At 44.2% G+C, this 144,179-nt stretch overlaps 2 protein-coding genes across 2 annotated transcripts; one reads left to right on the top strand and one right to left on the bottom strand.

The window, feature by feature from the left end:
- Nucleotides 1-25,551: 25,551 nt before the first annotated feature.
- Nucleotides 25,552-33,904, top strand: LOC110508000 (ATP-sensitive inward rectifier potassium channel 1). The gene is made up of 2 exons (XM_021588437.3): nucleotides 25,552-25,716; nucleotides 30,903-33,904. The coding sequence occupies exon 2, from the start codon at nucleotides 30,913-30,915 to the stop codon at nucleotides 32,032-32,034; it is 1,122 nt and encodes a 373-aa protein (XP_021444112.1). The 5' UTR covers nucleotides 25,552-25,716; nucleotides 30,903-30,912; the 3' UTR covers nucleotides 32,035-33,904.
- A 35,667-nt stretch (nucleotides 33,905-69,571) lies between these two features.
- Nucleotides 69,572-132,823, bottom strand: LOC149971298 (uncharacterized). Its single transcript, XM_090223885.1, has 4 exons — nucleotides 132,730-132,823; nucleotides 114,074-114,147; nucleotides 113,341-113,512; nucleotides 69,572-70,501 (listed from the first exon to the last, which is right to left on the bottom strand). Exons 3-4 carry the CDS (start codon nucleotides 113,481-113,483, stop codon nucleotides 70,084-70,086), a joined length of 561 nt encoding a protein of 186 aa, XP_090080011.1. The 5' UTR covers nucleotides 113,484-113,512; nucleotides 114,074-114,147; nucleotides 132,730-132,823; the 3' UTR covers nucleotides 69,572-70,083.
- Nucleotides 132,824-144,179: the final 11,356 nt, after the last annotated feature.

Here is a 144,179-nt window from a genome sequence, read left to right as displayed (position 1 = left end):
GGGCTGTATAATCTGACGAGCACTAGTCACAGGGCTGTATACTCTGACGAGCACTAGTCACAGGGCTGTATAATCTGACGAGCACTAGTCACAGGGCTGTATACTCTGACGAGCACTAGTCACAGGGCTGTTTAATCTGACCACCACTAGTCACAGGGCTGTATACTCTGACGAGCACTAGTCACAGGGCTGTATAATCTGACGAGCACTAGACACAGGGCTGTATACTCTGACGAGCACTAGTCACAGGTCTGTATAATCTGACGAGCACTAGTCACAGGGCTGTATACTCTGATGAGCACTAGTCACATGGCTGTGTAATCTGAAGAGCACTAGTCACAGGGCTGTATAATCTGACGAGCACTAGTCACAGGGCTGTATACTCTGACGAGCACTAGTCCCAGGGCTGTATAATCTGACGAGCACTAGTCACAGGGCTGTATACTCTGACGAGCACTAGTCACAGGGCTGTATAATCTGACAAGCTCTAGTCACAGGGCTGTATACTCTGACGAGCACTAGTCACAGGGCTGTATAATCTGACGAGCACTCGTCACAGTGCTGTATACTCTGACGAGCACTAGTCACAGGGCTGTATAATCTGACGAGCACTAGTCACAGGGCTGTATAATCTGACGAGCACTAGACACAGTGCTGTATAATCTGACGAGCTCTAGTCACAGGGCTGTATACTCTGACGAGCACTAGTCACAGGTCTGTATAATCTGACGAGCACTAGTCACAGGGCTGTATACTCTGACGAGCACTAGTCACATGGCTGTATACTCTGACGAGCACTAGTCACAGGGCTGTATACTCTGACGAGCACTAGTCACAGGGTTGTATAATCTGACCAGCACTAGTCACCTTTGATGTATACTCTGACGAGCACTAGTCACAGGGCTGTATAATCTGACGAGCACTAGTCACAGGGCTGTATACTCTGACGAGCACTAGTCACAGGGCTGTATAATCTGACGAGAACTAGTCACAGGGCTGTATACTCTGACGAGCACTAGTCACAGTGCTGTATACTCTGACGAGCACTAGTCACAGGGCTGTATACTCTGACGAGCACTAGTCACAGGGCTGTATAATCTGACGAGCACTTGTCACAAGGCTGTATACTTTGACGAGCACTAGTCACAGGGCTGTATACTCTGACGAGCACTAGTCACAGGGTTGTATAATCTGACCAGCACTAGTCACCTTTGATGTATACTCTGACGAGCACTAGTCACAGGGCTGTATAATCTGACGAGCACTAGTCACAGGGCTGTATACTCTGACGAGCACTAGTCACAGGGCTGTATAATCTGACGAGCACTAGTCACAGGGCTGTATACTCTGACGAGCACTAGTCACAGTGCTGTATACTCTGACGAGCACTAGTCACAGGGCTGTTTAATCTGACCAGCACTAGTCACAGGGCTGTATACTCTGACGAGCACTAGTCACAGGGCTGTATAATCTGACGAGCACTAGACACAGGGCTGTATACTCTGACGAGCACTAGTCACAGGTCTGTATAATCTGACGAGCACTAGTCACAGGGCTGTATACTCTGATGAGCACTAGTCACATGGCTGTGTAATCTGAAGAGCACTAGTCACAGGGCTGTATAATCTGACGAGCACTAGTCACAGGGCTGTATACTCTGACGAGCACTAGTCCCAGGGCTGTATAATCTGACGAGCACTAGTCACAGGGCTGTATACTCTGACGAGCACTAGTCACAGGGCTGTATAATCTGACAAGCTCTAGTCACAGGGCTGTATACTCTGACGAGCACTAGTCACAGGGCTGTATAATCTGACGAGCACTCGTCACAGTGCTGTATACTCTGACGAGCACTAGTCACAGGGCTGTATAATCTGACGAGCACTAGTCACAGGGCTGTATACTCTGACGAGCACTAGTCACATGGCTGTATAATCTGACGAGCACTAGTCACAGGGCTGTATACTGTGACGAGCACTAGTCACAGGGCTGTATACTCTGACGAGCACTAGTCACAGGGCTGTATAATCTGACGAGCACTAGTCACAGGGCTGTATAATCTGACGAGCATTAGTCACAGCGCTGTATACTGTGACGAGCTCTTGTCACAGGGCTGTATAATCTGACGAGCACTAGTCACAGGGCTGTATACTCTGACGAGCACTAGTCACAGGGCTGTATACTCTGACAAGCACTAGTCACAGGGCTGTATACTCTGACGAGCACTAGTCACAGGGCTGTATAATCTGACGAGCTCTAGTCACAGGGCTGTATACTCTGACGAGCACTAGTCACAGGGCTGTATACTCTGACGAGCACTAGTCACAGGGTTGTATAATCTGACGAGCACTAGTCACATGGCTGTATACTCTGACGAGCACTAGTCACAGGGCTGTATACTCTGACGAGCACTAGTCACAGGGCTGTATACTCTGACGAGAACTTGTCCCAGGGCTGTATAATCTGACGACCACTAGTCACAGGCCTGTATACTCTGACGAGCACTAGTCACAGTGCTGTATAATCTGACGAGCTCTAGTCACAGGGCTGTATACTCTGACGAGCACTAGTCACAGGTCTGTATAATCTGACGAGCACTAGTCACAGGGCTGTATACTCTGACAAGCACTAGTCACATGGCTGTATACTCTGACGAGCACTAGTCACAGGGCTGTATACTCTGACGAGCACTAGTCACAGGGTTGTATAATCTGACCAGCACTAGTCACCTTTGATGTATACTCTGACGAGCACTAGTCACAGGGCTGTATAATCTGACGAGCACTAGTCACAGGGCTGTATACTCTGACGAGCACTAGTCACAGGGCTGTATAATCTGACGAGCACTAGTCACAGGGCTGTATACTCTGACGAGCACTAGTCACAGTGCTGTATACTCTGACGAGCACTAGTCACAGGGCTGTATACTCTGACGAGCACTAGTCACAGGGCTGTATAATCTGACGAGCACTTGTCACAAGGCTGTATACTTTGACGAGCACTAGTCACAGGGCTGTATACTCTGACGAGCACTAGTCACAGGGTTGTATAATCTGACCAGCACTAGTCACCTTTGATGTATACTCTGACGAGCACTAGTCACAGGGCTGTATAATCTGACGAGCACTAGTCACAGGGCTGTATACTCTGACGAGCACTAGTCACAGGGCTGTATAATCTGACGAGCACTAGTCACAGGGCTGTATACTCTGACGAGCACTAGTCACAGGGCTGTTTAATCTGACCAGCACTAGTCACAGGGCTGTATACTCTGACGAGCACTAGTCACAGGGCTGTATAATCTGACGAGCACTAGACACAGGGCTGTATACTCTGACGAGCACTAGTCACAGGTCTGTATAATCTGACGAGCACTAGTCACAGGGCTGTATACTCTGATGAGCACTAGTCACAGGGCTGTATAATCTGAAGAGCACTAGTCACAGGGCTGTATAATCTGACGAGCACTAGTCACAGGGCTGTATACTCTGACGAGCACTAGTCACAGGGCTGTATACTCTGACGAGCACTAGTCCCTGGCTGTATACTCTGACGAGCACTAGTCACAGGTCTGTATAATCTGACGAGCACTAGTCACAGGGCTGTATACTCTGACAAGCACTAGTCACATGGCTGTATACTCTGACGAGCACTAGTCACACGGCTGTATACTCTGACGAGCACTAGTCACAGGGTTGTATAATCTGACCAGCACTAGTCACCTTTGATGTATACTCTGACGAGCACTAGTCACAGGGCTGTATAATCTGACGAGCACTAGTCACAGGGCTGTATACTCTGACGAGCACTAGTCACAGGGCTGTATAATCTGACGAGCACTAGTCACAGGGCTGTATACTCTGACGAGCACTAGTCACAGTGCTGTATACTCTGACGAGCACTAGTCACAGGGCTGTATACTCTGACGAGCACTAGTCACAGGGCTGTATAATCTGACGAGCACTTGTCACAAGGCTGTATACTTTGACGAGCACTAGTCACAGGGCTGTATACTCTGACGAGCACTAGTCACAGGGTTGTATAATCTGACCAGCACTAGTCACCTTTGATGTATACTCTGACGAGCACTAGTCACAGGGCTGTATAATCTGACGAGCACTAGTCACAGGGCTGTATACTCTGACGAGCACTAGTCACAGGGCTGTATAATCTGACGAGCACTAGTCACAGGGCTGTATACTCTGACGAGCACTAGTCACAGGGCTGTTTAATCTGACCAGCACTAGTCACAGGGCTGTATACTCTGACGAGCACTAGTCACAGGGCTGTATAATCTGACGAGCACTAGACACAGGGCTGTATACTCTGACGAGCACTAGTCACAGGTCTGTATAATCTGACGAGCACTAGTCACAGGGCTGTATACTCTGATGAGCACTAGTCACAGGGCTGTATAATCTGAAGAGCACTAGTCACAGGGCTGTATAATCTGACGAGCACTAGTCACAGGGCTGTATACTCTGACGAGCACTAGTCACAGGGCTGTATACTCTGACGAGCACTAGTCCCTGGCTGTATACTCTGACGAGCACTAGTCACAGGGCTGTATAATCTGACGAACACTTGTCACAGGGCTGTATACTTTGACGAGCACTAGTCACAGGGCTGTATACTCTGACGAGCACTAGTCACAGGGCTGTATAATCTGATGAGCACTAGTCACAGGGCTGTATAATCTGAAGAGCACTAGTCACAGGGCTGTATACTCTGACGAGCACTAGTCACAGGGCTGTATACTCTGACGAGCACTAGTCCCTGGCTGTATACTCTGATGAGCACTAGTCACAGGGCTGTATAATCTGAAGAGCACTAGTCACAGGGCTGTATAATCTGACGAGCACTAGTCACAGGGCTGTATACTCTGACGAGCACTAGTCACAGGGCTGTATACTCTGACGAGCACTAGTCCCTGGCTGTATACTCTGATGAGCACTAGTCACAGGGCTGTATAATCTGAAGAGCACTAGTCACAGGGCTGTATAATCTGACGAGCACTTGTCACAGGGCTGTATACTCTGACGAGCACTAGTCACAGGGCTGTATAATCTGAAGAGCACTTGTCACAAGGCTGTATACTTTGACGAGCACTAGTCACAGGGCTGTATACTCTGACGAGCACTAGTCACAGGGCTGTATAATCTGACGAGCACTAGTCACAGGGCTGTATAATCTGACGAGCACTAGTCACAGGGCTGTATCCTGTGACGAGCTCTAGTCACGGGGCTGTATAATCTGACGAGCACTAGTCACAGGGCTGTATACTCTGACGAGCACTAGTCACAGAGCTGTATGCTCTGACGAGCACTAGTCACAGGGCTGTATAATCTGACGAGCTCTAGTCACAGGGCTGTATACGCTGACGCGCACTAGTCACAGGGCTGTATAATCTGACGAGCACTAGTCCCAGGGCTGTATAATCTGACGAGCACTAGTCACAGGGCTGCATACTCTGAAGAGCACTAGTCACAGTGCTGTATACTCTGACGAGCACTAGTCACAGGGCTGTATACTCTGACAAGCACTAGTCACAGGGCTGTATATTCTGACGAGCACTAGTCACAGGGCTGTATAATCTGACGAGCTCTAGTCACAGGGCTGTATACTCTGACGAGCACTAGTCACAGGGCTGTATACTCTGACGAGCACTAGTCACAGGGTTGTATAATCTGACGAGCACTAGTCACATGGCTGTATACTCTGACGAGCACTAGTCACAGGGCTGTATACTCTGACGAGCACTAGTCACAGGGCTGTATACTCTGACGAGAACTTGTCCCAGGGCTGTATAATCTGACGACCACTAGTCACAGGCCTGTATACTCTGACGAGCACTAGTCACAGTGCTGTATAATCTGACGAGCTCTAGTCACAGGGCTGTATACTCTGACGAGCACTAGTCACAGGTCTGTATAATCTGACGAGCACTAGTCACAGGGCTGTATACTCTGACGAGCACTAGTCACATGGCTGTATACTCTGACGAGCACTAGTCACAGGGCTGTATACTCTGACGAGCACTAGTCACAGGGTTGTATAATCTGACCAGCACTAGTCACCTTTGATGTATACTCTGACGAGCACTAGTCACAGGGCTGTATAATCTGACGAGCACTAGTCACAGGGCTGTATACTCTGACGAGCACTAGTCACAGGGCTGTATAATCTGACGAGCACTAGTCACAGGGCTGTATACTCTGACGAGCACTAGTCACAGTGCTGTATACTCTGACGAGCACTCGTCACAGGGCTGTATACTCTGACGAGCACTAGTCACAGGGCTGTATAATCTGACGAGCACTTGTCACAAGGCTGTATACTTTGACGAGCACTAGTCACAGGGCTGTATACTCTGACGAGCACTAGTCACAGGGTTGTATAATCTGACCAGCACTAGTCACCTTTGATGTATACTCTGACGAGCACTAGTCACAGGGCTGTATAATCTGACGAGCACTAGTCACAGGGCTGTATACTCTGACGAGCACTAGTCACAGGGCTGTATAATCTGACGAGCACTAGTCACAGGGCTGTATACTCTGACGAGCACTAGTCACAGTGCTGTATACTCTGACGAGCACTAGTCACAGGGCTGTTTAATCTGACCAGCACTAGTCACAGGGCTGTATACTCTGACGAGCACTAGTCACAGGGCTGTATAATCTGACGAGCACTAGACACAGGGCTGTATACTCTGACGAGCACTAGTCACAGGTCTGTATAATCTGACGAGCACTAGTCACAGGGCTGTATACTCTGACGAGCACTAGTCACAGGGCTGTATAATTTGACGAGCACTAGTCACAGTGCTGTATACTCTGACGAGCTCTAGTCACAGGGCTGTATAATCTGACGAGCACTAGTCACAGGGCTGTATAATCTGACGAGCACTAGTCACAGGGCTGTATACTGTGACGAGCTCTAGTCACAGGGCTGTATAATCTGACGAGCACTAGTCACAGGGCTGTATACTCTGACAAGCACTAGTCACAGGGCTGTATACTCTGACGAGCACTAGTCACCGGGCTGTATAATCTGACGAGCACTAGTCACAGGTCTGTATAATCTGACGAGCACTAGTCACAGGGCTGTATACTCTGACGAGCACTAGTCACAGTGCTGTATACTCTGACGAGCACTAGTCACAGGGCTGTTTAATCTGACGAGCACTAGTCACAGGGCTGTATAATCTGACGAGCACTAGTCACAGGGCTGTATAATCTGACGAGCTCTAGACACAGGGCTGTATACTCTGACGAGCACTAGTCACAGGTCTGTATAATCTGACGAGCACTAGTCACAGGGCTGTATACTCTGACGAGCACTAGTCACAGGGCTGTATACTCTGACGAGCACTAGTCCCTGGCTGTATACTCTGATGAGCACTAGTCACAGGGCTGTATAATCTGAAGAGCACTAGTCACAGGGCTGTATAATCTGACGAGCACTAGTCACAGGGCTGTATACTCTGACGAGCACTAGTCACAGGGCTGTATACTCTGACGAGCACTAGTCCCTGGCTGTATACTCTGATGAGCACTAGTCACAGGGCTGTATAATCTGAAGAGCACTAGTCACAGGGCTGTATAATCTGACGAGCACTAGACACAGGGCTGTATACTCTGACGAGCACTAGTCACAGGGCTGTATAATCTGACGAGCACTTGTCACAAGGCTGTATACTTTGACGAGCACTAGTCACAGGGCTGTATACTCTGACGAGCACTAGTCACAGGGCTGTATAATCTGACGAGCACTCGTCACAGGGCTGTATAATCTGACGAGCACTAGTCACAGGGCTGTATCCTGTGACGAGCTCTAGTCACGGGGCTGTATAATCTGACGAGCACTAGTCACAGGGCTGTATACTGTGACGAGCACTAGTCACAGGGCTGTATACTGTGACGAGCACTAGTCACAGGGCTGTATAATCTGACGAGCTCTAGTCACAGGGCTGTATACGGTGACGCGCACTAGTCACAGGGCTGTATAATCTGACGAGCACTAGTCCCAGGGCTGTATAATCTGACGAGCACTAGTCACAGGGCTGTATACTCTGACGAGCACTAGCCACAGGGCTGTATAATCTGACAAGCTCTAGTCACAGGGCTGTATACTCTGACGAGCACTAGTCACAGGGCTGTATAATCTGACGAGCACTCGTCACAGTGCTGTATACTCTGACGAGCACTAGTCACAGGGCTGTATACTGTGACGAGCACTAGTCACAGGGCTGTATACTCTGACGAGCACTAGTCACAGGGCTGTATAATCTGACGAGCACTAGTCACAGGCCTGTATACTCTGACGAGCAGTAGTCACAGGGCTGTATAGTCTGACGAGCACTAGTCACAGGGCTGTATAATCTGACGAGCTCTTGTCACAGGGCTGTACACTCTGACGAGCACTAGTCACATGGCTGTATACTCTGACGAGCACTAGTCACAGGGCTGTATACTCTGACGAGCACTAGTCACAGTGCTGTATACTCTGACGAGCACTTGTCCCAGGGCTGTATAATCTGACGACCACTAGTCACAGGCCTGTATACTCTGACGAGCACTAGTCACAGTGCTGTATAATCTGACGAGCTCTAGTCACAGGGCTGTATACTCTGACGAGCACTAGTCACAGGTCTGTATAATCTGACGAGCACTAGTCACAGGGCTGTATACTCTGACGAGCACTATTCACATGGCTGTATACTCTGACGAGCACTAGTCACAGGGCTGTATACTCTGACGAGCACTAGTCACAGGGTTGTATAATCTGACCAGCACTAGTCACCTTTGATGTATACTCTGACGAGCACTAGTCACAGGGCTGTATAATCTGACGAGCACTAGTCACAGGGCTGTATACTCTGACGAGCACTAGTCACAGGGCTGTATAATCTGACGAGCACTAGTCACAGGGCTGTATACTCTGACGAGCACTAGTCACAGTGCTGTATACTCTGACGAGCACTAGTCACAGGGCTGTTTAATCTGACGAGCACTAGTCACAGGGCTGTATACTCTGACGAGCACTAGTCACAGGGCTGTATACTCTGACGAGCACTAGACACAGGGCTGTATACTCTGACGAGCACTAGTCACAGGTCTGTATAATCTGACGAGCACTAGTCACAGGGCTGTATACTCTGACGAGCACTAGTCACAGGGCTGTATAATTTGACGAGCACTAGTCACAGTGCTGTATACTCTGACGAGCTCTAGTCACAGGGCTGTATAATCTGACGAGCACTAGTCACAGGGCTGTATAATCTGACGAGCACTAGTCACAGGGCTGTATACTGTGACGAGCTCTAGTCACAGGGCTGTATAATCTGACGAGCACTAGTCACAGGGCTGTATACTCTGACAAGCACTAGTCACAGGGCTGTATACTCTGACGAGCACTAGTCACAGGGCTGTATAATCTGACGAGCACTAGTCACAGGTCTGTATAATCTGACGAGCACTAGTCACAGGGCTGTATACTCTGACGAGCACTAGTCACAGGGCTGTATACTCTGACGAGCACTAGTAACAGGGCTGTTTAATCTGACGAGCACTAGTCACAGGGCTGTATACTCTGACGAGCACTAGTCACAGGGCTGTATAATCTGACGAGCTCTAGACACAGGGCTGTATACTCTGACGAGCACTAGTCACAGGTCTGTATAATCTGACGAGCACTAGTCACAGGGCTGTATACTCTGACGAGCACTAGTCACAGGGCTGTATAATCTGATGAGCACTAGTCACAGTGCTGTATACTCTGACGAGCACTAGTCACAGGGCTGTATACTCTGACGAGCACTAGTCACAGTGCTGTATACTCTGACGAGCACTAGTCACAGGGCTGTATAATCTGACGAGCACTAGTCACAGGGCTGTATACTCTGACGAGCACTAGTCACAGGGCTGTATAATCTGACGAGCACTAGTCACAGGGCTGTATACTCTGATGAGAGCTAGTCACAGGGATGTATAATCTGACGAGCACTAGTCACAGGGCTGTATACTCTGACGAGCACTAGTCACAGGGCTGTATACTCTGACGAGCACTAGTCACAGGGCTGTATAATCTGACGAGCACTAGTCACAGGGCTGTATACTCTGACGAGCACTCGTCACAGCGCTTTTTACTCTGGCGAGCACTAGACACAGGGATGTATACTCTGACGAGCACTAGTCACAGTGCTGTATACTCTGACGAGCACTAGTCACAGGGCTGTATAATCTGACGAGCACTAGTCACAGGGCTGTATACTCTGACGAGCACTAGTCACAGGGCTGTATAATCTGACGAGCACTAGTCACAGGGCTGTATACTCTGGTGAGAGCTAGTCACAGGGCTGTATAATCTGACGAGCACTAGTCACAGGGCTGTATACTCTGACGAGCACTAGTCACAGGGCTGTATACTCTGACGAGCACTAGTCACAGGGCTGTATAATCTGACGAGCACTAGTCACAGGGCTGTATACTCTGACGAGCACTCGTCACAGCGCTTTTTACTCTGGCGAGCACTAGACACAGGGATGTATACTCTGACGAGCACTAGTCACAGTGCTGTATACTCTGACGAGCACTAGTCACAGGGCTGTATAATCTGACGAGCACTAGTCACAGGGCTGTATACTCTGACGAGCACTAGTCACAGGGCTGTATAATCTGACGAGCACTAGTCACAGGGCTGTATACTCTGATGAGAGCTAGTCACAGGGCTGTATAATCTGACGAGCACTAGTCACAGGGCTGTATACTCTGACGAGCACTAGTCACAGGGCTGTATACTCTGACGAGCACTAGTCACAGGGCTGTATAATCTGACGAGCACTAGTCACAGGGCTGTATACTCTGACGAGCACTCGTCACAGCGCTTTTTACTCTGGCGAGCACTAGACACAGGGATGTATACTCTGATAGAGATGTCTCTCCCCTGACATACATACACAATTATCTGCTGCCCTCAGTAATGAGACAGCCCTCAGCTCGCCCCTCAAGCACTTGTCATGTCAATCATGATTTCCACCAGAATCCAGTTAATTTGAAATGGCAGTAATAATAGCCAAGACAGCTCTGAAGAACATTAAATACAGTAATAGAGCTATGAGCCAACTATAGACACTCTGCGGTTGACAGAGTGTCGCTTTAACCCAGAGAGACATACACAGAGACTCATCCATTTTGTAAATTTTGGTGTGGAGAACGAAAGGCATGTTAACATGTTATTTGAAATGCTCAAGCAACGGGGAAAAATTGTGTGTTATTGACTTTTTCTAAGAGAAAGACACTCTGGGGGCAGTGATCAGGGCAGTGATCAGGGCAGTGATCAGAGCAGTGATCAGGGCAGTGATCGGGGCAGTGATCAGGGCATTGATCAGGGCAGTGATCGGGGCAGTGATCAGGGCATTGATCAGGGCAGTGATCAGGGCAGTGATCAGGGCAGTGATTAGGGCAGTGATCAGGGCAGTGATCGGGGCCGTGATTAGGGCAGTGACAGGGCTGTATACTCTGATGAGCACTAGTCACAGGGCAGTGATTAGGGCAGTGATCAGGGCAGAAATTAGGGCAGTGATCAGGGCAGTGATCAGGGCAGTGATTAGGGCAGTAATTAGGGCAGTGATTAGGGCAGTGATCAGGGCAGAAATTAGGGCAGTGATCAGGGCAGTGATCAGGGCAGTGATTAGGGCAGTAATTAGGGCAGTGATCAATCAATAAATTGCTGGTTCTAATAAAAAAGAATGCCCTTATAAACTTGGCTCTGGTTGGTTGGTGTACATCTGGGATGTCAAACTCCTTCCATGAAGGGCCTAGTGTCTAACAGTCTGCAATTAAGACCTGGACAACCAGGTGAGGGGAGTTCCTTACAGATTAGTGATCTTAATTCATAAATCAAGTGCAAGAGAGGAGCGACAACATGCAGACACTCAGCCCTCCATGGAATGAGCTTGACACATGTGGTGTACATAATTAGCCTACCCCTGTGTGTAAAACAGAAGCCTTTATTTCACTTACTGTAGGTGTACAGTACATTGTTTAACACATAATATGTCTCTGTCAGTCCCAGAGATTGATAGGTGCTGAAATACCAATATCTCTCTGTTAGACTCTCAGGTCTGGATGGATTAAAACAGCTGATGTTATCTTTCTGATGTCTAGACAGGTGACAAGGGAAGATCAGGTTGAACAGCCACCTCTACATCTATTGCCTGAAGCAGAGTGGATGACAATGACTGGGGAACAGACAGACGTTGAAGAATGCACTTTGGCCTGCAATAGCATTTCAAGTCCGTGTTCCCTGAGGGCATAGACACAGATGGACACACACACTCAGTCACACACTTGTGGACACGCACATGCATGCACGTGCACACGCACACACTCCGTTAAAATCACTGGCCTTGTCTTTTGTGGAGCAGGGCTGTCCATCTGAGCCAGCTGTGACTTTTTGTCAATCATTTACTGTTCTTCATGTAACACTGATCGCATGTACGTATCGTTCATCGTCTCCCCTCGCCCAACGTCCCCCTTCTCCCACTGTCCCCTGGATGTGAAAATATGCCTGAAGATATGAACACTGCTGAAGGGTTTCCTACGACACTTTGTCATTTTATGTTGAATATAAGTAGCAGTCAAACAGCTTGCACAATGGCTTCAGAGAATTATGTTGCCTGAAGAGATTGTCCGAATTTGGAAAATTCGGAAATGGGCTGATACTGATACAATGCATACACACACAAACTCAACATTTTGACAAATCCCTCTTTTGCATAAGCAATCCCAATAAACTCTGAGTGGACACCTGCCTTTATGAATACCCTCTGAAAATTCAGGAAAATTAAATTACCCTTCAAAAAAAGATGTTTACATGGGAAATGTATTCAGGTGATCAGTCAACCAGACCCTGGTGCAGGTGGAGGGCCAGCAGGGAGAGCACATCATGTCTGAGTCCCACTGAGGGACTGGCCACCAGCAGAGAGAGGCTGAGAGAGGCTGTCACCAGGGCTGACATGAGGAGACCAGTGGGCTGAGAGTGGCTGGCTAGCCTGGCTGCACATGGACCTCCTTGCACACTATAGCTCTTGATATGTGTACTGTATGTGGAGGGAAGGGAAGGAGCCTGAATAAACACTTGGGTAGACAGACTAGTTTTACTGTCTAATGCAAAGCCAGAGCCAGATTCAGGACCATGGACAGCAACACTTTTCTATGCTGGAAGATGGACAAGATACACAAGACATTTCAAGACTTGCTTTGTTTTAGCATGCCTGTTGTTTTAGCATGCCTGTTGTTTTAGCATGCCTGTTGTTTTAGCATGCCTGTTGTTTTAGCACGCCTGTTGTTTTAGCACGCCTGTTGTTTTAGCATGCCTGTTGTTTTAGCATCCCTGTTGTTTTAGCATGCCTGTTGTTTTAGCATGCCTGTTGTTTTAGCATGCCTGTTGTTTTAGCACGCCTGTTGTTTTAGCACGCCTGTTGTTTTGGCATGCCTGTTGTTTTAGCATCCCTGTTGTTTTAGCATGCCTGTTGATTTAGCATGCCTGTTATACTAACTGTACTGGTACAGTAAACTATGTATCTTTTATATTTGTGTGCTTCATGCGTTCCTTGAGATTAGAAAACCATCAGGGCTGTCTTGATGAGCTGCATCGTTAACATGGAAATAACGATATCTGGGAAATTCCACAATAACAGAATGATTGGTATTTTCTTGACATACCCTTTAAAGTGAAAAATCTGATTTTTCTTTTTCCGTGGAATTGCCCATCTGCTATTTGTCATGCCATTAATTTACTGTATGGTAACCTTTTTAAAGACTCCTCTTTACGCCTCCACTCTGCCACAATGGATCAACGAAGCACAGAAAAATCTATCATAACATGTTATTGTAAAAGGAATAGGAGCACCGCTTTATTCACAGTCAGTGTGGAATAGTCATGATATGTTATTCTTAAAGGAATAGGAGCACCGCTTTATTCACAGTCAGTGTGGAACAGTCATGATATGTTATTCTTGCGGTACTATTGCCTCAACTGAGTTGAGTGTCAGTTAATCTTGTTTTTCAACCAAATTTTAAATCCTCAAATTGATAATCTGTTTAGTTAATCTTGTTTTTCAACCACAATGTATACCTTCAAATTGATAATCTGTTTAGCGAATCTTGTTCTTCAACCAAATGTTATACCCTCAAATTGATCATCTTATCAGGATAAGGTAAGACCCAGATGCAGACCGTGTTGAAGTAGCAATGTTTATTACAGCAACAGGGGCTAAGGTACAGGACGGCAGGCTCAGGGTCAGGTCATGCAGAGGTTGGTAATCCAGAGACTGGGCTAAGGTACAGGCAGGCAGGCTCAGGGTCAGGTCATGCAGAGTGGTCAGGCGGGCGGGCTCAGGGTCAGGACAGGCAAGGGTCAAAACCAGGAGGACGAGAAAAGAGAGACTGGGGGAAAGCAGGAGCTGATACAAAAACACTGGTTGACTTAACAAACAAGACAAACCGGCACAGACTGACAGAAAACACAGGTATTAAGTACCCAGCGGATAATGGGGAAGATGGGCAACATATGGGGGGAAGACAAGCACAAAGACAGGTGAAACAGATCAGGACGTGACACATCTGTTTAGTTCATTTTGTTCTTCAACCAAATGTTATACCCTTAAGTTGATAATCCGTTTATGTTAGAAGTGGTAGTCGACAGGTGGTGGTCAACTATAATTCAGGGGATAAATAAATGATTAATGCTGCATTGTACATATTTCATAAAACAAGTTGTAATCAATTATGAACGAGTCGAGGTACCGACAGCGGTCCATGTCTGAGTTATACAAAGTCAATTACCCCCTTTAAAACAAGATATCAATTCCTGCATTTCCACTTCAAAGGGCTGAGAGAGCAAAGCAGCTTGCTGAGCCTCCAATGACTGTGGCACTGAAGTCAGCACTTGAAAGAGATTCCACAAAATCCCGCTTCTAATTTGGGAACCTTTCCAAATAAAATCAAACCTTGCTGTTGGGTTATAGAGCAGCATTTTTCTATTTGAACAATGTAAGATCTGTATATGTCCAAGCCAGTCAGACAAGACCATCTGGACAATAAATTAAGTCTAGCGTGTAAATATAATGTCACCTTTCCCATTAACAGAGTATCACCTCACAGATTAAATACTCATCACATTTTGGAGGGGAGGACAGGAAGACAGATTAGGCCTCATAAACTAGAGGTTGTTAGAAGCTGAAGGGTTTATGAGCTAATTGAAATCAGTTTGCTTGATATGACTTCATGAATTGGTGATGTGGTAATGAGAGGTTTCAATTGAGAGGTTTTTCTTTACAAGGTAATGAGAGGATGTTTCTCTTTACACGGTACTGAGAGGATGTTTCTCTTTACAAGGTAATGAGAGGATGTTTCTCTTTACAAGGTAATGAGAGGATGTTTCTCTTTACAAGGTAATGAGAGGATGTTTCTCTTTACAAGGTAATGAGAGGATGTTTCTCTTTACAAGGTAATGAGAGGATGTTTCTCTTTACAAGGTAATGAGAGGATGTTTCTCTTTACACGGTACTGAGAGGATGTTTCTCTTTACAAGGTAATGAGAGGATGTTTCTCTTTACACGGTAATGAGAGGATGTTTCTCTTTACAAGGTAATGAGAGGATGTTTCTCTTTACAAGGTAATGAGAGGATGTTTCTCTTTACAAGGTAATGAGAGGATGTTTCTCTTTACAAGGTAATGAGAGGATGTTTCTCTTTACAAGGTAATGAGAGGATGTTTCTCTTTACAAGGTAATGAGAGGATGTTTCTCTTTACAAGGTAATGAGAGGATGTTTCTCTTTACAAGGTAATGAGAGGATGTTTCTCTTTACACGGTAATGAGAGGATGTTTCTCTTTACAAGGTAATGAGAGGATGTTTCTCTTTACACGGTAATGAGAGGATGTTTCTCTTTACAAGGTAATGAGAGGATGTTTCTCTTTACAAGGTTAATTTAGCTCCTCTACAACTATGTGGCATCATTAAGTTGGAGATCAGGGCGCTGATCATTAATGGAATGAGACTCATTAAAGTGAAGAGAGGACATTTCTCAGTCCCTCCTCATCCCTCATCGAACACACACACACACACACACACACACACACACACACACACACACACACACACACACACACACACACACACACACACACACACACACACACACACACACACACACACACCTTCCACTGCATGACCAATGCAGCATGGAGGAATGACATCCCTTTATCAAAGCAACAAGGGCAACATAATGCATCCTTGACTCCCAACCTCCCCAATTACCTTTACTGGTCTTATTCTCTCTATGCTATCTCCCCTGTGCATCCATATGCCCCTTCATCCAGAACACTCCATCCTTCACCCCTCCCTCCAGAACACCCCATCCTTCCCCCCTCCACCCAGAACACCCCATCCTTCACCCCTCCACCCAGAACCCTCCATCCTTCACCCATCCCACCAGATCACTCCATCCTTCACCCCTCCTCCAGAACACTCCACCCTTCACCACTCCCCCAGAACACCCCATCCTTCACTCCTCTCTCCAGAACACCCCATCCTTCACTCCTCCACCCAGAACACCCCATACTTCACCGCTCCCCTCAGAACACCCCATTCTTCACACAGAACACCTAGAACACCCCATTATTCACCCCTCCATCCAGAACACCCCATCCTTCACCCCTCCCTCCAGAACACCCCATCCTTCACCCCTCCATCCAGAACACCCCATCCTTCACCCCTCCCTCCAGAACACCCCATCATTCACCCCTCCATCCAGAACACCTCATCTTTCACCCCTCCACCCAGAACACCCCATCCCTTCACACCTCCATCCAGAACACCCCATCCTTCACCCCTCCACCCAGAACACCCCATCCTTCACCCCTCCACCCAGAACACCCCATCCCTTCACACCTCCATCCAGAACACCCCATCCTTCACCCCTCCACCCAGAACACCCCATCCTTCACCCTTCCACCCAGAACACCCCATCCCTTCACACCTCCATCCAGAACACCCCATCCTTCACTCCTCCCTCCAGAACACCCCATCCTTCACTCATACCTCCAGAACACCCCATCCTTCACCCCTCCACCCTTCACCCCTCCACCCTACACCCCTCCATCCTTCACCCCTACACCCCTCCACCCTACACCCCTCCCTCCAAAAATGACCCGTTCTTCTCCTCTCCGCTTCCCTTGCAAGCATCTCCAGACCTCGAGTGTCAATGATTTAAACGGATTGCTCATCCAGCCAGTTAACCTTCCCATCCCATAAAAAGTATAATTGGTTTGCTATAGAAAGCAGCCTTTTACATGCTGGGGATCATCCCAGGGCTTGATTAATGCTTCTCTAATCAATGAGTGTCTGGTAGACCCGCCTCTTCAGTCATCCTGTAAAGGGGAACAGCTGGCCTTTCCAAAGTTCACAGCGAGGGGGAGGGGGGGTGGATCAAGCAGGGGGTCAGTCAAATCACTTTTACACATGAACAAAACCCCTGTGCTATTTTCAAGGAGTGACTAAAAATGTGTGAAAGGATCAAAGGCCTAACAATGTAAAGAACGGGTGTTTGTATGTGTTTCCATGGAAGTGTGTGTTTCCATGGATGCATGTGTTTCCATGGATGTGTGTGTGAGGTGTGACTATATGTGACAGACAAAGAGACAGGCAGAAAAATAGGCATCTGAATTGAAACTAACTCATACACATACACAAAATGTAATCGCATTATTAGAGTATAGGAGAGGTGTTTCATGTGGTGACATCACAGAGAAAGACTTCTAGACGTATTGCTATTGTAATTTCCTCTTCAAGTAGAAGGGGTTATCATTCTCACAGCTAAAGGTGCTGAGGGTGTTGTGTTGTGTTCAGGACAGATTTGAATAAGACTGGGAACCGGCCCACAGCCTGCTGGGATGTATGAATATCAATGTCACCACCAACTGAGCTGGGTGACAGATTGGGAAATATGAATTCATCATGACTTCAGAATGTGACCTGGACACTATACACAACGGCTCTCCTACACTTTGCTTTGTTGACTGACGCAATATATTTTGCATAAATGTAATCTCTGCTCTAAGATAGGTCTGATGAGGACAGAGAACGGCATCTGCTCAAAAAACTATAATCAATGTACGATACCTCCAACAATCACCAACAGAGGACCGGGTAAAAGAGATTTCACTTTTGGCCTGTCAAAATAATAAATAATGAATACCCTTCTTGCTGTATACATTAGCATTCAAAGTGGAAATCTAATAAGATGAATCTATAGTGTCACTTGTCACAAAGAGTGAAGAGCTTCATGTGGTCCACCTGTAAGAGTTCTGTGGACATCATTAACATCTCTCTGTGGAGCTGCATTCTAACTTATCTGAGTCTAGACGGTGTTACTGAATGTAAAGCTGAGATGCTACATCAATCTGAGAGATGTGTTGTTCCACCCACTAATGACCTCCGACTAGAGATATGATATATGCAGACAGTGATGAATGATCTTACTACACATTAATTACAGACGCTTTGCAACTACCAGTCTTCCACCCTTCCTCTCCTCTCTCTCCCTCCATCTTTCTCAACTTTGTTCAGGGTGTCATGCCTGGTAGGCCAGTGAACTTGTAAACAACAGGCTCCATCTGTCTCCGTCACATTTAATAACAGCTCAATGTTTACTCTGCTTTATTTAGAAGAATATGAGAGTTGGCAGCAGGTCTGTGTTGGAGTAGGCAGGGGGAACACAGCCACAGCACTCCATGAGTTAGGATGCACACACATGCATCTCTTACACACGCTCACTACAACAACACTGCAGTCAAAGAGGGGGGAAGTGGGTGAGGGGTGGAAAGGGTGACAAGCAGGGGGAGAGAGAGAGGGCAGCATTGAAATATTCAGACTAAGCCTTTCTTTGAGGTCAGTGGTTTGGACCTCTACACAGACACGCACACACACAGTCTTGTATAGCTAACCTTGTGGGGACACAATTCAGTCCCATTCAAAATCCAATTTCCTCTAACCCCTAATCCTAAACCTGACCCTGACCCTAACCGTAACCCTAACCCTCATCCGATAACCTAACCTTAACCCTAACCCTAGCTCCTAACCCTACACTTAATTCTAACCCTAACACTAAATCTAACCTTAACACTAATTCTAACCCTAAAACTAATTCTAACCCTAACACTAAATCTAACCCTAGCACTAAATCTAACCCTAACACTAAATCGAACCCTAACACTAAATTGAACCGTAACACTAATTCTAACCCTAACACTAAATCGAACCCTAACACTAAATCTAACCTTTTTGGGATAGGGGCAGAATTTTCACTTTTGGATGAATAGCGTGCCCAGAGTGAACTGCCTCCTGCTCTGTCCCAGATGCTAATATGTGCATATTATTATTAGTATTGGATAGAAAACACTGTGAAGTTTCTAAAACTGTTTGAATGATATCTGTGAGTATAACAGAACTCATATGGCAGGCAAAAACCTGAGAAAAAATCAACCAGGAAGTGGGACATCTGAGGTTTGTAGTTTTTCAAAGCTTGGCCTACTGAGTACACATTGAGATATGGATGAGGTTGCACTTCCTAGGGCTTCCACTAGATGTCAACCGTCTTTTGAAACTTGAATGAGGATTCTACTATAAAGGAGGGGCTCATGAGACCTGTTTGAGTCAGTGGTCTGGCAGAGTGCCTCGGTCTCAAGACGCGCTCCCGACAGAGTTACCTCGCGTTCCAGTGCTTTTTCTGAAGACAAAGGAATTCTCCGGTTGGAACATTATTGATGTTTTATATTAAAAACATCCTAACGATTGATTCCATACATTGTTTGACATGTTTCTAAAGGACTGTAATGGAACTTTTTGTCTGGATGAAATGCTCGTGCCTCATGAAGATCGATTACTGGGCTACACGCTAACAACAAGTGGCTCTTTGGACATAAATTATGGAACTTTATGGAACAAATTAGTAATTTATTGATTCCTTTTCCTATCGCTTCCTCAAGGTGTCAACAGTCTTCAGACATAGTTTCAGGCTTTTATTTTGAAAAATTAGCCAGAACGATAATATCGGGTTAAGTGGTCACATGAGTTTTACTCGCGCAACAGAGTTTGGGCAGCCATTGCTTATCCCTCTCCAACTGTGAAAGACATTTGCGGTTGATATATTATCGATTATATACAGTGGGGAGAACAAGTATTTGATACACTGCCGATTTTGCAGGTTTTCCTACTTACAAAGCATGTAGAGGTCTTTAATTTATATCATAGGTACACTTCAACTGTGAGAGACGGAATCTAAAACAAAAATCCCAAAAATTACATTGTATGATTTTTAAGTAATTCATTTGCATTTTATTGCATGACATAAGTATTTGATACATCAGAAAAGCAGAACTTAATATTTGGTACAGAAACCTTTGTTTGCAATTACAGAGATCATACGTTTCCTGTAGTTCTTGACCAGGTTTGTACACACTGCAGCAGAGATTTTGGCCCACTCCTCCATACAGACCTTCTCCAGATCCTTCAGGTTTCGGGGCTGTCGCTGGGCAATATGAACTTTCAGCTCCCTCCAAAGATTTTCTATTGAGTTCAGGTCTGGAGACTGACTAGGCCACTCCAGGACCTTGAGATGCTTTTTACTGAGCCACTCCTTAGTTGCCCTGGCTGTGTGTTTCGGGTCGTTGTCATGCTGGAAGACCCAGCCACAACCCATCTTCAATGCTCTTACTGAGGGAAGGAGGTTGTTGGCCAAGATCTCGCTAAATACATGGCCCCAACCATCCTCCCCTCAATAAGGTGCAGTCGTCCTGTCCCCTTTGCAGAAAAGCGTCCCCAATGAATTATGTTTCCACCTCCATGCTTCACGGTTGGGATGGTGTTCTTGGGGTTGTACTCATCCTTCTTCTTCCTCCAAACACGGCGGGTGGAGTTTAGACCAAAAAGCTCTATTTTTGTCTCATCAGACCACATGACCTTCTCCCATTCCTCCTCTGGATCATCCAAATGGTCATTGACAAACTTCAGATGGGCCTGGACATGCGCTGGCTTGAGCAGGGGGACCTTGCGTGCGCTGCAGGATTTTAATCCATGACAGCGTAGTGTGTTACTAATGGTTTTCTTTGAGACTGTGGTCTCAGCTCTCTTCAGGTCATTGACCAGCTACTGCCGTGTAATTCTGGGCTGGTCCCTCACTTTCCTCATGATCATTGATGCCCCACGAGGTGAGATCTTGCATGGAGCCCCAGACCGAGGATGATTGACCGTCATCTTGAACTTCTTCCATTTTCTAATAATTGCGCCAGCAGTTGTTGCCTTCTCACCAAGCTGCTTGCCTATTGTCCTGTAGCCCATCCCAGCCTTGTGCAGGTCTATAATTGTATCCCTGATGTCCTTACACAGCTCCCTGGTCTTGGCCATTGCGGAGAGGTTGGAGTCTGTGTGGACAGGTGTCTTTTATACAGGTAACGAGTTCAAACAGGTGCAATTAATACAGGTAATGAAAAACTAACAGGTAAAGAAAAACTAACAGGTCTGTGAGAGCCGGAATTCTTCCTGGTTGGTAGGTGATCAAATACTTATGTCATGCAAAAAAATGCAAATTAATTACTTAAAAAATATTTTGACATGTTTCTGTGGACATTATGGAAACTATTTGGAATTTTCGTCTGCGTTGTCGTGACCTCTCTTTCCTGTGGATTTCTGAACATAACGTGTCAAACAAACCGAGGTATTTTGGATATAACAATAATCTTTATGGAACAAAAGGAACATTTGTTGTGTAACTGGGAGTCTTGTGAGTGAAAACATCCGAAGATCATCAAAGGTAAACAATTAATTTGATTGCTTTTCTGCTTTTCTGATTTTCGTGACCAAGCTTCCTGATGTTTAAGTGTTCTTAATGTTTTGTCATACTATCGATAAACTTACCCAAACACTTTGGATTGTTATGCTGTAAAACGTAATTTCAAAATCTGAGACGACAGGTGGATTAACAAAATGCTAAACTGTGTTTTGCAATATTGCACTTGTGATTTCATGAATATGAATATTTTTTAGTCATATTATTTGACTGTGGCGCTATGCTATTCAGCGGTTGCTGATCACAATTATCCCGCTTAAGGGATGGGTAGCGTCAAGAAGTTAAAGAAAGCAAACACATTTGGTGTTCGCCAAAAGGCATGTGGGAGACTCCCCAAACATTGGAAGAAGGCACTGACCAGATGAGACTAAAATTGAGACGCTATGTCTGGCGCAAACCTAACACCTCTCATCACCCCGAGATTACCATCCCCACAGTGAAGTATGGTGGTGGCAGCATCATGCTCTGGGGATGTTTTTCATCTGCAGGGACTGGGAAACTGAAGGAATGATGGATGGTGCTAAATACAGGGAAATTCTTGAGGGAAACCTGTTTCAGTCATCCAGAGATTTGAGACTGGGATGGAGGTTCTCCTTCCAGCAGGGCAAGGACTCTAAGCATACTGCTAAAGCTACACTCGAGTGGTTTCACGGGAAACATTTAAATGTCTTGGAATGGCCTAGTCAAACCCAGACCTCAATCCAATTCGGAATCTGTGGTATGACTTAAAGATTGCTGTACACCAGTGGAACCCATCCAACATGGAGCTGGAGCAGTTTTGGGCAAAAATCCCAGTGGCCAGATCTGCCAAGCTTATGGAGACATACCTCAAGAGACTCGCAGCTGTAATTGCTGCAAAGGTGGCTCTACAAAGTATTGACTTTTGGGGGGAGAATAGTTATGCACGCTTAAGTTTTCAGTTTTTTGTGTCTTATTTCTTGTTTTTTTCACATTTTGCATCCTGGAAATGGTGGAGATATTTCTGCATAGTGCATTTTTAATATCATTGTAAAAGGAATGGATTCACATACAAGGCATACTGCTAAAGTCACCAGAAAATAATAGCATTACAGGCATTATTCTAGGCATGATCAGAGAGAGAGAGAGATGCCCCCAAGAGTCCCTGGGGGGGGGAGGGGGGGGAGACGCAGAGAGAGAGAGGGTGAGCGAGAAAGACAGAGACAGAGAAATGCGGAGACAGAGAGAGGGAGAGAGGAACGCAGAGAGAGAGAGAGAGAGAAGTAGAGAGAGACCTGCACCAGGCTGGGAAGACTGAATCAGCAATAGGTAAGCAGCTTGGTTTAAAGAAATCAACTGTGGGAGCAATTATTAGGAAATGGAAGACATACAAGACCACTGATAATCTCCCTCGATCTGGGGCTCCACGCAAGATCTACCCCCGTTGGGTCAAAATGATCACAAGAACGGTGAGCAAAAATCCCAGAACCACACCGGGGGACCTAGTGAATGACCTGCAGAGAGCTGGGACCAAAGTAACAAAGCCTACCATCAGTAACACACTACGCCGCCAGGGACTCAAATCCTGCTGTGCCAGACGTGTCCCCCTGCTTAAGCCAGTACATGTCCAGGCCCGTCTGAATATTGCTAGAGAGCATTTGGATGATCCAGAAGAAGATTGGGAGAATGTCATATGGTCAGATGAAATCATAATATAACATTTTGGTAAAAACTGAACTCGTCGTGTTTGGAGGACAAAGAATGCTGAGTTGCATCCAAAGAACACCATACCTACTATGAAGCATGGGGGTGGAAACATCATGCTTTGGGGCTGTTTTTCTGCAAAGGGACCAGGACGACTGATCCATGTAAAGGAAAGAATGAATGGGGCCATGTGTCGTGAGATTTTGAGTGAAAAGCTCCTTCCATCAGCAATGGCATTGAAGAGGAAACGTGGCTGCGTCTTTCAGCATGACAATGATCCCAACACACCGCCCGGGCAACGAAGGAGTGGCTTCGTAAGAAGCATTTCAAGGTCCTGGAGTGGCCTAGCCAGTCTCCAGATCTCAACCCCATAGAAAATCTTTGGAGGGAGTTAAAAGTCCATGTTGCCCAGCAACAGCACCAAAACATCACTGCTCTAGAGTAGATCTGCATGGAAGAATGGGCCAAAATACCAGCAACAGTGTGTGAAAACCTTGTGAAGACTTATAGAAAACGTTTGACCTCTGTCATTGCCAACAAAGGGTATATAACAAAGTATTGAGATAAACTTTTGTTATTGACCAAATACTTATTTTCCACCATAATTTGCAAATAAATTCATTAAAAATCCTACAATGTGATTTTCTGGAATTTTTTTTCTCATTTTGTCTGTCATAGTTGAAGTGTACCTATGATGAAAATTACAGGCCTCTCATCTTTTTAAGTGGGAGAACTTGCACAATTGGTGGCTGACTAAATCTTTTTTTGCCCCACTGTATGTATATTTTCTTATAACATCTGAGTTGTTGACCAATAGTATAACTGTTGAGTAATACTACCAATCAGATATCAGGCCTACTGGACGGAAAGACAACAACACCTCTGCTTCAAAGAGGTGTGACAGAATGGGAGCTGTCAAGAGCAACACAGAGAAGGCTGAATTCCTGAGAAGACGATAAAACCTTTTCCATACAGTTGATAAGAGTAACTTAGGGGGCTGGGCTGCCCTACACACACATTAGTGATAGCAGAGGGCTGGCGAGTGAGGCCCTCACTGTGATGTTTTATTTTGAATGCTGCTGAGCCAATGTGTTGTGGAATATCATCCTGTAACCTGTCCTTCCCTCTTCTTATGTTAATCCTCATTGACATTTCCCTCAACAGCACACCGGTCCTGAACATCAAGAGAGACCAGAAAGCCATCCAACATGAACGACTAAAAAAGCCTCACATGATGCAATAGCCAAACTACAATCACTGCCAGCAGATACTACTCATGTGGCATGCGTATTATCACAAAATCTGGCTACAAATCAGGATCTCTATTTCCCTCATCAACAGCCAATTCAAGCGTGCGTGTGTGCGTGTGTGTGTGTGTGTGTGTGTGTGTGTGTGTGTGTGTGTGTGTGTGTGTGTGTGTGTGTGTGTGTGTGTGTGTGTGTGTGTGTGTGTGTGTGTGTGTGTGTGTGTGTGTGTGTGAATTGTAAACAGCGGCACACAGCTTCCTTTAGACCTACACATGGTATACACCGTCCAATGAACAATACAGGAAGGCACGATTTATAGTCCAATATTTACACTTGTTTTGGGGAAGGGGGGATTGGGTGGCAAGTCTTTAAATTGTGCAGTATTTAGCTAGCAAAGCAGTTGTGATGTGTGTGTAGCATGAATGTATAATATCTTTATTTACCCCATCAACGGCAAATTCAAGCGTGTGTGTGTGTGTGTGTGTGTGTGTGTGTGTGTGTGTGTGTGTGTGTGTGTGTGTGTGTGTGTGTGTGTGTGTGTGTGTGTGTGTGTGTGTGTGTGTGTATGTGTGCCAAGACAGTGGTGGTGTAGCAGAGGGTATTCAGGCTGGCCCTGGCTACCAGTGTGGGGTAAACACATACCCACTCAACAGCCCTGCTGGAGGGTGGTACCGGTACTTTGTGTTTGTGTGCGTGTAAACATCACCTGAAGTGATTCCAGTCCCACCAGTACAAGGCTGTATAAAAGCACACAGGTGTAGCATTGCGAGAGGTGTCAGAACACTAACTAGTTCAGAGGACACACCATCAGAGACTGGCTGAGAGAGAGACAGAGACCGAGGGCAACCACGGTGCAATACATCTTTGGATTTGCATAGTTTACACACTGACAGGTAAGCTCTGTTTGAGTGAGGACCTCATCTTAGTTGAACCATTATCATCCAGTGAGTGAAAACTTAACTTTGTATTCTCCCGTTATAACAGTGTAGCGATGATATACATTATGTTGATATGTACCCACTTTGAGGCTATGGTGCGCTTGTTGTACTACGGACACTCTCTCTTAACATAAGTGGTACATATCTTTTAAAATGCCATTTTACTAATGTTCTTGTTTCCAAGAAGCACTGTTCACAAAAACACTATTAGTGAATGGTGGCATGTCTGACAGTAAACATATTGTATGTTTTTTGACTAATCTGAGTCCAAACTTTGTATGCAGGTGGTGTGTAGCAGGTCTAGTAGTGTAGTATTTTATACTGTTGAGGATATTAACATTGAAAGGAAATGGTCTTTAGAGGGATAGTTTTTCATTATTGTTATTGTTTTCTTTGTATATTTACAGTAGCCATGGTCCCTCTCGCAAAAGGGGAAAATAATTTGTGAACTTTCTGACCTCTCACCGTAGACGTAAATTATAACACGTAAATATTAAGTGAATAATTTGCATCCAAATGTGAATAAGTGTAGTCATAACATTGCAATTATTCACAAACCAATGATTACAAGAGTGGAAATGGCCCCTATTACCTTGGCATTGGTTGCAGTACACTGTGTAACACCCCTTCGATAAATTATTATAACGTTTTCCTGGGGAAATCATTAATTGTTGAAGAGTTACAATATTATTGACAATGACAACTGAACCGCACAGTACTATTAAAATGATTACTCAATTTCAAAATTAGATTACTGAAAAGCATCAGCCAAGCATCGTATCAAAGTAAACCTCACGATGATCTAAGCATTTGTTATATCACCTTACAGTAACAATGTGGAAGAGATAATGAATAGGTGTGAAAGGCTTTGCGAGATACAATGAGAAAAGCTTCACAACAAAGAATAGTGCGTGACTATCGGATTTCTGTTTGTGAAATATAGGACATTTCAAAGCTTTGAGCATAGAAACAAACGCACCGGTTTACGGCACTGACTTAACACTTCCTAACAAGCGCACCACCATCCAACTATTTGGCATAGTTTGGCAGCAACACGGGACAGATTTATTCAGAAAGCTCCTATGCCACTAATCTTGCTAGAGACCATCCATCAAACACTTCCATCCATCAAACACTTCTTCTATAACCTACCAGGGATTAATATGAGAGTGCCAGTTTATATGAAGTGATTCTGTAACGGTCATCGTAGGTGGAAGAAGAGGAGGACCAATCCGCAGCGTGGTAAGTGTCCAAATTATTTTATAAAATAATTGAACACTGGAACAAAACAATAAAACGACAAACGAGGAGTCCTGTAGGTGCTGAAAAAACACTGAACAGAAAATATAATCACCCACAACTCAAGGGTGAAAACAGGCTGCCTAAGTATGGTTCTCAATCAGGGACAACGATTGACAGCTACCTCTGATTGAGAACCATACCAGGCCAAACACAGAAATACCAAATTATAGAAAAAATAACATAGACTGCCCACCCAACTCACGCCCTGACCATACTAAAACAAAGACATCACAAAGGAACTAAGGTCAGAACATGACAGTTATATGGTTGTAGTAGGCTGGTTTTAGGGAGGGTATGGTTATCTGACTGATTTGGGCCAGTGGAGCGAAATATTTCAACAAATAATTTTCTTCTGTAATGACTTGGGGTCTTATCTATGGCTTGTGTCCAGGATTACAGAATTTAACCCATTTGTTCCCAAATATTCCCCAGACAAATCTTATGCCATTAGTAACCCTAACATGTAATCCATATAGTTTTTTATACTGAAAAGTATGTAAAAAAGTGTGTTTTACTCTTGGTCACAATTGTGACCGATGGGAATATCCAGTGCACTGCCTATAATGAAATGAACAGACATTTACCTATATTCTTCAGCCCTAATACCTACATGTCCCTTTAACTTATTTCACATTTTGTTGTGTTACAACCTAATTTCAAAATGGATGACATATTCTCACCTACCTACAAAATACCCCGTAATAACAAAGTGAAAACGTTAATTGAAAACCAAATGTATTGAAAATTAATTTATGGAAAATGAAATACAGAAATATCTCATTTACTTAAGTATTCACAACCCTGAGTCAATACATGTTAGAATCACCTTTGGCAGCGATTACAGCTGTGAGTCCTTCTGGGTAAGTTTCAAAGAGCTTTGCACAACTGGATCGTCCAACATTTGCTCACGATTCTTAAAAAAAAAATTAAAGCTCCATCAAAATTGGTTGTTGATCATTGATAGACAGCTATTTTCAAGTCTTGCCATAGATTTTCAAGACGATTTAAGTCAAAACTGTAACTAGGCCACTCAAGAACATTCAATGTCGTCTCGGTAAGCAACTCCAGTGTATATTTGGCATTGTATTTTCGTTTTTGTCCTGCTGAAAGGTGAATTAATCTCCCAGTGTCTGGTGGAAAGCAGACTGAACCTGGTTTTCCTCTAGGATTTTGCCTGTGCTTAGCTTGATTCCGTTTATTTTTTATCCAGAAAAACTCCCGTTCTTAACCATCATAAGCATACCATAACATGATGCAGCCACCACTATGCTTGAAAATATGGAGAGTGGTACTCAGTAATGTGTTGTGTTGGATTTGCCCCAAAAATAACACTTTTTATTCAGGACAAAAATATAATTTCTTTGCCACATTTTTTGCAGTATTACTTTAGTGCCTTGTTGCAAACAGATGCATGCTTTGGAATATTTGTATAGTGTATAGTGGTGTAACTACAATGTTATTGATCCATTATCAGTTTTCTCCTATCACAGCCAGTAAACTCTAACTGTTGTAAAGTCACCATTGGCCTCATGGTGAAATCCCTGAGCAGTTTCCTTCCTCTCTGGCAACTGAGTTAGGAAGAATGCCTGTATGTTTGTAGTGACTGGGTGTATTGATACACCATTCAATGTGTAGTTAATAAATTCACCATGCTCAAAGGGATAGTCAATGTCTGTTTTTTGTTTTACCCATCTACCAATAGGTGCCCTTCTTTGCGAAACCTCCCTGAACTTTGTCTTTGAATCTGTGTTCAAAATTCAATGCTCGACTGAGGGACCTTACAAACAATTATATGTGTGGGGTACAGAGATGGTAGTCATTCAAAAATCTTGTTAAACACTATATTCTTGCACACAGAGTGAATCCATGCAACTTATTATGTGACTTGTGAAAGATGGCGCCGACAGACATGGCAGCTCTGCTTCTAGCTCCTAAGCAACTTTGCAGTATTTTTTGTGTGTTATTTCTTATATTATTAGCCCAGAACGTTTTTTGTGTTATTACATACAGCCCGGAAACAACTTTTGGATATCAGAGCTACGGTAACTCACCAGCATTATGATCAGGAATACGACATTCCCGAATTGGATCCTTGGTTCGCACCCCCTAGAGCAATTGAAAATTACAAGCGTTTCGCTACACCCCCAATAACATTTGCCAAATATGTGTATGTGACCAATACAATTGGATTTGATTTGACTTGTTAAGCAAATTATTACTCCTGAACTTATTTAGGCTTGCCATAACAAAGGGGTGGAATACTTAGTGGCTCAAGACATTTCTGATTTTCATTTTTAATTCATTTGTAAACAACAAAAAAAAACATAAACATTGAAAAACATGATTCCACTACGGGGTATTGTGTGTAAGCCAGTGACGCAAAATCTCAATTTAATTTGTTTTCAATTCATTCTCTAACACAACAAAATGTGAAAAAAGTCAAGGGGTGTGAATACTTTCTGAATTCCTCAGCCTGCTTACCCACACACCAAACCCAATTACCCATGCACTCCAGCCCTGTTACACAATGCCCTAACACCCACATACCAATACCCTAATATTGATACAGTCAAGTTCTGATACACACATATCCTAGACCAAACTTCCCTACTTTCTTATAGACCCCAGTTCCTGTGCTTAAAAAAAAAGTTTATTGAAGTTTTTCACATTTTACAATCTTAATAGGTTAGTTCATATACATGCAAATCAGCTTTCACAATACTTATTATTGTCCACCATAGATCGACCTTTAATATTGTCATCCATGTGAGTATCGAAATCAATACTTTTCATTCTGTAGCAGTTCAATAAAAAGGGGTTCCAAACTCTGTTCATCATGACAATTGGCATAGGACATCATTTAATTTGAACAAAACAGCTCCACTTTACTACAGCACGCACAGGTAAACATTGTGCAGAAATCAACCATGCAGTATTTCTGACATTGTCTTTGCCTGTACATCTCATCCCTGTTACTTGCCTACCTCAACCCTGTTACCCACTTTCCGTAGGCCTGAATTCCCCAAGACACCAAGACACCATATCCAGCTATTGGCTGCACATTCCAACCCTGTTATTTGCAAATCTTAGTCATGTGACCTCTGTATTTCTGCATTTCATCCCCAATATTCATATAAACTAGATCTACACCTATACTTCAGCTCCAATTTACATAGCTACAAAGTCTGCACCTGAACCCAATTAGTTAACTAAGCCATCTCTACATGTGCCGAAGCCTGAATACTCATTAACTGTACCACCAGGACTACCCCTGTACCTCAGCTCCAGTAAGCCTACAAACCAGGTCTACACTTTTGACTGAGTCCCAATACTAATATAAACCAGGTCTACACCTGCATATCTCAGCCCAAATACCAATACCAACCACATTTACAACTGTGGCTATGTCACAATAATCTCCTAAACCAGGCCTACCCTTGTGCAAGAGACACTAAACAAACTCATTGACACTAATTTAGTTTATGGTCAATACAAAATATGACATTTTACAGTCAAACTCACTGATTTAAACATAATAAAGGCTAATGGATGATGGTAAAATCATCTGAGTCTTAGCTATGGCATGTACCCAGGATTTAAGTGCAGATGAAAATGTGCAAGTGATGCATAGCAACTGCTAGTAACTAAAGCAACACTTTACAGTTAAGTAACAAGAATAATGGCTGGGTCAGGTACTGTATGTGTTTGTGCTACTAAGTTGTTTCATATAATGATATTTTGATGATAATTAAGGTCAGCAGGACTTTTACCTTGTGTTTAAGAATTAAAGGGCGTAAAACATAAACTATTTCACAAACAAATTGTTCTTCTCTCTACAGGTCCCAGAAAATGGTGTTTGGCATCCGGAAGCGTATCCATGACCACCTGGTGGAGCGAAGAATCCGCAGAACCCGGCTGGTGACCAAATATGGGCGCTGCAACATTGAATTCGGCAATGTGAAGTACGGCAACCATTTTGCCTTCCTCTTGGACTTCTGGACGACCTTCGTAGAGTTCCGCTGGCGCTTTGTCCTCTTCTTCTTCATCGCCTCCTTCACCCTGAGCTGGTTCATATTTGGACTGCTGTGGTTCTGGATTGCCCGGAACAACGGGGACCTGACGTGGCAGAACCCCTCGAAAGGCCACATCCCCTGTGTGGACAACGTCTACAATCTCATTACAGCATTCCTCTTCTCCCTGGAGACACAGACCAGCATCGGGTACGGTGGACGTGCCATCACCCCTTTCTGTTCTGGTGCTGTAACCCTCATCATTATCCAGTACCTCATAGGTAACATCATCAACTGCTTCATGTGTGGAGTCATCCTGGCCAAGATCTCCATCCCTAAGAAAAGGGCCAAGACCATCACATTCAGTGAGATGGCTGTCATCTGTCCTAAGAAGGACTTCCTTTGCCTCATGATAAGAGTGGCCAACTTGCGCAAGACCCTGATGATCGGGAGCCAGATCTACGGCAAGCTGTTGAGGACAACCATCAAACCCGACGGGGAGACAATCATCATGGACCAGGTGAACATTGAGTTCGTGGTGGACGCTGGGAAGGACAACCTCTTTTTTGTGTGCCCTCTCACACTCTACCATGTGATTGACAATACTAGCCCTTTCTTTGAGATGGCAGTGGACACACTCCATAAGCAAGAGTTTGAGCTGGTGGTCTTTCTGGACGGCACAACCGAGTCCACCAACTCAGCCTGCCAGGTCAGGACTTCCTTCATCCCTCAGGAAATCATGTGGGGTTACAACTTCCTGCCCATCATCTCCCGCAACAAAGAGGGCAAGTACAGAGTGAACTTCTCCAACTTCTCCAAGGTGGTACCCGTGGCTACTGCACACTGTGCCTACTGCTTCCACAACATGAAGGGACACCACCTCCACACCATTGACGGAATTGACAATGGGGAATTTGAAGTGATTGATAACTTAGAACAACCTAATATGACCAAGATGTGAGCTTTTGGAGAGAATATGTGGAATAGAAGCCAGTTATAGGTTGTACTCTTAGAAGAAAAGGGTTCCAACAGGGTTCTTCAGCTGTGCCCATAGGATAGCCCTTTTGTTTCAACACTGTAAAAAAAAAAAAAAAAAAAAAAAAATCTGAACAAGCCTGATTTTCCTGCATTCATACTTTAAAATCATATTATATAATTTTAAGAATGTTTTACAGTACAGTCAAAAGTTTGGACACACCTACTCATCCAAGGGTTTTAGTCTTTATTTGTACAATTTTATACATTGTAGAATAAGACATCAAAACTATGAAATATGAAATAACACATATGGAATCAAGTAGTATACAAAAAAAGTGTTATAATATATATATATAAAAAATATAAAAAATAGATATAGTTGAGATTCTTCAAAATAGCCACCCATTGTCTTGATGACAGCTTTGCACACTCTTGGAATTCTCTCAACCATGAAGGGACCTGGAATGTCACGTGGAATGCATTTCAATTAACAGTTGTTCCTTGTTAAAAGTTAATTTGTGGAATGTCTTTCCTTCTTATTAATGTGTTTGAACCAATCAGTTTTGTGACAAGGTAGGGGTGGTATACAGAAGATAACCCTATTTGGTAAAATACCAAGTCCATATTATGGCAAGAACAGCTCAAATAAGCAAAGATAAATGACAGTCCATCATTACTTTAAGACATGAAGTTCAGTCAATCCATAAAATTTCAAGAACTTTTAAAGTTTCTTCAAGTGCAGTGGCAAAAACCATCAAGTGCTATGATGAAACTGGCTCTCATGTGGACCGCCACAGGAAAGGAATACCCAGCATTATCTCTGCTGCAGAGGATAAGTTCATTAGAGTTAACTGCACTTCAGATTGCAGCCCAAATAAATGCTTCACAGAGTTCAAGTAACAGACACATCTCAACATCAACTGTTCAGAGGAGACTTTGTGAATCAGGTTTTCATGGTCGAATTGCTGCAAAGAAACCACTACTAAAGGACACCAATAAGAAGAAGAGACTTGCTTGGACCAAGAAACACGAGCAATGGACATTAGACTGGTGGAAATCTGTCCTTTGGTCTGATGAGTCCCAAATTCTGATTTTTGGTTCCAACCGCTGTGTGTTTGTGAGACGCAGAATAGGTGAAAGGATGATCTCCGCATCTGTAGCACACTTAACCAGCATGGCTACCACAGCATTCTGTAGCGATACGCCATCCCATCTGGTTTGCTTTTCATTTGTTTTTCAATGGACAATGACCCAACACACCTCCAGGCTGTGTAAAGGTTATTTGACCAAGAAGATGGCCTCCACAATCACCTGACCTCAACCCAATTGAGAATGAGTTGGATCGCATTGTGAAGGAAAAGCAACCAACAAGTGCTCAATTCCTTTAAGACTGTTGGAAAAGCAGTCCTGTTGAAGCTGGTTGAGAGAATGCCAAGAGTGTGCAAAGCTGTCATCAAGGCAAATATAACATTTATTTTGATTTGTATAACACTTTCTTGGTTACTACACGATCATTCTATAATGTAGAAAATAGTCAAAATAAAGAAAAACCTTGAATGAGTATGTGTGTCCAAACTTTTGACTGGTACTGTACTTATCAAGTGCTGACTAGTTTAGACTGTTTAGCTTGTTATAAGAAGCTTGGTTTTATTTGTCTTGAGTTATCTTACATAGTTATTACATCTTAGTATAAGGAATTCTACAAGTTAAATGAGATTCCTGAGAGAACAGCTTTTTGAAGCTGGAATCTACCAATGACTGGTATTTGAAGATACTGTATTTAGACTTGTTTTAAAAATCAGACTTGAAGAGACTATCAAACTAATATTTATATTAAAAACATTTACAATCTAGATATGACTCAAATTACTTTTATTCAATATACCAAGGCAGGGGAAACAAACCCCTAAACCTGGCATTGTGAGTGCCTTGCTTTACCAACTGAGCTGCTGCAGGACCACATTGGATCACCTATTCAACTCTGTGGGGATGTCTTTCAAGTGCAAGGACATCCCCAAGATAAAACGTCACTGGAACATGCATGCTGCTTTTGAAAGTGAGTGAGTAATAGGACGTGAAAACTATAACAAATTTTAAAAAGGAAAATGTAAAACAATTTTAAAAAATGAGGCTATATGCAATGAGTACCAGTACACCGAGTCAATGTTCTGGGGTTCAAGGTAGTTGAGGTGATTGAGGTAATATGAACAGGGTGTTGCATGTGAATTGGTGTGGGTCCAGGGTGTCTGGGATGATAGTGTGGATGTGAGCCATGACCAGCCTTCAAATAATTTCATGGCTACAGATGTGAGTGCTGTGCGTCCTTTAGACAGGTTATCTTGGCATTCTTTGGCACAGGGACTATGGTGGTCTGCTTGAAACATGTAGGTATTACAGACTTGGTCAGGGAGAGGTTGAAAATGTCTGGTCTGTGCATGCTCTGAGTACATGTCTGGTAAACCGTCTGTCTAATTTACATCGGCTATGGAGAGCGTGATCACACAATTGCCCGGAACAGCTGCTGCACTCATGCATGGTTCAGTTTTGCTTGCTTAGAAGCGAGCATAGAAGGCATTTAGCTCGTCTGATAGGCACTGGGAAACACGCGGCTGGGCTTTTCTTTTGTAAACCGTGATAAGTTTGCAAGCAATGCCACATCTGACGATTTGATCTTAGTCCTGTATTGAAGCTTTGCCTGTTTGATGGTTCTTCGGTGGGCATAGCGGGATTTCTTATAAGCATCCGGAGTAGTGTTCCACTCCTTGAAAGAGGCAGCTCTAGGCTTTAGCTCAGTGCTGATGTTGCCTGTAGTCCGTGGCTTCTGGTTGGGATATCTATGATCACTGTGGGGGTGATGCACTTATTCATGTCTGATATGGTAAACTCCTCAATACCATCGGATGAATCCCAGAACATATTCCAGCCTATTTTAGTGAAGCAGTCCTATAGCTTAGCATCTGCATCAGACCACTTCCGTATTGAGTTTTTGCTTGTAAGCACTAGAAGTTGATATAGAGTTGTACAGGTGACATGCTGGTAGAAATTAGGTCAAAATGATTTAAGTTTTCCTGCATTAAAGTCACCTGCCACTAAGAGCGCTGCCTCTGAGTGAGCATTTTTTTTTTGCTTGCTTATGGCCCTATTAAACTCGTTGAGTGCGGTCTTAGCGAAAGCATCAGTTTGTGGTGGTAAATAGATAACTACGGAAATTATAGATTTAAACTCGTGGTAAATATTGTGGTCTACAATTTCTCATGAGGCATTCTGACTCACACGAGCAAAACATTGAGCCTTCCTTAATAGTAGAGATTGCGCACCAGCTGTTGTTCACAAGAGACACCTGAGCTTGTATAAAAAAACAGCTACATTTATATTTTCCTTGTTCAGCCACGACTCAGTGAAACATAGGGTATTACAGTTCTTCAGATCAAGTTGATAGGATAGTCTCAAACAGAGCTCATGCAGTTCATGCTCCAGTGATTGCATGTTCACCAATAGAACGGAGGGTAGAGGCGGTTTATCCACTCCCCGACTCTCTTCAGGTATCCCGCACGCTCTTCCGAGTGTAAGGGATTTGGGACTGGTACGGAATAAGCTGTATGTCCTTCGCCTCTGATTCATTGAAGTAGAAATCCTCATCCAAATTGAGGTTAGTAATTGCTGTTCTGATGTCCAGAAGCTGTTCTCGGGAATAGGAAACGATGACAGAAACATTATGTATGAAAAAAGTTAAGATCCGTGCAAAACAATATACACTACCGTTTAGGGTCACTTAGAAATGTCCTTGTTTTTTAAAGAAAATCGCATTTTCTGTTCATTAAAATAACATCAAATTGATCATAAATACAGTGTAAACATTGTTAATGTTGTAAATGACTATTGTAGCTGGAAATGGCTGATTTTTATGGAATATCTACATAGGCGTACAGAGGCCCATTATCAGCAACCATCACTGATGTGTCCAATGGCACGTTGTGTTAGCTAATCCAAATGTATCATTTTAAAAGGCTAATTGATCATTAGAAAACCCTTCTGCAATTATGTTAGCACAGCTGAAAACTGTAGTCCTGATTGAAGAAGCAATTAAACTGGCCTTTAGACTAGTTGAGTATCTGGAGCATCAGCAATTGTCGGTTCGATTACAGGCTCAAAATGGCCAGAAACAAAGACCTTTCTTCTAAAACTCGTAAATCTATTCTTGTTCTGAGAAATGAAGTCTATTACATGCAAGAAATTGAAACTGAAGATCTCGTATAACGCTGTGTACTACTCCCTTCACAGAACAGCGCTCCTCACAGTCCTCCAAACAGAAGTGCTGAAAGACAGAATCCTTGATGGAGACACCACCATGTCCTATAAAAGTTTGGACAATAGACTAACACTCCTCCACCCTAACGCTTCCTATATCCTGTCCCCATCCACTCCCCCTAAGCCCTAACCCTTCCTACTGCCTGTCCCCATTCACTCCCTACCACTTCACCTTAGCCATAATCCACCATACAGCCTGTACCCATCCACTCCCCCTAAGCCCTAACCCTTCCTACTGCCTGTCCCCATCCACTTTACCTAGGCCATAACCCACCATACAGCCTGTGCCCATCCACTCCCTTCCAGTTTCCTTTAAAAACATGTGAAAAATAAATAAAATAATTCCTGAACTTTCTCATAAACTCAGCAAAAAAAGAAACATCACTTTTTTATCTTCACTGATCTTCATTGTAAAGGGTTTAAACACTGTTTCCCATGCTTTTTCAATGACCCATAAACAATTAATGAACATGCTGTCACGACTCCCACCGGAGATGGCTCCCCTGCCTGTTCGGGCGGCGCTCGGCGGTCGTCGTCGGCAGTCTACTAGCTGCCACCAATCCCCTTTTCCTTTTCTGTTTGTTACATCTTATTGGTTGCACCCATCTCTTATTTTGTTTCTATTCAGGACTATTTAAGCCTGTTAGGCCCGCCTGTTTTTGTGCGGGCTTGTTTTCTGTTAGTCGAGGTTGTGGCGTGTAGTGTTCCTGTCTGTTTGTGCCTTGTGTTGGGTTGGATATTTTTTGATTAGTCGCCTGTTGTTTTGGGAGTTAATATTGGAGGCCATAATAAAGTCCGGTTTCCCCATTATCCTCTGCTCTCTGCACTTGACTCCGCACCCACCACTCCAGGCTCTGTGACACATGCACCTGAGAAATGGTCGTTAAGACACTAACAGCTTACAGACGGTAGGCAATTAAGGTCACAGTTATGAAAACTTAGGACACTAAAGAGGCCTTTCTACTGACTCTGAACAACACCAAAAGAAAGATGCCCAGGGTCCCTGATCGTCAGCGTGAACGTGCCTTATGCATGCTGCAAAGAGGCACGAGGACCGCAAATGTCCGTACTGTGAGATGCCACTGCATCTGCATTTGTTGAGTAGAGTGTTAGAGGCTATTTTGTAAATGACATCGTCAAAGTCAAGGATCGGTAGGATGATCAGTCTTACGAGGATATGTTCGGCAGCATGAGAGAAAGATGCTTTGTTGCGAAATAGGACACCAATTCTAGTTTTAATTTTGGATTGGAGATGCTTAATGTGAGTCTGGAAAAAGAGTTTACATTCTAACCAGACACCTAGGTATTTGTAGTTATCCACATATTCTAAGTCAGAGCCATCCAGAGTAGTGATGCTGGACAGGCGGGCAGTGATCGGTTGAAGAGCATGCATTTAGTTTTACTTGTATTGAAGAGCAGTTGGAGGCCACGGAAGGGGAGTTGTTTGGCATTGAAGCTCGTCTGGAGGTTAGTTATCACAGTGTCCAACGAAGGGCCAGAAGTATACAGAATGGTGTCTTCTGAGTAGAGGTGGATCAGGGAATCACCAGCAGCAAGAGCGACATCATTGATGTATACAGAGAAGAGAGTCGGCACGAGAATTGAACCCTGTAGCACCCCCATAGAGACTGCCAGAGGTCCGGACTACAGGTCCTCCGATTTGACACACTGAGTTTGGGTCTAGAGTGTCTCCCCCTTTGAAAGGGGGATGACCGCACCAGCTTTCCAATCTTTGGGAAGAGAGGTTGAACAGGCTAGTAATAGGGGTTGCAACAATTTCGGCAGATCATTTTAGAAGGAGAGGGTCCAGATTGTCTAGCCCTGCTGATTTGTAGGGGTCCAGATTTTGCAGCACTTTCAGAACATCTGCTATCTGGATTTGAGTGATGAAGAAATCGGGGAGGCTTGGGCGAGTTACTGTGGGGAGTGCAGGGCTTTTGACTGGGGTAAGGGTAGCCAGGTGGAAAGCATGGCCAGCTATAGAAAAATGCTTATTGAAATTCTCAATTATAGTGGATTGATCGGTGGTGATTGTGTTTCCCAGCCTCAGTGCAGTGGGCAGCTGGGAGGAGGTGCTCTTATTCTCCATGGACTTTACAGTGTCCCAGAACTTTTTTGAGTTTGTGCTACAGGATGCAAATTTCTGCTTGAAAAAACTAGCCTTAGCTTTCCTAACTGTCTGTGTATATTGGTTCCTAACTTCCCTGAAAAGTTTCATATCTCGGGGGCTATTCGATGCTAATGCAGAACGCCACAGGATGTTTTTGTGCTGGTCAAGGGCAGTTAAGAGAGAACCAAGGGCCAGTGCCTTGGTGGAAGACTGGGGTAGCATCTCACAGCAAGAACTGGGAAATCTGGTGCAGTCCATGAGGAGGAAATGCACTGCAGTACTTAATGCAGCTGGTGGCCACACCAGATACTGACTGTTACTTTTGATTTTGACCCCCCCTTTGTTCAGGGACACATTATTCAATTTATGTTAATCACATGTCTGTGGAACTTGTTCAGTTTATGTCTCAGTTGTTGAATCTTGTTATGTTCATACAAATACTTACACATGTTAAGTTTGCTGAAAATAAACACAGTTGACAGTGAGAGGACGTTTATCTTTCAGATATACAGTACCAGTCAAAGGTTGAGACACACCTACTCATTCAAGTTATTTTTTGTATTTTAAATATTTTCTACATTGTAGAATAGTGGAGACATCAAAACTATGAAATTACACATATGGAATCAAGTAATAACCAAAGAAGTGTTAAACAAATCAAAATATATTTTATATTTGAGATTCTTCAAAGTAGCCACCCTTTGCCTTGATGACAGCTTTGCACACTCTTGGCATTCTCTCAACCAGCTTCATGAGGTAGTATCACGGCTCAGGCTAAGACCCAGATGCAGACAGAGGAGGCAGATGTACGAGTCTCAGAGATTATTACAGTACAAGGGGCAGGCAATCGGTAGGTCAAGGCAGGCAAAGAGTCGTAATCCAAATCAGAATCAGACAGGTACAGGAAGGCAGGCAGGATCAGGGTCAGGACAGGCAGAAAGGTCAGAACTGGGAAGATTAGAAAAAGCAAAAACTAGAGCACAGGAACACGATGGTAGGACTTGACGGGACAAGACGAACGAACTGGCGACAGACAAACAGAAAATGCAGGGATAAATACACATGAGGTAATGGGAGACACTAGATGGGGGTTGGAGACAATCACAAGACAGATGAAACAGATCAGGGTGTGACAGTAGTCACCTGAAATGCATTTTAATCAACAGGTGTGCCATGTTAAAAGTGAATTTGTGGAATGTCTTTCCTTCTTAATGCTTTTGAGCCAATAAGTTGTGATGTGACAAGGTAGGGGTGGTATACAGAAGATATACAAAATACCAAGTCCATATTATGGTAAGAAATGCTCAAATAAGCAAAGATAAATGACAGTCCCTGATTACTTTAAGACATGAAGGTCAGTCAATCCGGAAAATCTCAAGAACTGTTAAAGTTTATTAACGTGCAGTGGCAAAAACCATCAAGTGCTATGATGAAACTGGCTCTCATGAGGACCGCCACAGGAAAGGAATACCCAGCATTATCTCTGCTGCAGAGGATAAGTTCATTAGAGTTAACTGCATCTCAGATTGCAGCCCAAATAAATGCTTCACGGAGTTCAAGTAACAGACACATCTCAACATCAACTGTTCAGAGAAGACTGCGTAAATCAGGCCTTAATGGCCGAATTGCTGTGTAAGGGCTGTGTAAGGGCTATTTGACTAAGAAGGAGAATGATGGAGTGCTGCATCAGATGACCTGGCCTCCACAATAACCTGACCTCACCCGATTGTTATGGATTGGGATGATTTGCACTGCAGAGTGAAGGAAAAGCAGCCAACAAGTGCTCAGCATATGTGGATCTCCTTCAAGACTGTTGGAAAAGATTTCCTCATGAAGCTGGTTGAGAGAATGCCAGGAGTGAGCAAACATTTTGGTTACAACATGATTCCATATGTGTTATTTCATAGTTGTGATGTCTTCACTATTATTCTACAATATAGTAAATTAAGAAAATCCCTTGAATGAGAAGGTGTGTCCAAACTTTTGACTGGTTCTGTAGCTACATGTAAAAAAAAACGCATGTCATAGCGAATACACAACGCTAGTTTGCGCCAACGGACCATTGTCAATAATGCAATCTGTATGCCGGTAAAGTTACAATTAATTTGCCAAGTTAGTAAAGTTAACATTACATTAACACATCTTTTTAGGCAACTCCTACGCTTATTGTTCAAATAGCTAAAGTTAATTAGTCTGTCACCCAACATGCAACACACTAATGTTAACAATGTCATTCACTAGCTTATTAGCTAGCTAATGTTGGCAAGCCTGGGTAGATAACTAGTAAGCTAGCTAACAAAAAATGGCAGCTAACATTGGTTAGCTACACTATATACAGATCAGTATGTGGACACCCCTTCAAATGAGTGGATTTAGCTATTTCAGCCACACTCGTTGCTGACAGGTGTGTAAAATTGAGCCCACAGCCATGCAATCTTCATAGGCAACATTGGCAGTAGAATGGCCTTACTGAAGAGCTCAGTGACTTTCAATATGGTAGCATTATAGGATGCCACCTTTCAAACAAGTCAGTTCATCAGATTTCTTCCCTGCTAGAGCTGCCCCGGTCAACTGTAAGTGCTGTTATTGTGAAGCTGAAACTTATAGGAGGTACAACGGCTCAACCACGAAGTGGTAGGTCACACAAGCCGAGTGCTGAAGTGTGTAGCGCATAAAAATGGTCTGTTGTCCGTTGCAACACTCACTGAGTTCCAAACTGCCTCTGGAAGCAACGTCAGCATTAGCTTTGCGCTTCAGCATTCCTCCCACCTAGCGAATAAAGGATATTTTAGTATTGACATTTTTCTCAGTTTCATCAAGCCGGCAATGTCACCCTGTAATGACAAATGAATACAATTAAAAAGGTCAGCTCAACAGAACCCAAACACAACTCCGGTGCCACCCCCATCCCCAGTCCTTCATCAACAAACAAAGAAGAGTTGTGACAGCAAACAAACATCCGAAAACATCAGAGCTGAATATTTTACAAGGTGTCTATCTCTCTCACACACACAGGCTCGTGCAAGCACGCACACACACTCACTCAGGCACACACACAAACACAGGCACTGACTCAATTGTGCGTAAGATACAAATGTAGGATCTTAATTTTAGCCAGTTTGCTATAGCAGGAAAATAATCAAGCAGTAACAAGATATGTGAATTATTATGTGGATTAGAATTAACGGCCATTTTTGTAGGGGTTAATACATTTTTCATAAGGGAAAATCAAGTTTGAAATTTCAAAGTGGAAGTTACATACTTCAAAAGTATTTTTAAACCTTAAATACACACCAAGTTTTAAATGTCCTGTTAAGTTTTCCTGCAACAGGGTGGACAAATTAAGATCCTACATCTGTAATGCAGGTAATACTGAATACTTTACTGTAAACAGCAGAAACCATAAACACAGACCTGACATAATATACGATAACAAGAGGACAAAAGCCCCTCCTCCCATACATGTACCATATTGGGAAGAAATCACAAATACCCTTCTAAGGCTCTTACATAACACTTCTAACACCACAACAACCCCCAGTAGCCATCTGACATTGTTAGCAACGGTACTATAGGAACCTGGGTCGATGGGTTGTGTTATTATGATGAACATCAGAGAAACCTACAAAGGATATTCTCCTTTTGTCACATCCTGACCGTAGTTCCTTTTTTATGTCTCTATTTTAGTTTTGTCAGGGCGTGAGTTGGGGTGGGCATTCTATGTTTTGTGTTATATGTTTTATATCTCTATGTGTTTGGCCTGGTATGGTTCCCAATCAGAGGCAGCTGGCAATCGTTGTCTCTGATTGAGAACCATACTTAGGTAGCCTGTTTTCCTATTTTGAGTTGTGGGTGATTGTTTTCTGTTTTGTGTGTCTTCACCTTACAGAACTGTTTCGTTTTTTTCACTCTCTCTCTCTCTTTGTTGTTTTTTGGTTATTGCAGTGTTCAGTTTATTTATTAAAATTAACATGGACAATTACCACGCTGCACCTTGGTCCTCTCCTTCTTCCACCAATGACGACCGTTACAGAACTACCCACCAAAAAAGGACCAAGCAGCGTGGTAACCAGGAGCAGCGTGGAATGGACTCATGGACATTTCACGCACATGGACAATACTTATTTTCCACCATAATTTACAAATAAATTCATAAAAAAATCCTACAATGTGATTTTCTGGATTTGTTTTTCTAATTTTGTCTGCCATAGTTGAAGTGTACCTGTGATGAAGTGTACCTACCTCTCTCATCTTTTTAAGTGGGAGAACTTGCACAATTGGTGGCTGACTAAATACTTTTTTGCCCCACTGTATATATATATATAGAGAGAGAGAGTACCAGTCAAAAGTTTGGACACACCTACTCATTCAAGGGTTTTTCTTTATTTTTTACTATTTTATACATTGTAGAATAATAGTGAATATATCCAAACTATGAAATAACACATATGGAATCATGTAGCAACCAAAAAAGTGTTAAACAAATTAAAATATATTTTATATTTGAGATTCTTCAAAGTAGCCACCCTTTGCCTTGATGACAGCTTTGCACACGCTTGGCATTCTCTCAACCAGCTTCACCTGGAAAGATTTTCCAACAGTCCAACTCATTGCAAGCCATCTCAATTGGGTTGAGGTCAGGTGATTGTGGAGGCCAGGTCATCTGATGCAGCACTCCATCACTCTCCATCTTGGTCAAATAGCCCTTACACAGCCTGGAGATGTGTTGGGTTATTGTCCTGTTCAAAAACACATTATAGTCCCATTAAGCACAAAACAGGTGGGATGGCATTTCGTTGCAGAATGCTGTGGTAGCCATGCTGGTAAAGTGTACAATGAATTCAAAAAAATCACAGACCGTGTCACCGGCAAAACACCCCATCACATCACACCTCCTCCTCCATGCTTCACGGTGGGAACCACAGATGCAGAGATCATCCGTTCACCTATTCTGCGTCTCACGAAGACATGGCGGTTGGAACCAAAAATCTAAAATTTGGACTCATCAGACCAAAGGACAGATTTCCACCGATCGAATTACTCGTGTTTCTTGGCCCAAGCAAGTCCCTTCTTCTTGTTGGCGTCCGTTAGGATTTCTTTGCAGCAATTCGACCATGAAGGCCTGATTCACACAGTCTCCTCTGAACAGTTGATGTTTTGAGATAGGTCTGTTAAGTGAACTCTGTAATGCATTTATTTGGGCAGCAATTTCTGAGGCTGGTAACTCTAATGAAGTTATCCTCTGCAGCAGAGGTAACTCTGAGTATTCCTTTCCTGTGGCGGTCCTCATGAGAGCCAGTTTCATCATAGCGTTTGATGGTTTTTGCCACTGCACTTTTCCAGATTGACTGACCTTCATATCTCAAAGTAATGATGGACTGTTTCTCTTTGCTTATTTGAGCTGTTCTTGTCATAATAAGACTTGGTCTTTTACCAAATAGGGCTATCTTTTTTATACCACCCCTACCTTGTCACAACACAACTGATTGGCTCAAACGCATCAAGAAGAAAAGACATTTCACAATTTCACTTTTAACAAGGCCCACCTGTTAATTGAAAAGCATTCCAGGTCACTACCTCATGAATCTGGTTGAGAGAATGCCAAGAGTGTGCAAAGCTGTCATCAAGGCAAAGGGTGGCTACTTTGAAGAATCTCAAATATAAAATATATTTTGATTTGTTTAACAATTTTTTGGTTACTTCATGATTCCATATACAGTATGTTAATAATAGTTTTGATGTCTTCACTATTATTCTACAAAAAATAATGAAAAACACTTTAATGGGTAGGTGTGTCCAAACTTTTGACTGGTACTGTAAGTTGTAATATGACATTTTTTCCTGGCTTGGCTTCCCCGGTGACTTTGCCCACGCACAGCTACTGAATGTTTCTAATAGGTGCACCATGCTGCCTTGATCACAGTAAGACCGGGTGATGCAGATTATGCGACGTTCACTTGCTTGTCTGAATTAGGAAACTCTGACATTCTGTTTTTTCTTAAAGACAAAAAAAAATGTTTTTCTGATTTTGTTATGATGTGAATTGTTTTTGACCAGACAGAATGCTTTGTGTGTGGAACACTCCAGTATTTATGTCTCCCTCCACCCATCCATCACCCATGTCTATCTTTCTCCAGTCCTCCATTCATCTCTCCATCCATCCATCCCTCCATCCATCCATCAGTCAACACAACCATTATTCCGGGTTTTGATCCATCTTCCATGACCTTCACACTCCTGTGTTTTTACTTATACTTAGACAGTTCTGTCTAATACAATAAAAATGTCTGATGACTGAAATACAAACAAACCTATAAGGTGTATATGGTCCACTGGTTACAACAAAATCCTGGCCTTCTTTTCCATTTCCCTTAGATAACAGATGGTTGTACACAATTCTGTAATGTATGAACGTGGAAGAAAACAATCCCTGTTGAAAATAAATAGAACCTCAGTGTTGGTACCTGATGATAATAATTGTGTAATCATGTTACGGTATGGTAGAAAAGACCTGATGATAATGCTGTAATAATAGGCCATCGTTATGAATACAAATATGTTCTTAACTGACTTGCCTAGATAAATATAGGTTCATTTGAAAGACCTGGGAATAATGCTGTAATAATGTTTCAGTATGGAAGTAAATACACAATGATAATGCTGTAATAATGTTACAGTATTTTATAAAATACATAATGATAATTATGTAATGCTGTTACAGTATGTTATAAAATACATAATGATAATTCTGTAATACTGTTACAGTATGATAGAAAAGACCTGATGATAATTATGTAATACTGTTACAGTATGTTATAAAAGACCTGATGATAATTCTGTAATACTGTTACAGTATGATAGAAAAGACCTGATCATAATTCTGTAATAATGTTACAGTATCATAGAAAATACCTGATGATAATTCTGTAATACTGTTACAGTATTTTATAAAAGACCTGATGATAATTCTGTAATAATGTTACAGTATTTTATAAAAGACCTGATGATAATTCTGTAATACTGTTACAGTATTTTATAAAAGACCTGATGATAATTCTGTAATAATGTTACAGTATTTTATAAAAGACCTGATGATAATTCTGTAATACTGTTACAGTATTTTATAAAAGACCTGATGATAATTCTGTAATACTGTTACAGTATCATAGAAAAGACCTGATGATAATGCTGTGTTAAAGTTACAGTATGCTACAAAAGACCTGATGATAATTCTGTAATAATGTTACAGTATGCTACAAAAGACCTGATGATAATTCTGTAATAATGTTACAGTATCATAGAAAAGACCTGATGATAATTCTGTAATAATGTTACAGTATGCTAGAAAAGACCTGATGATAATTCTGTAATAATGTTACAGTATGCTAGAAAAGACCTGATGATAATTCTGTAATAATGTTACAGTATGCTAGAAAAGACCTGATGATAATTCTGTAATAATGTTACAGTATGCTACAAAAGACCTGATGATAATTCTGTAATAATGTTACAGTATCATAGAAAAGACCTGATGATAATTCTGTAATAATGTTACAGTATCATAGAAAAGACCTGATGATAATGCTTTGTTAAAGTTACAGTATGCTACAAAAGACCTGATGATAATGCTGGACTACAGGTAAAGGCGGGCCGAACAGGCCCCCATTAACATCGACGAGGCTGTAGTGGAGCAGGTTGAGAGTTTCAAGTTCCTTACCAACGAACTTTCATGGTCCAAACACACCAATACAGTCGTGAAGAGGGAACGACAACACCCTTTCCCCCTCAGGAGACTGAAAAGATTTGGCATGGGTCCCCAGATGCTCAAAAAGTTATACAACTGCACCATCGAGAGCATTTTGACCGGTTGCATCACCGCCTGGTATGGCAACTGCTCAGCCTCCGACCGCAAGGCACTACAGAGGGTAGTGCACCAGGCAGTGTCAGAGGAAGACCCTAAAAATTGTAAATGACTCCAGTTACCCTACTCATAGACTGTTCTCTCTGCTACCGAACGGCAGTACTGAAGCTCCAAGTCTACGTCTAAGAAGCTACTAAACAGCTTTCACCCCCAAGCCATAAGACTCCTGAACATCTAATCAAATGGCTACCCAGACTATCTGCATTGCATCTCAGTCTGTAATGGTATATCTCAGTCTGTAATGGTATATCTCAGGCTGTAATGGTATATCTCAGGCTGTAATGGTATTTCTCAGGCTGTAATGGTATATCTCAGGCTGTAATGGTATATCTCAGTCTGTAATGGTAAATCTCAGTCTGTAATGGTATATCTCAGGCTGTAATGGTATATCTCAGGCTGTATTGTCATATCTCAGTCTGTAATATTATATCTCAGTCTTTAATGGTATATCTCAGTCTGTAACGGCATATCTAAGTCTGTAATGGTATATCTCAGTCTGTAATGGTATAGCTCAATCTGTAATGGTATTTCTCAGTCTGTAATGGTATTTCTCAGTCTGTAATGGTATAGCTCAATCTGTAATGGTATAACTCGGTCTGTGAAACTGTGGTGATGTCAGTACTACTGACTCAGTAGTGTAGTCTGGGAGTGGCTTAGTCCTATATCCTGAGGAGGAGATGTAGTGAGCCTATCTGTCAGTAGCTGTCTGGTATCCTGCCTCCTGTCTGTCAGTAGCTGACTTGTATCCTGCCTCCTGTCTGTCTATAACTGACTGGTATCCTGTCTGTTAGTAGCTGTCTGGTATCCTGCCTCCTGTCTGTCAGTAGCTACCTGGTATCCTGCCTCCTGTCTGTCAGTAGCTGCCTGGTATCCTGCCTCCTGTCTGTCAGTAGCTGCCTGGTATCCTTTCTCGTGTCTGTCAGTAGCTGCCTGGTATCCTTCCTCCTGTCTGTCAGTAGCTGCCTGGTATCCTGCCTCCTGTCTGTCAGTAGCTGCCTGGTATCCTTCCTCCTGTCTGTCAGTAGCTGCCTGGTATCCTTCCTCCTGTCTGTCAGTAGCTGCCTGGTATCCTGCCTCCTGTCTGTCAGTAGCTGCCTGGTATCCTGCCTCCTGTCTGTCAGTAGCTGCCTGGTATCCTTCCTCCTGTCTGTCAGTAGCTGCCTGGTATCCTGCCTCCTGTCTGCTGCCTGCTGTTCCACCAGGAGGGTTGTATCCTCTTCAGGGGAGAGCAGTAGGAATCAGCCTTATAGGTAGGAGGGAACTGGTATTTTATGGTTCATGGAACCCACTACACCTCTGCACCCCTCTCTCAGTGTGTTTTCCGTCCCTCTCTCTCTTTCTGTGTTAGTCTAAGGAAACCTTTAATGGATTTGAATGGGTCCACATCCATCTGCAGTATGTAGGCTAGAGCAACCATGTTTCAGCTTAAACAATTTGTTTCAGCTTAAACAGTTTGTAGGGCTGGGAACTGCCAGGGACCTCACGATATGATATTATCACAATACTTAGGTGACGATACAATAGGTATTGCAATTCTCACGATTCTATATGTATTGCGATTCGATACTGTGATTTTATTGTGATTCGATACTGTGATTTTATTGCGATTCGATACTGTGATTTTATTGCGATTCGATACTGTGATTTTATTGTGATTCGATACTGTGATTTTATTGCGATTCGATACTGTGATTTTATTGTGATTCGATACTGTGATTTTATTGCGATTCGATACTGTGATTTTATTGTGATTCGATACTGTGATTTTATTGTGATTCGATACTGTGATTTTATTGCGATTCGATACTGTGATTTTATTGCGATTCGATACTGTGATTTTATTGCGATTCGATACTGTGATTTTATTGTGATTCGATACTGTGATTTTATTGTGATTCGATACTGTGATTTTATTGTGATTCGATACTGTGATTTTATTGTGATTCGATACTGTGATTTTATTGTGATTCGATACTGTGATTTTATTGTGATTCGATACTGTGATTTTATTGCGATTCGATACTGTGATTTTATTGTGATTCGATACTGTGATTTTATTGTGATTCGATACTGTGATTTTATTGTGATTCGATACTATGATTTTATTGCGATTCGATACTGTGATTTTATTGTGATTCGATACTGTGATTTTATTGCGATTCGATACTGTGATTTTATTGCGATTCGATACTGTGATTTTATTGCGATTCGATACTGTGATTTTATTGTGATTCGATACTGTGATTTTATTGCGATTCGATACTGTGATTTTATTGTGATTCGATACTGTGATTTTATTGCGATTCGATACTATGATTTTATTGCGATTCGATACTATGATTTTATTGCGATTCGATACTGTGATTTTATTGTGATTCGATACTGTGATTTTATTGCGATTCGATACTGTGTCTATATGATATACCGTTACAAATGACATCCCGAAATGTAACTATCGATCCCCCCCCCCCCCCCCCCATCACTAACACTTGGTTTAGATAATCAATCTAAGATCCTAGATGGGGTCACATTTCACTAATCAATTATTAGCATGAAACACAATGGAATGTGTAGATGCCTAAAACTATTGTTTACTTCCTGACCCACCTTGTAAAAACACTTTAACTCATGATCAACATACAGGGATCAATAGGTGGATTGAGCGGGAATAACAACCAAGCTAATTGGATTCCCTGGCTCCAATACAAGCCAATTAACCTTACAATGAAACAATTAAAAGTGAATGGAGTGGTTCGATATCACAACACTGAGGCCTCAGAATAAGCGCCTCATGGAATAGTTTATCTCCATAGGAATGATTAGAGAAGGGATTCATAGCTCTCTAACAACCTAACATATAGGCCTATTTAGTAACATGATTGTGCTATTACATGTTTTAATGAGGATTCATTCCTGTCACTCCGCCCCTGTAGTTGGACAGGGTTAACATTACATCACTGTGCATGTTAATGACGGCTCTCTTTTAGAGTGGAGTTCTGCAGTGAGGGTTGAGGGGTGAGGGGTGAGGGGGAAGAGGACAGAGAGCAGAACAGGTTTAAAACCTCCGCCCCCTGGGACCAACCACAGAGCTAGCTAGTGATAAACACACGATTAGGAAGACAAATGATATTGGGGCCCATCATTTCCCGCCCACCATGATCATTAAAAGAGCACAGAGCAACAATAGATCTGTACTAATTGGTAGAGGAATATCACCATGACAACACATTACAGCCATCAATCACAGTCTGACTTTGAGGTGTACTTGAGTTGACCTCGTGATTTACTGCTGTGTAGCTGTTTTGTTTTTGCACGAGAGCATTTTCTCTCTTTTAAAAGTGGTCAGGGGCATAAGTGAACTTTTTTGTTTTACTGAAATCAGAGTTATTTAGCTGTGAACAACACAGTGCATGATGTCTTTCCTAGATGTATTTTTCTTCTCATTTCCTATTCTAAACAGGCATTGGATTTCTTCAATGCAATAAAAAATAATAACCTGCATGACCGCGTTCAGCTTTATACAATTAACTGACCAATGTTTTGGATAATGACAGGGCTTTGACATTTTCCTATTGTCCATCAGTTAGTGAGGTGAGGAAACCTCAGGAAACCTCGGCATTGTTCCAGTCCACACTCTGCCCACCCAGGGAACCTTAAATCACCTCAGCATTGTTCCAGTCCACACTCTGCCCACCCAGGGAACCTTAAATCACCTCAGCATTGTTCCAGTCCACACTCTGCCCACCCAGGGAACCTTAAATCACCTCAGCATTGTTCCAGTCCACACTCTGCCCACCCAGGGAACCTTAAATCACCTCAGCATTGTTCCAGTCCACACTCTGCCCACCCAAGGAACCTTAAATCACCTCAGCATTGTTCCAGTCCACACTGCCCACCCAAGTAACCTTAAATCACCTCAGCATTGTTCCAGTCCACACTCTGCCCACAAAGGGAACCTTAAATCACCTCAGCATTGTTCCAGTCCACACTCTGCCCACCCAGGGAACCTTAAATCACTTCAGCATTGTTCCAGTCCACACTCTGCCCACCCAAGGAACCTTAAATCACCTCAGCATTGTTCCAGTCCACACTCTGCCCACCCAGGGAACCTTAAATCACCTCAGCATTGTTCCAGTCCACACTCTGCCCACAAAGGGAACCTTAAAGCACCTCAGCATTGTTCCAGTCCACACTGCCCACCCAGGGAACCTTAAATCACCTCAGCATTGTTCCAGTCCACACTCTGTCCACCCGGGGAACCTTAAAGCACCTCAGCATTGTTCCAGTCTACGCTCTACCCACTCAGGAAACCTCATAGCATCTCGCCATTGTTCCAATCTACCCACTCAATAATCAGTGGGGGGAGAGGAAGCTTAACCTCCCTATGACCCATGGAGCAGACCAGCCTACACTCGTAGAAAAAAAGGTTCCAAAAGGGTTCTTTGGTTGTCCCCATAGGATAACCCTCCGTGGAAAGGGTTCTACATGGAACCCAAAAGCGTCCTACCTCGAAACAAAATTGTTCTACCTGGAACCAAAAAGGGTTCTTCAAAGGGTTATCCAATGGGGACAGCCAAAGAACCCTTATTGGTTCTAGATAGCACATTTTTTCTAAGAGTGTAGAGTGAGAGAGGTGAATGGCCTTTTTCCCCTCCCTCCTCTACTCTACTCTTCTCCTCAACACACATAATGATCAGCTCACAGGTACTGCATATCTCATCCACCTGTCAAACTGCATTGGTCCACAGTGAAGTATGGAAAGTCAATAGCAAGTAGCAACACAATGTGATGACTCTGTCATGTACTGTCATGTTGTGTCTTGTCTCTGTCCTTTCCCTTCACCCTGTCTCCCTCTGCTGGTCGTTGTTAGGTTACCTTTTCTCCCCCGCTTTCCCCCAGCTGTTCCTTGTCTCCTCTAACTACCCATTCACCCCGTTTCCCACCTGTTCCCTTTTTCCCTCTGATTAGGTCCCTATATCTCTCTCTGTTTCTGTTCCTGTCCTTGTCGGATTCTTGTTTGTTGTGTTTCATGCCTGAGCCAGACTATCGTCATGTTTGCTGTAACCTTGTCCTGTCCTGTCGGAATCTGCCGGTCTATCTGAGCCTACCTATGTTTGGTTATTAAAGAAGCTCTGTTTAAGTTAGTTCGCTTTTGGGTCCTCATTCACTCACCATAACAGAAGAATCCGACCAAGAATGGACCCAGCGACTTCGGATCCTCTCCACTCAGCCGTCGGGATCCAGGGAGCGATGCTAGGCAGACACGAGCAGGAAGTGTCTGCTGCTCGACATGCCGTTGAGACCCTGGCCACCCAAGTCTCCAACCTCACAGAACAGGTTCACCATCTCCGCCTCGATCCACCGGCCACTTCCAGGGCTTTCGAATCTCCGGAGCCCAGAATCAATAACCCGCCGTGTTACTCTGGGGAGCCCACTGAATGCCGCTCGTTCCTCACCCAGTGTGATATTGTGTTTTCTCTCCAGCCCAACACTTACTCCAGGAGCACTGCTCGTGTCGCCTACGTCATATCTCTCCTTATTGGACGGGCTCGTGAGTGGGGCACGGCAATCTGGGAGGCAAGGGCTGAGTGTACTAACCAGTATCAAGACTTTAAGGAGGAGATGATACGGGTTTTTGATCGATCTGTTTTTGGGGAGGAGGCTTCCAGGGCCCTGTCTTCCCTATGTCAAGGCAATCGATCCATAACAGACTACTCTATTGAGTTTCGCACTCTTGCTGTCTCCAGTGGCTGGAACGAGCCGGCCTTGCTCGCTCGTCTTCTGGAGGGTTTCCGCGCAGAGGTAAAGGATGAGATTCTCTCCCGGGAGGTTCCTTCCAGCGTGGATTCCTTGATTGAACTCGCTATTCGCATTGAGCGACGGGTTGATCTTCGTCACCGAGCTCGTGGAAAGGAGCTCGCGCTCTCCGTCGCCTCCCTCTCCGCATCACTACCATCTTCCTCTGCCGGCTCGGGTGCTGAGCCCATGCAGCTGGGAGGTATCCGCATCTCGACTAAGGAGAGGGAACGGAGAATCACCAACCGCCTCTGTCTCTATTGCGGTTCCGCTGGTCATTTTGTCACTTCATGTCCAGTAAAAGGCCAGAGCTCGTCAGTAAGCGGAGGGCTACTGGTGAGCGCTACTACTCCTGTCTCTCCTTCAAGATCCTGCACTACCTTGTCGGTCCATCTACGCTGGACCGGTTCATCAGCTTCCTGCAGTGCCTTAATAGACTCTGGGGCGGAGGGCTGTTTTATGGACGAGACCTGGGCTCGGGAACATGACATTCCTCTCAGACAGTTAAAGGAGCCCACGGCCTTGTTTGCCCTGGATGGTAGTCCTCTCCCCAGGATTCAGCGTGAGACGCTACCTTTAACCCTCACTGTTTCTGGTAATCATAGTGAAACCATTTCTTTTTTAATTTTTCGTTCACCTTTTACACCTGTTGTTTTGGGCCATCCCTGGCTAGTTTGTCATAATCCTTCCATTAATTGGTCTAGTAATTCTATCCTCTCCTGGAACGTCTCTTGTCATGTGAAATGTTTAATGTCTGCTATCCCTCCTGTTTCCTCTGTCTCTTCTTCACAGGAGGAGCCTGGTGATTTGACAGGGGTGCCGGAGGAATATCACGATCTGCGCACGGTGTTCAGTCGGTCCAGGGCCACCTCTCTTCCTCCACACCGGTCGTATGATTGTAGTATTGATCTCCTTCCGGGAACCACCCCCCCCCCGGGGTAGACTATACTCTCTGTCGGCTCCCGAACGTAAGGCTCTCGAAGATTATTTGTCTGTAGCTCTTGACGCCGGTACCATAGTCCCCTCCTCCTCTCCCGCCGGAGCGGGGTTTTTTTTTGTCAAGAAGAAGGACGGGTCTCTGCGCCCCTGCATAGATTATCGAGGGCTGAATGACATAACAGTGAAGAATCGTTATCCGCTTCCTCTTATGTCTTCAGCCTTCGAGATCCTGCAGGGAGCCAGGTTTTTCACTAAGTTGGACCTTCGTAACGCTTACCATCTCGTGCGCATCAGGGAGGGGGACGAGTGGAAGACGGCGTTTAACACTCCGTTAGGGCACTTTGAATACCGGGTTCTTCCTTTCGGCCTCGCTAACGCTCCAGCTGTCTTTCAGGCATTAGTCAATGATGTCCTGAGAGACATGCTGAACATCTTTGTTTTCGTTTACCTTGACGATATCCTGATTTTTTCACCGTCACTCCAGATTCATGTTCAGCACGTTCGACGTGTCCTCCAGCGCCTTTTAGAGAATTGTCTTTTTGTGAAGGCTGAGAAGTGCACTTTTCATGCCTCCTCCGTCACATTTCTCGGTTCTGTTATTTCCGCTGAAGGCATTAAGATGGATCCCGCTAAGGTCCAAGCTGTCATTGATTGGCCCGTCCCTAAGTCACGCGTCGAGCTGCAGCGCTTTCTCGGCTTCGCGAACTTCTATCGTCGTTTCATCCGTAATTTCGGTCAGGTGGCAGCTCCTCTCACAGCCCTTACTTCTGTCAAGACGTGCTTTAAGTGGTCCGTTTCCGCCCAGGGAGCTTTTGATCTCCTCAAGAATCGTTTTACATCCGCTCCTATCCTTGTTACACCTGACGTCTCTAGACAGTTCGTTGTCGAGGTTGACGCGTCAGAGGTGGGCGTGGGAGCCATCCTTTCTCAGCGCTCCCTCTCTGACGACAAGGTCCACCCATGCGCGTATTTTTCTCATCGCCTGTCGCCGTCGGAACGTAACTATGATGTGGGTAACCGCGAACTGCTCGCCATCCGGTTAGCCCTAGGCGACTGGCGACAGTGGTTGGAGGGGGCGACCGTTCCTTTTGTCGTTTGGACTGACCATAGGAACCTTGAGTACATCCGTTCTGCCAAACGACTTAATGCGCGTCAGGCGCGTTGGGCGCTGTTTTTCGCTCGTTTCGAGTTCGTGATTTCTTATCGTCCGGGCTCTAAGAACACCAAGCCTGATGCTTTGTCTCGTCTCTTCAGTTCTTCAGTAGCCTCCACTGACCCCGAGGGGATTCTCCCTGAGGGGCGTGTTGTCGGGTTGACTGTCTGGGGAATTGAGAGGCAGGTAAAACAAGCGCTCACTCACACTCCGTCGCCGCGCGCTTGTCCTAGGAACCTTCTTTTCGTTCCCGTTCCTACTCGTCTGGCCGTTCTTCAGTGGGCTCACTCTGCCAAGTTAGCCGGCCACCCTGGCGTTCGGGGTACGCTTGCTTCCATTCGCCAGCGTTTTTGGTGGCCCACCCGGGAGCATGACACGCGTCGTTTCGTGGCTGCTTGTTCGGTCTGCGCGCAGACTAAGTCCGGTAACTCTCCTCCTGCCGGCCGTCTCAGGCCGCTTCCTATTCCCTCTCGACCGTGGTCTCACATCGCCTTAGATTTTGTCACCGGACTGCCTTCGTCAGCGGGGAAGACTGTTATTCTTACGGTTGTCGATAGGTTCTCTAAGGCGGCTCATTTCATTCCCCTTGCTAAGCTTCCTTCTGCTAAAGAGACGGCACAAATCATCATCGAGAATGTTTTCAGAATTCATGGCCTTCCTTCAGACGTCGTTTCGGACAGAGGTCCGCAATTCACGTCTCAATTTTGGAGGGAGTTTTGTCGTTTGATTGGGGCTTCCGTCAGTCTCTCTTCCGGCTTTCACCCCCAGTCTAACGGTCAAGCAGAACGGGCCAATCAGACTATTGGTCGCATCTTACGCAGTCTTTCTTTTCGTAACCCTGCGTCTTGGTCAGAACAGCTCCCCTGGGCAGAATACGCCCACAACTCGCTTCCTTCGTCTGCGACCGGGCTATCTCCTTTTCAGAGTAGCCTCAGGTACCAGCCTCCGCTGTTCTCATCTCAGTTCGCCGAGTCCAGCATCCCCTCCGCTCAGGCTTTTGTCCAACGTTGCGAGCGCACCTGGAAGAGGGTCAGGTCTGCACTTTGCCGTTATAGGACGCAGACTGTGAGGGCTGCTAATAAGCGTAGAACTAAGAGTCCTAGATATTGTCGCGGTCAGAGAGTTTGGCTCTCCACTCAGAACCTTCCCCTTAAGACGGCTTCTCGCAAGTTGACCCCGCGGTTCATTGGTCCGTTCCGTATTTCTCGGGTCATTAATCCTGTCGCAGTTCGACTTCTTCTTCCGCGATACCTTCGTCGCGTCCACCCGGTCTTCCATGTCTCCTGCATCAAGCCCGTCCTTCGCGCCCCCGCTCGTCTTCCCCCCCCCCCCCCCCATCCTTGTCGAGTGCGCACCCATCTACAGGGTCCGTAGAATTTTGGACATGCGTCCTCGGGGCCGTGGTCACCAGTACCTCGTAGATTGGGAGGGGTACGGTCCTGAGGAGAGGAGTTGGGTTCCCTCTCGGGACGTGCTGGACCGTGCGCTGATCGAGGATTTCCTCCGTTGCCGCCAGGTTTCCTCCTCGAGTGCGCCAGGAGGCGCTCGGTGAGTGGGGGGGTACTGTCATGTACTGTCATGTTGTGTCTTGCCTCTGTCCTTTCCCTTCACCCTGTCTCCCTCTGCTGGTCGTTGTTAGGTTACCTTTTCTCCCCCGCTTTCCCCCAGCTGTTCCTTGTCTCCTCTAACTACCCATTCACCCCGTTTCCCACCTGTTCCCTTTTTCCCTCTGATTAGGTCCCTATATCTCTCTCTGTTTCTGTTCCTGTCCTTGTCGGATTCTTGTTTGTTGTGTTTCATGCCTGAGCCAGACTATCGTCATGTTTGCTGTAACCTTGTCCTGTCCTGTCGGAATCTGCCGGTCTATCTGAGCCTACCTATGTTTGGTTATTAAAGAAGCTCTGTTTAAGTTAGTTCGCTTTTGGGTCCTCATTCACTCACCATAACAGACTCACACAGGTTCAGAGGTCAGAGGAGAAGACAGAGTTGCAGGCGAGCGTGATTAGAACTAGACGGTGAAACCAAAATGGTGATCAGATTATTGACATACTGTAAATGACCACTGTGATTTGTGAGGGGGGATTTCAGGCAATGTTCTCTATTCAGCCGAGGAGGAGAAATAAATGTACTTTTAATAATCTCAAACTTGTTACTTAATAATTCGGTGTAAAGTAAAATGTATGTTATGGAACTAATGAACTAGTAGAAGGTATTATTAATAATATATATATACTGTATATATAATATTAATTAACCATAATATTTGTCACTAGTTTACACAGTTTAGAATAGATGCTCTATTCCCTAAAAAGTAACTGGATGAGAAAAAGGACCAACGACCCCTAGATTGAAGTGCCTGTGTGTGTTTGTGTGTCTCTGTGTGTGGTCTTGCTCAGAGAGTAAACAGATTGACTGATTGGACAGGTGAAGGAGAAGAGAGCAATGAGAGTAGAAGCTTCCATTAAAACAGGTGACAGAATGCCCTCTAGATTCTCAGCATGACCTCAGTCTGTTAACCACCTGACAGAGGTTGACAGAGCTCCACACTGACACTGCCTACTCTCCCTGCACTCTTAGAAAAAAAAGATGCTATCTAGAACCTAAAAGGATTATTTGGCTGTCCCCATAGTAGAAACCTTTGAAGAACCCTTTTTGGTTTCAGGAAGAACCCTTTTGATTCCAGGTAGAACCCTTTTGAGTTCCATGTAGAACCCTTTCCACAGAGGGTTCTACATGGGTTTCTAAGAGTGTGGCTTACACATGAGTTAGTCAACAGGAAATATCAACCTGACTGACCAAGGTGTTAGACTGTGTGGGCTATGTAGACCAACAAAACAATGTCTAGACCTAGGGACTCCAATCGGCTCTTTATGGCATTATGACAAGCTGAGAGATGGGGCTCTACAACAAATTCACACATGCAGGGTCAAACTGGTCTTAAACAAATGGGTGTTTATCACATGGTTTATAGGCTTGTCAAAGGTTCTGAACCTGTGCTCTACCAGCTTAAGGGCATTCTAAAAACACTTTAACTAAAGTTTGCCTGATATATAGTGATACACTATATACTGTATTGGGAAAAACAATCAAAAAATGTGGCCTCGATAAATGTACATCTTGCAGATGTGTAGCTCGTTCAATTTGCATTAAACTTTTGTCCTTCAATATTGTTGCCAACCAGCCAAAGGCAAAGACACTCAGTGCCAAGTCCAATGGTATAAAATGTTTTAGTACTCTTTATAAAACACTAGAGTACATTATTCTCAGTGAGTGCCCCTCTTTGTGTAACATTTAGTTTTTTCTGAGATCAAACGGAACTCTTTGGAGCTCCTAATTGGCAGTCATTGTAGCCACTGTCCTTTGGGCCATAGTTCCTATTGGGAGACTGAAGCTTTCTACGGTGGCTTTAAAGAAACGTCTCTTTGATGCTGCGGCAGCTAAAAGACCCATGTCCAGCCAGCCAGGCAGGATGATCATTGAACAGGAGAGGTAGAAATGGAGGCAGCCCCCCCCCCCCCCCCCCCCCCCCACACGCATAGAAAAAGGCACCATGGATCCACAGGAGTGTATGCTAATAGAGGATAACTACCTCACAAGTATTCTCACATGCTAGGCACATCCCACCCCCCTATCCCACACGGGCCTTCACGTCTTTGTCAGTCTGTTTGAGCACCTGATGTGCAGGGAGAGAAATAAAGCACTATTCAGCACCTAGGATACTTGTATGTGCCTCCCTCCCTCCATCTCCCTATCTCCTTCAAACAAACTCATACTATCCTAATTACCTTCCTTTTAACTTTCCACCAACCCCTCTCCACCAAATCAGATGTTTTCCTTGACCTAGGATGCCCCCTGGTTTCCCTTTCAGCACAGATCCCACAGATCTCACAGCCATCCACATTCTGAGGGACCAAAAAGGCACAATGAGAAGAGAGGAAAGTGGGAAATATTATGCAAGCGCTGCATGTCACTGACAAATAGCAGTAATCCTGTTTTCTCATTTCTGTCCTTTTTTTCAGGTAAAAACATGATATATACCATTATATATATGATAATTGATAATACAGGTTTAAATTGCATTTAGGATATACAGGTACATTTTGACTTCCTCAGTGGAGGATCTTTATTTGATCTGGTGAATGGTAGATGAAAGGCTTCCTATGGGAGCATCTACAATGAGGAGGAATTAGGTGCATGGTTGAAGACCAGAACACACAACATTGTACAAAATGCTACTCTTCATCTGGTACATTTCCAGGAGCAATCTGCATCTGTTCAGCTGACTATACTTCAATATATCCATTGGCCTGCCAAGCCATGAGTAATCAAAAGGGATGCTCTCACAGTCCGTTCTACATTCAGCTTGATCACACTGTAGAAACAACTACAAGAACCTACAGGTCGAAATAAGGTAGACATAATACACACATCCATTGTCTTTGGGTCAACAATAACGCATAGTTGTTGAAGGGTGTGAAGTGGATTTACACAATGTATGAGAATAGAATAGTGCAAACAAAGCACGTACTGCTATCTAAATAAATAGTCCCCATTGTAATGCTAACAACACAGCCCTGCTATTCCTCTGCTGTGTGTGTTGTGACCCTCATGCTTCGTCTCCAGCCGGAGTAGGGCTTAGACTGGGGGAATCAAAGCTGAGGCAGGGCTGGTGGTTCAGCTGACAGGATTAGGCTGTAAGTCTTCAAAGACGCAGCTCCATTTCACTGTCACTCGTAATGCCGTTTTTTATTTCTACTCTTCTCCTCTCTCTCTCCCTGTCAGGGTGTGAGGGTGAGTTAAAGCATCATCTGTAATGAATAGGCAGCAATGAAGCAACCGACTGACTGATGCATATTTACAGATAGAGAAAGGAATAGGGATGGAGGTACTGAGAGATACTGGCCCCGGAGCTGTGGCTCTTTAATGCAGCATCTTAGACTCAGGCTGGGTCTAGGGACCCTCATACTGAAGTTATTGAACTGTTCTTTTCACCCTACAATCTAGAGGTTTCTTCATTTTTTTCTTTAGGTGGGACGTTGGTTGAATCCTTAAAGCTAACCAATTTACACACCATGCATTCACACACAAGCGTGCAAGCACACGCACACCTCCTGAGACAAATTAACATTTAATCAAAACACTCGTTGGTGTCCTTGTGTGCTCTGTCTATTGTTATGTGCTAGGAAATTGGTCACATTTTATTTAGATAGTCCTATAGATGCTCTACAGATGGTCAAACTATCTAAAAATGATCTGTTGATAAGTAACTGCTTCCTTAGATTACGGTTAGGGTTAGGTTTAGAATAGCGGTTAGGCTAAGGGTTAAGGTTAGGGCTAGGGTTACGGTAAGGGTTAAGTTTACGGTTAGGATAAGGGTTAAGGTTAGGGCGAGGGTTACGGTAAGGGTTAAGTTTACGGTTAGGATAAGGGTTAAGGTTAGGGCTAGGGTTACGGTAAGGGTTAAGTTTACGGTTAGGATAAGGGTTAAGGTTAGGGCGAGGGTTACGGTAAGGGTTAAGTTTACGGTTAGGATAAGGGTTAAGGTTAGGGTTAGTGGATAGTTAGTTGAAGTGTGGTTGACAGTTATTGAACATCTGTGGAACATCGACTAATCATCTACTTGGGACTATTCAAATAAAGTCCAATCTGGAATTTTTGTCATTCAATCGTTCAAATATGCCCTCTGCACTTTCTGAATTTCATCGCACAGCCTATTGTTGCATTTCCAATAGACGTATTTAGCTATCCATCAATCCATCCAAATAACTATCACGCATTCATCAGTAAAAAAAAAACACTTAAAAAAATACAGTATTGAAATCTAAGTAATCCTCAAAGTAAGTCCACAGGTTTGTGAAGCATAAAGAATTGACTGGTAGTGTTCCGACAAGCATTAATATCAATTACAGCTGGCAACTGCTTGAATGTGACTTCACCACTGAGATAACTACAACCCCTATTTCAGTGTGTGTTGCACAGAAAACCACATGGTCATCCGGTAAATGGAATCCATATATAATCAAGTACAAGGCAATGCATTTCACACTCCACTAAAAGCAGTTAAAAGCAGGATTTAAGAGTCCTATAGCCAAGAGAGTCCCGAACACAAAAAGCCATCACCTGGCCCTTCTTGCCTTTGCTCCAGTCATAACTGCAGTGGTGGACATTTCTCATCCAAGGCCACAGTGAATGGTGAACATATTGGCACTATGCACAGCGTCTTATAATGGCAACAAAAGGAGGCAGTGGAGTGAACACAGCTGGGTTATGTAATCAATATGGCTGGTCACTCAGAACAGAGAAGGGTGAGTCAATGCCGACATACTGCTGACTGAACTACTGTTTACAGTACATAGATTTCTCTTCCCCACACTGCAGCATTCAAAGAAAGACCAACCTGATTGAAAGCACCTTCTTAAGTGCCAAGGGCCGTGACCCGCTTCAAAACAGAGCAAGGTCACAGCAAAGTTGCTTATCTCTGTAAATGATCTTGGAAAATGGACGGATGATTTCAATTAAACTATACTCTGTCTGAACAGGGCTCCAGGAGTTATTCAAGAATGCTGTAGCTTCATCACCTACAAATGATTCCCTGCTGAGATTGAAAGGCATCGAAAAAACAAGTAGAGATTGGTCCTCAAGAATCGTTTCACCACTGCCCCATCCTAATCCATCCGGACCTGTCCTGTCAGTTCGTGGTGGAGGTTGACGCCTTAGACGTTGGTGTGGATCTTTCAAAGTATCACCCGGTTGTCCTCGGTCGAGTTTACGAGACTAAAGTACTTTAACAGCTGCAGACTAAAAGTTCCTGTGTAGTCTTCTTCGAGAGAGAGTTTCAGAGTTTCTAACCATTTCAACATTCAGCCACACTCCACATTTGTCGGGTCTCATAGAGTCTGACCATTCGTGATGTCTGGTTCAATACCTTCTGCCTGGATGGTCTGATGTAAATTTCGTTAGGAGGGGTTTTATGCACTCTGGCAAAAGGAGCGTTCCATGACGGTAACATAATGTCTGTGCTCATATGGGTGTGGTCACTGACTGGGTAGAACTTTTATATGAAAACCGATTCTCATTTAGAAGGCTAACATCCCATTTCATCTTCTCACAAATAGTTTCATATTTAATCTTATAACTTCCACAACATTTGGATGTAAACCTGACAACTGGGAAATATACACATTCAGAGATACAGTTATGTTGTTATGCCATCCATAATGAGATCCCAAAACAACAACTGATCTGACATAATTGTTCTTTAAGTACCCACGGACAAATCCAACTGTTTGGATTACAGAAATATTGTTTCTTGTGAAACTAGAACCCTCAAAGATCCCCCCACATTTCCCCAATAGCCGTCCCTCAACCATTCAAGACACCTCCCATAGTCCCCCCCCCCCAAGAAAAAAAAACAAAAAAACAATTAATTCCATTCCCCACCCCCAAGAACCCCCCCAATGCACCAACAACCAAGAGAATGAACTAATAAGAAAAAAGGAAAAGACAGAAGAAAACAGCAAACAACAATGCAACATTTTGTTAAACAAAATAATACATTTAAAACACAGGACATCAAGGACAACTGAAATCATAACAGCAATGCCTACTTTATATGTTTGTGTGCATGTCTGGCACTATTACATGTATGTGTGTGTTCTTGTATGTGTTTATTTGAATGAGAGTGTGTGTATATGCATGTGTACAAACACCTGCACGGCATCAGTCTCAGGCAAACCGGCATTAGTTGTAAAAACACTGCCACTTAGTGTCATTCAAATGTACATTTATTATGTTTTATTTTGACTTTTTTTCCTTTATCTTTTGACCATCATTCTCTCTCTCACACACAGCAACTCCACTGCCACTTGTCTCCAATTCCACATCCCAACCCTCAGCTTCCCTCAGCCCATCCCATCTATCTCTGTTGGCCACCCACTTCGTGTTTCTACGCAACACATATCTTTCAACTATGCTATGATGTTTAACATACAATTTCAATCTATCTAATCGAATAGAATCTACAGATTGCGTATTGAAGATAAATACTTTTACTAAGAGTATTAGTATATTAGTAATTGACTGACCTGGTCTCTCCAGATATCCTAAAAGTACTATTTCTAGGGTCAATTTCAGATCAATGCTATGCATTTTCAGCCATTCCTGAACCTGAGACCAGAAACAGGCTACCTGAGGGCAATACCAAAATAAATGATCTATTGATTCTGTATCCTCACAACAAAATCTGCAGAGCTTTGATGATTTTATGCCCCAAATATTCACCATTTTGTTGGTGGCAAGAATTCAATATAATAATTTTAGCTGAAAAGCATGAAGTCTTGAATCTTGCGTTGTTTTATATATCAACTCATACTCCCTGTACCATTTTGCAATCTGTATGGTACAGTTGTCAGCATCCTGGTCCTCAAATGAAACTGGTATACTTTCCTAATTATGCTATTTTTATTCCTCCGCCAGTTTTTATCCTTTATATTGGGCAGACAGACCAGTTCCCTGCCTCCTCCCGCTGGCACCCGCCTCCTCCATTTTTGGGGCAATGCTGTAATCAATTGGTTGTACTCTTGAATTGAACAGACATTCCCGTACAATTCTGATAACTCCATGAAGGACATAACTGCCCTCGACCAGCACAAAAACATCCTGTGGCGGACTGCGCTAACATCGAATAGTCCCCGCGATATGCAACTGTTCAGGGAAGTCAGGAACCAATACACACAGTCAGTCAGGAAAGCTAAAGCCAACTTCTTCAGGCAGAAGTTTGCATCCTGTAGCTCCATCTCCAAAAAGTTCTGGGACACTGTGAAGTCCATGGAGAACAAGAGCACCTCCTCCCAGCTGCCCACTGCACTGAGACTAGGTAACATGGTCACCACCGATAAATCCATGATTATCGAAAACTTCAACAAGCATTTCTCAACGGCTGGCCATGCCTTCCGCCTGGCTACTCCAACCTCGGACAACAGCCCCCCCCCCCCCGCAGCTACTCGCCCAAGCCTCTCCAGGTTCTCCTTTACCCAAATCCAGATAGCAGATGTCCTGAAAGAGCTGCAAAACCTGGACCCGTACAAATCAGCTGGGCTGGACAATCTGGACCCTCTATTCCTGAAACTATCCGCCGCCATTGTCGCAACCCCTATTACCAGCCTGTTCAACCTCTCTTTCATATCGTCTGAGATCCCCAAGGATTGGAAAGCTGCCGCAGTCATCCCCCTCTTCAAAGGGGGCGACACCCTGGACCCAAACTGTTACAGACCTATATCCATCCTGCCCTGCCTATCTAAGGTCTTCGAAAGCCAAGTCAACAAACAGGTCACTGACCATCTTGAATCCCACCGTACCTTCTCCGCTGTGCAATCTGGTTTCCGAGCCGGTCACGGGTGTACCTCAGCCACGCTCAAGGTACTAAACGATATCATAACCGCCATCGATAAAAGACAGTACTGTGCAGCCGTCTTCATAGACCTTGCCAAGGCTTTCGACTCTGTCAATCACCGTATTCTTATCGGCAGACTCACTAGCCTCGGTTTTTCGGATGACTGCCTTGCCTGGTTCACCAATTACTTTGCAGACAGAGTTCAGTGTGTCAAATCGGAGGGCATGCTGTCCGGTCCTCTGGCAGTCTCTATGGGGGTGCCACAGGGTTCAATTCTCGGGCCGACTCTTTTCTCTGTATATATCAATGATGTTTCTCATGCTGCGGGCGATTCCCTGATCCACCTCTACGCAGACGACACCATTCTATATACTTCCGGCCCGTCCTTGGACACTGTGCTATCTAACCTCCAAACGAACTTCAATGCCATACAGCACTCCTTCCGTGGCCTCCAACTGCTCTTAAACGCTAGTAAAACCAAATGCATGCTTTTCAACCGTTCGCTGCCTGCACCCGCACGCCTGACCAGCATCAACCCCCTGGATGGTTCCGACCTTGAATATGTGGACATCTATAAGTACCTAGGTGTCTGGCTAGACTCTAAACTCTCCTTCCAGACCCATATCAAACATCTCCAATCGAAAATCAAATCAAGAGTCGGCTTTCTATTCCGCAACAAAGCCTCCTTCACTCACGCCGCCAAACTTACCCTAGTAAAACTGACTATCCTACCGATCCTCGACTTCGGCGACGTCATCTACAAAATTGCTTCCAACACTCTACTCAGCAAACTGGATGCAGTTTATCACAGTGCCATCCGTTTTGTCACTAAAGCACCTTATACCACCCACCACTGCGACTTGTATGCTCTAGTCGGCTGGCCCTCGCTACATATTCGTCGCCAGACCCACTGGCTCCAGGTCATCTACAAGTCCATGCTAGGTAAAGCTCCGCCTTATCTCAGTTCACTGGTTACGATGGCAACACCCATCCGTAGCACGCGCTCCAGCAGGTGTATCTCACTGATCATCCCTAAAGCCAACACCTCATTTGGCCGCCTTTCGTTCCAGTTCTCTGCTGCCTGTGACTGGAACGAATTGCAAAAATCGCTGAAGTTGGAGACTTTTATCTCCCTCACCAACTTCAAACATCTGCTATCTGAGCAGCTAACCGATCGCTGCAGCTGTACATAGTCTATTGGTAAATAGCCCACCCATTTTCACCTACCTCATCCCCATACTGTTTTTATTTATTTATTTTTATTTTTCTGCTCTTTTGCACACCAATATCTCTACCTGTACATAACCATCTGATCATTTATCACTCCAGTGTTAATCTGCATAATCGTAATTATTTGCCTACCTTCTCATGCCTTTTGCACACAATGTATATATAGACTCCCCTTTTTTCTACTGTGTTATTGACTTGTTAATTGTTTACTCCATGTGTAACTCTGTGTTGTCTGTTCACACTGCTATGCCTTATCTTGGCCAGGTCGCAGTTGCAAATGAGAACTTGTTCTCAACTAGCCTACCTGGTTAAATAAAGGTGAAATAAAAATAAAAAATAAAAAATAAATAACTCTACCATTACAATTTACAATATCATTTAAGAACAAAATACCCTTTTCAAACATCTTTCCCATAAATGCAGGTATTTTATCAACCAGCACATTTGAGTTCAGCCATAATATTTGTTGTAATATTTGCTCTATCTTTTCAGGGGGATGAAATTGAAATTGTAGCCAGCTCTGCAATGCTTGTTTGAAAAAGACAGATACTTTGAAAAAAGTATAATTTTCAAGTAATCGAAAATGAGACATGGCATTTAGAATGCATCTTGTTGTACTATAGTGCTGGCCATTTGCAGTTATCTTTTCTCTGTCCTGGGTTCAGTTACTTGGGCCTTAGAGAGTGGAGAGGTCAAGCTTGTCTTCATATGTAAACATATCTTTTAAACCATGTGAATGGATGATTGAGGGGGAACCAATTATCTCTTGGCTCCACAATGTCTGTGTGCCAGTCAATGTGTCTCTGTGATCTTGTCCAGGAGGGGTGTATTTGATATATGCTAGTGGATGAGGTTTTGTTTTTGGTCCTGTGTGGTACTAAGAGCGAGATAAGAACATAGTTTAGGAGACAAAGCTGAACGATAATTTATAGCCAATGCTGTCTGGCTATGGGATACTCCTCTCCCAAGTAAAGTCTTCCTTTGTAATGTTCCTAAGATCTGTTATTCATCATGTGAGTTGAGATGGGTGTGTCTTGGCTATAAATGATACTAAGAACTGTTTTGTAAGGACTCTCAGAGAATTCATTTATAGACACTGAATTAATCTGAGAGTCACAGGGTTGTGATGGAGCTCATATTAAAGATGGACTTTATGATAACTCTGACTTGTGTGTGGTTTGCTCTCATGATTTGGTAAATACAGGAAATTTCCACTACAGGTTCAAATAAAACTTTTGAATTAGTGAAACTTTTACAGAGAGCTTTAGTGCTTTTATATTTAATAATCTCAACCCACCCAATTCATATTCATTATATAGATAGGCTCGTTTTATTTTGTCTGGTTTAGCGTCCCAGTTAAAGCTTAATATTTTTTGCTCATATGATTTGAAAAATGAATCTTCAGGAGTAGGCAGCGCCATAAGTAAGTGAGTAAACTGAGATATGACTAAGGAGTTAATCAAGGCAATTTTTTCCATAAATAGACAGGTATTTACCTCTCCATGGTTGCAGGATCTAGTCTATTTTTACAAGTTTTCTATTGAAATTCATTGTGGAACCATACCCGGCCAACAAAGAAATAGAAAACATAGATTGCCCACCCTAGTCACACCCTGACCTAACCAAATAGAGAATAAAAAGGCTCTCTAAGGTCAGGGCATGACAACAACATTGAAGTGTAAGGGGCCTCCAGTTATTTAGATAGACCGGGTCTTTATATTTGCCATCTGTGTCTTGTTTTAATAATAGAGAAATCAGACCTTCCTGCTGAGTACCTGACAGACTACCATTTCTATAGGAGTAGTTAAAACAATCTAACAATGCAGCTTTTAGTATATCAAAAAATACCTCTACCGGTATGCCATCAAGCCCTGGGGGTTTTCCAGACTGAAAGGATTTAATAGCATCAAGAAGTTCTTCCTCTGTAATTTAGCCTTCTCACTGATCTTTCTTTACATTTGTTCATTTTCTATTTTTTATATTATTTGGAAAGAATTCCTTACCGTCACCCTCATTCAGTGGGAGAGGATGAGACGGAAAAGAGAACATCTGCCTAAAATAATTAGCTTCCTCTTTTAAAATATCATTCGGAGAATCATAGATGACTCCTTCTTCAGTAACGAGTTTCTGCAAGTTATTTTTGTTAGCGTTCCTGTATTGGAGATTCAGGAAGAATTTTGCATTTTTCTCCATATTCCATCCAGTTTGCTTTATTTTTGTAATAGATTGCATTAGATCGATCTTGAATAAGTTCCTCAAGTTCTTTTTGTTTTTCCTCTAACTTATTTTGTATCTTTGTAGTATCATTTTTATTGTTCCCTACCTTTACTATTAGTTCATGGATTTCCCTTGTTAGTCATGTTTCTTTAGCCATAAACTTATTTTTTTATTATTGATGAATATTGAATTGAATGACCCTGAAGGTACATTTAAAGGTATCCCAAACAATAAGGGGATTTGCTGAACCTATATTATACTGGAAAAAATCAGTTATAAATTATTTTGTCTTAGTTAAAAATAAGTTGTCCTCCAGTAAACTTTGATAAAATTTCCAATATCCCTGTCCAAGTGAAAAATCTATAAGAGTTATGTGAATGCCAATTAGATGATGATCCGATCGCATTCTGTCTCCTATTAAACATTTTTAACCTTTGATGCAAGAGAGAAAGAGACAACAAAGTAGTCAAGATGACTAGCTTGATTAAGTCTCCTCCATGTATATCTCACTAGGTCGGGGTTTTTTAGTCTCGAAATATCCACTATTTCTAATGTGTCCATAATATTTGTGATTTCCTTAAGGGCACGGTGAGGATAGTTTGTAAAGTGATTACCTTTACGGCCCATTGAGGTACTTAACACTGTCTTATAGTCTCCTACCATAATGATTAGATCACAAAGGGACAAAGGGATTTTTAACTTCCATTTCTGCTGAGTGGGAGAGAGAGAGAGTTCCTGCAGGTATTTACGACCATCATAATATGACAAACTTCACCCCTCTCCCCCTCTGCGGGAGAGAGAGGGCACTGTAGAGCGGACCCACTGTAACCTGATCCTTCAGATCTTCACAGGAGAGTCATGACAGTGGTAATTTCAATGATTGAACCATTGATTCTATTCTCAGATTATACAATGTATAAATGTACACCAAGGTAATTATTTGTCATGTCTCATCTCATCAGGATCAGATAGTGACCTGGGTCTCATCAGGATTAGGCAGCCAGGAAAGGCTAGCCTGTGATGGCACAGAGGTGATTTTTTTCAGATACAACACTTTATTCTCTCTGTGCAGCAAACACTGGACAAGCCAGAAGCTTCAAAGATTGAACCTATTTTAAGGCAGTCTGACAAACCTCTAAAGTTGATTTCCAAACTGTTTCAAATGTTGATAGAGACATGTAAAACAAAAATGTGAGGAAGACCTAGGAGACACTATTGATGATAATGAATGGATACAGATGTTAGAATGCCCAGTTATGATCATATAATCTCAGACATACACTACCATTAAAAAGTTTGGGGTCACTTAGAAATGTCCTTGTTTTTGATAGAAAAGCAAATGTTTTGTCCATTAAAATAACATCAAATTGATCAGAAATACAGTGTAGACTTCTTTTTTATGTTGTAAATGACTATTGTAGCTGGACACAAATTATTTTTTATGGAATATCTACTTAGGCGAAAAGAGGCCCATTATCAGCAACCATCACTCCTGTGTTCCAATGGCAAGTTGTGTTAGCTAATCCAAGTTTATCATTTTAAAAGGCTAATTGATCATTAGAAATCCCTTTCGCAATTTAGTCGCAATGTTAGCACAGCTGAAGACTGTTGTGCTGATTAAAGAAACAATAAAACTGGCCTCAGAGGAGTAATGATTGCTGATAATGGACCTCTGTACGCCTATGTAGATATTCCATAAAAAAAGAATTAGTGTACAACTACAATAGTCATTTACAACATTAACAATGTCCACACCGTATTTCTGTTATTTTAATGGACAACATTTTTTACTTTTCTTTCAAAAACAAGGACGTTTCTAAGTGTATATTTTTTGCACTGATCTTAACTTTTTCATACATAATGTTTCTGTCATCGTTTCCTATTCCCGAGAATAGCTTCTGGACATCAGAACAGCAATTACTAACCTCAATTTGGATGAGGATTTCTACTTCAATGAATCAGAGGCAAAGGACATACAGCTTATTCCGTACCAGTCCCAAATCCCTGACACTCGGAAGAGGCGGCGTTATAGAGGCCAGCGTGCGGGATACCTGAAGAGACTATGTCGGGGAGTGGATAAACAGCCTTTTGAACAGTCTATTCATTTCTGCAGTTCAAGACCTTCCAAAGAACATACTATATGCCAGTGAAACGGTATGTCATGCGCTCAGAAATGAATTTATTCAGCTGGAGGTGTAAAACAGAAAGAGGACATATTTGCATGTGCTATGGTGTTGTGGCTGGCTGAATTCTGGCAAAGAGTATGTTCTTTTATCTCAGCATGTCTGCGGAGTGTACCTTCTCCCTGTTTTTGTTTGATTGGAAATGTTGATACTGGAGATTGTTATCAGAAGAAAATGTATAACCAAGCATTTATAGCAGCTAAGAAATGCATCTCCATTAATTGGAAGGTTGGTTATCTTCCAACAATGGATGGAAGAAATGTCAAGTTATGTATCACTAAATTTGATTTATTACAAGATTAAGGGTATACTGTGCAACTTTCATAAGGTCTGGATGCCTTATATGGAATACCGGTACGACAAAAGGAGTCTTTATTGAAAACATGCCCACCTTAGGCAATCCTTAGCTGCTGTGCTGCTCAGTCCTGGCTCTGGGGGTCTGCCATTCTGTTTGTTGTCACTCTGGACTTGGCCTTACACACCTGAAAACAATACTGAATGTTTCACTAAGATCCTAAAGCTGAGTGGGGTGTGTTGGGTCCGAGCGCTGCAGGGCCGTGGACCACTTGGAATAGGGCGGGGTGACCCAGCTGTATTGTGTGCAAGTAAAACTAGCTCTACAGTACTATCAGGCCTGTGATATGAATTATATGGAGAATGTACTGTTTATGTGTGTTTATGTGTAGGTGTATGTCTGTTTTTATTTAAAAAAATGTTTTCCAAACCTTTCCCTTGAGATGTTTAAAAACAACATGGGAAGGAAGTTGTGTTGGGGAATTATTGACTAGACTGGTGGGTGTCGGACTTGCAGGCAGCTTGGGCTGGCTGGTTGGGCTGGCTGGTTGGTTGGGCTGGCTGGTTGGGCTGGCTGGTTGGGCTGGCTGGCTGGTTGGTCTGGCTGGTTGGGCTGGCTGGTTGGTCTGGATTGTTGGTCTGGCAGGTTGGTCTGGCTGGTTGGGCTGGCTGGTTGGTCTGGCTGGTTGGTTGGTCTGCCTGGTTGGTCTGGCTGGTTGGTCTGGCTGGTTGGTCTGGTTGGTCTGGCTGGTTGGTCTGGTTGGTCTGGTTGGTCTGGCTGGTTGGTCTGGTTGGTCTGGCTGGTTGGTCTGGTTGGTTGGGGTGGCTGGTTGTTCTGGCTGGTTGGTCTGGCTGGTTGGGCTGGCTGGCTGGTTGGTCTGGCTGGTTGGTCTGGCTGGTTGGTCTGGCTGAAATTTGATAGAGGATGTCTTAATAAGACAATCAAAAGTTAGGTCTGTACTTCATTTGTAAGAGTTGTTCATTTGTTAGGCTATTGGCGTAAAGGTGCAACACAATATTGATTATTTAATTATCATTGATCTAGTTCAGTCTTATCAATCACTTAAAATATTGAATAATGATCTTTAACCTGGCTTGATGACTGTGCACATTTTTGCCTAAACTTTTTGTTGTTCTAAATAGAGATGGCTAGAATGGTCATGGGGCATATTAGATTGCGTAGAAATTCAAGAAATTAGCTTTAGATGCCCCCCAAAATGGGTGGATCCCTAGACCCTGGCGGTGGCACAAAAGGGCTGGGTTTTGATGAATAAACAAGTTGTGTGTGTGTTGAGGCTTGGCCCCTCACTGGCCAATCAGAACATGCTCCATGTTGGTTGCTTCAAGTTGTGTATTTACAGTCTTTTATGTACTGCCTTAGAATCAACTCCAAGTCTGTTATAGTTTCTGAAATAGCTTACAGAAACACAATTACACAATTTTGACCTATCACATCTTTGCTAAATACTGTATGTTATATTGAATCTGTTCGCAGAAACTAAGTAATTGCATGGCTTCAAAGTGGAAATATATACATAGCATTTCCATTGAAATAGAATGGACATGCCAAATGTTGTCGATAAGCTAGATTAAATTCATTATTGATAAGGCCTAATCAAGTTCTAAACAAAACAAAACAACAACTTGTTTTAAATAGGCTATGTCTAAATTTACAGGCACCATCATTTCTCCTCATGTGGATAGAATATTAAAACAAAGCAGGCTATGGAGGGTTTCCTGCACATCCACACATTTCACAGTAGCTGGACAAAGATATATAAAGAGAAAGGGAGAATGTCCACTTACCGTTATATTGCTGTCAAATATGTTTTATAAACATATTGGAACCATCTAACAGATCGCATTCACACTTCTCCAGAAGTTGCATTGCATGCGTGCCACAAATGTTCTCACAATTATTTATTTATGGCATAAAACCAGGACGGTGAATCATTCTAATAAGTTTGTTTTTAATAAAAATGTAACGAAAAACAACAATAAATGAATACATGTCAAATGTAATGATATCATAAAATCGGCAGGATAAAAGAAAGACACGAAACATTGCTGTTGAACCAGCCTTCATTACAGTAGGCCTATAGGGTAAGGTAAGGGTTGCCTACCCGGGGATTTTTTGTTTGTTTTATTTGGCAGTTGTAACAGGAAAATACCTTCTAAATAACTTGGCGGGAGGTCTGCAGCACAGGGATGATCTTTTGGGGCTGTATTTCTGACACACCCCAGAACCTATAGCAGTACCGCCAGTGCTTAGATTTATCATTGCGTTGTATTTGTTAAAATAGAGCCCTGAGACTACCACAGAGACTGAAACTACCATAGAGACTGATACTGAGACTGATACTACCATAGAGACGGATACTGAGACTGATACTACCATAGAGACTGATACTGAGACTGATACTACCATAGAGACTGATACTGAGACTGATACTACCATAGAGACTGATACTGAGACTGATACTACCATAGAGACTGATGCTGAGACTGATACTACCGTAGAGACTGATACTGAGACTGATACTACCATAGAGACTGATACTGAGACTGATACTACCATAGAGACGGATAATGAGACTGATACTACCATAGAGACTGATGCTGAGACTGATACTACCGTAGAGACTGATACTGAGACTGATACTACCACATAGACTGATACTACCATAGAGACTGATACTGAGACTGATACTATCATAGAGACTGATACTGAGACTGATACTACCATAGAGACTGATACTACCACAGAGAATGATACTGAGACTGATACTACCACAGAGACTGATACTGTGACTGATACTACCATAGAGACAAATCTTGAGACTGATATTACCATAGAGACTGATACTGAGACTGATACTACCTTAGAGACTGATGCTGAGACTTACTATCATAGAGACTGATTCTACCATGGAGACTGATACTATCCAGGAGACTGAGACTGAGACTGATACTACCACAGAGACTGACTGATATTACCATAGAGACTGATCAAGACTGATACTACTGTAGATACTGATACTACCACAGAGACTGATACTACCATAGAGACTGATGCTGAGACTGATACTACCATAGAGACGGATTCTACCATGGAGACTGATACTATCCAGGAGACTGATACTGAGACTGATACTACCACAGAGACTGATACTACCATAGAGACTGAGACTATCCAGGAGACTGATACTACCACAGAGACTGATACTACCATAGAGACTGATGCTGAGACTGATACTACCATAGAGACGGATTCTACCATGGAGACTGATACTATCCAGGAGACTGATACTGAGACTGATACTACCACAGAGACTGATACTACCATAGAGACTGAGACTATCCAGGAGACTGATACTACCACAGAGACTGATACTACCATAGAGACTGATACTATCCAGGAGACTGATACTGAGACTCGTACTACCATAGAGACTGATACTGAGACTGATACTACCATAGTTACTGATTCTGAGACTGATACTACCATAGAGACTGATTCTACGATGGAGACTGATGCTATACAGAGAATGATACTGAGACTGATACTACCACAGAGACTGATACTGAGACTGATACTACCATAGAGACAAATACTGAGACTGACACTACCATAGAGACTGAGACTGATACTACCATAGAGACTGATGCTGAGACTTACTATCATAGAGACTGATTCTACCATGGAGACTGATACTATCCAGGAGACTGAGACTGATACTACCACAGAGACTGATACTACCATAGAGACTGATCAAGACTGATACTGATACTACCACAGAGACTGATATTACCATAGAGACTGATACTGAGACTGATACTGCCATAGAGACTGATGCTGAGACTGATACTACCATAGAGACGGATTCTACCATGGAGACTGATACTATCCAGGAGACTGATACTGAGACTGATACTACCATAGAGACTGATACTGAGACTGATACTACCATAGAGACTGATGCTGAGACTGATACTACCATAGAGACTGATACTACCATAGAGACTGATATTGAGACTGATACTACCGTAGAGACTGATGCTGAGACTGATACTACCATAGAGACTGATACTGAGACTGATACTACCACAGAGACTGATACTACCATAGAGACTGATGCTGAGACTGATACTACCATAGAGGCTGATGCTGAGACTGATACTACCATAGAGACTGATACTACCATAGAGACTGATACTGAGACTGATACTACCATAGAGACTGATACTGAGACTGGTACTACCATAGAGACTGATACTACCACAGAGACTGATACTACCATAGAGACTGATTCTACCATGGAGACTGATGCTATCCAGGAGACTGATACTGCCCATAGAGACTTAATCTACCGGAGAGACTGATTCTACCATAGAGACGGATTCAACCATAGAGACTGACACTACCATAGAGACTGATACTACAATAAAGACCGATTCTACAATAGAGACTGACACTACCATAGAGACTGATACTGGAGGGTAGTACAGTTAGGATGATTGCATGTTCATTAATCTATCTCAATCACTCTTTAGAATGATGGAATACAGCAAAGTGCACAGTCGTAGACATGTGATGTTCCTTTTCAGTGTTATTTTGAAAATATGCCTATCAAGAAATTGTTTTGATTGTGACTTTGTCGTATAGGATATTTAGCATAAATTAACTAAAATGTAGAATGACTCAAGCAAGCAACTGTAGAAACAAATATATGTTTCCCGTTTGTTGAATCTAAGCAAGCAGTGGTCCATTGCATGCAAAATACAATCTCTGGCTTTTCCCTGTAAGATTAATAGGATGTAGTGGTGGTCTTTGTCATCACAAGTGAAAGAAATGCATGGCCTAGGAAGCAGAGGCACTTAAGGTAATTACATTCCAGTGAACGACAGAGACGAGAGAGGAAGTTGGAAAAGAAGGGATGAGAAAGAGAGAAAATAGTGGTTACAGCTTCAGGCCGGTAACCGAAAGGTCACTGGTTCGATTACCCTAGTCGGCAAGGTGAAAAAACTGTCGGCTTACCTTTGAGCAAGGCACTTAGCCCTACTAATCTCCAGGGGTGCTGTACTACTATGGTTGACCCTGTGAACAACACATTTCACTGCACCTATCTGATGTATGTGACAATAAAACATAATTTGAATTTAATTGATGGTGTGCTTAAAGAGTGCACATTTTTTGCAATTATGAAGGAACCAACCTAATTGGTCCAGATGAACAATGGTCTGAAGGATGCTATTTTTGTGACACAATTCAATATCATTTGACTTTGTTCCTCAGTCTTCCCGCTCTTTCACTCAAACCCAGCCCCTTTTCTTTGTGTAACCAGCTGACATATATGTTCCGCCCGCTAGGGACAGTTTCCTTCATGATATAATTTGTAATCAAGGTATGATTTATTCTGTGTATATGTAATTCGGTGTGATTAGTTACGTATTTAGTAAATAAATAATTAAACCCAATGTTGTGTTGCTGATTCAACTTGTTAGCCAGGGTTTGTGAAGATTTACAACTTTCAGATAAGACTGAAATAAGGTGACGATTAATAGTGACTGCTATTGATGTAAAATATTACTAGGTCTTTAAAATCAAATTAAGCAAATTTTAAGGGATATGCTTTTAATTTTGAGCTTTTGTGTAAACACAGTGGTGCATTTCAGATTAAAAACCTTGAAGGTGTAGCAACCATGAAATCACTTGAAATAGGCTCTTAAACTCTTACTCTTTAACTCTTTAACTCTTAAAGACCTAGTAATATTTTACATCAATAGCAGTCACTATTAATCGTCACCTTATTTCAGTCTTATCTGAAAGTTGTAAATCTTCACAAACCCTGGCTAACAAGTTGAATCAGCAATACAACATTGGGTTTAATTATTTATTTACTAAATATGTAACTAATCACACCAAATTACATATACACAGAATAAATCATACCTTGATTACAAATTATATCATGAAGGAAACTGTCCCTAGCGGGCGGAACAGATAAAGCCTTGCCTTCGGAAGATAACAGCTCTATAAATATTATTTTGTGATGCCCGACTCTCTAGTTAATTACATTTACACGATTAGCTCAATCAGGTAATATTAATTACAGAGAAAGGATTTTATAGAATAGCATGTCATATCACTTAATGTGGCATAGCCAAAGACACGACAACAGTAATAACACCAGTAACTTCCCCTCTGTCCGTCTCATTTTCCTGAGAATTATGTATTTTTCTGCCAAGAGAAATAATGGGAGTTATTCCCCATGCCATGCTTGTCCAGTGCTTCTTTTGTTTGTAGCCAGTGGCCTCCCCATTGGTGTGACGGCTGGTAAGTGATCACTATCATGGTCCAGTGTATTTGGAGACACCACTGGATTTTTAGCTGGCCTATTTCAAGTGATTTCATGGTTGCTACACCTTCAAGGTTTTTAATCTGAAATGCACCACTGTGTTTACACAAAAGCTCAAAATTAAAAGCATATCCCTTAAAATTTGCTTAATTTGATTTTCTTTCCCAACTTCGAAAGCCTTGCCTTAGGTCAACTGATCTACCACCCTCTATTGGAGAGCAACATCAGCATGTATTCTTATAATCACATTTGGTTAAAACCTAATTAGCATAGGCAATCAAGGAATAAATTGAGGGCTTTCAAATTGGGATTGGGAAAAAACATACATTTCAAAGTAAAGCAAGCGTGGCCATGTAAATACCATAGCTATCTATGTTACGTTTTCCTTGGAAAAGCGTAAGCGAATGAGTTGGAAACGATTCTGACTGAAAATGTGTGTTGGGAATAAGAGTGATGCATCAACAAACTCTCCTAGATATCCTCCACAATCAGATAAAATATCAATTAGGGGGGCTCAGCCTTTACATTGCATATCATTCCACAGTGGTTATGTCAAGAAGCAAGCACCAATCAGCCATTGCACCAGACTCCCTTTCCCCATCACAATTAGAGGGTACCGCATCAGTTAACCCACATACATATTCAAGCACATTATGTGGCAGATCCTCTTCTTGGTGCAACGCCTTGTGGGGGGTGTCTCAGAGCATGTGAAGTAGAGGAAGAGGGTGGAGAGAGGAAAACGGGCATCACACCCTAAAGCGACATTGCAGCCAAAGTACCCAGAGTCCTCAGTGTTATCCCAGAGAGAGGGGGGGTAGAAATAGAGAGAGTTGGTGGGGAGATACGTAGAGAGAGAGAGAGAGAGAGAAAGAGAGAGAAAGCGAGAGAGAGGGGGCAGGAGAAATACATAGAGAAAGAAAGAGAGAGAGAGTTGGTGTTCGCAGGCCAGACCTATTAGAGATGACACAGGCCTCTGATGGGTGTCACCTCACTCTCCCTCCAACATGGCCCCGGCCCCTGCTAATGAAACCAGAGCAACCACTCGGCACAGCAAGGCCTTTGATATCATCTGCCGAGGCATTTTAAGATGGAATTATGTTAATTGTGCCTAATAAATCCACCTGTTCCCCTCCTTCTTCCCTTCCACCACCATACTCTCAGTCAGTGGGCTGAGCTGTGCCTGAAACCCCTTGGACGGAAGCCAGCCAGGGAGCAGGGAGAGACGCAGCGTAATGAAAGAAGGCTGTGCAAAAAGGAGCCACAAATATATGCACACACACACATACTCACACACACACCACGTTAATTATTTGTTTTATAAATATGCAATAACGCCAGCTCCTGGAGCATTACAGATACATCTAACTGCTACAGATTTCCAGATTCAGTCAGCGTGAGTAATCAAGTAATTCATTGTAACTTCTTTCAGTAATACTTATTCTTCAGGAACGTCTTAGTAATGTCCTCATTGGCTGCATTACTATAATATCTACTGCAAGTAATAAGAGCCAGTTGATCTCTAGGAATAAAGCCTTTTCTGTATTGTTCTGTGTGGAAGTCTAATCCTGATGGTCCATGTCTGAGCATGGCCATGACAGACACTGGAGACCAGTCATGAGCCCTGTCCTCTATTCTCACCCAATCTATCTGCTCCACAATAAAATCCAGTCCTTTATGTCTGCAGCCCTCCACTTCCCCTCTCATCATTCAGCCTGAGCCCAGATAAAGGGTTTTACATGGGAGATTATGGAAGCTGGAGAACAAGAAGATAACAGAGACCCACTGTGATTAGAACATGTTTCTGATTCTAAATCAGAATAGAACATGGGAAATTTAAGAGATTACAAAGTAGAAATATTCAACGTACTTCTTTTTATTTCTTATTAAAGTACGTAGTGGTTCATTTAAGTGCAGAGAACATACGCACTGGCCACAGACATCTAGTTTTCATTTACATTTTGGTTGAGTTGTCAACTAACACAAATTCAATGTGAAATCAATAACAAATGTCACCCTGTCATTAGATTTATGTAAAACGTTTGGTGATAAAATAACTATATTCCTTAATTAAGGTGATTGCTTTTTTCAAATCTAATGCGTTTTTCACATTGATTCAATGTAATCACATTGCATTTTTTTGGTTGAAATGATGTGGAAACAATGTTGATTCAACCAGCTTTTGCCCAGTGGTTACTGTATGAATGCCAACAGTCAGTTTATTGTGTTATAGTGGATGAGCTGTAGGCATAGAAAAGCAGGGTTGTTGGTAACATTGATCATTGAATCAATTTAAAAAAAACACTATAGGAGGTTTGTTTGAAGTATTTACCTGGCTGTGTTAGCTGGCTGTGTTAGCTGGCTGTGTTAGCTGGCTGTGTTAGCTGGCTGTGTTAACTGGCTGTGTTAGCTGGCTGTGGTAGCTGGCTGTGTTAGCTGGCTGTGTTAGCTGGCTGTGTTAGCTGGCTGTGTTAGCTGGCTGTGGTAGCTGGCTGTGGTAGCTGGCTGTGTTAGCTGGCTGTGTTAGCTGGCTGTGGTAGCTGGCTGTGGTAGCTGGCTGTGTTAGCTGGCTGTGGTAGCTGGCTGTGTTAGCTGGCTGTGTTAGCTGGCTGTGTTAGTTGGCTGTGGTAGCTGGCTGTGGTAGCTGGCTGTGTTAGCTGGCTGTGGTAGCTGGCTGTGGTAGCTGGCTGTGTTAGATGGCTGTGTTAGTTGGCTGTGGTAGCTGGCTGTGTTAGCTGGCTGTGTTAGCTGGCTGTGTTAGTTGGCTGTGGTAGCTGGCTGTGTTAGCTTGCTGTGTTAGCTGGCTGTGGTAGCTGGCTGTGTTAGCTGGCTGTGTTAGCTGGCTGTGGTAGCTGGCTGTGTTAGCTTGCTGTGTTAGCTGGCTGTGGTAGCTGGCTGTGTTAGCTGGCTGTGTTTGTATTTGTATTTTTATTTATCAAGGATTCCCATTAGTTCCTGCCAAGGCAGCAGTTACTCTTCCTGGATTCCAAACACAGTAAGACACATCACACAAAGCAAAAGATAAAACAGTACATCATATAACATTATTACACCACAACATATCTACAATACAAAATGTTTAATACCACCATACAACAATATTACAACGTACGTTGGTGTAGAGAGCGTGTGCTAGCGTGTGTCTACGTGTGTCTGTTCCTGTGTGTGTGTCTGTTCCTGAGTGTGTGTCTCTTCACTGTCCCCGCTGTTCCATAAGGTGTTTTTTAAATCGGATTCTTCTACTTGAATCAGTTACCTGATGTGGAATAGAGTTCCATGTAGTCATGGCTCTATGTAGTAATGTGCACCTCCCATAGTCTGTTCTGGACTTGGGTACTGTGAAGAGACCTCTGGTGGTATGACTTATGGGGTATGCATTGGTGTCCGAGCTGATTACTAGAAATTAAAATAGACACATTGGTGCATTCAGCATGTCACCACTTCTTACAAAACAAGTTGTGATGAAGTCAATCTCTCCTCTACTTTGAGCCATGAGAGATTTACATGCATATTATTAATGTTAGCTCTCTGTGTACATTTAAATGCCAGCCGTGCTGCCCTGTTCTGAGTCAATTGTAATTTTCCTAGCTCCCTCTTTATGGCACCTGATCACACGACTGAACAGTAGTCCAGGTGTGACAAAACTAGAGCCTGTAGGACCTGCCTTGTTGATGGTATTGTTTTAAGAAGGTAGAGCAGCACTTTATTATGGACAGACTTCTCCCCATCTTAGCTACTGTTGCATCAACATGTTTTGACGAAGAAAGTTTACAATCCAGGGTTACTCCAAGCAGTTTAGTCAGGTCAACTTGCTAAATTTACACATTATTTTATAGCAAGATTTAGTTGAGGTTTAGTGTACGACTTGTCCCAAATACAATGCTTTTAATTTTTTTTTTATATTTAGTGCTAACCTATTCCTTGCCACCCATTCGGAAATGAAAGCCAGTGAAATGAAAGCTTTACTCAAAGCCAGTGGTATATCATTAGTAAAGATTGAAAAAAGGCTTAGACAGCTGCCCTGGGGAATTCCTGATTCTACCTGGATTATGTTGGAGAGGCTTCCATTAAAGAACACCCTCTGTCTTCTGTTAGAGAGGTAACGCTTTATCCACAATATACTGTAGCAGGAGGTGTAAAGCCATAACACATAACTTTTTCCAGCAGCAGACTATAATCCATAATGTTAATAAAAGCCACACTGAATTCTAACAAAACAGCTCCCACAATCTTTTTATCATCAATTTCTCTCCGCCAATCATCAGTCATTTGTGTAACTGCCATGCTTGTTTTATGTCCTTCCCTATTAGCGTGCTGAAAGTCTGTTGTAAATTTGTTTCCAGTAAAATGGTTTAGAGATTTTGGTTAAACACTATTTTTCCCAAAAGTTTACTAGAGGTTGGTAACTGGTTGATTGGTTGGTTATTTGAGCCAGTAAAGGAGACAAAAATAATAGCTAAAGTTAATGAGCTAGCTAACTAACGTTAGCCAACTTGTGGATAGCTCTAGCTAATGGTACAATTGTACATCATTAAATTTACTTAACAAAGGCTATAAAACATGTCCACACACACAACAGCTGTTAGATACATCTACCCGACAGTTAGCTAGCTAGAGCTGAACTAGCCAACTATCTGATAGAAGAGGGGATGAAACCTTAGCTAATGTTACATGTCAGTTACACTACTGGCACTGCACTGGGAATGTTTTTTTTCTTCTGTCAAACAGCAATTACCTTGACAACTACATCAGTCAACTAAAGAGTAGCCAGTTTCTGTTCTTCTTGCTTTTACAACTTGGAGAAAAGGCGTAACACACACATAGACAGCAGATGCCTCTGCTCTTGTGCTTGTCCTACATGCCAGCCTTTCAGCAGCATTGCCTTCACACAGCCTGTCCACACGCTCTGTGGTGTCGCTGCGGTCATAAATCCAGCTGAATGAAACCACAAAACAGTCTACCCAACCGCTCTGTGGCGTCAGCATGGTCCTAAAGCAGTGAAAGTTGCGTCCCTGCTCTCACCCACTATTGCCTGACACCACATGAGTCAGTCAGAACCTCAGGCCCACTGGCTTTCATCGTGTCTGAAAGTGGGAGAGAGAGGTAGAGAGAAGGGGAAAGAGAGAGGGAGAGAGATTGGGAAAGCTATATAGAGACAGAATAAGAAAAAGAGAAGAAGGTGAAGAATATAGAGAGAGATCCCAATAGTCTCTCAGATCCTGCTGCGACACAGAAGTCCATGGAGCTCCATGTAAGAAATGAGGCAGAGGGCAAACATCCACTCAGAGTCACCCCAGGCAGTGGCTGAGACATCAGGGTGAGAATACAAAACCACAGGGCGTCCGTCTGGACCCGGAGGAACATAGGGGGGAATACATTGAGAGGGTTGGAAAACAGTGTTGTGGTGTGTGAGCCTAAACAAAATTCTGTAGAGGGTGAAGGTTGCAATAGATGCTCTTGGTAGACGAAAGATTGCGATTGGTTTCAAACACACACACACACACACATGTTTGTTGCACTATCCTTGTGGAGACCAAACATTTTATTCCCATTCAAAATCCTATTTTCCCTAACTAACCCCAACCTTAACCCAAAACCCTAAACCTAACCCTAACCCTAATTCCAACCCTAACCCAACCCTAAAATACCCTTTTTTCTTTTGTGGACTGGCGGACTGAAAAGAAAGAAAGGGGGATACCTACAACTGAAATTCAACGACTGAATCGTACTATCCGCCTCCTGTGTTTGCATCTGGTTCTTAGCCTGACCCGTGAAACGGGGGGAGTAGTTTTTTGACTGCCTAGCTCAAGGGCAGAATGGCAGTCTTTTCTACCTTGCTGGATTAGGGATTTGAACTAGGGTCCTTTTGGTTACTGGCCCAATGCTCTTAACCACTAGGCTACCTGCTGCCCCCCTTGTCCAAATGTTCCTTGTTTTACTGTCTTTGTGAGGACTTCTTGTCCCCACAAGGATAGTAAAACCAAAAACCCACACACACACTCAAACGCATGGAGAGACATGTCCATGTGGGTTAGGTGGAGGGTATGGGATGGTATGGTGGTGTCACTACAGTCTGTCACTACAGCCCAGCAGGAGTCTGACTCTGGGCTCTGTAAGCAGGCGTAATTAGACAGTGTGTGTTACTGAGGCTGAGTGTGTTACTGAGGCTGAGTGTGTTACTGAGGCTGAGTGTGTTACTGAGGCTGAGTGTGTTACTGAGGCTGAGTGTGTTATTGGGGCTGAGTGTGTTACTGGGGCTGAGTGTGTTACTGAATCAGTGTGTGTTACTGAGGCAGTGTTTTACTGAGGGAGTGTGTGTTACTGAGGCTGTGTGTGTTATTGAGGCAGTGTGTGTTACTGAGGCTTAGTATGTTACTGAGGCTGTGTGTTTTACTGAGGCAGTGTTTTACTGAGGGAGTGTGTGTTACTGAGGCTGTGTGTGTTATTGAGGCAATGTGTGTTACTGAGGCAGTGTGTGATACTGAGGCAATGTGTGTTACTGAGGCAATGTGTGTTACTGAGGCAGTGTGTCTTACTGAGGCAATGTGTGTTACTGAGGCAGTGTGTGTTCCTAAGGCAGTGTGTCTTACTGAGGCAATGTGTGTTAATGAGGCAGTGTGTGTTACTGAGGCAGTGTGTGTTACTGAGGCAGTGTGTCTTACTGAGGCAATGTGTGTTACTGAGGCAGTGTGTGTTACTGAGGCAATGTGTGTTACTCAGGCAATGTGTATTACTGAGTCAGTGTGTGTTACTGAGGTTGTGTGTGTATTCAGTCTCCCTGGATAGTTGTGATGCTGCAGTATCATCTCAATGTCTCTCCCTCTGCCTCTGCCTCTCCCTCTCCCTCTGCTTCTGCTTCTGCCTCTGCCTCTGCCTCTGCCACTCCCTCTGCCTCTGCCACTCCCTCTGCCTCTCCCTCTGCCTCTCCCTCTGCCTCTCCCTCTGCCTCTCCCTCTGCCTCTCCCTCTCCCTCTCCCTCTGCCTCTCCCTCTGCCTCTCCCTCTGCCTCTCCCTCTGCCTCTCCCTCTGCCTCTCCCTCTGCCTTTGCCTCTGCTTCTCCCTCTGCCTCTGCCTCTCCCTCTAACTCTCCCTCTCCCTCTGCCTCTGCCTCTCCCTCTGCCTCTCCCTTTGCTTCTCCCTCTCCCTCTCCCTCTGCCTCTGCCTCTGCCTCTGCCTCTGCCTCTGCCTCTGCCTCTGCCTCTCCCTCTGCCTCTGCCTCTGCCTCTGCCTCTCCCTCTCCCTCTGCCTCTGCTTCTCCCTCTCCCTCTCCCTCTGCCTCTCCCTCTCCCTCTGCCTCTGCCTCTGCCTCTGCCTCTCCCTCTCCCTCTCCCTTTGCCTCTGCCTCTGCCTCTCTTTCACCATGAACATGACAGTGAATAAATGTACAGTATTAACAGTAGCATTAGAATGAGGTTCAATGACCAACACTGACCCATAAAGTTTAATTGACATGAATCTTTCCAACTGCCAGGGATACATCTGTTTACTTCCGACAGGAAGTAGAAAAGAGAGAATGATTCAGATATGCATCTCTGCTCCTATTCCTGTCCAGTTGTTGTCTTAACATTGTCAAGAGCAAATTCATCATTATCATCATAATATTCTGTCAGATGTTATTTCTATTTGCTTTCCCTAGCGAGAGTGACACAGAGATATTGGAGGAAAGTGTATCACCCACTCCACAACACAACAGTACAAACTAATATCCTGCTGATTGCACCTCATATCTGTATTGGAGCCTGAAATAAAGTATCCGGTGCAAGGGGACACATAATGTATAGGAACTGACAGTAACCAGGGTGGGCAGAGAGCACTCCTGGGAGTTATGACAAATATGATATGACAGATGGAATACTATCTATGTCATCTATACTAATTAATCGTAAAACATAATGATTATCCCTCATTTAATATACAAAAAATCAGAGTTACTGAAGAGGTACTGTGTTTTGTTTGCTATTAGCAAGACACATTGTAGATGTTTGGATGTGGGATAGATTACTAATGTATCGCACATAGTGGACCAGTAATTGCTTTGTCAGGACTTTCACGGGGCAGTGGGCATTAGTTTGAAAAGAATCCATCGGTTTAATTATTCGTTTGTATTTCACAGAGAGAGAAACAATCCTTGTGGGAGGGGACAAACAACGTATTCTGCACAAAATCAGCAATAAATAAATGTAATTAAGCCTGCAGCAATTATTTAATTTATTTGATTGGCAACCTCTCATTAAAGCCCACTTAAGACAAACCATTTAATGTGAACCTACTGGAAGGATCTCTGTTTCTGCACACCCCAGCTCTTTCTCATTCCAGTAAGTGATCACAGCATGTAGTCATTCATTTACACTAGACAGACAGCCACACAGGAAAGGATGACCACTCTCTCAGGCTGCTGTCTCCTGGTAGAATACAACACTACCTTCTGCCTTCTGTAGTGTTAAGGCCCTGGACATGTAATAAAAGGATGAAGACAGACTGTACCTTATACAAATATGGGATCTTAATTGAACCAGTTTCATCGCAGGAGTAAAATAATCCTGCAGCAGGAGTTGTAGATTTGAATGTTGCAGTTGTAGGACATTTACTTTGTCTGGTGCTTTAGCTTTTCTGTGAGCGAGAGAGTAACGATAGTGTTGGAGTCATGCTTGGCCACGCAGTCATGGGTGAGCATGTTAAACAGGAAGGGACTAAGCACACACCCCTGAGGGGCCCCCGTGTTGAGGGTCAGCATGGTAGATGAGTTGTTGCCTACCCTTACCACCTGGGGGCGGCCCGTCAGGTAGTCCAGGATCCAGTTACAGAACGAGGTGTTTAGTCCTAGGGTCCTTAGCTTATTGATGAGCTTTGTGGGTACTATGGTGTTGAACGCTGGGCTGTAGTCAATTAACAGCATTCTCACATATGTGTTCCTTTTGTCCAGGTGGGAAAGGGCAGTGTGAGGAGCGATTGAGATTGCGTAATCTGTGGATCTGTTGGGGCGGTATGCGAATTAGGGTGGGTCTAGGGTTTCCGGGATGATGGTGTTGATGTGAGCCATGACCAGCCTTTCAAAGCACTTAATGGCTACCGACGTGAGTGCTACAGGGTGGTAGTCATTTAGGCAGGTTACCTTCGCTTTATTGAGCACAGGGACTATGGTGGTCTGCTTGAAACATATAGGTATTACAGACTCTGTCATGGAGAGGTTGAAAATGTCAGTGAAGACACTTGCCAGTTGGTCGAAGCGAGCGTAAAATGGATTTAGCCTGTCTGGTAGGCTCGTGTCACTGGGCAGCTCGCGGCTAGGTTTCGCTTTGTAAATGTTGCTCTTTGTTGTCTCATGCAGTGTTGTGTTCCCCAAACATTGGATAGGCAGACAGGAATGTAATCCTATTGGAGCACCATTCCAGACACAAGGAGAAACAGAATGAACCAGAGAGCAGTTCTGCCAGCTCTAAAGTCTTCTTATGAACAAGAGGGCCGGATTACAGTAAGAGGCAGACAATTACACATACTCATCCAACAAACTCTAAAACAGAAGACCAACAAAACCAACACAATGCCTCTCAATATGTGGTATATGATAGGGTTCTCTGACTATTATTGCCATAATACATTCTGGTGTTAACAGACCTTACCAACAAAGAGCCTCTGTTGTGCTTAGTGCTCAGAGGCTCACGGCTCCTCATCATTTCATTTAGATACAGCTACAGGCAAATTGTTTGTTTGCTAAATAATTTGACTGTATCTCGTTGATAGTGGCAGGTTATTAAAGCCAAATGGATGTTTGACATGTCGTACGTGTTTCCAGTAGCATTTCTGCTGTAATGTTGTGATAGACAATTGTGAGTTAGTATGGATGTGTTTGACAAACCGTCTGACTAACTGAAGCCCTTTGAGGTAGAGAGAGGATGACAGGCTGCTCTCCTCCTCCAGAATCAAATAAAACCATATTCCGTGGCTTTTCTGGAGAACAGGTTAACTTTTCCCATTAATCATCTCTCATTAACATACTTCCTAAATATGCCAATTCCTCACATTAAGGGGTTACCACAGCTATTTCCATATCCACATCAAATAATATAGCACATTTACCCGGGCATGGTTTAGTCTGAGTTGAGTCTGAGGTTAGTCTGAGGTTAGTTTGAGGGTAGTCTGAGGCCGTGGTTAAGTAAAAATACTTGAAAGTACTACTTGTATTTTTTACAACTTTTAATTTTACTTCACTACATTCATAAAGAAAGGTATATCATTTTTACTCCATACATTTTCCCTGACAACCAAAAGAGCTCGTTACATTTTGAATGCTTAGCAGGACAATAAATGGTCTAATTCACACTTATTAAAATAACATCCTTGGTCATCCCTACTGCTTCTGATCTGGTGGACTCACTAAACACATGCTTTGTTTGTAAGTGATTCTGAGTGTTGGTGTGCCCCTGGCTATCCATAAATAAATAAATAAACTTTAAAAAATTATGCTGTTTGATTTGCTTAATATAAGGACTTTGATACTTAAGTACGTTTTATAAATTCCATTTTCTTTTGATACTTAAGTATATTTAAAACCAAATACTTTTAGACTTTCAAGTAGTATTGTACTGGGTGACTTTCACTTTTACTTGAGTCATTTTCTATTAAGGTATCTTTACTTTTACTCTAGTATGACAATTGGGTACTTTTTCCACGACTGGTTAGTCTGAAGTTAGGTCATAACTCTTTCCACTCTCACTTGACAGAAGTTTGTAAGAGAGCCCAGAGGGCATGAGACATACTGTATGTAGAGTCAATATTTCAAAGATTACTACCAAGAGGAGGACAAAAGAAACATGTTGTCTCTGTTCTGCCAAGGCATAAGCAGAGCTGTCAGGGTATGACAGGGAATAGTTAAGTCCTCTACTTGAGAGAGGAGAGGGGCACAATTGCGGTTTTGATCACCCCTGACTCCTGATTAGTGAAGAAGGCTGAGGGACAGTGGCACAGCCAGGGGCTCACTGATCACACAGATGCATTCTGGGCTGGGAGAAAAGACAGATAAGGCATAGTGCTTCTATCCATCTCTGGAAAGAGTCTAGTTTGTTTGGCACACAGACACTGCCTGAGGCCCAGACCTCCAGGAGTCAGCACTGACAATTACCATGTACAGATGTAGGCTCTTCATTTGAGACAGTTTGCTACTGCAGGAAAAGAATCCTGCAGCGACAGGAAATATGAATAATCATGTGGATTATAATTCATAGATAGGGGTTGATACATTTTTCGTAAGGGAAAATCAAGTCTGAAATTTCAAAGTGGAAATTACAAACTTCAGAAGCCTTTTTAGACCTCAAATATACAACTTGTTTTAAATGTCCTGCATTGCAGGAAAGTTCTCCTGCAATCGGGTGATCAAATTAAGATTCTACATCTGTACTGTATATCTCTGTCTTTATACATGAGGCAGCTAGCGCCAGGTCATGGTAAGTGAGATGAACATTCAAGTGTTGAATTCTGAGCAGGTCACAAATGCATGGATGTGAGATTGCTCCTAGAGAGAGTTTAAAAATCTTATGAATGGAAATAACAGTTAACAAATGTTTTTTCAGTGCAAGTAAACAGCATGTTCTACTGCTAAGCTGGCATCTTGTGCACATATAATACTGCGCCCATTCTGCACACATAGACCTATATGTTGATTATTGTTTTACAGATTCTCTCTAAACCCCTTATTACTTGGCGCAGACTTGATTGATAAGAGTGTATTGGAAAAGCCATGCATCTGGGCCGACCTTTACAACATTGCAATAACTTTGATTCCTGCTTAAAGTCAATGAACACAAGAGAGAGGAAGGCATACGATACTTTTGGCCAGAAAAAGTGCAAATGAGGGAGGTGATATTTCTTAAAGCTTTGAACCCTGTCCAATAACATTGGATTCCAGTGACCTTTCCTAGCAGGGGATCTGTTCACTGAGGGGCTCCATGGATTAAGCACAGCATCATTAGAATGACCCATGCTGACAGATAGACTGCCCATATCGCAATGAAACCAAATACTACAGCACCTTATGGAGTGTGAAAGGTTAACCGAGTAGGCAAGTAAGGAAAAGGAGTCGGAAGAATATGGAGTGCAGATAATGTATACATTCCAATCACACTGCATTGTTCCAACACTACACAGAGTCAACTACATTTCATGGGAGAGTCTCTTAGAGAACATTCACTTTTTTCAGAATTCAGAAAATGATTCAGAACACTCCTTGGCTCCTTCGTAAAAGCAATTTGATATTAATAAAGGGACATCTCCACCAGCCAGGTCCAGAGTTCCATGCCGTGCGGTCGGTGTCTGAATCTTGAAACCTGTTTAGCTTGCCTGGCACTGGGGGAATAGCCCCTTATGGTGGGCCCATTAGTCAGAGCAACGGAGCCACCCTGGCCATGTAAATGGCCATGTCAGAGGCCCAGTAATTGATATGGATGATTTCAGGCCTCTCTCTGGCCCACAGGAATAAGGACCAGGAATATCCTGCTAATTGTCAGTGAAGGATTCAAACTGGCTGCAAGTCTACATTTTTCCCCACTACTCCCAGTAGCCTCTTCTGCTCCAAAACACACTCCTCGGCCCTATAAACTGAGGATAATACTGCCACACCAGTATTCTTAGAGTCTGACTCGAGCTGGAATGCGAAGGGGGAAAGTATAGTTGATTTAATGTAGAGAGTGAAGACCTCACCAACATCCTCTGTGCTCTTGGAAGATCATAAATCAAACTTTAGAAGTTACATTTTATTTTTCTATTTTGTTATTATTCCTATCGGCAGACTCAACAGCCTTGGTTTCTCAAATGACTACCTCGCCTGTTTCACCAACTACTCCTCAGATGGAGTTCAGTGTGTCAAATCGGAGGGCCTGTTGTCCAGACCTCTGGCAGTCTCTATGGGGGTACCACAGGGTTCAATTCTCAGGCCGACTCTTTTCTCTTTATATATCAACAATGTTGCTCTTGCTGCAGGTGGTTCCTTGATCCACCTCTACACAGACGACACCATTCTGGATACATCTGGCCCTTCTTTGAACACTGTGTTAACAAACCTCCAAACGAGCTTCAATGCCATACAACACTCCTTTCGTGGCCTCCAACTGCTCTTAAACGCTAGTAAAACTAAATGCATGCTCTTCAACCGATCGCTGCCCGCACCTGCCCGCCCGACTAGCATCACTACACTGGACGGTTCTGACATAGAATATGTGGACAACTACAAATACCTAGGTGTCTGGCTAGACTGTAAACTCTCCCTCCAGACTCACATCAAGCATCTCCAATCCAAAATTAAATATAGAATCAGCTTCCTATTTCGCAACAAAGCCTCCTTCACTCATGCTGCCAAACATACCATCGTAAAACTGACTATCCTACCGATCCTCGACTTTGGCGATGTCATTTACAAAATAGCCTCCAACAGTCTACTCAGCAAACTGGATGCAGTCTATCACAGTGCCATCCGTTTTGTCATCAAAGCCCCATATACCACCCACCATTGCGACCTGTATGCTCTCGTCTGCTGGCCCTCGCTACATATTCGTCGCCAGACCCACTGGCTCCAGGTCATCTATAAGTCTTTGCCAGGTAAAGCTCCTCCTTATCTCAGCTCACTGGTCACCATAACAACACCCACCCATAGCAAACGCTCCAGCAGGTATTTCTCACTGGTCATTCCCAAAGCCAACACATCCTTTGGCCACCTTTCCTTCCAGTTCTCTGCTGCCAATGACTGGGACGAATTGCAAAAATCGCTGATGTTGGAGACTTAGATCTCCCTCACTAACTTTAAACATCAGCTATCTGAGCAGCTTACCGATCACTGCAGCTGTACATAGCCCATTTGCTCTTTTGCACCCCAGTATCTCTACTTGCACATCATCATCTGCACATCTATCACTCCAGTGTTAATTTGCTAAATTGTAATTACTTCGCCACTATGGCCAAATGTATTGCCTTACCTCCTTACTCCATTTGCACACACTGTATATAGATTTTTCTATTTTATTATTGACTGTACTTTTGTTTATTCCATGTGTAACTCTGTGTTGTTTGTTTCGCACTGGTTTGCTTTATCTTGGTCACATCGCAGTTGTAAATGAGAACTTGTTCTCAACTGGCCACCTGGTTAAATAAAGGTGAAATGAAAAAAAGATATACAAAAAATAACCCTTGTGTAGTCTGAACATTCTATATACTCTCAAAAATGATCTGCCTTCACTAAACCCCTCAAATAAAGCAGCTTAATTGAATTTTAAACCCCAAATTTATTTTGCATGAAGAAACAACCATCACAAACTTCAGAAAGACTGCTTTTAATCAGGGGACACCACTCGTTTTTATTACAACACACCTGTCGTAATGGTTTTCTTTACTGAAGTAGAGGTTTATTATTATTATTATTATTATTATTATTATTGCTAAAGGTACTGCATAGGTGTAAACATAACTTTTTGCAAGAGATTGCACTTGTATAGCCTAAGAAAGTAGCAGAAATGTGCAGAAAGTAGTTTTGAATGCATTTTATTGAAGGGAAACAATAACAGTCAAAGATTTTTGGCAACATAGTGATATATTCTTATATACTGTACAATGAGGAATTCAACAAAATACTAGTCTTCTCCCATTTTTTAAACTATTGCCCCCACCCACAAGGTGTATAAACAACAACAATAAATACAAATACAATAGGATAATAGATACAGAACAACAATTTGAAGAACATAAATCAATCAACTCTAATTAGCACTTGCAGGACAGTATGCAAGTGTGTGTGCATGGACATTGCAGATGTATTTCTCACATGTGCATCACATAGTATTTGTTTTACAGTCCTTCTTTGGGGGGGGGGGGGGGGAATTGGCATCTCCTCTTCTTGCCTTCCCCAGCTGCAGCCTCAGGTGTTTCAGAACAAGATTCAGCCCCCTGAACAGCTTTCACAAGCACTGAAGAGGCTGCTGTGCAGGGGAGGCGCTCCCTTCTTTGAATGTGTGGTGTTACAAGTGCCTTTCCCATCTGCTCCGGAAACACCCTCCTCTTGTTCCGCTTATCAGGCATCCAGGTAGGGTTGATCTTTTTCCATATCACAAAGGCATTGTAACATCAATGACGTTATGGAAGATGACCAGGGGCCAGTGGGCAGTCATCCTCCTGCAGCTGTAAGTTCCAATTACCTTGTCCAGGTTGTCCACGCCTCCTATGTTGTGGTTGTAGTCCAGGATGATGGCTGGCTTCATTTCCTCACGATCACTGATCTCAGCCGTTTTGTGCAGTGCTCAGGAGGACCACATTCTTGTTCCTTTTCGGGAGGTAAGAAACTAGAGTGGTGGTGGGGGTGAAGGCAAACTTTGATGAGAAGGCCTCTCTCCCACTTGTTGCGAGGAGTGCAGGGGAAGCTCAGGTTAGTTCTTTCTAACTGTGCCAACCATGGTGATCTTCCTCTTCAAGAGATTCTGGCTGAGTTCAATCAGTAACACACATAATCTCAATTTCTCATTGTGTGTGTGTGTGTGTGTGTGTGTGTGTGTGTGTGTGTGTGCGCGTGCGTGCGAGCGTGTCTTTGTGGTTTTATGATTTTAAAACTGCCGGCGGAAATAACAAATATGTTTTAAAAAAGAAACAAGGTATTAAAAGTCAGAATTGGAAAAATACTGCAGTTACAATAAGATTGTTGCCTGTTTCAGTCGGAGCGGTGGAGTAATAACTCACTTGGACTAAGTGAAATGAGACAAGAGCACGCCTTCAGAGACACATAATGGAAGTTAATGAAAACCTTGTGGAGTTCAGGTCCTCCTCCGGGCTGTAGGCTGGAACAGGGAACAGGGCTGTGTGTGTAATTACTCTCCCTGTGCGGCACTGCTTCAGATGGCATTACAATAAACTCCATCAGGACAAGGCTACATCAGGACAGGGCTACGCTATATCAGGATAAGGCTACATCAGGACAAGGCTACATCAGGATAAGGCTACATCAGGACAAGGCTAGGCTACATCAGGACAAGGCTACATCAGGACAGGGCTAGGCTATATCAGGACAAGGCTATATAAGGACAAGGCTACATCAGGACAGGGCTATATCAGGACAAGGCTACATCAGGATAAGGCTACATCAGGACAAGGCTATAACAGGACAAGGCTACATCAGGACAGGGCTCGACAATATCAGGACATGGCTACATCAGGACAAGGCTAGGTTAAATCAGGACAAGGCTACATCAGGACAAGGCTACATCAGGACAAGGCTACATCAGGACAAGGCTACATCAGGACAAGGCTAGGCAATATCAGGACAAGGCTACATCAGGACAAGGCTACATCAGGACTGGGCTACATCAGGACTGGGCTACATCAGGACAAGGCTACATCAGGACAAGGCTACATCAGGACTGGGCTACATCAGGACAAGGCTACATCAGGAGAAGGCTATATCAGGACAAGGCTAGGCTACATCAGGACAAGGCTAGAATACATCAGGACAAGGCTCCATCAGGACAAGGCTACATCAGGACAAGGCTACATCAGGACAAGGCTACATCAGGACAAGGCTCCATCAGGACAAGGCTACATCAGGACAAGGCTATATCAGGACAAGGCTACATCAGGACAGGCTATATCAGGATAAGGCTACATTAGGACAAGGCTATATCAGGATAAGGCTACATCAGGACAAGGCTAGGCTACATCAGGATAAGGCTACATCAGGACAGGCTATATCAGGATAAGGCTACATCAGGACAAGGCTATATCAGGATAAGGCTACATCAGGACAAGGCTAGGCTACATCAGGATAAGGCTACATCAGGACAAGGCTATATCAGGACAGGGCTACATCAGGACAGGGCTACATCAGGATAAGGCTACATCAGGACAAGGCTATAACAGGACACGGCTACATCAGGACAGGGCTCGACAATATCAGGACATGGCTACATCAGGACAAGGCTAGGTTATATCAGGACAAAGCTACATCAGGACAAGGCTACATCAGGACAAGGCTACATCAGGACAAGGCTACATCAGGACAGGGCTAGGCTACATCAGGACAAGGCTACATCAGGACAAGGCTAGGCTACATCAGGACAAGGCTACATCAGGACAAGGCTAGGCTACATCAGGACAAGGCTACATCAGGACAAGGCTAGGCTACATCAGGACAAGGCTACATCAGGACAAGGCTACATCAGGACAAGGCTACTTCAGGACAAGGCTACATCAGGACAAGGCTACATCAGGACTGGGCTACATCAGGACAAGGCTACATCAGGACAAGGCTACATCAGGACAAGGCTAGGCTACATCAGGACAAGGCTAGGCTACATCAGGACAAGGCTAGAATACATCAGGACAAGGCTCCATCAGGACAAGGCTACATCAGGACAAGGCTACATCAGGACAAGGCTACATCAGGACTGGGCTACATCAGGACAAGGCTACATCAGGACAAGGCTACATCAGGACTGGGCTACATCAGGACAAGGCTACATCAGGACAAGGCTACATCAGGACAAGGCTACATCAGGACTGGGCTACATCAGGACAAGGCTACATCAGGACAAGGCTAGGCTACATCAGGACAAGGCTAGGCTACATCAGGACAAGGCTAGGCTACATCAGGACAAGGCTCCATCAGGACAAGGCTACATCAGGACAAGGCTACATCAGGACAAGGCTACATCAGGACAAGGCTACATCAGGACAAGGCTACATCAGGACTGGGCTACATCAGGACAAGACTACATCAGGACAAGGCTACATCAGGACTGGGCTACATCAGGACAAGGCTACATCAGGACAAGGCTATATCAGGACAAGGCTAGGCTACATCAGGACAAGCCTAGAATACATCAGGACAAGGCTCCATCAGGACAAGGCTCCATCAGGACAATGCTACATCAGGACAATGCTACATCAGGACAAGGCTACATCAGGACAAGGCTACATCAGGACAAGGCTACATCAGGACAAGGCTACATCAGGACAAGGCTAGGCTATATCAGGACAAGGCTACATCAGGACAAGGCTATATCAGGACAAGGCTAGGCTACATCAGGATAAGGCTACATCAGGACAGGCTATATCAGGATAAGGCTACATCAGGACAAGGCTAGGCTACATCAGGATAAGGCTACATCAGGACAAGGCTATATCAGGACAGGGCTACATCAGGACAGGGCTACATCAGGACAGGGCTACATCAGGACAAGCCTATATCAGGACAAGGCTAGGCTACATCAGGATAAGGCTACATCAGGACAGGCTATATCAGGATAAGGCTACATCAGGACAAGGCTAGGCTACATCAGGATAAGATTACATCAGGACAAGGCTACATCAGGACAGGGCTACATCAGGACAGGGCTACATCAGGACAGGGCTACATCAGGACAAGGCTACATCAGGATAAGGCTACATGAGGATAAGGCTACATCAGGACAAGGCTAGGCTACATCAGGATAAGGCTACATCAGGACAAGGCTATATCAGGACAGGGCTACATCAGGACAGGGCTACATCAGGACAGGGCTACATCAGGACAGGGCTACATCAGGACAGGCTACATCAGGACAAGGCTATATCAGGACAAGGCTAGGCTACATCAGGATAAGGCTACATCAGGACAGGCTATATCAGGATAAGGCTACATCAGGACAAGGCTAGGCTACATCAGGATAAGGCTACATCAGGACAAGGCTATATCAGGACAGGGCTACATCAGGACAGGGCTACATCAGGACAGGGCTACATCAGGACAGGGCTACATCAGGACAGGGCTACATCAGGATAAGGCTACATCAGGACAAGGCTAGGCTACATCAGGACAAGGCTAGAATACATCAGGACAAGGCTCCATCAGGACAAGGCTCCATCAGGACAAGGCTACATCAGGAAAATTCTACTTTGTGTTCACACAGACACCAACATTTCCTGCTGAACTATTCAATGCAGTCCAAACCCAAAGCTAGGCTGAACTTTTGGTTCAATTCTCTGACCCCAGTGCAATCACTGGTGCAAAGTTTTGAATAAAAATAGAAATATAGATGGTAATGATGTACTGAAGGCTCCAGGCAGATGTGTTATTTCTCAGAATGACAGTCCGTTTTCATTTTGAAGAATAATACAAAGGGAGAGCAAAGCTTCTGCTAGCTTCACCATGAATCTGAAATCCACACCTTGTGTTATGCAACATACACTCTCATCATCAGCTCTATGTTCCTCTTGGTGAGATTCTTGTGTGGATGTTGTCTGGCGGGTTGGATCTGCATCAGCAGCATCACATAGCAGAAGATAAAGAGAAATGGGTTTGTTTGTGCTGTATGCTATTGATTAGAAACCCCTTGATTAATCAATGAACTTGAACATGCTAATTGTTGCACTGAATATCTGTGTGTAATATTATGTCTACAAAACGTTGCAGATGGATGAGTGGTTTGGTTTTTAATTAATGACAGTAGGAAAATGTAATAATTACTAATCATCAAAGAATGAAATGCAAGTATTGTTTTTTTCACAGCTCTCATTACATTGGGGTTGTATGAGAGTACCAGTAAACAATTACACTTTAAACATGCTATTACAGTAATGCCTGAGTTCAATACCTTTCCCCAGGGCTTGAATGAAAAGACATGGAAACTGTGTGACCTGATATTTATGTCAGTTTTCTTGAGAAAACAAGTACTTTTTAAAAGTCATGCGTCACTTATCTGGTCATTGTGTATCATTAAGCTCTGACAAAATGAAACATTAAATGTGACTTCCAGAAAAAGAAAAAATCAATGTGAAGAAGAAAATGTAGAAAGATCGAAGGATTCAATTTCAAGACCCATTTTTTTCACACTATAATTGTACTGTTCAGCACTAAATCCAGTAAATTTCATGAGCCTTTAAGTAGACTTGGCTATATTACTATTTTATGAGCATAAAATGGGGCAGTTTATCTAAATGATGTGCATTTCATCTCCTCTAATTGTACCAGGCTCCAGGAGCTTTTTAAACCCAGTGATCCTGGACACCACTGATATATTGAGGACAAGGGGCTATTACTCCAAGGAGGACAAAGGGAGATAAAGCACAGTACAGCAGGATTATGTAGAGTGATCGTAAGACTCTCGTAAGCGTAAGACCCTCGTAAGCGTGTGTGAATGGAACAGCCAGTTTGTGCTCACTGGTTACAACCTGCAGTATACACCTTCCGTTTTCCCTTCCTATCCCAACTCAGTTAATGAAAGATTATTTCCCCTCCCAAAGTCCATAAACAAATATTGGATGTTGAAATAACGTGAGATGGAAGAGAGGGGAGAGGAGAGGAGAGGCGAGAGGAGGAAAGAGAGGTGTGAGGTAGGAGAGAGGTGAGAGGTAAGAGGGTAGGAGAAAGGAGAGGAGAGAGGTGAGAGGATAGGAGAGAGGTGAGAGGGTAGGAGGGAGGAAAGGAGAGAGGTGAAAGGGTAGGAGAGAGGAGAGGAGAGAGGTGAGAGGTTAGGAGAGAGGAGAGGGGTGAGAGGTAGGAGAGAGGAAAATAGAGGAGAAGAGAGGAGAGAACAGAGGGTAGGATAGAGGAGAGGTGAGAGGGAAGGAGAGAGAAGAGGAGAGGAGAGAGTTGAGAGGTGAGAGGTGAGAGAGTGTAGGAGAGATGGGAGAGATGAGAGGTGAGAGGGTAGGAGAGAGGAGGAGAGAGGTCAGAGGGTAGGATAGAGGAGAGGAGAAAGATGAGAGGAGAGGAGAGGAGATAAGAGAGAGGGTAGGAGAGAGGAGAGAGATGAGAGGTGAGAGGGTAGGAGAGAAGAGAGGAGAGAGGTGAGAGGTAAGAGAGAGGAGAAGAGAGGACAGAGGTCAGAGGGTAGGATAGAGGAGAGGAGAGAGGTGAGAGGGTAGGAGAGAGGAGAGGAGAGAGTTGAGAGGATAGGAGAGAGGAGAGGTGAGAGGGTAGGCGAGAAGAGAGAAGAGGTGAGAGGTAGGAGAATGGTCAGAGGGTAGGATAGAGGAGAAGAGAGGTGAGAGAGTAGGAGAGAGGATAGGAGAGAGGTGAGAGGGTCGGAGAGAGGAGAGAGATGAGAGGTGAGAGGGTAGGAGAGGTGAGAGGAGAGAGGAGAGGGTAGGAGAGAGGAGAGGAGAGAGTTGAGAGGATAGGAGAGAGGAGAGGAGAGGTGAGAGGTAGGAGAAAGGTCAGAGGGTAGGATAGAGGAGAAGAGAGGTGAGAGGAGGTGAGAGGAGAAAGGATAATAGAGGTGAGAGTGTAGGAGAGAGGAGAGGCGAGAGGGTAGGAGAGAGGAGGTGAGAGGAGAGGAGAGAGGTGAGAGGGTAGGAGAGAGGAGAGGAGAGAGTTGAGAGGATAGGAGAGGGGAGAGGTGAGAGGGTAGGAGAAAGGTCAGAGGGTAGGATAGAGGAGGAGAAAGGTCAGAGGGTAGGATAGAGGAGAAGAGAGGTGAGAGAGTAGGAGAGAGGATAGGAGAGAGGTGAGAGGGTAGGAGAGAGGATAGGAGAGAGGTGAGAGGTTAGGAGAGAGGAGAGAGGGTAGGAGAGAGGAGAGGAGAGAGGTGAGAGGTAGGAGAGAGGAGAAGAGAGGACAGAGGTCAGAGGGTAGGATAGAGGAGAGGAGAAAGGTGAGAGGGTAGGAGAGAGGAGAGGAGAGGAGAGAGGTGAGAGGATAGGAGAGAGGAGAGAGTAGGAGAGGGGAGAGGAGAGGGTAGGAGAGAGGAGAGGTGAGAGGAGAGAGGAGAGAGGAGAGGGTAGGAGAGAGGAGAGGAGAGAGTTGAGAGGATAGGAGAGAGATGAGAGGGTAGGAGAGAGGAGAGGAGAGGTGAGAGGTAGGAGAAAGGTCAGAGGGTAGGATAGAGGAGAAGAGAGGTGAGAGGAGGTGAGAGGAGAAAGGATAATAGAGGTGAGAGTGTAGGAGAGAGGAGAGGCGAGAGGGTAGGAGAGGAGAGGAGAGGAGAGAGGAGAGTGCAGTGGAGCCGGCTGTCTTGACCTTTTCAGGTATGTGTGGTGATCCCTCCACATGACTCCAGACTGAGAGGGCTCAGAGACAGGGATTTATTACGGTGGATACATGTGCCTCATATCTCATACATTATTCCATGGTTTGCTTTGTCTACGTACGTTTCAGACAGTATTGTTATGGTGAAACACGTCTTTCCATCCCAGTATTTTAAGTGTCAATAAAAAGCCAGTTAGAAGCTAATAAACCACAGTCCACAGTCCTCTTTCTAGGCTCTGAGAATAGCTTGATCACTGAATGATATTATAATGCCAAGTCTTCCATGCTCAGTGGTTTTAGTACATTTTAAAGACAAGGCATTATTAGTTGATGAACCTCAGTTAGCTGGCACTAACCTCCATCAGGGCCTCAGCTTCATGGAGATGAGTACAGTGGTCTGTTAAACAGCCAATGAATGGCATCAGAGTGTAATCACTGCTTTGAGACAGCCTGTATCACTGTGCCTGTTCTTCTCTGAGCTGGGCTGGGATTGGCTGCCTCAGTCTGCTGCATCCAGAATGTCTGATTCAGTCATTCAATCACTGAGGGAGGAGAGGCCTCTCACAGTCAGTGACTCCATCTTGGGATGAAAGTGACAAAATTAAGGCCTGTCCCTCTCCATCACTCTGTAGCAGTGAAATGAGTACTGTCACACAGCGTCTTCGTTTGGGGTGAAGAGGCCCAGCCTCTGATGGGGCTGAAAGAGTTTCTCAAACAAAACGTGTCTTCAGAAAGAAATGAGGGTCAACCTGTCTCATTCTCTCAGCTCTCTGCCATTACTGGGTTTTCTTACAGGTGACAAAGCTATCAATCATTGTCACTTTTGGCAATAGGGTTGGAGCCTACATGCACATTCTATATACAGTGGTGTGTATTCCATTCAATTCGCAAGAGGCTGAATGTGTCTCATAGGAGAAAGCATCCGAGCAAGTGAAACAGCGCCGCCTCTGTCTCTCTACGTGTAGGTCATCTATCTGATGCTGTAGCATTGAAGGCAATGGAAGCCTGCCAACATTTGACCTCCCTTGACAAAAAAAAAGTATACAAATTTGCCAGTCAGCGTTGAGCTAAACTGAGCGAGCTCAATTGTGAATGATTCTGCAACTCCAAAAAAACTGTCAAGGGAAGCCAGCTTGGATTTGGCGTCACTCCTTACAGCCAGCTAGATAAAATTGTCTCACAAACACACACACGCACACAGAAATCAGAACCATGGACAGCCACATGATATTTAGCTTATGTTGACTGGACTAAATTGTTGTTGGTATATTATAGTTGTCACTGTATTAGACTAAGCAGAGGTGATTTGATGATGTTGAAATGGTGCTGGAAAAGTGGAGGCAGCTCCTGTTTTCTTTGTGACTTGTGATAACTCTCCATGGTTCTAAATCAATAGCTGTTTAGTGGTCCGAAAATGTCAGAAACTTTAACTTGTTTGACCATGCTGTAGGTCATGTTACCATACTGTACATGCGATATGCTTTGTGGACTTCACTGGATAGAGGTTGCTCTCAGGTTTTGTGATGAAACGAAAGTGTGCAATTATCACAACACGTGTGGCAGACTATGCATATTTGTAAACAAGAGCTGGTGCACGATATCTAAGGAAGTTTTGAGGTTTTGCTCATCTGAGGTAGAGTACCTCATGATAAGCTGTAGACCACGCTATCTACCAAGAGATTTTCATCTGATTTTTTGCAGCTGTAGCTGTACAATACCACCACAGACCGATGCTAACACTAAGACTGCACCCAATGAGCTGTATTCCGCCATAAGCAAACTCATCCAGAGGCGGCGCTCCTAGTGGCCAGGGACTTTACTGCAGGAAAATTTAAATCTGTTTTACCAAATTTCTATCAGCATGTTAAATGTGCAACCAGGGAGAAAAAACTCTAGACCACCTTTACGCCACACACAGAGACGAGTACGAAGCTCTCCCTCGCCCTTCATTTGGAAAATCTGACCATAATTCTATCCTCCTGATTCCTGCTTATAAGAAAAAATGAAAGCAGGAAGCACCTGTGACTCAGACAATAAAAACGTGGTCAGATGAAGCAGATGCTAAGCTACAGGACTGTTTTGCTAGCACAGACTCCAATGGCATTGAGGAGTACATCACATCAGTCATTGGCTTCATCAATAAGTGCATCGATGAAGTCGTCCCCACAGTGACTGTACGTACATACCCCAACCAGAAGCCATGGATTACAGGCAGCATCCACACTGAGCTAAAGGCTAGAGCTGCCGTTTTCAAGGAGTGGGATTCTAACCTGGAAGTTTATAAGAAATCCCGCTATGCCCTGTGATGATCCATCAAACAGGCAAAGCATCAATACAGGACTAAGATGGAATCGTTCTACAACGGCTCCGAAGCTCGTCGGATGTGACAGGGCTTGCAAACCATTACAGACTACAAAGGGAAGCACAGCCGCGAGCTGCCCAGTGACACGAGCCTACCAGACGAGCTAAACTACTTCAAAGCTCGCTTCAAGGAAAATAACACTGAAACATGCATGAGAGCACCAGCTGTTCCGGACGACTGTGTGATCACGCTCTCCGCAGCCGATGTGAGTAAGACTTTTAAACAGGTCAACATTCACAAGGCCGCAGGGCCAGACGGATTACCATGATGTGTAGTGCGAGCATGCGCTGACCAACTGACAAGTGTCTTCACTGACATTTTCAATCTCTCCCTGTCCAAGTCTGTAATACTAACATGTTTTAAGCAGACCACCATAGTCCCTGTGCCCAAGAACACTAATGTAACCGGCCTAAATGACTACCAACCCGTAGCACTCACGTCTGTAGCCATGAAGTGCTTTGAAAGGATGGTCATGGCTCACATCAACATCCTTATCCCACTTCACACTGCCCTTTCCCACCTGGACAAAAGGTATGTGAGAATGCTATACATTGACTACAGCTCAGATTTCAACACCATAGGGCCCTCAAAGCTCATCAATAAGCTATGGACCCTGGGACTAAACACCTCCCTTTGCATCTGGTTCCTGGACTTCCTGACGGGCCACCCCCAGGTGGTAAGGGTAGGTAACAACACATACACGGGGGGCCCCCAGGGGTGCGTGCTCAGTTCCCTCCTGTACTTCCTGTTCACTCATGACTGCATTGCCAGGCATGACTCCAACACTATCATTAAGTTTGCAGATGACAGAACAGTGATAGGCCTGATCACTGACAACGACGAGACAGCCTATAGGGAGGAGGTGAGAGACCTGGCCGTGTGATGCCATGACAACAACCTCTCCCTCAATGTGATCAGGACAAAGGAGATGATTGTGGACTACAGGAAAAGGAGGACCAAGCACGCCCCCATTCTCATCCAGTCCGAGGTCGGCGGCGAGGGTCGCTGCGTTAAAGAAGCCACGGAGGCGGGTAAAGAGGCGGAGAAGGACTATGGTGGAGTAGGGTTCACGTCCCGCGCCAGAGCCGCCACCGCGGACAGACACCCACCCAGACCCTCCCCTATAGGTTTAGGTTTTGCGGCCGGAGTCCGCACCTTTGGGGGGGGGGAGTCACGTTCTGACCTTAGTTCTTTTATTTATGTCTTTGTTTTAGTATGGTCAGGGCGTGAGTTGGGTGGGTTTTCTATGTTCGGTTTTCTATGTTGTGTTTTGAGTTTGGCCTGGTATGGTTCTCAATCAGAGGCAGGTGTCGTTAGTTGTCTCTGATTGAGAATCATACTTAGGTAGCCTTTTTCCACCTGTGTTGCGTGGGTGTTTATTTTCTGTTCTGTGTTTTATGTATGCACCGTACAGGACTGTTTCGGTGTTCTCTTTGTTGTTTTATTATTTAGTGTTCTGAGTTATAAATAAATATAATGAACACTTACCACGCTGTGCATTGGTCCTCCGATCCGTCTTACTACTCCTCCTCGGAAGAGGAGGATGAGAATCGTTACAGCAGAATACAAGACTATATACATAATCATGTTTCAGGTGATATTGTGATCTGCAGTGATATATTTCTGCTGACTCCTCTGAATCATAGAAGTGATTCATTAAAGATGACACCAACTTCCCTCAAGTTCACTGTAATATAGGTTCAGAACACCAATAGAACCTTCTTCCCACCAATCCCTCCAATAGAACCTTCTTCCCACCAATCCCACCAATAGTATTCCAATCCTGTTTGGAACACAACATCCTGTCCCTTTCATATGCCACTGGCGTCCAATGTTTGGTAATTACCGTGGTTATCCTTTCCACTGCCTTTGATGCCAGCTGGCCGGTAGAAAGCAAACCCTGTTTCCGGCCCATAAAAGAGCTTATCAGGAAACTGTCAATGAGTTGAAGGCATTTCTGACCACAGAAATCACCACAGACATGCAAACAAGATCACCTGGCTACTGATGCTGCAGCTGCTTCTCTGGCCACTGAGGATGATGATCAACAGGCTGGTAAACAGGGTACAACTCAATACTTGTGGACACAAGTGGATATTTCACCAATGGTGAAGTTGTGTCTGACCGCTGTTTGTCTAGCAAACATCGAGGAAACAGAGGAGGTGAGATGCTGCTGAGAAAGAAAGGACACAATTAGCTATGCAATCAATTTGTCAGGGTGAGGGGCTAAAAATCAATGGTCTGATTATGCATGCGAACATCATCTGCTTCCAATGAGATCAAATCATCAATGAACCCAGCTAAAGCAGGAGAAATCCATCTATGGGTGATCTATACCGCCTGTGTGCAGGGGTGGGGGGTTAGAGGGGCTCGGCTGGGGAGGGGAGGCTGGTGGGAGGAGCTATGGGAGGATGGGCTCATTGTAAAGACTGGGAAGGAATGGATGGAACCGTATGAAACACATCAAACATATAGAAACCACATGTCTGACTCTATTCCATTTATTCCATTCCAGCCATTACAATGAGCCCGTCCTTCTATAGCTCCTCCCATCAGCCTCCTCTGATATACAGATAGACGTGTACAGAGGGGTAACTTAAAAAAGAGAGTGAAAATGAAAAATATCATGACTGTTAAACCAAGACCCAAAAGAAGAGAGAATCCCTGGAAGTCAAATCCCAGCTTCCTTGCATTCCACATCATCCAGATGAGAGGTAGGGTGAGAAATAATTGAGCCAGGACATAGACATGTATACAGGGGTGTGGTGGAGGGGGTAACATGCCACCAGATATGTAAATGGAGACAACTCATCTTATCCCCAGGAGTCCATGATTTCACTTTAATTATCTAATTTGTAAGTTGAAACTCTCTGTGGAGACACCTCCAGGTCTCTGTGGGGAGTCAGATAAATGTTTCAAAAGAGAATGGAATGAAGAGAAAGGTCTGGATATTCCACATTATACTTTACTCTTTTCCAAAGAACTAGATTTAATTACAACCCTGACACACACACACAACTAAAAGAAGCTTCAAAAGCAGCTTTCATTATTTTCTTAAATTAGGAGAAAATGTGGCAAACTTGATATGGAAATACAGATGCTTGGTTCATACTGATATATCACACAGTGTTTTGTCTTTGAGTGACAGAGGGTTGGTTCATACTGATATATCACACAGTGTTTTGTCTTTGAGTGACAGAGGGTTGGTTCATACTGATATATCACACAGTGTTTTGTCTTTGAGTGACAGAGGGTTGGTTCATACTGATATATCACACAGTGTTTTGTCTTTGAGTGACAGAGGGTTGGTTCATACTGATATATCACACAGTGTTTTGTCTTTGAGTGACAGAGGGTTGGTTCATACTGATATATCACACAGTGTTTTGTATTTGAGTGACAGAGGGTTGGTTCATACTGATATATCACACAGTGTTTTGTCTTTGAGTGACAGAGGGTTGGTTCATACTGATATATCACACAGTGTTTTGTCTTTGAGTGACAGAGGGTTGGTTCATACTGATATATCACACAGGGTTTTGTCTTTGAGTGACAGAGGGTTGGTTCATACTGATATATCACACAGGGTTTTGTCTTTGAGTGACAGAGGGGACTCTAATTCAATACAGGAAGTCCAGCATGTCTTGGCCCTCACACTTGAAGTTAGGAAAGAGTCTAGGATACCAGCAAAGAAAAGGAACCAGAGATTCGATATTCATGACATTTCAGGGGCCGTGTTCTTTATTCTCTCCACACAGGTCAAAAGATGTGTTCTCTGTGAAGGATTCAACATCAGAAGACTCTCTGTATCTATTGACTTGCAGGTTGCCTTTGCCACTCACAGGTGGATAATGATGATTCAGCCTCTGAACTATGTCCAGCGATCCTAAAACTGATGGTGGCATTTCTCAGTCCATTATTGTGCATAAATCATCAATTACGTTGAGCTGTCTTCTATCCTGCAGGTTTGATCAACAAGGAGGTCCAGTCTTTTGAGGTTGGGATGGAAAGATGAACTGGGTTTGAAAGGATGAGTATAGCAGTGTTCTGGCCTCCTAAAGAAGGGGGCAACCAGGGACCACTAGTCAGGGTATGCCAGATTCTTCAGAGATGAAAGCAGAGTGCACCTGGCAGAGCCACACTCTGTACCATCTTTGGTCCACTGTGAAGAACATCGAAGCCTCTGTTGGGGGCTTTGTGAGGAGACCAGCCTGCGAAACACTCCATCCCCAAGTGCCAATCTACAGTATAAAGAGTCCCACTCTACAATGGGTAAAGTAGAACATGGATACAGTCCAGAAAATTATAGCAATTCTGCTGTCTGTAAAGGCAATGGAACTCTGAATTGATCCATCAATAATGATACCAGGGAAATTTCACTGCAATTACCCTGAGAGTTAGCTGTTATTTGTGGACATAGAAAATATGCTACAGTGTGTACTGTGAGAGGTGTTTACGGGTTTCTAGGGCCATACAAACCAAGACACTCTAGTACAGATTGTTATTGCTGTGTACAATGGTCCTCTAAAAACACTCCACACCACTGCTTCTAACACCCTGCAATCACTAGCACTATCATCACCACTTGCAGACATGTGTTTTCCATCAATTTTACTGTACATTGGGAGGCTATTCAATTTCTGCTAGTTTCATAAAATGTGCCTGTATAGAGGGAAGCGTACAGACCATACACTGTAGAATGAATTTGTTTGTATGTGTCCCATTCCTCTCATTGATAATCACTGGTATAGTCATTGGTGATGTCCAGAACATACTGTATGGAACATGTAATAATACTGGATCAAATCCTTTGAGAACAGCAGTAAAATGAAGAAAATGCCAGATCATATCATTTGTTGAAAGACCAGTGTTTTTTCTCCCTGCCTAGTAGGTACTGTTTGTCCCCTTTAGTGAAGATGCTTGTGATTTTTTCATGATAATGGTCCATGTTCTTTTTCCTTGATGATAAGTAGCCAGCAGAGCTCTTAGTAATCAGCTCCTCAGCTAGAGTGTAAGATGCTATACTGTAGCGCTGACTTGCTACAAACCCATTACACTACAGTACACTAAGCTATGTTTGGGAAAGTTACATTCTATATTACATTTGATGAGAGCACTATCAAAAGATGTAAGGCATAGATTGAGCTGTTGCTGAAAAAAGAACGGGTAAATAATATATCATTATTGAACATGCCGTAAAAAATAAAAGCATTTAATTACATTAAGAGTGCCTTGGTCCTTCCTGTTTTTCATGGTAAATAATGTAATCTACAATAGTAGACTCAGGCCTAGCAGACTGTCATTTATATCATCTTGCTTGTAAAAAATAATTGCTCCCCTGGCAACTTGCAGGCCAGAGTGGATACTCCATTAAAACAGTGTTATTTACATTATATTACCTTAACTAGGAGATATTAAGAGGTCTGTCCACCATGTTCCCATCAAGAGGTCTGTCCACCATGTTCCATCAAGAGGTCTGTCCACCATGTTCCCATCAAGAGGTCTGTCCACCATGTTCCCATCAAGAGGTCTGTCCACCATGTTCCATCAAGAGGTCTGTCCACCATGTTCCATCAAGAGGTCTGTCCACCATGTTCCATCAAGAGGTCTTTCCACCATGTTCCATCAAGAGGTCTGTTTAAATAGCTGACAGGATTATTAAGATTTTACATTAAGTGTCATATGTACATTTTAAATGTATTTACAGTAACAGTCAAAAGTTTGGACACACCTACTCGTTAAAGGGTTTTTCTTTATTTTAACTATTTTCTACACTGTACAATAATAGTGAAGACATCAAAACTATGAAATAACACATATGAAATCATGTAGTAACCAAAAAAGTGTTAAACAAATCCAAATATATTTTATTTTATATTTTAGATTCTTCAAACTAGCCACCCTTTGCCTTGATGACAGCTTTGCACATTCTTGGCATTCTTTCATTCTTTCAATCAGCATCACCTGGAACGCTTTACCAACAGTATTGAAGTAGTTCACACATGCTGAGCACTTGTTGGCTGCTTTTCCTTCACTCTGCAGTTCAACTCATCCCAAACCATCGCAATTGGGTTTAGGTCGGGGATTGTGGCGGCCAGGTCATCGGATGCAGCACTCCATCACTCTCCTTCTGAGGAGATCATCCGTTCACAAAGACATGGCGATTGGAACCAAAAATCTCAGATTTGGACTCATCAGACAAAAGGACAGATTTCCACTTGTCTAATGTCCATTGCTCATGTTTTTTGGCCCAAGCAAGTCTCTTATTATTATTGGTGTTCTTTAGTAGTTGTTTCTATGCAGCAATTTGGCCACGAATGCCTGATTCACGCAGTCTCCTCTGAACAGTTGATGTTGAGATGTGTCTGTTACTTGAGCTCTGTGAAGAATTTATTTGGGTACCAAATTCTGAGGCTGGTAACTTTAATGAACTTATCCTCTGCAGCAGAGGTAACTCTGGGTCTTCCTTTCCTGTGGAGGTCCTCATGAGAGCCAGTTTCATCATAGCGCTTGATGGTTTTTGTGACTGCTCATCAAGAAACTTTCAAAGTTATTGACTTTTTTTCGGCTTGACTGACCTTCATGTCTTAAAGTAATGATGGACTGTCATTTCTCTTTGCTTATTTGAGCTGTTCTTGCCATAATATGGACTTGGTCTTTTTACCAAATAGGGCTTTCTTCTGTATACCACCCCTACATTGTCACAACACAACTGACTGGCTCAAACACATTAAGAAGGAAAGAAATTGCACAAATTAACTTCTAACAAGGCACACCTGTTAATTTAAATGCATTCCAGGTGACTACATCATGAATCTGGTTGAGAGAATGCCCTGACTGTGCAAAGCCTCTATCAAGGCAAAGGGTGGCTACTTTGAAGTATCTAAAATCTAAAATACATTTAGATTTGTTTAACACTTTTTTGGTTACTACATGATTCCATACAGTGTATGTGTTATTTCATAATTTTGATGTCTTCACTATTATTCTACAATGTAGAAAATAGCAAAAATAAAGAAAAACCCTTGAATGAGTAGGTGTGTCCAAACGTTTGACTGGTTCTGTACACAAAAAGGGAAATTATTTTAATACAAATGTGTCTTTCTAAAATACCTCCACCACCTTCTAGATGTCATGTTCTTAGGCTACCAATTAAAGATAATTCCATTTCCTCTGTGGCAAACAAAGCAGTACCATACAGCAGTAGATTGCCTAGATTGCCTATTGCTAGCTTGCAGTTTCTGGCATCATCATCTGGGCCTGTTTAGAGCAATGGGGGTAAATAGTGTATTTTTGAAAGTGCTTCAACAGTATTCATTTATTTACAGATATTTAGTGATCTAGAAACCTGTTGGTTTGACATGTGTCCTCTGTTGATCTAACACAGAGCTCACTTGACATGTGTCCTCTGTTGATCTAACACAGAGCTCACTTGACATGTGTTCTCTGTTGATCTAACACAGAGCTCACTTGACATGTGTTCTCTGTTGATCTAACACAGAGCTCACTTGACATGTGTTCTCTGTTGATCTAACACAGAGCTCACTTGACATGTGTTCTCTGTTGATCTAACACAGAGCTCACTTGACATGTGTCCTCTGTTGATCTAACAGGGCTGACTTAACATGTATTCTCTGCTAATCTAACACAGGGCTGACTTGAGACTGGAGGCAATTCAGGCTATGCTGTAAAAAATGCCTCATCTCGCATCTGCACTCTGTAACTCCCCTCTTTTCTCCTTCCCTTTCTCTCCATCCCTCGCACTCTTTCTCCCTCTCATCTTTCTCTCTATCTCTAAGACCGTGTCTTATACCCAGTAGAGATCATTTCTGCCACAATCCATCTCTTTCTAAATGAGGCCAACAGAGGAAGGGAATCAATGTGGGGGGTTATGCTGGTCACAGAAAACAGCTTTCATGCTGTCTTCTAGCTGTTACAGAGCAGTGCTGCGGTTATGCCAGAGACTCCAGTCCCCTTCCCATCCGCTCATAATAAACCACATCACCTGAATGAATTATATTAGTCATCTCTCCCAGCTACATCTACAGATAGAGGAGTGGATAGAGGGGAGAGAGGAAGAGATAGAGGGGAGAGAGGAGGAGAGAGAGGGGAGAGAGGAGGAGAGAGAGGAGAGGATAGAAGAGGGGAGAGAGGAAGAGATAGAGGAGGAGGGAAGAGGAGAGAGGATAGAGGAGGGTAGAGAGTAGAGGAGAGAGGAGATAGAGGATGAGAGAGAGGAGGAGGAGAGAGAGAGGAGAGATGAGAGAGAGCAGGGTAGAGAGGTGAGAGAGAGGAGGGGAGAGATGAGAGAGAGAGGGGGGGAGAGAGGAGGAGAGAGAGAGGAGGAGAGAGAAGGAGAGAGAGATGAGAGAGCAGGGGAGAGAGGAGGAGAGAGAGGGGAGAGAGGAGGAGAGAGAGGAGAGGATAGAAGAGGGGAGAGAGGAAGAGATAGAGGAGGAGAGAGGATAGAGGAGGGTAGAGAGTAGAGGAGATAGAGGAGGAGAGAGAGAGGAGAGAGAGAGGAGAGAGAGAGGAGAGAGAGAGGAGAGAGGAGAGAGAGCAGGGTAGAGAGGTGAGAGAGAGGAGGGGAGAGATGAGAGAGAGAGGAGGGGAGAGAGGAGGAGAGAGAGAGGAGGAGAGAGAGGAGGAGAGAGAGAGGAGGAGAGAGAAGGAGAGAGAGAGGAGAGAGCAGGGTAGAGAGGAGAGAGAGCAGGGTAGAGAGCAGGGTAGAGAGGAGGAGAGAGAGGAGAGAGAGCAGGGTAGAGAGGAGGAGAGAGAAGAGAGCAGGGTAGAGAGGAGAGAGAGAGGAGAGGAGAGAGGAGGAGAGAAAGAGGAGAGAGAGGAGAGAGCAGGGTGGAGAGGATAGAGGAGGGTAGAGAGTAGAGGAGAGAGGGGAGGGGAGAGAGGAGGAGAGAAAGAGGAGAGAGAGAGGAGAGAGAGCAGGGTAGAGAGGAGGAGAGATTAGAGAGAGAGGAGAGAGAACAGGGTAGAGAGGAGGAGAAAGAGGAGAGAGAGGATAGGGAGCAGGGTAGAGAGGAGGAGAGAGGAGAGAGAGCAGGGTAAAGAGGAGGAGAGAGAGGAGAGAGAGCAGGGTAGAGAGGCGAGAGAGAGTAGAGAGAGCAGGGGAGAGAGGAGGGGAGAGAGGAGGAGAGAGAGGAGGAGAGAGAGCATGGTAGAGAGGAGGAGAGGAGAGAGGAGGAGAGAAAGAGGAGAGAGAGAGGAGAGAGAGCAGGGTAGAGAGCAGGAGAGAGAGGAGATAGAAAGGAGAGAGAGAGGAGAGAGAGCAGGGTAGAGAGGAGGAGAGATTAGAGAGAGAGGAGAGAGAACAGGGTAGAGAGGAGGAGAAAGAGGAGAGAGAGGATAGGGAGCAGGGTAGAGAGGAGGAGAGAGGAGAGAGAGCAGGGTAGAGAGGAGGAGAGAGAGGAGAGAGAGCAGGGAAGAGAGGCGAGAGAGAGTAGAGAGAGCAGGGGAGAGAGGAGGGGAGAGAGGAGGAGAGAGAGAGGAGGGAGAGAGGAGGGAGAGGAGGTTAGAGAGTAGGAGAGAGAGGAGAGAGAGAGGAGAGAGAGAGGAGAGCGGAGAGAGATCAGGGTAGAGAGGGGGAGAGAGAGAGGAGAGAGAGAAGAGGAGAGAGAGGGGAGAGAGAGAGGAGGAGAGAGAGAGAGAAGGGTAGAGAGGAGGAGAGAGAGAGGAGAGAGAGCAGGGTAGAGAGGAGGAGAGAGAGAGTGGAGAGAGAGCAGGGTAGAGCGGAGGAGAGAGAGGAGGGGAGAGAGGAGGAGAGAGAGAGGAGAAAGAGAGGAGAGAGGAGAGAGAGCAGGGTAGAGAGGCGAGAGAGAGGAGGGGAGAGAGGAGAGAGAGAGAGGAGGAGAGAGAGAGGAGAAAGAGAGAAGGGTAGAGGGGAGGAGAGAAAGAGGAGAGAGAGAGGAGGAGAGAGAGGAGAGAGAGAGGAGAGAGAGAGCAGGGTAGAGAGGAGAGCGAGCAGGGTAGAGAGGAGGAGAGAGAGAGGAGAGAGAGAGAAGAGAGAGCAGGGTAGAGAGGAGGAGAGAGAGGAGAGGAGAGAGGAGGAGAGAAAGAGGAGAGAGGGAGGAGAGAGAGAGGGAGAGAGAGCAGGGTAGAGAGCAGGAGAGAGAGATGAGAGAGAGAGGAGGAGAGAGAGGGGAGAGAGAGAGGAGGAGAGAGAGAGAGGAGTAGAGAGGAGGTGAGAGAGGAGAGAGATAGGAGAGAGAGAGGAGAGAGAGCAGAGTAGAGAGGAGGAGAGAGGAGAGAGAGCAGGGTAGAGAGGAGGCGAGAGAGAGGAGAGAGACCAGGGTAGAGAGGAGGAGAGAGAGAGGAGAGAGAGAGGAGAGAGAGCAGGGTAGAGAGGAGGAGAGAGAGAGGAGAGAGAGAGGAGAGAGACCAGGGTAGAGAGGAGGAGAGAGAGAGGAGAGCGAGAGGAGAGAGGGCAGGGTAGAGAGGAGGGGAGAGAGGAGAGAGAGAGAGGAGAGAGAGAGCAGAGAGCAGGGTAGAGAGGAGGAGAGAGAGAGGAGAGAGACCAGGGTAGAGAGGAGGAGAGAGAGAGGAGAGAGAGAGGAGAGAGAGCAGGGTAGATAGGACGGTAACAAAGAGGCAGCAGCAGCACTGCGCCATCAGGGGACCTGTATCAGTCTAAGGCTCCTGGAACACATATGTCTGCACTAATTAAAGACCTTTCACTTTCATTACCTAGTCATACTGTATGAAGGCAGTAGAGGTAGAATATGGTGAGAAAGGGGGTGAGAGGGGAGAAGAATTGGAAGAGGAGGTTTGGAGGCAATGAGATGGCTTGAGTGTATAAGCCAAATGCAATTAAAAGTTAAGGCGAACCCTGTGTGTAAATGGTAGCATGCGTTACATTAGCGGGACCAGCCCTGCTCTCCCTGGATGCCCTTAGACACCGCCAGCATGCATAATATCAGGCCCTTTGTGCCAAATGCTGGGGGGCAGAGCCAAGACCACCCCTCCCGTAACATAGACCACAACCGTCCTCCTCTCAACCACAGCAAATGCCATACAGCAGCCCCAGTAGGAGCCTCCCTCTCTCCTCCTCCATCTCCTCCTCTTCAGTCAAACACTGCCTTCCCCTCTCTCTTCCCCCTCTCCTGTAATTTCGCCATCATCTCCTGAATCAGGAAGTGTGTGTTATTGTAATCAGGCACACATCTGCAGACGGAGACAAGAGCTAGGGATGGGAATGGGGCTGGGGGCTGGGGGCTGAGGCTACAGTCTTAGGAAAAAAGGTGCTTTCTTGAACCTTAAAGGGTTAATCACTTGTCCCTATAGAAAAACACTTTGAAGTACCATTTTTGGTTTGAGGTAGAACCCTTTTGGTTCCATGTAGAAACCTTTCTCCAGAGGGTTCTATATGGAACTCGAAAGAGATCTACCTGGAACCAAAAAGGGTTCTCCTATGGGAAGAGCTGAAGAACCCTTTTGGAACCCTTTTTTTCTAAGAGTGTAGGGCTGAGGGCTTGGGCTGGGGGAGAGGAGGTTTGTTACCCATGCAACCTGAGACCAAACAGCCAGGGCTGAGAGCCAGGGAAAGGTGGTGAAATCTCTCTGTCAATCACCCCAATGTATGCATGTCACTTAAATGACTTTCATTGTTTTAATTAAAGATAGGGAGCGGGAGGAAGGTGGAGGATGTGTGTGGGGGGATATTTTAGAAGAGCGTCTGAGCACAGCACAGGCAAGAGCGAAGGCCACTATGTCCATATTCATAGGCCCCCTCCTACGTGACCTTCCTCTGTTAACAAAGAATATTAAACACTAAATCAGAACTTGACATCATTGGCCACTTTAATAAATGGAACACTAGTCACTTTAAGAATGCCACCCTAAGAATGTTTACATATCTCACATTACTCATCTCATATGTATATACTGCATACTGTATCCTTCACTAACTATTCTTTACTCTCTATTGCATCTTAGCCATTCTGTCACTGCTCATCCATATATTTTATACTTACATATTCTCATCCCATTCCTTTAAAATATTGTGTGTGTTAGGTTTTGTTGTGGAATTGTTAGATATTAGGTTTTGTTGTGGAATTGTTAGATATTACCTGTTAGATACTGCTGCATTGTCAGATCTAGAAGCATATGCATTTCACTACACTCGCTATAACATCTGCTAACCATGTATATGTGACAAATAAAATTTGATTTGAACTAGACTAATGAACACATATTACCACACTGAGTAATTCATTGACAAACATCTTCCTTCATCAAATATTTATAGAAAAATGTTTCTGAGCTGGTCAAATTAAATGGGTCTGTTTGGACTGAGGTCCTTACACTACATAACTAGTAGGTATGTCCACACCTGTTCGTCATACATCACATTCCAAAATCATGGGCATTAATGGAGTTGGTCCCCCCCCTTTGCTGCTATAACAGCCTCCACTCTTCTGGGAAGGCTTTCCACGAGATGTTGGAACGTTGCTGCTGGGTCTTGATTCCATTCAGCCACAAGAGCATGAGTGAGGTCGAGCACTGATGTTGGGCGATTAGGCCTGGCTCACAGTTGGCCTTCCAATTCATCCCAAAGCGGTTCGATTGGGTTGAGGTCAAGGCTCTGTACAGGCCAGTCAAGTTCTTCCACACCGATCTCAACACTCGCACCTCTCCCTTAGGCTCAATGCCCACATTCGCCCAGCACGGGCGGAGCGCAGGCATAGGGCACACTGCACCCTCCCAGCACCCCGGAGACATAGCACGCAGAGCCGGTGCAGGATACCCTGGGCCGAAACGGCGTACTGGAGACCAAACACGTTGAGCCGGCACAATACGCCCTGGCTGGATGCCCACTCTCGCATGGCACTTGCGGGGGGCTGGCCTATAGCGCTCCGGGCTATGAGCCCATACTGGCGACACCGTGCGCTTGACCGCATAACACGGTGCCAGACCAGTACTACGCTGCTTCCGGTAAGCACGGGGAGTTGGCTCAGGTCTATCGCTTGACCCCGCCAATCTCCCCGTGTGCCCCTGCCCCCCCCCAAAAAATGTGGACTGCCTCTCGTGCCTGTTGCGCTGCCTTACCTCATATCGCCGCCGCTCAGCTTTAGCTGCCTCCAGTTCCTCCTGTGGACGGCGATACTCCCCAGCCTGTGCCCAGGGTCCCTTGCCGTCCAATATCTCCTCCCATGTCCATTTCTCCAGATAGCGCTGCTCCTCCTTACCATGCTGCTTGGTCCTTTTGTGGTAGGTAGTTCTGTAACGGCCGTTGGTGGAAGAAGGTGAGGACCAAGGTGCAGTGTGGTACGTGTTCATCTTTTTATTTGGAACTGAACACTGAATACAAAAAACAACAAAGAGAACAACCGAAACAGTTCTGTCTGGTGCAGACACACAAAAACAGAAAACAACTATCCACAAACACAGGTGGGAACAGGCTACCTAAGTATGGTTCTCAATCAGAGACAACGATAGACAGCCTTCTCTGATTGGGAACCATACCAGGCCAAACACATAGAATTACAACACACAGAACAAAACATAGACTGAAAAACATGGAATGTGCACCCCAACTCACACCCTGACCAAACCTAAATAGAGACATAAAAAAGGAACTAAGGTCAGAAAGTGACATGTGCGTTTGCTCGGCCATTGAAAGCCATTTCATGAAGCTCCCGATAAACAGTGATTATGTGACGTTGCTTCCAGTGGCAGTTTGGAAGTCGGTAGTGAATGTTAGAAACGAGGACAGATGATTTTTACGTGCTGCGTGGATCACCACTCAGTGGTCCCATATCTGTGAGCTTGTGTGGCTTACCACTTTGCAGCTGAGCCGTTGTTGCTCGTAGATGTTTCCACTTCACAATAATAGCACAGTTGACCGGGGAAGCTCTAATAGGAAGGAACACACAGGATGCGATTTTTACAATTAATTAATTCATTGATACAGTATGTCAAAGAAGTAGCCAGAAGTGTATTGCCTGAATCTAGTCTCAAGTATTGTAATCAGTCTGTGTAGTCATCGGTCTGTGTAGAGTCATCGGTCTGTGTAGAGTCATCGGTCTGTGTAGAGTCATCGGTCTGTGTAGAGTCATCGGTCTGTGTAGAGTCATCGGTCTGTGTAGAGTCATCGGTCTGTGTAGAGTCATCAGTCTGTGTAGAGTCATCGGTCTGTGTAGAGTCATCGGTCTGTGTAGAGTCATCGGTCTATGTAGAGTCATCGGTCTATGTAGAGTCATTGGTCTATGTAGAGTCATTGGTCTATGTAGAGTCATTGGTCTGTGTAGAGTCATTCTGCATGTGAAGTGTCTCTCGTTGCGCTGTCAGTCTCAGGGTGAGGAGAGATGGCTATTGGGCTCCCTCTGTTGGTTCACAACCCCCCCATCTGTTTCCTCTTGTCCACTGGCTGGCTGGCTATATATACTCAAGTGAAGGGGCTATGGCTTATGTCTCCATGATTTTATTATATGCCAAAACCATAAAAACAAATGAGTACAAAAAATTCCTTGCCCAAATCTAGGACACTATCATCGTGTTTCTACCAACGGCTGTCGATTAGCTTATTTTCACCTTTCCCTCGGGCAGGTGTACTCAATTCATTTACAACATCAGTTCACCTCAAATCATTCTGGTGACCTGGTGTGATTAGATGGGACCGATCCTATCAATTCACTAATCATGGTGCCAGTCCAACAGTCAATTCCCAAACACATTTCCCTGTGATGAATAATACATGGACCAAAAAAGCAGAACCCGAGCTCATCCATCAGCATCACAAATGAATAAATATATAAACAACCCGGTTCAGAAATAGCTTAGCCTTGAATTCCAGTTCAATCATTCACTATCCATTACTGAGTTAAAGCAACCCTTATGGTTATATTTCCTTCATTTATAGTAAATCGTGTGTGTGCTTAAAATACATTTATCAATTTGGCCAAGGTCAACAGCTAGCGTATTATTACTTACACAAATAGAATGTCCTCAGGCTAGATAATATGCACAAATGTGCTGGACAAAGAATGATGTGTTTCGCATCCTCACAGCACAATGAAGAGTGCCTTACCTTCTTACCCAGTCTATTGGTAGACACTTTATTTTCTCTAACTTAAAACAGTCCGTCCTCAAAGGAGACTTCAAAGTTAGTATTTTTTGCTTAAGCAGCAGGATCTCATGGAAGTTTCAAGGGGGTTAAAGTCCAAAGAAATAGCTCTGCTATCAACACTGCTTGAAACATATGTACGCTCAGTAGAGACCTATCCCAGAGGAGGAGGTCCTCACGTTCCCAGAAATCTACATCTTTTTTTATATAGTGTGTAAATAAACCAACCAAAAACATACCATCCTATCCTGTAGTTCTGTTAAGTCACCTATTTGTTCAAACTGTCGCTCTATAAGTATGGGATTACTACTATACCCTCAGGGCCAACAGGAAACAGCAAACAGACGTTTTCTGAACATGACACAAAATCTATAGCTTGGAGTTTCAAGTTTCAAGATTTTTTTGTCACGTGCACAAGTACAGTGAGATGCTTAACTTGCAATCCCTAACCAACAGTGCAGTATTCAATATCAAACAGTATACCTAATAGAAAAGTATATTTTTTTACATTTGAAAAAAAGAGTGGGTGATTGGATGGTATGACAGGGTTGGTAGTGGAGTCCTATGGCATGTTGCAGCAGCAACTCAGACAACAGGGTTGGTAGTGGAGTCCTATGGCATGTTGCAGAAGCACCTCAGATAACAGGGTTGGTAGTGGAGTCCTATGGCATGTTGCAGCAGCACCTCAGATAACAGGGTTGGTAGTGGAGTCCTAAGGCATGTTGCAGCAGCACCTCAGATAACAGGGTTGGTAGTGGAGTCCTATGGCATGTTGCAGCAGCACCTCAGATAACAGGGTTGGTAGTGGAGTCCTATAGCATGTTGCAGCAGCACCTCAGATAACAGGGTTGGTAGTGGAGTCCTATGGCATGTTGCAGCAGCACCGCAGATAACAGGGTTGGTAGTGGAGTCCTATGGCATGTTGAATGCAGAGTGGGTGAGTGGATGGGACAACAGGGTTGGTAGTGGAGTCCTATGGCATGTTGAATGCAGAATGGGAGAGTGGATGGTACAACAGGGTTGGAAGTGGATTCATGGGGCATGTTGAAGACAGAGTGGGTGAGTGGATGGGACAACAGGGTTGGGAGTGGAGTCCTGTGGCATGTTGAAGGCAGAGTGAGTGAGTGGATTGGACAACAGGGTTGGGAGTGGAGTCCTGTCACATGTTGAAGGCAGAGTGGGTGAGTGGATGGGACAACAGGGTTTGGAGTGGAGTCCTATGGCATGTTGCAGCAGCACCTCAGACAACAGGGTTGAAGGCAGAGTGGATGAGTAGATGGGACAACAGGGTTGGTAGTGGAGTCCTGTAGCATGTTGAAGGCACAGTGGATGAGTAGATGGGACAACAGGGTTGGTAGTGGAGTCCTGTAGCATGATGAAGGCAGAACTTCACATCATTCAGCAGCAGTGTCACAATCTAGTTTCTTCCCCTAATAAACAAGCAATGCCTCTGTGACTACATATCCAGTACATAACATGTACATATCCAGTACATATCTAGTACATAACACGTACATATCTAGTACATATCCAGTACATAACACGTACATATCCAGTACATATCCAGTACATCAAATCAAATCACATTTTATTTGTCACATACACATGGTTAGCAGATGTTAATGCGAGTGTAGCAAAATGCTTGTGCTTCTAGTTCCGACCATGCAGTAATATCTAACAAGTAATCTAACCTAACAATTTCACAACAACTACCTTATCCACACAAGTGTAAAGGAATGAATAAGAATATGTACATAAAAATATATGAATGAGTGATGGCCGAACGGCATAGGCAAGATGCAGTAGATGGTATAGAGTACAGTATATACACATGAGATGAGTAATGTAGGGTATGTAAACATTATATGAAGTGGCATTGTTTAAGTGGCTAGTGATAACATCCATTTTTCCATTATTAAAGTGACTGGAGTTGAGTCAGTATGTTGGCAGCAGCCACTCAATGTTAGTGATGGCTGTTTAACAGTCTGATGTCCTTGAAATAGAAGCTGTTTTTCAGTCTCTCGGTCCCTGCTTTGATGCACCTGTACTGACCTCGCCTTCTGGATGATAGCGGGGTGGACAGGCAGTGGCTCGGGTGGTTGTTTTTGGCCTTCCTGTGACGTCGGGTGGTGTAGGTGTCCTGGAAGGCAGGTAGTTTGCCCCCGGTGATGCATTGTGCAGATCTCACTACCTTCTGGAGAGCCTTACGGTTATGGGCGGAGCAGTTGCCGTACCAGGCGGTGATACAGCCCGACAGGATGCTCTCGATTGTGCATCTGTAAATGTTTGTGAGTGTTTTTGGTGACAAGCCAGATTTCTTCAGCCTCCTAAGGTTGAAGAGGCGCTGCTGCGCCTTCTTCACTACGCTCTCTGTGTGGGTGGACCATTTCAGTTTGTCCGTGATGTGTATGCCGTGGAACTTAAAACTTTCCACCATCTTCACTACTGTCCCATCAATGTGGATAGGAGGGTGCTCCATCTGCTGTTTCCTGAAGTCCACGATCCTCTCCTTCGTTTTGTTGACATTGAGTGTGAGGTTATTTTCCTGACACCACACTCCGAGGGCCCTCAGCTCCTCGCTGTAGGCCGCCTCGTCGTTGTTGGTAATCAAGCCTACCACTGTAGTGTCGTCTGCAAACTTGATGATTGAGTTGGAGCCGTGCATGGCCACGCAGTCGTGGGGGAACAGGGAGTACAGGAAAGGGCTGAGAATGTACCCTTGTGGGGCCCCAGTGTTGAGAATCAGCGAGGTGGAGATGTTGTTACCTACCCTCACCACCTGGGGGAGGCCCGTCAGGAAGTCTAGGACCCAGTTGCACAGGGCGGGGTCGAGACCCAGGGTCTCGAGCTTAATTACGAGTTTGGAGGGTAATGTGGTGTTAAATGCTGAGCTGTAATCGATGAACAGCATTCTTACATAGGTATTCCTCTTGTCCAGATGGGTTAGGGCAGTGTGCAGTGGGATTGCGATTGCGTCATCTGTGGACCTATTGGGGCGGTATGCAGATTGGAGTGGGTCTAGGGTGTCAGGTAGGGTGAATTTAGGGAGCCTTGTTTTCAGATTGTTTTCAGATTAGCCTTGTTAAAATCCCCAGCTACAATGAATGCATCCTCAGGATATGTGGTTTCCAGTTTACATAGAGTCGAATGAAGTTCTTTCAGGGCTGTTGATGTGTCTGCTTGGGGGGGGAACATACACGACTGTGATTATGATCGAAGGGTTTTCTCTTGGTACATAATGCGGTCGGCATTTGATTGTGAGGAATTCTTAGTCAGGTGAACAAAAGGATGTCTCGTTAATCATAAGGTATACACCCCCGCCCTTCTTCTTACCAGAGAGATGCTTGTTTCTGTCGGCTCGATGCGTGAAGAAACCAGGTGTCTGTACCAACTCCAATAGTGTGTCTCGAGTGAGCCATGTTTCCGTGAAAAAAACTAACGTTAGTCTCTGATGTCTCTCTGGAGGGCAACCCTTGCTCGGATTCTGTCTACCTTGTTGTCAAGAGACTGGACATTGGTGAATAGTATGTTCAGGAGCAGTGCGCGATGTGCCCGTCTACGGAGCCTGACCAGAAGACCGCTTCGTCTGCCCCTTCTCTGCCCCTTCTCCCCCGTCGTTGTTTTTAGTCGCCGGCTGGGATCCGATCCATTGTTCTGGGTGGTGGGCCAAAACAGAGGATCCGCTTCGGGGAAGTCGTATTCCTGGTCGTAATGTTGGTGAGCTGACGTTGCTCTTATGTCCAGTAGTTCCTCTAGACTGTATGTAATAAAACCTAAGATGTCTTGGGGTAACATTGTAAGAAATAACACATAAAAAAACAAAATACTGCATAGATTCCAGAACAATTCAAGTACATATCCAGTACATAACGAGTACATATCCAGTACATAACGAGTACATATCCCGTACGTAACCAATACATAACCAGTACATGTCCAGTAAATATCCATGACACATGTGATCATGTATGACTGGGAGATTAATCAGGCAGACTTAATGGAGTCTGGAATTCCAGACAAACAGGTGGTGTTGGGTTCTCTGTCAACCAGGGTCCAACTGGGACCAGAAATCGGCCCTGGCATTTCTAACACAACAGACCTTTTTTTTTTTCTTTGTGGCCCCCATTATTAGCCAGATAATATAATTTTGCACAAAACAAAAACAGGTCAGACAGGCCCACTGGGCTAAAAATGGACCAGCCCATCTGGCATTTGCCCGAAATGCCAGATGCCCAGTCCGCCCATGCTGGCAACACAACAGCATGCTGGGCATTTTTTTGGCATGTCTGACATTTCAGAAGGGACTGTGTTAACCCTTTGTCTCTGACACAAAGCCATCCATCTGCTGAAATATTTATGAAGTTTGTGCGTGTGTGCGTGCGCGCGCGCGTGCATTGGTGGAAGAGAGGTGGTGGGGAAAGGTGTTTGTGTTCCCCATAAATAACTTGACTTTGAAAGGTCAAGCAGAATCCATCAGTTTGACAGCAGAGACTATCACACATGATTGTGATGTTTAGATGGGGTCTGGCTATAGATGACGTCCTACAATACCTGCACTGAGGAATCTCCTACAGGAGATTAGGTTTATCTTTTCAGTTTTTGTTCATTTTTAAATATGACTGAAGCAGAGACAGAAAACAGAGGTACTATACTGCCTGGCAAAGAGTATCAGCAGCTGCCAACACCTTCGGTCTGTGTTTGACCTTTACTGCCAGGATGGGGGTCTTTAGAGGAGGCTGCCCTGCGTGGCAGGAGCTGATGGAGCGCTGTCTTTAATGATGGGGCTGGGGCCGCTGTCTCTCTCGCCATTTAATTAGACAATTATGCACCCTACTGGGGGAGCGAGGCCATCTGGGGTCACCAGGGAGGGGGAAAGCGCTGGCTGCCATGGTGCCACCCTACCTGTCACATAGGTAACAGGTTTAAATCACGGGTGAGTCCCTCTAATGAGGGGAGAGGAGGCCCAGCTACCCACCTGGCCTATTGGGAGCCATTATGAGACCATCCTATTTCTATGCAGGTTTAGCTGTCTTTGTCTGTCTGGTGGTAATATTAATGTAATGAGGTGGGTATGAAACCAATCTGAAGGTATACTAACACCTGTAGTGTCATGTGGTTCTATGGATTTTTATGAAATTCATTATTACCCTTCAGAGATTGACAATAAAGGACATTTCTCCATAGAAGATTAGTCAACCTTTGGCCAGATAAACAAAGACTTGAGAGAGTGCCGTTTGACATGGAGACAAGACTGCATTCCACCAGTCCTCCATTTTCTCACCAGATAATTCTGCTTACAGATTCATTGTCATCTGGTAGACTACCCATGCGTGTCTCTGCCCATTTCTCACTGGTGCCAAAGCATGGGCCAAATTCTTCCACACTGCATTGCTTTACCCTCATGCCTGGAGTCCCCATAGCCATGAGAAGTAGGGGTGCTGATGGTGCTGCAGCACCCCCTAAAAAATCTGAACAATAAAACAAATATTTTTTCACAAAAGTAGTGAACTGGGCCTTTGCTAGTCCTGTGTTAGCAGACCAATATAGAAAGAAATCATATGCATCTCTGCTTTGGCAAAAAAAAAGGTTGTTGTATAATTTAGAACAGTATCTGGTAGGATTCAATAGTTGGCCATAAAGAACAAAACCTTGTACTCAAACATTTACAGCAAAAGGTGTAAAGTTATTGGCAAAGACCGCAAATATTTTTATTGATCAAACATGGAAAACAATCACTTTTTGTGTGGCATTAATTTACCATCCTTACAAAGCACTTAATGTAAATGTACATGACTGTATTGTACATATGCTGGTCATCTAGGTTTGTACCAGTAGACTTACCATCACCATGAAGAAAAACAATGTACAATACAGTAATTGAGTAAATTGAGACATCAAGCAGTTTGTGATGATGTGATTACGTGGCTCAGTTGGAAGAGCATGGTGCTTGCAACACTAAGATTGTGGGTTTGAATCCCATGGGGGACCAGAGTAAAAAGGTATGCACTCACTACTGTAAGTTGCTCTGGATAAGTGTGCTTACTGAAATATAAAAGGAATGTACAGACCACTTCAAATAGGAAACCGTTTCAAGAAACTGAATAATTTGTTCCACAAGTATTATCAGATTAATTGTTTGGTACAGATAATTATCAGACTCAAGGAACAAATGTTGGTTAACACTCAAATAGATTTAGTTTAAATTGTTTTACAAAAGTAGTGCACTGGGTCTTTACTAGTCCTGTATTAGTGAAACAATATAAACTTCTGTAGCGCTGCCCAACCTCCCTGTCGACGATCACAGCACCCCCAAACTACTTCCCGCGTCTATGGGAGTCCCTATGGGTGTGTACAGTACATGTTCACAAAGCAAGCCCAGAAGAACAGTACGTGAGAGATGTGCAGTTATACTGAGGCTGGAGGCTGAGACAGTACAGGTAGAAAATACAGCTGGCTTGATTCTCTTCCTCGTCTGAAGGCAACCATAACTCAAATAGATGAATTGTCTGAAATCTAGCAACTGATGAAACCAAATTAATTTCAGTGATATATGGAACCACTCTCTGACCAACATTTTGTGTGTGTCAGGATGACGAAATGCCCTCCATTTCCTGTGTCTGTCTGTCTCTTTTCTTTAGCCCTCGGGTGGTGAGGCAGGAGACTAGGTCCCTGTCCAACACAGATGCAGTGTGTGTCACATAGCCTGATCATAAACAGCTAAGACTAATGGACAGTGTCTAGCTATAAAGCACAATGTAAAATACCATTTTTGGACCACTGATGACACAGTAATGACCACTTAAATTTACATTTGTGAAATGACCCACGTCTGAGTGGCAATAATGGAAAAGTGTGTGTGTATGACTTTTTGTAACAAAACCTGATTCACAGGTAATGTCTAAATAAGTCCCCCATCAAATCCTGTAGGAGTAGGTGACTGTAGTGACGCCGTCACTCGCTCTACCTTTTTATATGGAGACATTATATTGGCTCTTGTTGGCTACCACTATAGTGTTAACATCCGTGGGGAAAATGTCCTGTTCTCCACATTCACCACCATGCAGCATCCTCCTTGTTGACCAGAAATCATCATCAAACTCCAATCTTTCCTGCACATATTCATATGAAATCCTGAAAATCCGCGACATGTCCCAGGGAAGCGGTTACCCAGCAGAGAGCTACATCATCTCTCACCACTGCCTGCCAGTGAGTGGCTATAGCTAGGGACATACACAGCACCAAGAGCACTGAATCATTCAATCACTCTGCATGAAAACACACTCATCCCCATGACTGGGGAGGGACGGAGGGAGAAACACATCCTGGTATATAGAACCCATCTATCCGTACTCCTCTTCCATTCTTAAGACTGACATCAGGGTGAAATGGGGACAGATCCACTTCAAGACTGAACACACATGTGGGCGATAACAGGGGAATCGACAGCATTTGATAGAGTCAGCTGCCGGAAAGGATACATATGTAAATAGACCCAGCAGTGGAGCATTATGGTGGCGGTGGAGGGGAAGAGGAGGCTTCAGTAGACTCCAGGTGGTTAACGTTTTTCTGCACAACACCGCAGAGATACAACAATTCATACCCCTTTCAGTTGCAGTACTGCTCTCTGACACACACTGATGTGCTGTTCACAGCTTACAGAGGCCAACCTTCAATAGCCCTCTCTGTAAGCATGCAGTGGAGATAGAGAGGAGAGGTAGAGGGGTGGTAGAGGGACTGATAATCTCCACCCGGCACAGCCAGAAGAGGACTGGCCACCCCACATAGCCTGGTTCCTCTCTAGGTTTCTTCCTAGGTTTTGGCCTTTCTAGGGAGTTTTTCCTAGCCACCGTGCTTCTTCACCTGCATTGCTTGCTGTTTGGGGTTTTAGGCTGGGTTTCTGTACAGCACTTTGAGATATCAGCTGATGTACGAAGGGCTATATATAAATAAATTTGATTGATTGATTGACTGATATAGTATATTGTCTAAAACTGCTCTCCAATTACATGTTTGAAAGTTCAATACAGTTGCAATTCCTTCTGTTTAAGGGGGAAGGTAGCCTAGAGGCAGGTAGCCTTGTCGTTAAGAGTGCTGGGCCAATAACCAAAAGGTTGCTTGTTTGAATCCCTGAGCCAACTAGGTGAAAAATCTGCCGACGTGCCCTTGAGCAAGGCACTTACTCCTAATTGCTCCTGTAAGTCACTCTGGATCAGAGCTTCTGCTAAATTACTGAACATCAGTTAGCTCAGGGGGTAATGTAAGCTCAGCTGCTTTGGAGCAGGACAGAAACCCTATAAACAAAGCTGAAAACTCATTTTCAAAAGCCTCAACAATGAATATGCCATGAAGCTCACATAGTGAACGATCTCTCTCTGATCCTGTTCAGTACAGAGTAAACACATCCCTGAGAGAAATGTCCCTGTTTCGGTTGGACCTGGCGTGTCCTGTCTGCAGACATTAAGGCAGAGAGTTCCTTTGTGGGCAGATGGTTGAAGTAAACAAGCGCAACAGGGAGAAAGCCTTGTCCCGTGTCCTTACCGAGAGCCTTGTCCCGTGTCCTTACCGAGAGACTTGTCCCGTGTCCTTACCGAGAGCCTTGTCCCGTGTCCTTACCGAGAGCCTTGTCCCATGTCCTTACAGTTAGCCTTGTCCCGTGTCCTTACAGAGAGCCTTGTCCCGTGTCCTTACAGAGAGCCTTGTCCCGTGTCCTTACAGAGAGCCTTGTCCCGTGTCCTTACAGAGAGCCCTGTCCCGTGTCCTTACAGAGAGCCCTGTCCCGTGTCCTTACAGAGAGCCCTGTCCCGTGTCCTTACAGTTAGCCCTGTCCCGTGTCCTTACAGTTAGCCCTGTCCCGTGTCCTTACAGAGAGCCTTGTCCCGTGTCCTTACAGAGAGCCGTGTCCATACAGAGAGCCTTGTTCCGTGTCCTTACAGAGAGCCTTGTCCCGTGTCCTTACAGAGAGCCTTGTCCCGTGTCCTTACAGTGAGCCTTGTCCCGTGTCCTTACAGTTAGCCCTGTCCCGTGTCCTTACAGTTAGCCCTTTCCCGTGTCCTTACAGTTAGCCCTGTCCCGTGTCCTTACAGAGAGCCTTGTCCCGTGTCCTTACAGAGAGCCGTGTCCATACAGAGAGCCTTGTTCCGTGTCCTTACAGAGAGCCTTGTCCCGTGTCCTTACAGAGAGCCTTGTCCCGTGTCCTTACAGTTAGCCTTGTTCCGTGTCCTTACAGTTAGCCTTGTCCCGTGTCCTTACAGTTAGCCTTGTCCCGTGTCCTTACAGTTAGCCTTGTCCCGTGTCCTTACAGTTAGCCTTGTCCCGTGTCCTTACAGAGAGCCTTGTCCCGTGTCCTTACAGAGAGCCTTGTCCCGTGTCCTTACAGAGAGCCTTGTCCCGTGTCCTTACAGAGAGCCTTGTCCCGTGTCCTTACAGAGAGCCTTGTCCCGTGTCCTTACAGAGAGCCTTGTCCCGTGTCCTTACAGAGAGCCTTGTCCCGTGTCCTTACAGAGAGCCGTGTCCATACAGAGAGCCTTGTCCCGTGTCCTTACAGTGAGCCTTGTCCCGTGTCCTTACCGAGAGCCTTGTCCCGTGTCCTTACAGAGAGCCTTGTCCCATGTCCTTACAGAGAGCCTTGTCCCGTGTCCTTACAGAGAGCCTTGTCCCGTGTCCTTACAGAGAGCCTTGTCCCGTGTCCTTACAGAGAGCCTTGTCCTTACAGAGAGCCTTGTCCCGTGTCCTTACAGAGAGCCTTGTCCCGTGTCCTTACAGAGAGCCTTGTCCCGTGTCCTTACAGTGAGCCTTGTCCCGTGTCCTTACAGTTAGCCTTGTCCCGTGTCCTTACAGTTAGCCTTGTCCCGTGTCCTTACAGTTAGCCTTGTCCCGTGTCCTTACAGTTAGCCTTGTCCCGTGTCCTTACAGAGAGCCTTGTCACGTGTCCTTACAGAGAGCCTTGTCCCGTGTCCTTACAGAGAGCCTTGTCCCGTGTCCTTACAGAGAGCCTTGTCCCGTGTCCTTACAGAGAGCCGTGTCCATACAGAGAGCCTTGTCCCGTGTCCTTACAGTGAGCCTTGTCCCGTGTGCTTACCGAGAGCCTTGTCCTGTGTCCTTACAGAGAGCCGTGTCCTGTGTCCTTACAGAGAGCCTTGTCCCGTGTCCTTACAGAGAGCCTTGTCCCGTGTCCTTACAGAGAGCCTTGTCCTTACAGAGAGCCTTGTCCCGTGTCCTTACAGAGAGCCTTGTCCCGTGTCCTTACAGAGAGCCGTGTCCTTACAGAGAGCCGTGTCCTTACAGAGAGCCGTGTCCTTACCGAGAGCCTTGTCCCGTGTCCTTACCGAGAGCCTTGTCCCGTGTCCTTACAGAGAGCCGTGTCCTTACAGAGAGCCGTGTCCTTACAGAGAGCCGTGTCCTTACAGAGAGCCGTGTCCTTACAGAGAGCCGTGTCCTTACAGAGAGCCTTTCTAATCCCAGTGGCTAGGAGCACCACTCTATTATTTGCTTGACATACAAAAGCCCAAAAGACAAACCACCACCAGTCCCATTGATAGGGAAGGCTGCAGGGCAAAATGACTGATGTTGAACCTAATTCAGTCAAATGGGCCCAACCAAAGATTTATTTAAACACACACACACACACACACACACACACACACACACACACACACACACACACACACACACACACACACAGCAGTAACCCATGGGATGGTTGGGTTATCATAGTGTTCAATAATCAACATCTAAATGGTTTTCATTGCACAATATCCTTTGTGGCATATAAGTTACTGCATCCATGAATATCAATTAGGGAAGGATATGAAAAAAACACAAATTCGCTTCTCTCAATGCTGCAGCACAATATCCTGGGCATTCACAGTAATTCATGAGGGGCTGAATTTAATCCAGTTTGAGCAAAACACCATATGCCAATCAGTGGTCACGTACCCTAGGCAGTCGGGCCTGGGAGCCCACCTCCACAGTGGGATATGCATTTGTGTGCATGTTTTCGACTCACGGCTCAAGGTCGTGGTTCTCTCTGGTTCTGCTCTGTTCTTCCCTGGCCTCGGAATTGGTGCTGTACACTGTTCTGCTCTGTCTGGCCTCAGTATTGGTGCAGTACACTGTTCTGCTATGTCTGTTCTCAGTATTGGTACAGTACACTGTTCTGCTCTGTCTGGCCTCAGTATTGATGCTGCACACTTTGTCTGTCTGGCCTCGGTATTGGTGCTGCACATTGTTTTGCTCTGTCTGGCCTCGGTATTGGTGCTGCACACTGTTCTGCTCTGTCTGGCCTCGGTATTGGTGCTGCACACTGTTCTGTTTTGTTTTACTCTGCTCTGGCCTCGGGGTTGGTGCTGCACACCATTCTGCTCTGGCTGGCCTCAGTATTGGTCCTGCACACTGTTCTGTTCTGGCCTCTATTGGTGCTGCACACTGTTCTGTTCTGCTCTGGCCTCAGTATTGATGCTGCACACTGTTCTGTTTTACTCTGTCTGGCCTCGGGATTGTTACTGAACCCTGTTTTGCTCTGCTCTGGCCTCAGTATTGGTTCTGCACACTGTGTTCTCAGACAGGGCCTTGCTGTCTCAGGTTTCTGTCCCCAATTCGCAAATGCTGCCCTCACCCTCAGGACCTCCCTGTCAACACATGGGGGAATGGGGGTAGAGAGGAATAAGAGAGCGAGAGCGAGAGAAATGCCTGCTCCTCTCATTTTCCCCATATACATCAGCTCAGAGGGCAGCCGGCCTCCCATCCCTTTCCATTCACTTCTTCACCATTGGCTGCAGGTGAAAGGAAAAAGGCAATTTCCCCTCAGCCACCTGAACACACTGCTCCATTCCTCATTGATAAAGTGTACTTTTAAAAGGTGTGGAAGCTAGGGCATTCATCATCAAGGACTCAGGGCTGGTCCGCTGCTCCCCTCTCTGCAGAACAGTAAAAGCTGGGAGATGCAAGCACCTCTGATGAATGGTTTTCTCCTTGTGCAGTTAAAGAGCTTGTGGCAGGGCTACTGTGTCAGGGAGGGCCAGTGGTGGGCACAGTGCCGACCTAATTGACTTACTGAGCACCGGGCAGTGTGCCCACCACCCACTGTAGACACAGAGCAGAAAGTCTCAGCCTGTCTGACTTTTATCTCTGAGATCCTCCATGCTGGGCATGCTAATGAAGACACCAGGGGTCTGTTCCAAGCCCAACCAGAACTTGAGCGCTCTGTCCCTCTCGCTCTCACACACACAGTTTAGAGAGTCATGGGATGTGAAAGAACAAAAACAAAATAAGCTGAGGTGTTAGGAAAGTTGTGGATCCAGAAGTGGATGCCTAGATTTAGAATGCAGAGGCCAAACTAGCATAGCTTTATTCTATCAATAATTCCTAGAAGCTGCAACAGGAATAACTCTACATGATCCCTGTCAAGGTAGCAATACCAAGCCAACGTGCTCTTTCTGTCCTTCTCTAGTTCTCTTTCAAATCAAATAACATTTTACTTACAAGCCCTTAACCAACAATGCAGTTAAGAGTTAACAAAATATTTACTAAATAAACTAAATTTATTTATTTTTAAAGTAATCAAAAAGTAACAATATGCATTTGCATAACAATAACAAGGCTATATACGTACAGGGGTAGTGGTACCGAGTCAATGTGCGGAGGGTACAAGTTAGTCCAGGTCATTTGTAAAGTGACTATGCATAGATAATAAACAGAGAGTACTTCAGAGAGATGGAGAGAAGATAAGAGAAGGGTCTGGAAGTATAGATGGATGATTATTCAGGCTCTCCCTCTTCCCATTGATCCCATCAGAGGAGTTATAAATATTCATACCAGGGCTGTTTTAGAACACTGTGAATATCAGACAGCAGAACAATAGACATATCTGGACATGTATTTTCTGTGGAGAACCTGCAGAGCTTCACTGCGGGAGGGGAGTATTGAGGGGCCCCAGCCCGTCTCAGTGTGTTAGAGTGAAGGGCACCTCAAGGGGACCAGATTCCAATGAGTCACTCAGTGGGTTGGCAGACAGCCGTGTAGTGAAAGTACTCCCGCATCACACCATGCAAACACACAACACAAGCTTATGTAAACATACGGTAGGTGAGTGCACACATACACACTGCATGAATACAAACTTGTACCAAAACACACAGATAAACATACATTGAACCGTACACAATAACAAAAAGGGAGAAAAATGAGACTTGCAACCACTCAAAATAAAATTGCAGTTATAATAATTCCAAAGTGTTTTAATAAACCTAGACTACCGGTCAAAAGTTGTAGAACACCTACTCATTAAAGGGATTTTCTTTATTTTGTACTATTTTCCACATTGGAGAAAACTAGTGAAGACATCAAAACTATGAAATAGTTGAGATGTCTTCACTAGTAATCATGTAGTCATATGTAATCATGTAGTAAGCTAAAAAGTGTTAAACAAATCAAAGCATATTTTATATTTGAGATTCTTCAAATAGCCACCCTTTGCCTTGATGACAGCTTTCCACACTATTGGCATTCTCTCAACCAGCTTCACCTGGAATGCTTTTCCAACATTCTTGAAGGAGTTCCCACATATGCTGAGCACTTGTTGGCTGATGTTCCTTTACTCTGCGGTCCGACTGTAAAGAACACAAGGGGAGACAGAGAACTGGTTTCAAATGCAGGGCGCAGCAGGTGTTTATTGTAAAGGACCATAGAAGGACCCCCCCCCCCCCCCCCCCCCAAAAAAAAAAAGTCAAAACTTTGTAGAGCCACCTTTTGCAGTAATTACAGCTGCAAGTCTCTTGGGGTGTCTCTATAAGCTTGGCACATATAGCCAATGGGATTTTTGCCCATTCTTCAAGGCTAAACAAGTTGGATGGGTTCCGCTGGTGTATAGCAATCTTTAAGTCATACCACAGATTCTCAATTGAATTGACTTCTGGGCTTTGACTCGGCCACTCCAAGACTTTTAAATGTTTCCCCTTAAACCACTCGAATGTTGCTTTAGCAGTATGGTTAGGGTAATTGTCCTGCTGGCAGGAGAACCTCCGTCCCAGTCTCAAATTTCTGGAAGACTGAAACAGGTTTCCCTCAAGGATTTCCCTGTATTTAGCGCCACCCATCATTCTTTCAATTCTGAGCAGTTAGCCAGTCCCTGCTGATGAAAAACAGCATGCGGATGCGGTTCTCGGGGTGATGAAAGGTGTTGTGTTTGCACCAGACACAGCATTTTCCTTGATGGCCAAAAGCTCAATATTAGTCTCATTTGACCAGAGTACCTTCTTCCATATGTTTGGGGAGTCTACCACATGACATTTGGTGAACACCAAACGGGTTTGCTTATTTGTTTCTTTAAGCAATGGCTTTTTTCTTGCCACACTTCCGTAAAGCCCAGCTTGGTGGAGTTTACAGCTTAAAGTGGTCCTAAGGACAGATACTCCAATCTCCGCTGTGGAGCTTATCTTTGGTCGCTTTGTTTCCTCTCAGATTAATTCCTTCCTTGCCTGGTCTGTGAGTTGGGTAGGTGGCCCTCTCTTGGCAGGTTTGTTGTGGTGCCATATTCTTTCCATTTTGTAATAATGGATTTAATTGTGCCCCGTGGGAGGATCAAATTTTCTGATATTTTCTTATAACCCAACCCTGATCTGTACTTCTCCACAACTTTGTCCCTGACCTGTTTGGAGAGCTCCTTGGTCTTCATGGTGCCACTTGCTTGGTGGTGCCACTTGCTTAATGGTGTTGCAGACTCTGGGGCCTTTCAGAACAGGTGTATATATACACTGAGATAATGTGACAGTTTCATGTGACACTTAGATTGCACACTGGTGGACTTTACTTAACTAATTATGTGACTTCTGAAGATAATTGGTTGCACCAGATCTTATTTAAGGGCTTCATGGCAAAGGGGGTGAATACATATGGGCGCACCACTTTTCAGTTTATTTTTAGAATTTTTTTAAACAAGTTACTTTAATATCACTTCACCAATTTGGATTGTTTTGCATATTTCCATTACATGAAATCCAAATAAAATCAATTTAAGCAGAGGGGGGATGAATACTATTGCACGACACTGTACACAGGGGGTCCAGAAGGACAACAGTACAGGCAGAGGAAAGGCTATAACGTAGTCTGGGAGATCAGGCAATAGGAAATCCGAAAGGCTAAAGTACAGGCAGGGAATAGGCAAAAGGTGTCGTTAGTGAGGCAGGCAAAAACTATCATACACAGGAGTAAATCACGGGAAAAACAGCTCTGAAGACGTGTGTCACAAAACAAGTAATACCTCACATTTATGGGGTGTAAAGAAATGAACTAAATAGTGTGTGATAATGACATACAGGTGTGTGAACAGGTGATTGGGATCTGGAGAGTGAGCTGTGTTCGGGGAATCTAGGTGTTTGAGAGTGTGAGCTGGAAAGTGGGCTGCGTTCAGGGGATCTACCTGTGATGGTGTGAGTTGAAAACAGATATTACACTGACTCATCCCAAACCATCTCAATTTGGTTGAGGTCCGGGGATTGGAGGCCAGGTCATCTGATGCAGCACTCCATCACTCTCCTTAGTAAAATAGCCCTTACACAGCCTGGAGGTGTGTTGGGTCATTGCCCTGTTGATAAATAATTGATAGTCCCACTAAGCCCAAACCAGAGGGGATGGCATATCGCTGCAGAATGCTGTGGTAGCCATGCTGGTTAAGTGCCTTGAATTCTAAATAAATAACAGATAGTGTCACCAGCAAAGCACCCCCACACCATCACACCTCCTCCATGCTTTAAGGTGGGAAATATACATGCAGAGATCCATTCACCCACAACGCATCTCACAAAGACACAGCGGTTGGAAAAACAATTTCCAATTTGAACTCCAGACTATGACACACCCACTTTTTCATCAGGACATCCTCTTGGAGAAAATAGCCACAGGCACAATTTGGTTACGCAACTCTTCTAATGTGGGGTCAGCCCGTTACGCCTTGATTAGATTGGAGTGGGATACAGATAACGTGGTATTCTCGTTAGCCGGCACAGTGACCAGGTCGCCACGGCTCATAGAACGAGTCACTGCACACGCAGAGATCACCTCTGGGAAACTCTGCGCACTCTCATCAGGAATCCCTACAAATGACAGCTTAGCGGAAACCACTAGAGATGGAAACATGACAGGCCATACACGCTCACCAGCCATACACGCTCACCAGCCAAGTTATATATAGGCAACAAAGGACGCACCCCCACAACAACCTCAACTTTCACCAGTCCGCAATCCAACATCAGTTTATGCAATGGAACTGACAGTGTTCAAACCTATTCCACTTATTAGAATACTAGTCCCCAAATCAGTCTCAGCAGAGAAGGGTAACAGACACCAACACAAATGATTCAGAGGCACCTGTGTCTCAGGATCTTCACTGGCACTGGGTCCTTACTTCCTAACATAGATACAAAACCCTCCGTAATGAAAGGTAAATAGTCTGGGTCAATATGGACTTACACATGTCCCTGTGCATGAGACAATGTGTTAGGAGTGAACTGATGTGGAACAGGCACAACTAATGCCGTAGGCTTAGATTTAACGTAAGCACAAGTACTGAATTTACCCCAAGCCCTGAGAACCGGACATTCGTTTTTCCAATGACCCAAACCTTGACAGTAGTGACACTCTTGACCAAAGTCAGCAGTATGAATGAAACTCTGCCCGTGAACCAAAGTATCTCGGTGAGCGAGGCCCAAATCTCTCCGAACGCCCCCACTCACTCTGAATACGGGGCTCTGCAAAGACACTTGTGAGTCAAAACATACTTGTCCGCCAAAACTACAGCGACAGTCTTTACTTTTCGTTCATGTACGTGTCTATATGATCAGGGATTGTGTCCTTAAATTGCTCTAGTATAATCAGATTACACAGCCCTTGGAAAGTCATAACCTCAGAGGGGGAACACCAGCGATTAAACCGAAGAGAATTATCACGCAAACTCAACATGAGTCTGTTTAGCATCCCTTTTTAAAGTTCTAAATTGTTGGCGGTAAGACTACTGGAACTAACCGATGGAGCGACCATTGTAACGTTACAGGGAGACAGCGACTCCTCAGCAGACGCTGCCCCAGTGGTAACTTCAAGAATACCTCTCCATCAGATTAACCTTCAATATTAACCTAATAGAATTTTAGACATTTCACTCATTTCAACCTTGTAGTGTTCAGCAACCTTCAACAGTTGTTCTTTAGTACATAATTCTAACAGTTCCTCTGATGGAAAGCGAATGAACTCAGCTACGCAAGACACCATAGCCACAAGAAAATACGAAATAAAAATCTCACTCTTCCCCTCTGCTGAGCACACCAGACCAAACACTACCCTACCCAAATCTCCCACTGAGGTACACAGTCGATTGTACTCACCTCCTCGGACCAATGTCCCAACAGCAAGTAGAGCAAGAGTCTCCAGCCAGGGCAGGGGCCTGGGATCTAACAAATGTACTTTCTCCAACACAGCACACAAACTACCTACCGCAGCAGAAAGTTTACCAAACAAACAAAGGCAACCTGTACTGGGCACAAAACATTACAACTCAAACAAGCTGATGCAAACAAAACAACTACAGAGTTTAACATTAACTCCACTTTTTCTCCCAAACACAACACATATACTAGTAAACCAAACACTAGTATTAGTGCTTCATAATGAAACAAAGTGCTATACACCAAAATGTCTAGGAACCAACCTTATCCTGGATGAGCCCCCACTTGTCACGAACAGGCTCAAAGTCTGTAACAAAAAGGGAGACAATGTGTAGATAAGGAATAACAAAATATATTTAACTAAAGTAAACTAAATAAAATTAACAAGGGTGTGTGTAATCAGTAGTGTAAGTGAGTGGTTGCGTGCATAAATGTGATAATGAGGGGTGTTGACCAGTGCCACTGCAAACCAAAAACAGCCACAACCAAAATCTGCATCTGCATGAAGAGAGTCTCCCCCAATGAATGGGGGAGAGGTGTATTTATCCTGGGACACACCCGAGCCCAAGTGTGTCCCATTTCGCTGACGACCCTCCCGGCTCCGCCCACTGACATCCTATTAAGGAAAACAAGAGCTAAGAAACAGAACATGGAAGACAGAGTGGGAGGGTCATCATAATATTGACCTCATTCCATCAGTAGAGGATGCCTGGTTATTCTTTAAAAGTGCTTTCCTCACCATCTTAAATAAGCATGCCCCATTCAACTAAGAACAGATATAGCCCTTGGTTCACTCCAGACTTGACTGCCCTTGACCAGCGTACTGCATTAGCATCGAATAGCCCCCATGATATGCAACTTTTCAGGGAAGTTTGGAACCAAGAATTTCAATAAGCATTTTTCCATGCTTTCCACCTGGCTACCCCTACCCCGGTAAAAAGCTGTGCACCCCCTACAGCAACTTGACCAAGCCTACCCCTTTTCTCCTTCACCCAAATCCAGATAGCTGATGTTCTGAAAGAGCTGGAAAATCTGGACCCATACAAATCAGCTGGGCAAGACAATTTGGACCTTCTCTTTCTAAAATTATCCGCCACAATTTTTGCAACCCCATTTACTAGCCTGTTCAACCTCTTTCGTATTGTCTGAGATCCCTAAAGATTGGAAAGCTGCCGCGGTCATCCCCCTCTTCAAAGGGGGAGACACTCTAGACCCAAACTGTTACAGACCTATATCTATCCTACCTTTCTAAAGTCTTTGAAAGCCAAGTTAAACAGATTACCGACCATTTCGAATCCCACCATACCGTCTCCGCTATGCAATCTGGTTTCCGAGCTGGTAATGGGTGCACCTCAGCCACGCTCAAGGTCCTAAACGATATTATGACCGCCATCGATAAAAGACAATACTGTGCAGCCGTCTTCATCGACCTGGCCAAGGCTTTCAACTCTGTCAATCACCGCATTCTTATTGGCAGACTCAGCAGTGTTGGTTTCTCAAGGGACTTCCTCACCTGGTTCACCAACTACTTCTCAGACAGATTTCAGTGTGTCAAATTGGAGGGCCTGTTGTCCGGACCTCTGGCAGTCTCTATGGGGGTGCCACAGGGTTCAATTCTCAGGCCAACTCTTTTCTCTGTATATATCAATGATGTCGCTCTTGCTGCGGGCGATTCCCTGATCCACTTCTACGCAGACGACACCATTCTGTATACATCTGGCCCTTCTTAGGACACTGTGTTAACAAACCTCCAGACGAGCTTCAATGCCATACAAAACTCCTTCCGTGGCCTCCAACTGCTCTTAAATGCAAGTAAAACTAAATGTATGCTCTTCAACGGATCTGTCACGGCTGCGGAAAGGAGCGGACCAAGGTGCAGCATGGTGAGCGTTCATGTTCTTTAATTAAGAAAAAGATGCCGAACAAAACAATACACACTACAAAACAAAACCGTGAAGCTTAAGGCTAAGTGCCATAAAGAAAGTCAACTTCCCACAAACACAGGTGGGAAAAAGGGTACCTAAGTATGGTTCCCAATCAGAGACAACGATAGACAGCTGTCCCTGATTGAGAACCATACCCGGCCAAAACATGAAGATAGAAGATCATAGAAAAACAAAACATAGAAATGCCCACCCCAACTCACGCCCCGACTAAACCAAAATAGAGACAATAAAAGGATCTCCAAGGACAGGGCGTGACCTGGACTCCGGCCGCACCGTTGGTGTGACAAGATCGCTGCCCGCACCCACCCGCCCGTCTAGCGTCACAACTTAGAATAATATCTGACTTAGAATATGTGGACAACTACAAATACCTAGCTGTCTGGTTAGCCTGTAAACTCTCCTTCCAGACTCACATTAAGCATCTCCAATCCAAAATTAAATCTAGAATTGGCTTCCTATTTCACAACAAAGCATCCTTCACTCATGCTGCCAAACATACCCTCGTAAAACTGACTATCCTAATGATCCTTGACACTGTGTTGTTTGAGTCGCACTGCTTTGCTTTATCTTGGTAAGGTCGCAGTTGTAAATGAGAACTTGTTTTTTACCTGGTTAAAAAAATGTAAATAAATCTAATTTGTTTAAATCCACCACGAAGTGAGGTGTGCAAAGCTGTCATCAAGGCAAAGGGGGGCCATTTGAAGAATCTCAAATATTAAATATATTTTGATTTGTTTAACACTTTTTTGGTTACTACATGATTCCATATTTGTTATTTCATAGTTTTGATGTCTTCACTATTATTCTACAATGTAGAAAATAGTCAAAATAAAAAAGAACTTGAATGAGTAGGTGTTCTAAAAATTTTGACCGGTACTGTACATGCACCTTGAGAAGAAACTAAACACAGAGGTCAGAGGTGAGTCCCAGTAGACCTCCCATTCATCATGGTGTAATTTAGTCTATAGTGGCAAAGTGTGTGTGGCCTCCATTTTCTCCTCATGATCCGACCAATAAGCCCTGGGTCGGAGTCTGAGGGTGAGGAGCCCTCTGCTCAGTTGAATCACTTAATTCAGCATCTAGCCAGAGATTCCACACCAACCACCCTGCCTGGAGGGGGGGCTCTTCACAGCATCGGACCAGACAGTGATGGAGTGTCTGGCCCATTGAGGTTAGGGACAAGCACAGAGAATAGCCTACTAAGACAATGGCTTTCCACAGTAGCCATCCTATCAGACACTTCTAAAGTCTGCTTTCTCTGTTTGATAGGAAGCATGTGATTTAATGCAGGTCTTTCCTCAACCCCATTTACACTCCAAGAAAAAAGGGTTCCAAAAGGGTTGTTCGGCTGCCCCCATAGGATAACCCTTTTCGAGATCCAGGTAGAACCCTTTTTGGTTCATGTAGAACCCTCTGTGGAAAGGTTTCTACATGGAACCCAATAGGGTTCTTCAAAAGATTATCTAATGAGGACAGCCAAAGACACTTCTAAAAGGTTCTAGATAGCTACTTTTTTCTAAGAGTGTAGAAATAATAAGCACGACATGAGGGTGGTTTCTAGAATGGAACAGATTGATGATACAATAGGGTCCTATGGGATGTTATGCTTGCTCAGCCCTAGTGCATGGCTATTAGGAGCCATGTCCACAGGAGCACAGGACCTGTCTGTATGATGTATAGGGGCAGTGAGAGGGACAGATGATAGGGAGAGGAGAACAGCTCACTGGAAGGCCATGCTACATACAGACACTACCCTTCTCTAAACCTGACTCTCTGACTCTCTAACTCTGGCCCTCTGACTCTCTGACTCTGAATGACACACTGCAGTGCTCCACATCACTGTGGATATCTGGACAATGCAATGTGTGGCTGAGGGTGCTAAAATAGACAAATGTACTTCATGTGTTGTCTATAAGCTGTTTGTAACATTCAGAAGTAATTGTACATTGTCACCATTATTTAGAACTATACTGTATGTGTGTGTGTGTGTGTGTGTGTGTGTGTGTGTGTGTGTGTGTGTGTGTGTGTGTGTGTGTGTGTGTGTGTGTGTCATCATAAATCTGTCATTATAAAATGCACCTCCTTTGACTTTAAACATGCAATTATTGAATTAAATATGGAGAAGAGATTCATGAAATTGTAAGAGAATACCATCACATTTCCCATTGAAAGTGAACAGAACTATTAAAGGAGATGCATATGGCCTCCCCTCTACTCCACTGTACAGACTGGCAGGTCACAACAAACTGTGATGATTGCTAACAGGAGATTGTGGCTATGAGTATACACTCCACTGCTCTAACTATATGAGGGGGCTTTCGGCTGCCTCTGGCTTAACGGATCAACCCTATTGGGAGATCCAGGCAAGGTGTGCACATGCATTCCATTCTGTGTGTGCCACATGAGAACCCTCAGACAGACCTGTATACAAGGTTACCCGCTCCACATCCAGCCCAGGAGTGGGCCAGGCCTCCCATGGCTGCGTGTGACAGTGCCGGGCGGAGCAGAGCGTCGCCCATGTCACGCTCCGATAGCTCAATTTAAATGGAAATTGGATGAACTGTTGGAAGTGATCCAACCATCCAGAACAATTAACCCATATTACCGGCAGGCCTAGAAGGAGAGATTTGGCTTTGAATGAGTATGGGGGAGAGCCAGTGCTATTTAACACTGGTGGAAACACAGTAGCCTGCAGTGCAGAAATGATTTTGTTTTATACTTTCTGCTATGGGATGCTAAACGCAGGCTAACTTTGTTTCTAAGCTTCTCTTTTCAAATCATGGTGACACTAAGCTACTGTTTACAGCTAGCGAGTACTGTATAATAAACAGCTGGGATATGTTCAATGGCATGCTGCCCAATCCTGACATGTATGTGTGTGAGTACGTCATTTACCATTTCTGCATTTTAGTCCACGAAAAGGGGATCCATGTATTGCTACATACACAACAATATGTATACATGCATGTACTATCTATAATAGAAGTACACATTCAATCATCCACTTTGAACCAGACCCATTGTACACACATTAACATAATTGGAGAGAGAGAGTATAGAAAGAGTTCCCAATATTCTCTCAGATACAGGTAGTTTATTATACAGCTGTCTCAGAGAAGCCTTCCTTATCACTGATTTATAAAAAGCATGCCGACATGTGTCAAGAGAAAGTCACCCGCGAATCATCAAGCTCCATCTCGATTTCAGAATCGATTGACATGGTGTAATACACTCGACAGGCAGCAATTCAGAGAGAAGCCTAATATCACAGAGGTTACAGTGGAGGGCACCCAGACAGACACTGGTCATGTTTTAGAGATGGGAGAAATTAAACATGACATGGAGTCTCACATCAACTCTCTCCATAACAAGAAAATAACTGATAGTGGGTGACTGAAATGCAATGTACAAATGCCTGTTTTGCTTTTGTTTTTTTGGTGGCTTGGTGTTCAACCCCTGAACAAAAGAGGCATGTCAAGAACCGAAAACATAAGGGGCCAAATAAAAACCGGGTAGACAATGTTCCATCAATATTGAGTTAGGTGACATTTGACACACTCACACACATACACACACATGAACTCTCTCACACACATACTGTAAAGACACAAGCACCAACCATACCAGACACTGTAACTTGCATAAAACACAAACTTGCCAGAAATAAAAGATTGGGGAACTTGGAGTGCAGTAATAGTGTATTCTTTATAGGAAAATTATAGGGTTTAACATAAGCAACAAAACCATGATTAAATAATCAACAAATAAATAATCCTGTCAGAGCCAACAGTCCAAAGACAATTTCCACAGTAGGTTTGAGTCCTTAAATCCAAGTCCAAATCCAAGGAAGTATACTGTATATAATCCAATGACAACAGATGCCATTGAGGGCTTTCGCCATTTTAAAGTAGTCAACTGGGTGGCGATTACTATGGCTTGGGAGTGATTAGCCCATGATCTGAGCGTTGTATTCCTCAAATTTGGTTGATTGGTTTGTAAATGGCTTTAAGCTAAATCACTGCCATCTAGTGGCCACAATAAATAAATGAAACACAAGATTTGGTTCAGGACTCCGGCACTGCAGGTGGCGGTAAATCACCAATATTAGATTGATGCTTTTTTTCGACGACAAAAAAATGGACTACTTCAAAATGGAGATAGTCTCAATGGCATTGCCCATGCTCTTACATATGCCGTAATTGGACAGATACAAAGATGAGTCCTCTAATTAGCTCTATGATTTTCTACCAAAGCAGTGTGAAATGATGGTTGAAAAGAGGCCTGAAGTAGAATACAATGCTCTCCAAATAATTGGCCTGTAGCTTATTTCAAAATGGCACCTGTGAGTTGGACAAGCCTCCAACCGCATCCATGCCTGCGGCCTTATGCTGCATTCATAACATGTCGTAAATACCGGCATACCACTGTGTGATATTGAATCAAATCAAATTAAAGTTTATTTGTCACGTGAACTGACAGGTGTGAGGTGACAGGTGTAGACCTTACAGTGAAATGCTTACTTACAGGCTCTAACCAATAGTGAAAAAAAAGTATTAGGTGAACAATAGGTAAGTAAAGAACTAAAACAACAGTAAAAAAGACAGTGAAAAATAACAGTTGCGAGGCTATATACAGTAGCGAGGCTATATACAGTAGCGAGGCTATATACAGTAGCGAGGCTATACAAGTAGCGAGGCTACATACAGACACCGGTTAATCAGGCTGATTGAGGTAGTATGTATGTACATGGTTAAAGTGACAATGCATATATGATAGACAGAGAGTAGCAGTAGCTTAAAAGAGGGGGTGGTGGGTGGTGGGTGGGTGGCGGGACACAATGCAGATAGCCCGGTTAGACAATGTACGGGAGCACTGGTTGGTCGGGAGTAACAGTAACAGAGTAACAGCAGCATAAAAGAGGGGTTGGGGGGGGGGACACAATGCAAATAGTCCGGGTAGCCATTTGATTACCTGTTCAGTCTTATGGCTTGGGGGTAAAAACTGTTGAGAAGCCTTTTTGTCCTAGACTTGGCACTCCGGTACCGCTTGCCATGCGGTAGTAGAGAGAACAGTCTATGACTGGGGTGGCTGGGGTCGTTGACAATTTTTAGGGCCTTCCTCTGACACCGCCTGGTGTAGAGGTCCTGGATGGCAGGCAGCTTGCCCCAGTGATGCATTGGGCCATTCGCACTACCCTTTGTAGTGCCTTGTGGTCAGAGGCAGAGCAATTGCCAAACCAGGCAGTGATACAACCAGTCAGGAGGCTCTCGACGGTGCAGCTGTAGAACATTTTGAGGATCTCAGGACCCATGCCAAATCTTGTTAGTTTCCTGAGGGGGAATAGGCTTTGTTGTGCCCTCTTCGTGACCATCTTGGTGTGTTTGGACCATTCTAATTTGTTGGTGATGTGGACACCAAGGAACTTGAAGCTCTCAACCTGCTCCACTACAGCCCTGTCGATGAGAATGGGGGCGTGCTCGGTCCTCCATTTCCTGTAGCCCAAAATCATCTCCTTAGTCTTGGTTACGTTGAGGGATAGGTTGTTATTCTGGCACCACCCAGGCAGGTCTCTGACCTCCTCCCTATAGGCTCGTCGTTGTCGGTGATCAGGCCTACCACTGTTGTGTCGTCTGCAAACTTAATGATGGTGTTGGCCCGGCCATGCAGTCGTGGATGACCAGGGAGTACAGAAGGGGACTGGGCACGCATCCCTGGGGGGCTCCAGTGTTGAGAATCAGCGTGGCAGATGTGTTGCTACCTACCCTCACCCCCTGAGGGCGGCCCGTCAGAAAGTCCAGGATCCAGTTGCAGAGGGAGGTGTTTAGTCCCAGGATCCTTTCTTAGTGATGAGCTTTGAGGGCACTATGGTGTTGAATGCTGAGCTGTAGTCAATGAATAGCATTTTCACATAAGTGTTCCTTTTGTCCACGTGGGAAAGGGCAGTGTGGAGTGCAATAGAGATTGCATCATCTGTGGATCTGCTTGGGCGGTATGCAAATTGGAGTGGGTCTAGGGTTTCTGGGATAATGGTGTTGATGTGAGCCATTACCAGCCTTTCAAAGCACTTCTTGGCTACGGACGTGAGTGCTACGGGTCTGTAGTCATTTAGGCAGGTTGCCTTTGTGTTCTTAGGCACAGGGACTATGGTGGTCTGCTTGAAACATGTTGGTATTACAGACTCAATCAGGGACATGTTGAAAATGTCAGTGAAGACAACTGCCAGTTGGTCAGCACATGCCCAGAGCCCACGTCCTGGTAATCCATCTGGCCGCACAGTCTTGTGTATCTTGACCTGTTTAAAGGTCTTACTCACGTCGGCTACGGAGAGCATGATCACACAGTCGTCCGGAACAGCTGATGCTCTCATGCATGCCTCAGTGTTGCTTGCCTCGAAGCAAGCATAGAAGTGATTTAGCTCGTCTGGTAGGCTCGTGTCACTGGGCAGCTCGCGGCTGTGCTTCCCTTTGTAGTCTGTAATAGTTTGCAAGCCCTGCCACATAAGACGAGCATCGGAGCCAGTGCAGTATGATTCGATCTTAGCCCTGTATTGACGCTTTACCTGTTTGATATAAATGTATTTATATAGCCCTCCTTACATCAGCTGATATCACAAAGTGCTGTACAGAAACCCAGCCTAAAACCCCAAACAGCAAGCAATGCAATGCTTGCAATGCCCCAAACAGCAATGCCCCAAACAGCAAGCAATGCAATGCAGGTGTAGAAAAAACTCCCTAGAAAGGCCAAAACCTAGGAAGAAACCTAGAGAGGAACCAGGCTATGAGGGGTGGCCAGTCCACTTCTGGCTGTGCCGGGTGGAGATTATAACAGAACATGGCCAAGATGTTCAAATGTTCATAAATGTTCACCAGAATGGCCAAATAATAATTATCACAGTAGTTGTTGAGGGTGCAACAAGTCAGCACCTCAGGAGTAACTGTCAGTTGGCTTTTCTTAGCCGATCATTAAGAGTATCTCTACCGCTCCTGTAGTCTCTAGAGAGTTGAAAACAGCAGGTCTGGAACAGGTAGCACGTCCGGTGAACACTGAGCTACCCTTTAGCTCAGTGCGAATGTTGCCTTTAATCAATGGCTTCTGGTTGGGGTATGTATGTACAGTCACTGTGGGGATGAAGTCCTCGATGCACTTATTGATAAAGCCAGTGACTGATGTGGTCGTAATGCCATCGGAAGAATCCCAGAACATATTCCAGTCTGTGCTAGCAAAACAGTCCTGTAGTTTAGCATCTGCTTCATCTGACAACTTTTTTATAGACCGAGTCACTGGTGCTTCCTGCTTTAATTTTTTTCTTGTAAGCAGGAATCAGGAGGATAGAGTTGTGGTCGGATTTACCAAATGGAGGGCGAGGGAGAGCTTTGTATGCGTCTCTGTGTTTGGAGTGCAACAAAGCACCCCCAAACATGATGCTGCCATCCCCATGCTTCACGGTTGGGATAGTGTTCTCTGGCTTGCAAGCATCATCCCTTTTCCTCCAAACATAACACTGGTCATTATGGCCAAACAGTTCTATTTTTGTTTCATCAGACAAGAGGACATTTCTACAAAAAGTATGATCTTTGTCCCCATGTGCAGTTGCAAACCTTAGTCTGGCTTTTTTAATGGCGGTTTTGGAGCAGTGGCTTCTTCCTTGCTGAGCGGCCTTCCAGGTTATGTTGATATAGTACTAGTTTTACTGTGGATATAAATACTTTTGTACCTGTTTCCTCCAGCATCTTCACAAGGTCCTTTGCTGTTGTTCTGGGATTGATTTGCACCTTTCGCACCAAAGTACGTTCATCTCTAGGAGACAGAACGTGTCTCCTTCCTGAGCGGTATGATGGCTGCGTGGTCACATTGGTGTTTATACTTGCGTACCATTGTTTGCACAGATGAATGTGTCACCTTCAGGCCTTTGGAAATTGCTCCCAAGGATGAATCAGACTTGTGGAGGTCTACAATTTTTTTCTGAGGTCTTGGCTGATTTCTTTAGATTTTCCCATGATGTCAAGCAAAGAGGCACTGAGTTTGAAGGTAGGCCTTGAAATACATCCATGTCCAAAAATGGATGTAGCAACTGCTGATTGCCCCTTTACCCTTTAAGGTAAGAGCAGAACACAACTTGATGATACAAAATTGAGTCTGTTCATGTTCCTTTTGATTTAGAAAGTACAATGATCTCAGTCTGTTTCAACTGACCTGAGCCCTAGGACCATGCCCCAGGAATACCTGACATGATGACTCCTTGCTGTCCCCAGTCCACCTGACTGTGCTGCTGCTCCAGTTTCAACTATTCTGCCTTATTATTATTCGACCATGCTGGTCATTTATGAACATTTGAACATCTTGACCATGTTTTGTTATAATCTCCACCCGGCACAGCCAGAAGAGGACTGGCCACCCCACATAGCCTGGTTCCTCTCTAGGTTTCTTCCTAGGTTTTGGCCTTTCTAGGGAGTTTTTCCTAGCCACCGTGCTTCTTCACCTGCATTGCTTGCTGTTTGGGGTTTTAGGCTGGGTTTCTGTACAGCACTTTGAGATATCAGCTGATGTACGAAGGGCTATATAAAATAAATTTGATTGATTGATTGATTGAATATACCATCATGGGCAAAAAAGAGGCAAAACAATCAAACTGTCTATTGCCGTGTTCACGTGCTAGGACTAGGAAACTCAGAAATGTCCGACTTCCTAACTGGTTGTAGTTATACATGCACCGCGTTCAACCAGTTAGCAAGTCAGAAGTTTCCAAGTTTCCTAGTTCCGACTAGCACGTGAACGCAGCATAGTATCCCCTGAGCTATGACTTCTCCCACATTATGAACTCTGACAGCATCTACTAAGAAAATGACCTTGATAACAGCATTTTAGGCAGTTAAATGCAATAAACCATTATTTATACAAATCTATCAGTATGTTTTTTTAACACTACAATTTGTTTACGACCATGAAAGCTGTAGGCCTACTTTTACATCATGGTTGATGCAGCTTGTCAGGCGTTCTCAACGAGTTCAAAGCAAGCGAATGCACACACCTCTTTGCTCCCAGTTTACAAGTAGTATTTTCAGTTTCCCACTTAGCATCACAAGTAACTGGCTACGTACATACAATAACACATTATTTTCATAGTTTCATCATGTTCATTTTGGGGCATATATTATGTTTATGCTTTCATGGTAATGAATGTTACAACACTATCACACACGGCAATACATAATCTCTATTATTTCTGAAACAGAATTAACGTTGTTCTCACACACAGTAAAATTTCAAACCAGAGCAGGACTGGATCAGCAGGGAGGAGATTGTCATTCTGTGGTGTGGACGAGGGAGAAGAAGAGAGGACAGCGGGAGAGAGGGAGAAGGAGAGAGAGGGAGAGAGTGTCTGGAAGCACCATAGTCTGTATGCAGTAGACTCTGTGTAGCCCTGTGTGTCTTGTCCAGTCAGGT

The sequence above is a fragment of the Oncorhynchus mykiss genome, chromosome 27 (assembly GCF_057628025.1).
Source record: "Oncorhynchus mykiss isolate SJ-2025 chromosome 27, ASM5762802v1, whole genome shotgun sequence".
NCBI classification, from domain to species: domain Eukaryota; kingdom Metazoa; phylum Chordata; class Actinopteri; order Salmoniformes; family Salmonidae; genus Oncorhynchus; species Oncorhynchus mykiss.
Note: the sequence above shows the minus strand (reverse complement) of the source record. Positions and strands in the feature narration are given on the sequence as shown.

Excerpts from the sequence above, each read along its gene's own strand:
- LOC110508000 (XM_021588437.3), top strand. The coding sequence starts at position 30,913 with ATGGTGTTTGGCATCCGGAAGCGTATCCATGACCACCTGGTGGAGCGA.
- LOC149971298 (XM_090223885.1), bottom strand. The coding sequence starts at position 113,483 with ATGGTAAGGAGGAGCAGCGCTATCTGGAGAAATGGACATGGGAGGAGA. Across the intron at positions 70,502-113,340 it reads CTGAGCGGCGGCGATATGAG|CCAGACCAACCAGCCAGACC; the intron begins GTAAGGCAGCGC and ends ATCAAATTTCAG.